This window comes from Nomascus leucogenys, chromosome 10, assembly GCF_006542625.1.
Source record: "Nomascus leucogenys isolate Asia chromosome 10, Asia_NLE_v1, whole genome shotgun sequence".
Classification (NCBI taxonomy): Eukaryota; Metazoa; Chordata; class Mammalia; order Primates; family Hylobatidae; genus Nomascus; species Nomascus leucogenys.
The window spans coordinates 55221545-55365322 of record NC_044390.1 but is presented as its reverse complement, the minus strand read 5'-3'; the positions used below and the strand labels follow the sequence as shown (position 1 = coordinate 55365322).

General features: G+C 45.2%; 5 protein-coding genes, 1 long non-coding RNA gene and 1 pseudogene across 7 annotated transcripts; 3 read left to right on the top strand and 4 right to left on the bottom strand.

Annotated features, from left to right (window-relative positions):
• Positions 1 to 5505: 5505 nt before the first annotated feature.
• LOC100583662 (olfactory receptor 10H5) lies at positions 5506 to 6624 on the top strand. The gene has a single exon (XM_003275922.3). The coding sequence runs from the start codon at positions 5597 to 5599 to the stop codon at positions 6542 to 6544; it is 948 nt and encodes a 315-aa protein (XP_003275970.2). The 5' UTR covers positions 5506 to 5596; the 3' UTR covers positions 6545 to 6624.
• A 10622-nt stretch (positions 6625 to 17246) lies between these two features.
• LOC100585314 (olfactory receptor 10H1) lies at positions 17247 to 18275 on the bottom strand. The gene has a single exon (XM_003275927.3). The coding sequence runs from the start codon at positions 18273 to 18275 to the stop codon at positions 17319 to 17321; it is 957 nt and encodes a 318-aa protein (XP_003275975.2). The 3' UTR covers positions 17247 to 17318.
• An 18161-nt stretch (positions 18276 to 36436) lies between these two features.
• On the top strand, positions 36437 to 43720 carry LOC115837066. Its single transcript, XR_004032119.1, has 3 exons — positions 36437 to 36827; positions 38714 to 38815; positions 41914 to 43720. It is a non-coding gene; the product is annotated as an uncharacterized LOC115837066 (long non-coding RNA).
• A 25116-nt stretch (positions 43721 to 68836) lies between these two features.
• On the bottom strand, positions 68837 to 87419 carry LOC100588006 (cytochrome P450 4F2). The gene is made up of 13 exons (XM_030820557.1): positions 87377 to 87419; positions 86763 to 86961; positions 84849 to 84993; positions 81883 to 81936; positions 81663 to 81790; positions 79666 to 79787; positions 78772 to 79042; positions 77175 to 77241; positions 76857 to 76986; positions 70589 to 70722; positions 70429 to 70493; positions 70165 to 70247; positions 68837 to 69756 (listed from the first exon to the last, which is right to left on the bottom strand). Exons 2-13 carry the CDS (start codon positions 86958 to 86960, stop codon positions 69591 to 69593), a joined length of 1563 nt encoding a protein of 520 aa, XP_030676417.1. The 5' UTR covers position 86961; positions 87377 to 87419; the 3' UTR covers positions 68837 to 69590.
• Positions 87420 to 96785: 9366 nt separating this feature from the next.
• On the bottom strand, positions 96786 to 98026 carry LOC100590017 (annotated as a pseudogene).
• Positions 98027 to 99765: 1739 nt separating this feature from the next.
• LOC100592711 (cytochrome P450 4F11) lies at positions 99766 to 120187 on the bottom strand. Of its 2 annotated transcripts, XM_030820555.1 has the most exons (12): positions 119845 to 120187; positions 115844 to 115988; positions 113819 to 113872; positions 113601 to 113728; positions 111162 to 111283; positions 110213 to 110483; positions 108708 to 108774; positions 108381 to 108510; positions 100860 to 100993; positions 100700 to 100764; positions 100401 to 100483; positions 99766 to 100004 (listed from the first exon to the last, which is right to left on the bottom strand). In XM_030820555.1, exons 1-12 carry the CDS (start codon positions 120040 to 120042, stop codon positions 99827 to 99829), a joined length of 1575 nt encoding a protein of 524 aa, XP_030676415.1. In that variant the 5' UTR covers positions 120043 to 120187; the 3' UTR covers positions 99766 to 99826. The 2 variants fall into 2 exon arrangements, with proteins under 2 accessions (XP_030676415.1, XP_030676416.1); XM_030820556.1 differs by lacking the exon at positions 115844 to 115988 and having other exon boundaries at positions 119845 to 119895.
• A 17201-nt stretch (positions 120188 to 137388) lies between these two features.
• Positions 137389 to 138357, top strand: LOC100594178 (olfactory receptor 10H4). Its single transcript, XM_003275882.2, has one exon. The coding sequence runs from the start codon at positions 137389 to 137391 to the stop codon at positions 138355 to 138357; it is 969 nt and encodes a 322-aa protein (XP_003275930.2).
• The last annotated feature ends 5421 nt before the right edge of the window (positions 138358 to 143778 follow it).

Sequence of the window (143778 nt, the reverse complement as noted above, 5' to 3'; positions counted from 1 at the left end):
CATTGGATTTAGGAAACAACCTAATTCAGAATAATCTCATTTTTATTTTTATTGTTATTATTTTTTGGACAGGATCTCACTCTGTCACCCAGGCTGGAGTGCAGTGGCACGATCACAGCTCACTGCAGCCTCAGCCTCCCAGGCTTAATTGATCCACCCACTTGGCCTTCCAAGCAGCTATTACCACAGGCACACACCACCATGCCCAGCTAATTTTTGTAGAGATGGGGTTTTGCCATGTTGCTCAGGCTGGTCTCGAACTCCTGGATTCAAGCGATCCCCCACCCCTCACCCGCCTTGGTCTCCCACAGTGCTGGGATTACAGGTGTGAGCCACCACACCCAGCCGATCTCATTTTTAGATCCTTACCTTGATATCTGCAAAAGACTCTATTGCCATCTAGGGTCACATTCTTTTAGTTCAGTTTAGTTTCAGGGTACATGCACAGGATGTGCAGGTTTATTACACAGGCAAGTGTGTGCCTTGGTGCTTTGCTGCACCTGTCAACCCATCATCTAGGTATTAAGCCCAGCATGCATTAGCTATTTTTCTGATGCTCTCCCCGCCCCTGCCCTACCCCAACAGGGCCCAGTGTGTGTTGTTCCCCTCCCTGTGTCCAAAGGTCACATTCTGAGGTTCTGAGTGAACATGAGTTTCGGAGGGACACGATTCAACACACACAGTGCCCTCGCACATGGAATGGCTGTGTGTCTGCAGTTTATTCCAGCCCCAGATAAGCACCAGGCATTTGGCAAGGGCTCCGTAGGTGTGTGCAGAATGAGTGGTGGTGTCTCTGGTTCTGGCTGGGGGTGTCACTGCCAGTGTGCATTTCAGAGCCAGTGCGACTGTGTGGCATTGCTCAGATCTGTCTGCCTTTGCATCTGTGTGTCCAGTTGTATGATAAAGTGCATAAGCAGAAAGAGCTGGATGAGTTGAATTGTGTCTCCTTTGAGGAGAGAGGGCACTGGAGCAGGGTCTGGGAGCCTGCGTGTGTGCCAGCCTGGGATTCTGCATTTGCACCAGCCTGGGGTTCTGTGTGTGCACCATTCTGGGGTTCTGTGTGTGCACCAGCCTGGGGTTCTGTGTGTGCACCATTCTGGAGTTCTGTGTGTGCACCAGTCTGGGATTCTGCCTGGGAGCCCTCAGCTGGGAGAAGGGCCCTGACCTTTCTCCTTCCCTAGGTCTAGACTTGTGCAGGGGAGTTGGAGAGCCCCCTTGGAGATTTCTGCTAAGGTGCTCTTCTGGGAAAGAGTGGGACAGAATGTGCCAGAGGGAGACAGGGAGCTGAGAGAGCCCTTTCTGTATTTTTCTTTTCTTTTTTTTCTTTTTCTTTTTTTTTTCTTTTTTTTCTTGAGACAGGGTGTCTCACTCTGTCACCCAGGCTAGAATGTAGTGGCATGAACATGGCTCACTGCAGCCTCGAATTCCTGTACTCAAGCAATCCTCTCACCTCAGCCTCCTGAGTAGCTGGAACTACAGGTGCACATCACCACGCCTGGCTAATTTAAAAACAATTTTTTTATATAAACATGGGATCTCACTATGTTGCCCAGGCTCGTCTCAAACTCCTGGCCTCAAGCGATCCTCCTGCCTCAGCCTCCAAAAGTGCTGGGATTATAGATGTGAGCCACTGGGCATGACCCCTTTCTGTAATTTTTAGTAACATTTGTGCATTTAGGAGCAGGGACCTTGGAGCCTGTTGGTAGCCAGGAGAGAGGAAGAGGTGAGCTGCACGAGGGAGGGAGTGCTGGAGGGTCGGAGGCATTTACAGTGACAGAAGAAGATTCGTCTGGAATGAGATTGAAGCCCCGGACTGTCACAGTGCCAATGTGAGTCACCTGGCAGGCAAGGATGAGTGGCAACCAGCTCAGCAGACAGCAAACAGCAATGATGACAAAGACGATCACAACATCAGCTGGCAGCCTTGAGAACTGTGTGCTAAGCACTTGGCATTCCATCACCCAGGGAACCCCCAGGGCAGGTCTCTGGTTATCCCAGCATACAGTGAGAACCTGGGATTTGAACCATGGGTCTGCGTGACTCCACGGCCTGGGTATGTCTTAGAGAATTGTCTCTGGCTGTCAGAAGAGGGATGGGGCAGAGGAGGGGAGATTGGTAAGCACCGTGGGCTGAGAGAGAGGGCGCGAGGCCAGGGCTGGGGTTGTGTTCCTGCGATAGAGGGGCAGGGAATTAGGCTCAGAGATGGCAGATGAGGAAGAGGAGGGATAAAGAAGAAGAGGAGGGAGTTGAGGCTGTGCTGCAGTTATTGGCTTGGCTGGCTGGGTCCCCTCCAGCCCACACATGCTACTTTTCTGTGTGGAATGATCGTTCCTAACCTGACCCAAATTGTCTGTTTTCCAGGTGGTATCCTGAGTCTTCCAAGCATTGGGCTAACCTTGGCTCTGAGAGATAGTGACAATCTTCTAGGTAGGGCTAGGAGGAAGTGTAATATTGGGGTGAACCAGGTCCGAGGTAAGTATTCGAAAACCTGCTATCAAAACAGTAGCTTTCTCATAGAAGTAAAAAGTAGGACAGAGGATACTAGAGGCTGGGAAGGGTAGGCAGAAGGGAGAGACAGGGAGAAATTGGCTAAAAGATACAAAATTACAAATAGAGGCCAGGGGTGGTGACTCACGCCTGTAATCCCAACACTTCAGGTGGCCGAGGCAGGCAGATCACTTGAGGACAGTAGTTCGAGATCAGCCTGGCAAACATGGCAAAACCTTGTCTCTACTAAAAACACAAAAATTAGCTGGGCGTGGTGGCAGGCACCTGTAATCCCAGCTACTCAGGAGGCTGAGGCAGGAGAATCACTTGAACCCAGGAGGCGGAGGTTGCAGTGAGCCGAGATCATGCCACCGCACTCCGGCCTGGGCAACGAGAGCAAAACTCCATCTCAAAACAAACAAAAATAAGTAAATACAAATAGAATTTAAAAACAGTAGGCTTCAGTTAATCAAAGATATCTATATAATTATATAGATACCATATATATACACACACATACACACACACACACACACACATTTTTGTTGGACTTAAACTGCAGATGTGCTCCGCAACTACTCAGTGATATTTTACCATCCTTATTTGATCATCATTGATATGCACAGCAGGGGCGATCTCATTTTATTTATTCGCATTTATCATCATGTCTCGCTTCTACTCCACTTCCCGACCCCCACCACAGACAGCTGTTCCATTTTGTTCAAAGTGTATCCCTTTATTTGCATGAATTCTTTTTTTTTTTTTTTTTGAGACGGAGTCTCGTTCTGTGGCCCAGGCTGGAGGGCTGTGGCGCCATCTCAGCTCACTGCAAGCTCCGCCTCCCGGGTTCACACCATTCTCCTGCCTCAGCCTCCCGAGTAGCTGGGACTACAGGCTCCCGCCACCACGCCCAGCTAATTTTTTTGTATTTTTAGTAGAGATGGGTTTTCAACATGTTAGCCAGGATGGTGTCGACCTCCTGACCTAGTGATCCTCCCGTCTCAGCCTCCCAAAGTGCTGGGATTACAGGTGCATGAATTATTATTAAATTCTCTAGCCTAGGTGACAGAGTGAGACTCGGTCTCAAAAGAAAAAAAAATCCTCTCTTTTAGCTTTTTTGAAAATATGCAGTAAGTTACAATTAGCCATATTCACCCACCAGTGCTGCAGATCTTACTGGAATTTTGCCAGTTTGTCAACTAATTCCCTCTTTATGTTCTAGGGCACAATTCATTTCATTTAGTTGTTATTTCTATTTTTCATTATCATTTTTGTTTGTCCTTTGCATTTTTAAATTTTCCTTTTATTCCAAAGATTATTATGTGATATGTCACTGTGGCAATGTCACGTAATCAACCTGATATTTATGTTCTAAATATATAGGTAGTTTTAAGGGTCCTCATCATAGTAATTTCCAATTTTATTTCAGAATGCTCAGAAAACCTGGGTCTTTCTTATATTGGCACTTGCTACAATTTAAGAGAACTTGAGTCTGACCATCCATGTCTGTCCTCAATCTTAAATTCTTTGTTTGTTTGTTTATTTTTGAGACAGGGTCTCACTCTGTCACCCAGGCTGGAGTGCAGTGGTGTGATCTCAGGTTGCTGCAACCTCTGCCTCCTGGGCTCAAGCAATTCTCCCACCTCAGCCTCTCATGGAGCTGGGATTACAGGTGCATGTCACCATGCCCAGGTAATTTTTGTATTTTTAGTAGAGATGGGGTTTCACCATGTTGGCCAGGCTGGTTTTGAACTCCTGACCTCAAGTGATCTGCCCGCCTAGGCCTCCCAAAGTGCTGGGATTACAGGAGTGAGCTACCGCACCTGGCCCTCAGCCTTAAATTCTGAAGTGTTTATTCCAGCCCCTGTGGCAGGTACATTATGAGCATAATCTTATTAAATCCTCGTAACAACTGTGTCAGTTTGGGATTATTATCAATTTTTTTTAGGGATGAGAAAACTAAGGCTCACAACAATCAAGTGACCAACCCACGGTCCCCTAGCTCTGAAGTGGGGATCCAACCCAGATGTGGCTGAATAGAGACCACCGGGATTTAAAAATAGGAAGAATTATTATTATTTTTATCAGTGTTACTATTTGTGAGGTTCTTACTATGGGCCAAGACTTGTGCAAAGCAAGTAAGATGCATGATCTTATTTAAACCTTAACACGGTTTGTTTTTGTTTTGTTTTATGAGATAGCATCTCGCTCTATCACCCAGGCTGAAGTGCAGTGGCTCAGTCATAGCTCACTGCAGCCTCGACCTCCCAGGCTCAATCGATCCTCCCACCTCAGCCTCTCAACTAGCCAGGGCCACAGACATGCACCACCATGTGTGGCACATTTTTTTATACTTCATAGACATGGGGGTCTTGCTATTTTGCCCGGGCTGGTCTCAAGCTCCTGGGCTCAAGTGATCCTTCTGCCTCAGCCTCTGACGTAGCTGGGACCACAGGCATGCAGCACCATGCCTGGCTAATTTTTTTTTTTAGTTTTTATTTTGTAGAGATGGAGTTTCACTACGTTACTCAGGGTGGTCTCAAACTCCTGGCCTCAGGTGACCCCCTCTGCCTCTGCCTCCCAAAGTGCTGAGATGACAGGTATGAGCCATCATTCCCAGGCTAAACTAAACTTCAGCATTTATTACTAACATATTTTTGGCCAGGCGTGGTGGCTCACGACTGTAATCCCAACACTTTGGAAGGCCGAGGCAGGTGGATCACCTGAGGTCAGGAGTTCGAGACCAGCCTGGCCAACATGCTGAAACCCATCTCTACTAAAAATACAAAAATCAGCTGGCGTGGTAGCACGTGCCTGTAATCCCAGCTACTCTGGAGGCTGAGGCAGGAGAATCACTTGAACCCAGGAAGCAGAGGTTGCAGTGAGCTGAGATCACACCACTGCACTCCAGCCTGGGTGACAGAGCAAGACCCCATCTCAAAAACTAAAACTAAAAATAAATAACATATTTTTGCACATGGAGTAACCATGGCTTGGACAGATGAAGGAGGTGCTCTCAGATGTCCTCCCAGGCAGGAGTCACTAGACACCCCCCTGCTCCTAACCACTGGGTCTTCTTTCCTCTCTTCCCCAACTAGGGGCGGCCGCCATGCAGGGGCTAAACCACACCTCCATGTCTGAATTCATCCTCGTTGGCTTCTCTGCCTTCCCCCACCTCCAGCTGATGCTCTTCCTGCTGTTCCTACTGATGTACCTGTTCACGCTGCTGGGCAACCTGCTCATAATGGCCACCGTCTGGAGCGAGCGCAGCCTCCACACGCCCATGTACCTCTTCCTATGCACTCTCTCTGTCTCCGAGATCCTCTACACCATGGCCATCATCCCGCGCATGCTGGCCGACCTGCTGTCCACCCAGCGCTCCATCGCCTTCCTGGCCTGTGCCAGTCAGATGTTCTTCTCCTTCAGCTTCGGCTTCACCCACTCCTTCCTGCTCACCGTCATGGGCTACGACCGCTACGTGGCCATCTGCCACCCCCTGCGCTACAACGTGCTCATGAGCCCGCGGGGCTGCACCTGCCTGGTGGGCTGCTCCTGGGCTGGTGGCTCAGTCATGGGGATGGTGGTGACCTCGGCCATTTTCCACCTCACCTTCTGTGGACCCAATGAGGTCCACCATTTCTTCTGCCACGTGCCACCTCTGTTGAAGTTGGCCTGTGGAGACGATGTGCTGGTGGTGGCCAAAGGCGTGGGCTTGGTGTGTATCACGGCCCTGCTGGGCTGTTTTCTCCTCATCCTCCTCTCCTATGCCTTCATCGTGGCCGCCATCTTGAAGATCCCTTCTGCTGAAGGTCGGAACAAGGCCTTCTCCACCTGTGCCTCTCACCTCACTGTGGTGGTCGTGCACTATGGCTTTGCCTCTGTCATTTACCTGAAGCCCAAAGGTCCCCAGTCTCTGGAAGGAGACACCTTGATGGGCATCACCTACACGGTCCTCACGCCCTTCCTCAGCCCCATCATCTTCAGCCTCAGGAACAAGGAGCTGAAGGTCGCCATGAAGAAGACTTGCTTCACCAAACTCTTTCCACAGAACTGCTGAAATGGCTGGCTTTCTCTTAAGAGATGTAGCGAATGGGAACACTTCAGTCTTCCTCCTTTATTTCTTTTCCTTTCTTCCCTCCCTCCTTCCCTCCCTCCCTCCCTTCCTTCCTTTCTTCCTCCCTCCCTCCCTTCCTCCCTTCCTCCCTCCTTCTCTCCCTTCCTTCCTCCCTCCCTTCCTCCTTGCCTTCCTTCCATCCTTCCTCCCTCCCTCTCCCTTCCTTCTTCTCTGCCTCCTTCCCTCTTTCCCTTCTCTCTGCCTCTTTCTGTTTCTATGCCTCTCTGTCTCTGTCACTCTCTTTCTCCCTCCTTGTTCTTTTGTTTTTGTTTTTGTTTTTTTGACTGAGTCTCATTCTGTCGCCCAGGCTGGAGTGCAGTGGCACGATCTTGGGTCACTGCGAACTCCACCTCCTGGGTTCAAGCGATTCTCCTGCCTCAGCCTCCCGAGTAGCTGGGATTACAGGCACACACCACCACGCCTGGCTAATTTTTGTATTTTTAGTAGAGACACGGTTTCACCATGTTGGCCAGGCTGGTCTCGAACTCCTGACCCAGGCATTATGCCCACCTCAGCCTCCCAAAGTGCTGGGATTACACGTGTGAGCCACCGTGCCCGGCCCTGACTTTTTTATTGTAGACATCCTAGTGGTTTCTTTTTGCGGTTTTGATTTGCATTTCCCCGATGACTAATGACAGGCTTTAGGTGCTTAACACACGTGAGTTATTTGACTTCACAGGGAAGATAGGATTACTAACTCCATTTCGTTTGTTGGTTGGTTGGTTGGTTGGTTTTATACACGGTCTTGCTCTGTTGCCCAGGCTGGAGTGCAGTAGTCCAATCATGGCTAAGTGCAGCGTCAACTTCTGGGCTCAAGCGATTCTCCCACCTCAGCCTCCAGAGAAGCTAGCACTGCAGACACATGCCACCACAAGGGTAATTTTGTATTTTTTGTAGAGACAGGATCTCACGATGTTGCCCAGGCTAGTCTTGAACTCCTGGCCTCAAGCAATCCTGCCATCTCGGCCTCCCCAGATGCTGGGATTACAGGCATGAGCCATGACACCGGCTAAGTTCTGTTTTGAAGATCAGGAAGCTAAGTTATAAAGAGATTAATTAGCCAAAGATCTTGTCACTGACATGGAAAAGCTAGAATTGACCCTATTCTTTAAATTAGAGCCAGTGATAAGAAGTACACATTTCTCAGGGCCTGTGAAGAGGGAAGTCAGTCTGTTCCAGAAAGGGAGGAAGAGCTGGATTGAAAACGAGAGACACATTCTAGCTAGCACCAATGGAGTGAGCCCAGAACTAGAAATATGCTGTCTTCATGGGTTTAGGAGGAATCTTCCAGTGTCAGAGAATTAGGGATACACCTTACGAGTTTGGCCAAACTGGCTGTAGTATTTCTGTGTTTAATTTTTTTAGCAGACATGTTAATACGAAAGAGAGTGTCACATTCAAATATTAAATTGGGCCAGGCACAGTGCCTCACACCTGTAATTCCAAAATTTTGGGGAGGCCGTGGCAGGAGGATCACTGGAGCCCAGGAGTTCAAGACCAGCCTGGGCAACAAAGTAAAACCTTATCTCTACAAAAAAAATTAAAAAATTAGCTAGACATGGCTGCATGTGCCTGTAGTACCAGCTACTCAAGAGGCTGAGGTGGGAGGATCACTTGAGCCCAGGAGGTTGAGGCTGCAGTGAGCAGTAATTGTGCCACTGCCCTCCAGCCTGAGTGACAGAGTGAGACCTTGTCTCAAAAAAAAAAACAAAAAAAAAACTAAACGCTTTGCAGAAAAAAAACTACCCTTTTAAATCCGGGTTCCTGAGTTATATTAGAAGTTCTGGCCGGGTGCGGTGGCTCATGCCTATAATCCCAGCACTTTGGGAGGCTGAAGTGGGTGGATCACGAGGTCAGGAGTTTGAGACCAGCCTGACCAACATAGTGAAACCCCGTCTCTACTAAAAATACAAAAAATTCCCCGGGTATGGTGGCACACGCCTGTAATCCCAGCTACTCAGGAGGCTGAGGCAGGAGAATTGCTTGAATCCAGGAGGTGGAGGTTGCAGTGAGCTGAGATTGCGTCACGGCGCTCCAGCCTGGGTGACAGAGCAAGACTCTGTCTCAAAAAAAAAAAAAAAAAAAGAAAGAAGAAGAAGTTCCAGGGTACTTAACTACTAATATCTGGGGGGGGCATTCTTTGCCTCTCCTATAAAATGTAAAGGGATCCCAAATGTTGAACTTCCACCCCCATCACCTCAAGTTGTCATGGAAAAGAGAATGTTTATACCCTGTTTATACCCCACATGTCCTGGGGTGTAGCTAGTGCTTTCTAGCTGATCATGGTTCTGAAGATACCTTGGAATAGGCTGGGAAACAGGTAAAAATCAGACTGTGTGAGTTTGAAAGAGTGCAGGAAAGGTGGCTTCTGGGTTATATCCAAGATGCGTCATTGTGGTTCCCCGTGGTGATCAGGAAAGCAAGCCAGCTTGCTGTAGTTTGGTTGACCAATGTCCATGCATTCTGAAATTAAAATAAGCTTTGTGATTACTCCTTCACTTTATTTAGTAGTAGCCATTGTGTAAATTTAAAACAACCAGAGAAGTTGGGCTTAGTGTTGTTTTTATACATGGCATATTCTAGACCCCAAGGGCCAGGTCAGGTGAGGTGAGGGAGACACCTCACCTCCTTTAAACATTATTTAAAATGTTGACATTTTTTTCGCCGTGGATTTTTTTGGCATTCATTTTGGTTTTTTAAAATATTGCATTAGGCCGGGTGTGGTGGCTCACTCCTGTAATCCCAGCACTTTGGGAAGCCAAGGCAGGCGGATCATTTGAGGTCAGGAGTTCGAGACCAGCCTGGCCAACATGGTGAAACCCTGTCTCTACTAAAAATACAAAAATTAGCTGGGTGTGGTGCGCGTGTGTGGTCCCAGCTACTCAGGAGGCTGAGGCAGGAGAATTGCTTTAACTAGGGAGACAGATGTTGCAGTGAGTCAAGATCACGCCACTGCACTCCAGCCTGGGTGACAGAGTAACACTCCATCTAAAAAAAAAAAAAAATGCATAAACATAATTTATCTTGATTGCTGAATTTTTTGGTGGCCCCTTACATTGGGTGGTCAAAGTGACTGCCTTATCTCCCCACAAAGGAAAAACAAACTGCTTGCATTTTTCCCTCAAAAGACTAAAAAACAGAAGCCATCATTAATTTAAAATAGGATTAAGTGCCAAAAGTTCAGTGAAAACACAGGAGGTCTGGGGGTGATAACTCCCCATGCCCCAGGGGTGGAAACAGCCCCCCTTCTGTCTGCTAGCTTTGGCCAGCCCCCTCCCCCGGGACCCTGTCCTCATCTCGCCCCATTAATCAGCCTTCACTTTCTGAAGTCTCACATCTCCTGCATTCCTCGCTGTTTGCCAAGCCTTGATAATGGTCCCCTCTGTGCTTGGTATCCCCAAGGCAGGACCAGAGCCCAGAGAGGTGAATAAGGGGCAGGAGCACAGGGAGGGATGGGAGATCCCAGGCTTCAGGGACCTGCTCCCTGAGTTCCTTGGAGCCCAGTGTTGTGGTCCTAATTGCTAGAGACCAAAGCCAGCTTGAAAGACGTGATCTGTGTCCTTCACTTCTTTTGTTCTTTTCTTCCCCGGTGTCGGCCTAACCTCCTTGCATGTGGATAAAAATTCAATCCCCTCCTCATGGAGGTTGTCCCTCTTGTTTCACCCCCAAAATCCTCTAGTCTCTGTCTGCCCAGCAGCTAGAAGGAGCTTTTTTTTTTTTGAGATGGAATCTCGCTCTGTCTCCCAGACTGGAGTGCAGTGGCGTGATCTCGGCTCACTGCAACCTCCACCTCCCGGGTTCAAGCGATTCTCGTACCTCAGCCTCCCAAGTAACTGGGATTGTAGGCACCTGCCACCACACCCAACTATTTTTTTTGTATTTTTAGTAGAGACGGGGTTTCGCCATGTTAGCCAGACTGGTCTCTAACTCCTGACTTCAGGTGATGCTACCCCCTCGGCCTCCCGAAGTGCTGGGATTACAGGCGTGAGCCACCACATCCAGCCAGAAGGATCTTTCTAAAGGGAAATTCTGAAAAATCATCCCTTTACTTAAACCTTCCATTTCTCTTAGGATACAGTACAGACTCTAGTGTGATCATCAGGGCTGTGTGGCCAGGTCTATACTTCAGCCCCAAATTCATCCTTTGACTCTATAGCCCAATGGGCTCCCTGCTGTCCCGGCAGTAAACCAAGCATGCCCAGACCCCGGGAACCTTGCATCTACTCTTTGTTTTTTTTTTTTCTTGAGAGATTGGGGCATGAAATCTTCCATTCCTCTTTGCATTGCTGGTTTGCACTGGCTTTTGGCAAGAGGAGTCTAGATTCCAGATTTGGTGCTAACTGACAAAGTATCTTTCGGTAGGTAGAAATAATCAGTTTTCTTGCATTTTTTCCCTCGAAAGACTAAAAAATGGAAGCCATCATTAATTTAAAATAGGATTAAGTGCCAAAAGGTCAGTGAAAACACATCCAGGTCTGTGTTTTCTCTGTGTTAGTATCTCACACACAATTCCACTCCATCCCTGATGCTGAGTAAACATTATGTATATCATTGTATGTTGTCTACAAGGTAAACCTTAAAAGTATGACAAATAGAGATTACTATATGTTCATTGAATGTCTTTTTTTTTTTAAGAGAGAGAGAGAGAGAGAGATAAGATCTCACTCTGTCACCCACGCTGGAGTGCAGTGGCATGATCTCAGCTCACTGCAACTTTCACTTCCCAGGTTCAAACAATTCTCCTGGGTCAGACTCCCTGGAATTACAGGCGTGCCACCACGCCCAGCTAAATTTTTTGTGTGTTTTTAGTATAGACAGGGTTTTGCCATGTTGCCCAGGCTGGTCTCAAACTCCTGGCCTCAAGTGACCTGCCCACCTCAGCCTCCCAAAGTGCTGGGATTACAGGCGTGAGCCACCGCACCTGGCCCCTTGCATCTACTCTTGCTTTTACCTGTGATACCCTTCCCCCACCTGCTCCCACTCTCCCTTGGGTCTTCCTGAGGGTCACCTCCTCAGAAAGCTCTTTCCTGACTTCCCTACATTCGGTCACCCCCCTATTACAAGTCCTCATAGCAACTCACTTAGGTCCCTCAGAGCTTTTATCACAGTGTCCCATATATATTAATTGGTGTGATTATTTGTTTAATATCTATGTCTTCCTCTTTCTAGGGCAGACGCTGAGATCCGGATGTCTTATATAATTGGTTCAACACTGTCTTCCTAGTGGTGCCTAGAAAAATGCCTGGTACACAGTAGGTGCTCAATAAATGCTTTTTGAGTGAATACAGCAGGGTTTGTCATTCTGGGCCCTGCTGACATTTGGGGACAGTGGTGGGGACTGTTCTGTGCATTGTAGGATGTTAAGCAGCATCACCGACTTTGACCTACTAGATGCTGTAACATACGTACCCTCTGCCTCGTTTCAAAGACCAAAAATTGTCTCTAGAAATTTCCAAATGTCCCCTGGGAAGGAGAGCAAAATCACCATTGGCAGAGAAGCATGGGAATGCAGAGACTGGGCTAATAGAGCCCCAGCTGTGTCTTACCCCTCTTGGCTCCCTTAGAACTTTGCTCATGGGATGGCTCGTTCTATGTGTCAACTTGACTGGGTCAGGGGATGCTCAGAGATCAGATTGGATATTATTTCTGGGTATGTTTGTGAAGGTGTTGCTGGAAGAGATGAACATTTGGATTGGTGAACTGAGTAAAACAGGTGGGCCTTCCCAGTGTGAGAGGGCATCCTCTAACCTGTAGAGGGTCCGAATAGAATAAAACAGCAGAGGAGGTTGGACTCACATTCCCTTTGCCTGACGATCTTCTCCTTGCTCTTACTGCTCCTGGTTCTCAGGCCTTCAGACCCAGGTTGGACTCTACACCATTCATTTTCAGCTCTCAGGCCTTCAAACTATTGGCTGAGTCAACACTGTCTTTCCTGGTTCCCACCTTGCACATGGCATATCATGAGACTTTTCAGCCTCCATAATTATGTGAGCCAATACCATATATATATACATATATATAAATATATAATTTTTTTTTGAGATGGAGTCTCACTCTGTCACCCAGGCTGCAGTGCAGTGGCACAGTCTTGGCTCACTGCAACCTCCATCTCCCCGGTTCAAGTGATTCTCCTGCCTCAGCCTCCTGAGCAGCTGAGATTACAGGCACCCGCCACCACGCCCCGCTAATTTTTGTATTTTAAGTGGAGATGGGGTTTCGCCATGTTGACCAGACTGGTCTGAAACTCCTGACCTCAAGTGATCCACCCGCTTTGGCCTCCCAAAGTGTGGGATTACAGGCGTGAGCCACTGCCCCTGGCCCTTATAATATATATATCTATCCATCTACCTTATCTATCTACCTATTCATTAACCTATTTATCATCTATCTATCTGTCTATATCTTATTGGTTCTGTTTCTATGAAGAGCCCTGACTAATACAATCTGTATCTTGGTCACAGCCCTGATATTTCTCTGTGTATCACTGCACCAGGTAACATGCAAATGCCTCAAAGGCTGGGAACAGAAACAAAGGCTTCTCTATACCCCCAAAACTAGCACAGGTCTGGAGACAAAGAAGGCCACAAATAATTATTAAACTAATCTTAGCCTAGGTACAGTGGCTCACGTCTGTCCTTTATTGGTTGGGTGTGGTGGCTCATGCCTATAATCCCAGCACTTTTGGAGACCAAGGCAGGCAGATTGCTTGAGCTGGGGATTTCAAGACCAACCTTGGCAACATGGTGAAACCCTGTGTCTACAAAAAATTCCAGAAATTAGCCAGCTGTGGTGGCACACGCCTGTGGTCCTAGATACTCAGGAGGCTGAGGTGGGAGAATTGCTTGAGCTCAGGAGGTTGAGGTTGCAGTGAGCCACGATTGCACCACTGCACTCCAGCCTGGGCAACAGAGCAACACCCTGTCTCAAACAAAACAAAACAAAACAAAAACAAATGACAACAAAAAACCCACCAAGCCTGTCCTTTATTAATGGGTGTATCTAATAATTTTCTGATATTCAAGCAGAAAGCTTTAGGCAATGAGAGAGAAGCCATGTGGACATATTGTGGGGAGAAGGGAATTCCTGATAGTGGACACAGCATGTGCAAAGGTCCTGAGGTAGGAGCATATTTGGTGTGTTTGGGGGACAGTGGGGAGGCTAGAGCAGAGTGACTGAGGGAAGGAGAAAAGGGAGGTGAGGTCAGAGAAGCAGCAGCAGGGCCCAGGTGTGTAGGGCACTGTAAAAACTTCGGATTTCCCTGTGAGTGAGACAGGGAGCCATTGGAAGGTTCTTAGCAGAGGAGATATAATACAATGTACACCTCCTAGGCTCAAGCAATTCTCAGGCCTCAGCCTCCTGAGTAACTGGGATTATAGGCGCACACCACCACACCGGGCTAATTTTTGTATTTTTAGTAGAGACAGGGTTTCACCATGTTGGCCAGGCTGGTCTCGAACTCCTGACCTCAAGTGATCCACCTGCCTCAGCCTCCCAAAGTGCTTTTTCAATCATAAATGTCACTGCTCTAAACAGCCTTTTGTTTACACTGACGTGGAATGTCTATAAGATGTCAATCGAATTGGTGGAAATTAGGAGGCAGGATTTCAACCTAGGTCCTTCTCATTCAAACACGAATCCCCACACACACTTTCCCACTGCCCTGGGGGGCAATGAGGTTTCTTTCTCACAGCAAATACATAAGTCAACATTCTGGATTGTTCAATGTTGTAGGATTAAATTAGTCCACTTTAGGAATATTTGTTAAGAATATGGTCCAAGTACCATGCTGATGCTGGATGTGATAATGTACGAGATGATCGAACCTCATGACCACATGCAGCTGGCAGCTTAAAGGATCACAATAAGTTAGCATAAGACATCCAGTGCCCAGCTCATAGTGGATATCCAGCCTCCTTCCAGGGTCTCTATCCATTTGGATACCAGCAGGATCAGAGGCCAGTGGGGTCTTTTATAAAGAAAAGAAAAGAAGACAGAAAAGAAAAAAGAAAAGAAAAGAAAAGAAGAAAAGACAGGACAGGACAGGAAAGGAAAGGAGAGGTGAGGCAAGGGTGAGGCGGGGCGGGGCGGGGAGAGGCGAGGCGAAAAGAAAGGAAGGGAAGGGAAGGGAAGGGGGAGAGAAGGAGAAGGGAAAGGAAGGGGGAGGGAAGAGGAAGGGGAAGGGGGAGGGAAGGAGAAGGGAAGAAGAGAAGGAGAGGCAAAGGAGAAGGGAAGGTGAAGGAAGGGAAAACAAAAGAAAAGAAAAGAAAAGAAAAAAGACCTGACTTATGTTCCTGCCCAGATGGCTCTGTTGTCAGGAGAGGAGAGCATCTTAGCTCAGTGCATAGAAGTTACTCAAGAATTTCTACAAGACTAAAACTTATTTTAAAATCATGAAGGACTGTTGAATTTGTAGAAACATTCCATCTGTGTTCCAAGGATGCATGCTTCAGGGTTTGCAGAGGGTTGCAACTGTCTTCCTGTGCCATAAAAGACTCTAAGGATGCTGAGATGTTTCATTTGAAGAAGGACCAGTCGTCCAGAAATTAGGATCCCACTGTAAAAAGGCAATGCTTGAAGTGTTGAATGGAGAAGACTTTGAATCAGAAAAGATTGACATTGAAGCTTGGCTCTTCCAAGTTGGTTGGTCTCTGATGAGCCATGCATCTTTTGTGCCTCAGTTTCCCCCTCTATCAAACAGAGGGACTGTGATTATATCTGCTTTCACTCCCACCTTGTGAGGCCCTAATGATACAACGTGCCTGGTGGGTAACAAGATACATGAACTGTAGCACGTATTCTGCAAAGGGAGCATCTCTGAGTTTCCAAGTTTTGATTGAAATCGTTTCCCACATCCTCACTCTTCATGCTAATGTGGGATGTTTTGACTGTGGGATGTTTTGACTGCTTAAATGATAGATAATTCACACTTCAGAAAAAAATTATGCACAGCTCAAACACAGGAAGACCTATTGTCAATAAATATATAAATCCTATACAGTAGGGTCAATCTTAAATCCCTGCCCAATGGGAAGTGGGTGAGCATGATGCCTGAGAGACCATGAGATAAACTTTCTTTCTTTCTTTGTTTCTTTTTTTTTTGAGACGGAGTCTCGGTCTGTCATCCAGGCTGGAGTGCAGTGGTGTGATCTCAGCTCACTGCAACCTCTGCCTCCAGGGTTCAAGCGATTCTCCTGTCTCAGCCTCCTGAGTAGCTGGGATTACAGACACCCGCCACCACACCCGGCTAATTTTTATATTTTTAGTGGAGGCGGGGTTTCAGCCATTTGTCCAGGCTGCTCTCGAACTCCTGACCTCAGGGGATCCACCCACCTTGGCCTCCCAAAGTGCTGGGATTACAGGCATGAGCCACTGCGCCCGGCCATGAGATAAACTCTCATCCTGGGCTCTGCACTCAATGTCCAGATTCGACAGAGAGCTCCCGGCTGGCCCATGAGCCATGTCGCCTTCTAACACAGCATTCAGTATCTCACAGTGTGACTTTTTTCCTTGATCCAACCACGAAGACATCTCAGGCTCTCCACAACTATTCAAGACTCATACTTGAAATGCTAAGGTTTCCTTGATGTTTTCAGAGAATCTGTTTATTGCTATTTCTAACTTCTATTGCATAGATCTGTGCAATGCTGAAATTTAGGGTACTTTTCTCTCCTCTGCTATAATCTGGAGTAGCCGTACAAAATCTGAGTTGTAGCTACCTGATGCTGCACTAATAAAGAGTGGGGCATGAAATCTTCCATCTCTCTTTGCATTGCTAGTTTGCATTATTGGGGGTATTAGATGACCCTGGCTTTTGGCAAGAGGAGTCTAGATTGAGGTTTGGTGCTAACTAACACAGTATCTTGCAACAGATAGAAATAATCAAACCTGGTTTTCTCTGTGTTAGTATCTCACACACACTTCCACTCCAAATACATCCCTGATGCTGATTAACCTTTGTGTTTATAATTGTATGTTGTCTACAAGGTCCCTTGTAAACGTTAAAGCATGACAAATAGAGGTTACTATATGTTCATGGATTGTCTTTCTTTTTGGGTGGAAGGGATAGGGTCTCACTCTGTCACCCATGCTAGATTGCAGTGGCACAGGCATAGTTCACTGTAACCTCAAACTTCTGGACTTAGGCAGTAATCCCAGTTCAGTCTCCCAGGTAGCTGGGACTACAAGCATGTACGACCATGCCGAGCTATTTTTTTCTAAGTTTTTGTAGATATGTGGTCTTGCTATGTTGTCAAGGCTGGTCTTGAACTCCTGGCCTCAAGCAATCCTCCTGCCTTGGCATCCCAAGGTGCTGGAATTATAAGTGTGAGCCACAGTGCTTGGCTGGAACGTAATTTTCTTTTTAATTTTTCTTTCTTTCTTCTTTGAGACAGTCTCACTCTGTCGCCCAGGCTGGAGTGCAGTGGCGTGATCTCAGCTCACTGCAACCTCCACCTACCAGGTTCAAGCAATTCTTGTGCCTCAGCCTCCCAAGTAGCTAGGGTTATAGGCATGTGCCAACATGCCTGGCTAATTTTTGTATTTTAGTAGAGATGGGGTTTCGCCATGTTAGCCATGCTGGTCTCAAACTCCTGACCTCAGGTGATCTGCCTGCCTCGGCCTCCCAAAGTACTGGGATTACAGGCATGAGCCACCACGGAATGTACTTTTTAACAATAGACTTCAGTAATCCAATTTAGTTGTGCCCAATGAATTTCTCCTAGATCATTACATTTTTTTCTGGGTAGAGTTTACTGAAGAAGGTCTTCTTCATGGCGACCTTCAGCTCCTTGTTCCTGAGGCTGAAGATGATGGGGCTGAGGAAGGGCGTGAGGACCGTGTAGGTGATGCCCATCAAGGTGTCTCCTTCCAGAGACTGGGGACCTTTGGGCTTCAGGTAAATGACAGAGGCAAAGCCATAGTGCACGACCACCACAGTGAGGTGAGAGGCACAGGTGGAGAAGGCCTTGTTCCGACCTTCAGCAGAAGGGATCTTCAAGATGGTGGCCACGATGAAGGCATAGGGGAGGAGGATGAGGAGAAAACAGCCCAGCAGGGCCGTGATACACACCAAGCCCACTCCTTTGGCCACCACCAGCACATTGTCTCCACAGGCCAACTTCAACAGAGGTGGCACATGGCAAGCAAAATGGTGGATCTCATTGGGTCCACAGAAGGTGAGGTGGAAAATGGCTGAGGTCACCACCATCCCCATGACTGAGCCACCAGCCCAGGAGCAGCCCACCAGGTAAGCGCAGCCCCGAAGGCTCATGAGCACGTTGTAGCGCAGGGGGTGGCAGATGGCCACGTAGCGGTCGTAGCCCATGACGGTGAGCAGGAAGGAGTGGGTGAAGCCGAAGCTGAAGGAGAAGAACATCTGACTGGCACAGGCCAGGAAGGCGATGGAGCGCTGGGTGGACAGCAGGTCGGCCAGCATGCGCGGGATGATGGCCACGGTGTAGAGGATCTCGGAGACAGAGAGAGTGCATAGGAAGAGGTACATGGGCGTGTGGAGGCTGCGCTCGCTCCAGACGGTGGCCATGATGAGCAGGTTGCCCAGCAGCGTGAACAGGTACATCAGTAGGAACAGCAGGAAGAGCATCAGCTGGAGGTGGGGGAAGGCAGAGAAGCTGACAAGGATGAATTGGGTCACTGTGGAGTGATTGGCTCTCTGCATGGAGGCTGTGCCTGGGGTGAGATGTGACAGGGACATGTCAGTTACTGCATGAAGAAAAGTTCTCAGCCTTCCCCATATCTGGATTTGCCCAAGGGACTGCTCTTGATAAATGGTTTGGTTCCGTTCCCACTCTGTGCCTCCTATAATTTAATACTCTCATCAACCTAGTGAGAACGGTACTATTTTTTCAACCCCCTTTTGGTATTGACCATAGTCATTGAGAATATTGAAGTGTAGGGCTTGCTCAAGGCCAAGCTGTTGAAACGGTAGATCGGAGACTTGAACCCATAGCTGGGCTGGCTCTGAAACCTATACCCTTCACTATTTCTCTATGTTGCCCAGCCCCCCTCCCAAATGAAAGTGCTCCAGGCTGGCGTGGTGGTTCACACCTGTAATCCCAGCACTTTGGAGGCTGAGGGGGGAGGATGGCGTGAGCCCAGGAGTTTGAGGTTGCAGCAAGCTATGATGGCACCATTGTACTCCAGCCTGGGTGACAGAGCTAGACTCTATCTCTTAAAAAAAGAAGAAAATGGCCGGGCGCTGTGGCTCACGCCTATAATCCCAGCACTTTGGGAGGCTGAGGCAAGCGGATCACAAGGTCAAGAGATGGAGACCAGCCTGGCCAAAATGGTGAAACCGCATCTCTACTAAAAATACAAAAATTAGTCGGACATGGTGGCACGCACCTGTAGTCCCAGCTACTTGGGCGGCTGAGACAGGAGAATCCCTTGAACCTGGGAATCGGAGGTTGCAGTGAGCCGAGATGGCGCCACTAGACTCCACCCTGGCGACAGAGCGAGACTCTGTCTCAAAAAATAAAAATAAAAAGAAGAAGAAAAACATATTCCTTTGCTGGAACTTCCATTCATTCCTTCTCTACCCTCCTACTCCCTTCTGATAAATCATGTTCATCCCCCAGCTCCAGGTACCACGAGACGTTCCCACTCATGGCTACAACTCCTTGGAACAGAGAGCATCTCTAAATCTGAACCAACCAGACTTCCTCTGGGGTTATCCATGTAGGAAGGCAGAGGCAGGAGACTGTGTTGCTCTAAGAAAGGAGCCAGAAATCATGTTTTGGTTGTTTTCCAGCTCCCATGAGGTATGCCTCTATGTTCTGAGGCAATGAAATGTTGCCATCAGACAGAAAGAGGGGTGTGGGAATCAGCAGGCCTCAGTTCAAATCCCTCCTCTGACTGTTGTGTAATGATTTTTTATTTTTATATTTATTTATTTATTTACTTTTGTAGAGACAGAGTCTCATTCTGTTGCCCAGACTGGAGTGCAGTGGTGCAATCATAGTTCACTGCAACCTCAAACTCCTGGATTCCAGCAATCTTCCTCCCTCAGCCTCCTCAGTAGCTGGGACTACAGACACACACTGCCTCACCCAGCTAATGTTTTATTTTTTATTAAAGAGATGGCTTCTTGCTATGTTGCCCAGGTTGGTCTGGAACTCCACGCCTCAAGTCATCCTCCTGCCTGGGATTCCCAAAGTGCTGGGATTACAGAAGTGAGCCATTGCACCAGGCCAATATTTTGTAAAGTTGAGCAGATTCCTTTCTCTCTCTGTACCACCATCTTCCCCTCCCTACCTCAAAGGGTTGTTGTGGGAAGTAAATGACCTAGCATGCAGTAGATGCTACATATAATTAATACAGTAAATGAGTGACTGTACATGGTCTTTGCTCAGTAAGTAACTTTAATTTCATGACATTTCTATGTGTCTTTATGAACCAATTAAATATATTTAATTTTTTTTTTCAAAAGACAGGGTCTGGCTCTGTCACCCAGGCTGGGGTGCAGTGGCACAATTATCATAGTTCACTGCAGCCTTCAGCTCCTGGGCTGAAGCCATCTTCCCTCCTCAGCCCCCTCAAATAGCTGGGACTACAGGCATGCACCACCATGCTTAGCTAATCTCTTTTATAAAAAATTTGGCAATGTGTGACCAGGTGCAGTGGTTCCCACCTATAATCCCAGCATTTTGGGAGGCCAAGGTGGGCAGATCACTTGAGATCAGGAGTTCGAGACCAGCCTGGGCAACATGGTGAAACCCTGCCTCTACTAAAAATACAAAAATTAGCCAGGCATGGTGGCACAGGCCTGTGGTTCCAGCTACTCAAGAGGCTGAGTTAGGAGAATCGCTTGAACCTGGGAGATGGAGGTGGCAGTGAGCCAGGATCACACCACTGCACTCCAGCCTGGTTGACAGAGCAAGACTCTGTCTTTAAAAATAAAATAGGCAATGTAAAGTTTATAAAAGAGTAAACTACCACTCTGCTTTCTGTTTCTACGGATGTGTCTGTTCTGAACATTTTACATAAATGGAATATGAGATGGGGCCTTTTGTGTCTCATTTCTTTCACTGAACATAATGTTTTACGGTTCATTTGCATTGTAGCATGCAATTGTAACAGTATTAAAACACCACAGCATGCATCTGAGCTTTACTCCTGTTTATGGCTGAACGATTTTCCATTTTATGAATATGTGTCATCTCTTCATGGACATGAGGGTTGTGCCCCACCTGTTGGCCTTTGTGAACGATGCTGTGATGAAAACGCTTGTAGCATTTGGAACCTATCAGTGGTTTTCAGGGGCTGGGGTGAGGGGAGAATGCGGAGTGACTGCTAATAGATACACTGTTTCCTTTTGGGCTAATAAAAAATTATTACCTTTGTCTGGAACTAGGCAAAGGTGGTGTTAGTGCAACATCATAAATGTACTTGATGCCACTGAATTGTACACTTTAAAGTGGTTATGTGGAAATCCAGTAATAAAAGGCAAATGCAGTGGGCTTCCTCAAAAAATAAAAAAGAAAAGGAAAGGAAAGAAAGAAAAGAAATAAATAGGTAAATTTCAGGTTATATGTACATTATCACAATAAAAATATCATTTTAGAAAGGGTAGTTCACTTCCGCTTAAGTGGGCTCAGGTCCTCAATCAAGCCCTGGCAGGTTTATAATGAGAGATGAAGGAAGAACCAGCTCCTTTGGTGAGCGGAGGCTGCATTCTCCAAACATCGTTGGTCTCCAGAGTTTCTTGGTGTCTCTTCCTGGAATCACTCTCGTTTTGCCCCCCTTCTGGGTCAGTACTTGCCCGTAGCTCCGCAGAATAGCAGCCCCCACAGCACCACCATGTCCCGCCACTCTGAGATCTTAGAGGAGTAAATGACTTGGAAACAAGAACCTCCAAGAAGAGGCCAAATGGGCGAGATTGGTGCCCTGGGATGGTGCTCGCAAACCTTCTGTGGCTCCCCAGTGCCTAAGGCAGGGTTTCTCAACTTTGGGACTGTTGACATTTAGGGCCAGGTCATTCTTTCTGTGGGGAGCTGTTCTGTGTCTCATAACATGTTTAGTAGCATCCCTGGTCTCTGTCAACTGAATGCCAGCAGCTCCTGCTCAGTCATGACAACCAAAAAATGTCTCCAGAAAACACCCATGTCCCCATGGGGCTCAAAGCCACCCCCAGTTGAGAACCCCTGATCCAGAGAGTGCAGCCGCAACTCCTTCGTACCCTCCCTCTGCTGGGATCCCCATTCCTCCACTTCTTCACCTGGCATACCCCTGTTTGTTGTTAAGACTCAGCTTAGATGTCACCTCTTCCATGCAGCCCTCCTGGATATTTCTTCCCAAGGCATATTAAGCCACCCATTCCTGGGTGCTTTCAAAATAATGATTCCCAGTCAATGGTAACAGCAGGCATTGGTTCAATTCTCACTCTGTGCCTCCTGCAAGAAACTTTAAAGCTCCTCGCTCATGACTTTGTTATGATGTTTGCCGTGATATGTCACGTTGGAGCTGTGTCTATCCCTGGAACCTGATTGTGAGTCCCTGAAGCCAGGGACTGTTGTGTCTACAGCACCAATGCTGTGTACTCAACAACACTGATGAGAACAGCTGCCCTTTACTGGACATGTCCTATAGACCAGGCACTGCACTCACAATCACTCATGCTATTCTTATTGAATATTTACCCCTACATTAGAAGTCACCTGCTCTGATCCCTATTTTACAGACAGAGAAACTGAAGCCCACGACACATCACTTGCCTTAGGTGCCTTGAGTCTGAAGTGGGGGCCCAGGGTCTGAGCTTAGGTCTGATTGTTCTCAAAGCCTGTCTTTTCCTAACCTCTTGTTATACTCACCAGTTGCTGATGGCTATTTCAAAGGCCACTAGGAGATGCTGCTTCCCCATGACTGACCATCTATACACTCTTGTTCTTATCAATTAAGATCACAAGAATCCACAGTGAGTGAGTGAGCAAGGTGGGGGGGGAGACAGAGAAAGAGAGAGAGAGAGAAGAAGAAGGAGGAGGAGGAGGAAGAGGAGGAGGAGGAGAAGAAGGAGGAGGAGGAGGAGGAAGAGAAAAAGAAAGAAAAAGAAAGGAAGGAAGGAAGAAAAGAAAGAAAGAGAAAGAAGAAAGAAAGAGAAAGAAAGAAAGAAAGAACAAAGAAAGAAAGAAAGAAAGAAAAGAAAGAGGGAGGAAGGAAAGAAGGAAAAAAGGAAGGAAGGAAGGAAGGAAAGAAGGAGAGTGAGGAAGGAAGGAGGGAGGGAGGGAAGGAGGAAGGAAGGAACGAAGGAAGGAAGGAAGGAGAGTGAGGGAGGAAAGATGGAGAGTGAGGAAGGAAGAAACGAGGGAGGGAGGGAGGGAGGGAGGAAGGAAGGGAGAGATCTTGAGAGGACAGGAGCCCATCACGTCTGCAGGAGGTGGTTGAGGGCTTCATGTAACACCCTCTGGAATGATGGGGTGCAGAATGCAGCTAAAAGGGTAGTCCAGTCATTCTGGAAAAATCAAAACTATGGAGAAAGCAAAGATCAGTGGCTTCCAGGGGACCAGTGGGTAAGAGGGAGGGATGAATGGGTGGGGCACAGAGCGTTTTTAAGACAGGGTAACGATGTTGTGTGATACTGTCATGGTGGACACAGGACATTGTGCATTTGCCAAAACCCAGAGAATGTACAGCCCCAAGAGTGAACTCTAACGTAACTGTGGATTTCAGTCAATGACAATGTGTCAGCACTGGTTCATCAGTTGTAACAGATTTATGGTACAAAAAAAAAAAAATCCCAGTTGCTAATTATAGGGGAAATTGTGTGCAGGCAGAGAGAGGGTATATGGGGATTCTCTGCAGTATTTATCTGCTCAATGTTCTGTAAATTTAAAACTGCTCTTAAAGTCTATTAATTTTTAAAAGTAAAACAAAACAAAACCCATGGTGGATGTGGGACAAGGATAGCAGCAAGGAGGATTTAGAGCTTCTAGGCATTGATTCACCAGCAGAACACCCAGTGGGTTCCTCTGTAGGTAAAACAGAGAGAGAGAAAGGTAGGAAGAGAAAGAGAGAGATGGGAGAGAGAGAGAGACAGGGAGAGGCAGGGGGAGAGAGAGACAGAGAGAGAGAGGTGGGAGGGAGAAACAGAGAGAGAGAGAGGTGGGGAGAGAAAGAGAGAAAGAGGTGGGGAGAGAGAAAGAGAGAGACAGAGAGGTGGAGAGAGAGACACAGAGAGAGAGAGAGATGTGAGGAAAGAGCACACAGAGAGAGAGAGAGATGGGGGAGAGAGAGAGTGGGAGGTGGGGAGAGAGAGAGAGAGGATGGGGAGAAAGACACAGAGAGAGGTGGGGAGAGAGAAGTGGGGAGAGAGACACAGAGTGTGGGAGGTGGGGAGAGAGAGGGTTAGGGAAAGAGAGAGAGAGACAGAGAGAAGGATGGGGAGAGAGAGAGAAGTGGAGAGAGAGGAGAGGGAGGCGGGAAGAGAAAGAGAGACAGGAAAGAGGTAGGGAGAAAGGACAGGGGGAAAGAGAGGAAAGAGGTGAGGAGAAAGAGAGACAGAGACAGAGAGAGAGAGAGAGAGAGAAAGAGCAAGCCACTGTCTAGCACTGACAGGAACACCCGGTGGGGCCAGTTCTCCACTCAGAGACTCTAGGGCTAAGCGTGGCTGTGGACAAGTCCTGCCCACAGACATCCCTAGAGCAGGGTTTCCTGCCTTCAGCATTAGGGACGCCAGGGGCAAATCATTCTCTCTCAGGGGTGTGTCCTGTGCACTGCAGGAGACTGAGCAGCATTCTTGGTGTCCACCCACCAGATACCAGCAGCATTCCCCAGTCACGACAATCAGAAATGTCCTTATGCATTGTCACAAGTCTCCTGGGTGACAGAATCACTCCACGGGCCAGGCCTGTCTTGTCTCTCAGATCCCGTCTGGCCTTACCTCTCACCCATCCTGGCTCTCTCTTCTTAGTGAAGCTGTCTGGCCTCCCCTCTCTTCCACTTAAGCCACCACTTCCCTCTCTTTTCTCTCCATCTTCTCACCCCCATCTCCTAACCATCCCCTCACCACTTGCTCCCATTGATGCCTCCCTGGTGTGTGTGTGTGTGTGTGTGTGTGTGTGTGTGTGTGTGTGTGTGTATCTGTGACAGGGTATCCCTCTGTCACCCAGGCTGGAGTGCAGAGGCACAATCACAGCTCATTGCAGCCTTAACTCCCTGGGCTCAAGCAGTCCTCCCACCTCAATCTCCGGAGTAGCTAAGACTACAGGTGCCTGCCACACCTGGCCAATTTTTGTGTTTTGTACAGACAGGGTCTCACTATGCTGCCCAGGCTGGCTTCAAACTCTTGGTCTCAAGTGATCCTCCCACCTTGGCCTCCCAAAGTGCTGGGATTGCAGGCATGAGCACCCGGCCCACCCTGAATCTTTACACCCTGGGATGCTGGCTGGAGCCTCTGAACCCTGAATCCTCTTTCTTTTCTCTGCCTCTTCCCAATCCTTTTTCCATAGACTTCTTGCCTGGACAGACTGAGAAGAGAGGTTAAAATCAAACCGTCACCTTGGGTCACATTGAGCATTGACTGTCTACTGTCTGCACCTGTTACCTCCCCTGTCCAAGGGACCTACCTCATGAGGCAGCAGGAGCTCTAAAGAAGGCAAGTCCTGGCTGGGCACAGTGGCTCATGCCTGTAATCCCAGTACTTTGGGAACCAGAGATGAGCGGATCATGAGATCAGGAGTTCAAGACCAGCCTGTCCAGCATGGTGAAACCGCCGTCTCTACTAAAAATACAAAAAATTAGCCAGGCATGGTGACATGCACCTATAGTCCCAGCTACTCAAGAGGCTGAGGGAGGAGAATCGCTTGAACCTGGCAGGCGGATGTTGCAGTGAGCCGAGATCGCACCACTGCACTCCAGCCTGGGCTACAGAGCGAGATTCCATCTCAAAAAAAAAAAAAAAAAAAAAAAAAAAAGAAGAAGAGGAGGAGGAGGAGGAGGAGGGTCCTGCTAAGCAAACAGCATGCTGACTAAGACGTGGTGGCCTCTGCCTGTCACCCACTGCCCTGTAGATTCACGTTGCTAAAGAAGTCATAAAAACAGGTGGTTTCTTCGAGTCCCTAGCAGGTGCTGGTTCCCCAGGTCTCTCCTGGTCAGGTGGATGACAGGGGAGGTGACTCACCTGGGACTCCAGGCGTCTGCTTCTGCTTCATCCCAGTAGGAGGCTCTAGTTTGGAGTTTCTTCACAGGTGGGAGCTGACCAGGTGTGGGCTGCACCAAGCAGCCACACCAGCTGAGCCGGGGGCTTGACTGAGCCCGAATGCGACTATTTATCCCTCCCTGACTCCCTGCCTACTGGCTTCCCTTGCTGTGGTCCTACTGCCTCTGTCTCCGCTACAGGGATGCTGGGACCCCCGGGACCCTGCCAGAGAGGAGGCAACCTCTGGGAATCTGTATCCTTACTTTCCCTCTCTCCCTGCCTGCCAGGGGTGAATTAATTCCCTGAGCTTGTCAAGAGCTTGAGCAGAGTCTAGTGCTCTACAGATTTGGGGTTTGGGCCCCTGGCTGTTGAAATTGACAGGAGAGCAGCCCTGCCATTGCCCCCAGCCCGAAGAGGCGGCCTTGATATGCCCCGTCACCTTCATTCTTCTCCAACTGGGTCATTTGCCCAACTAAATGTCCTTTAAAATAATTTTTTAAAACCAACACACACACATGTATTTGTTTGTTTTAATTTTTATTTATTTTTATTTTTTTGAGACAGGGTCTAGCTCTGTTGCCCAGGCTGGAGTGCAGTGGTGCGATTATGGCTCACTGCAGCTCAACCTCCCAGGAAGTAATATGCAAACATTTATGGAGCGACAACTGTGTGCCTGGCACCAAGGTACAAAGATAAATGAAGCTGGAAACCTTCTCCCATGGAGTACACAGTGGCAGGAAAGCCACAAATATTAAAGTTAAAATTATGTCACGGTGGCCGGGCACAGTGGTTCACGCCTGTAATCCCAGCTCTTTGGGAGGCCAAGGTGGGTGGATCATGAGGTCAGCAGTTCAAGACCAGCCTGGCCAACATGGTGAAACCGCGTTTCTACTAAAAACACAAAAATTAGCTGGGCATGGTGGCAGGTGCCTGTAGTCCCAGCTACCCGGGAGGCTGAGGCAGGAAAATCGCTTTAACCCAGGAGGCGGAGGTTGCAGTGAGCCGAGATCGTGCCACTGCACTCTAGCCTGGGTGACAGAGTGAGACTTCATCTCGAAAAAAAAAAAAATTATGTCACAGTGTGATCAATGCTGAGCTAGCATGGAGGGTGGCAGGACCAGGAAAAGTCCATCAAAGTTGGTGACGGAAGTCATAAGGATTAGTAACTTCAACCAGTCAGAAGATCAGAGAAAAGGTGCTACAAGTAGACAGAACAGAGCCTTGAAGATGGCTTCAGAGGGATATGGTGGAACGAGCCTGAATGAAGTCTAGTAAGCCAGGGACATGAGGCAAGGAGGGGACAAAGATAGAAGAGGGTGTGGAGAGGTGGCTGAGGACAGCTTAAGGAGGCTTGGAGGGTGGTCGAATGAGCTGTGGCTTCCTCTTGATGTCTGGCGAGTCACCAGAGGGTTTAAATCCTTGTAATCCCAGCACTTTGGGAGGCTGAGGCAGGAGGATCACTTGAGGCCAGGAGTTCGAGACCAGCCTGGGAAACATAATGAGACCCCCCGCATCTCTACCAACAATTATTTACAAATTAAAGATAAATAAATAAATCCTATGAGCGACATGTTCAGCCACCTGAGGGAGGATGGGGGGAGGTGATGACTGAACAGCTTCAACCAACTCAGAAGAGCCAGTTGTTAACGTCTGAAAATTTTTGCACCCTGGTTGTTGAACAGAGCTCTGATTAAAAGTAAATTGTATGAAATTACAATGAAATAAATTAAGGGAATCTAGGACTGAGTTCTGTCTTTTCACTTCTGTCATGATTGAAAGGTTCATCTATGATTCTTAGCATTATTTTCAGCACCTACCAATTGATGACAGGTCTTCTGTAAATACAGATTATAAAGAGATTGATTCTTCTATCTGAAAGTCTCAGAAGTTCTTAGAGACAAATAATTTTCTTAAAGATTAAGCAGGTGAGAAAGTAATGAACTCTAGAAGCTTAAAACTGTAATAACTGCTTAAAATGTATCACTTCTCAATTATTTCATATATATTTTACCATTGTCTGTGCTTTTGAGTTTATGACTATTGCACGTGTACTGTGGAAATATTCCATATACTGCACATCAGCAGGCTTCAACCTTTTTGGCACCAGGGACCAGTTTCATGGAAGACAATTTTTCCACGGACTGGGATTGGGGGATGGTTTCAGGATGATTCAGGCACATGACATTTATTGTGCACTTTATTTCTATTATTATTACATTGTAATATATAATGAGGTAATTATACAACTCACCATCATGTAGAATCAGTGGGAGCCCTGAGCTTGTTTTCCTGCAACTGGACTGTCCCATCTGAGGGTGATGGGAGACAGTAATAGATATCAGGCATGAGATTCTCATAAGGAGCACCCAACCCAGATTCCTCATGTGCACAGTTCACAATAGGGTTCACGCTCCTATAGGAATCTAATGCCAGTGTGCCACCATTGATCCATCTGACAGGAGGCGGAGCTCAAGTGGTAATGCTCACCCCACTCCACCCCTTCTGCCACTCTCCTGCTGTGTGGCCCAGATCTAACAGGCCACAGACCGGTACCAGCTGGGGGTTGGGGAACCCCTGTCTTATGGGACACAACAAAACAATTGCTGAAGAAGAAATATAACCTTGGCATCTTCTTCAGTTGTGAGACTATTGTGACCGTGTCTGTGGGTGGCTGAGCTGTTATGTAGCTGTGGGGATTGGAGTAACTGAGGTCACTCATACTCATGACCTGGGTTCTGCCACTGCTTCCTCCACCATCTCACATCACAGCCGCTTGGGATCTCTGTTGACTCTTTGAAAGCATGGGTGGCTGTGGATTCACAAAGACATTTTCCAGCAGGAAGGCTCAGAGAGGGGACTTAAACTGGAAAACTTAGGCCTAGAAATGGCCACAAGACTGGCACTGAAACGGTATGCCAGTGCTCAAGGATTAGGATGCCCCCAAGGAGATATCACTTGGGGAAAACCATTGATGATTATGTCTATGGAATTACAGAAATGCCAAATATATAACCCAAGAAACTTGGTGTGCACTCAATGACAAAGCATGGGAGGGAGACCTCTTACTTCTATCCAGACGTTTGTGATGTATGGGTAGCTTTGGCCACCGAGTGCTCCTACCATCAACAAGAGCTTCAAGACAGGCTTGTTGGGGCCCTGAGAGCTTTTACCCTGGTCTTTCAGCTCTTGCTAAGAAGAATCCCAGCTGAGTGTGGTGGCTCACATCCATAAACCCAGCACTTTGGGAGGCCAAGGCAGACGGATCACTTGAGGCCAGGAGTTCGAGACCAGCCTGGCCAACATGGTGAAACACCGTCTCTACCATAAATACAAAAAATAGCCAGCCGTGGTGACACACACTTGTAATCCCAGCTATATGGGAGGCTGAGGAAGGAGAATCACTTGAACCTGGGAGGCAGAGGCTGCAGTGAGCTGAGATTGTGCCACTGCACTCCAGCCTGGATGACAAGAGTGAGACCTTGCCCCCACCTCCCACACACACACACAAAACTGAAATGATTGTAGGCGCTCCCACAGTGCCTACACGCATTGGGTTTCTCTCCAGAATGAGATCTTCCATGTATTTGAAATGAACTGGGAGAGTCAAAGGATTTCCCACCCACCTTGCATTTGTAAGGTCCATCTCCACTGTGCATTTTCACGTCTTTGAAGGTTTTCGGGGGAAGTGAATGTTTTTTGAAATTCCTAACATTCATAGAAGTTTTCTCCACTGAGAGGCCTTTCATGTGTTTGAAAGGAGTGGTGAAAATGAAAGGCATTCCCACATGGCTTACACGTATATACCTTCTGTCTACATTCTGGATATTCACAGGGTTTGCGTCCAAGGGGATCTCTGATGTGCCTTTCAGTGGATGAATAGCCTACACCGACCTTTCCACACACATGGTTTTCAGGTGGCTTTACTCCAGGAGGCGTTTTCTTATTCAGATTATAACCTGGAATCTGGCTGAAGACTTCTCCACATTGACTACCTTCTTTATTTTCACAGGGTCTCTCTACCATATGATTTCTGTACAAAATAAGTACATTATTAAGTATTTTTTATAAATAATGTATTTGTTATTGATGGGTATTGGATTTATGTGGAGTTTTCTGGAGACAGGGTCTCACTCACTCATTTGCCAGGCTGGAGTGCAGTGGTGCGATCTTGGCTCACTGCAACCTCCGCCTCCCAGGTTCAAGCGATTCTCCTGCCTCAGCCTCCTAAATAGCTGGGATTACAGGCACCCACCACCACACGTGGCTAATTTTTGTATTTTTAGTAGATTCGGGGTTTCACCATGTTGGCCAGGCTGGTCTCAAACTCCTGACCTCAAGTGATCCATCTGCCTCAGCTTCCTAGATTTATGGTTTTTAACATCATCAGTGGAAGCGTCGGTAGGATTTCTAACCTTTTCCATTGTTTGGCCAAGAATGGATTGAATAGTCCGCAAGAGCGCCCAACTACAGCTGCTATGAAAATAGAGATATTAACATGGGGTTTCTTCTTTTTTTTAAGACAGGGTCTAGCTCTGTCACCCAGGCTAGAGTGCAATGGCACAATCTTGGCTCACTGCAACCTCTACCTCCCAGGCTCAAGCAATCCTCCCACCTCAGCCTCCCAAGTAAGGGGGACTACAGGACTACAGGTGTGTGTGCTGGCACACCCAGGTAATTTTTTTTTTTTTTTTTTTTTTTTTGGTAGAGAACAGATCTCCTTATGTTGCCCAGGCTGGTCTCAAACTCCTGACCTCAAGCAATCCACCCTTCTTGGCCTCCCAAAGTGCTGGGATTATAGGTGTGAGCCACTGCACCTAGCCTATATGTGGTTTCATAATAGTGTTTCCATGTTAACTATTTTTGCAAATATGTATATGTCTCATTTAAGTATATATTTATGGAGGAAGTTTTCTAAGAATAAACAAATTGAAACTGGGCTTGTTTTTAGAATTTCCTGACAGTCTACGACTCTCTTGACGGACACTGCTTTCTCTTGAAAATTACCTTAAATTTCTCCCAGGATTTTGGTACAGATCTTCAATGTTCTCATCTTCCCATTTCTTTCCTAAAATGCAGATAGAGAAAAATCATTACGAATTATTACAAAATTATTTTAAAATTATTGGATTCTAGGTTCATGGTACACAGTGACCATGGTACACTGGAGTGCAATGGCACAATCTTGGCTCACTGCCACCTCTACCTCCCAGGCTCAAGCAATCCTCCCACCTCAGCCTCCCAAGTTAGGGGGGGCTACAAGTGTACACCAGCACACCAGCTAATTTTTTTGCTTATTTATTTATCAAAGTATTTCCTTTCTACATTCCAAATAATTGAACGGCATTGATGAGTAAGAAAGACTTGTTCTCTAAATGACTAAGAAAAGAAATGTTGTCACCCTTAACTACAGAGGCCAGCATCCTGATGGTTTCCCGCATCACATCTCTGTAGAGTTTCGTCTGGGAAGGACCCAGCAAAGCCCACTCCTCTAGGGTGAGGTTGACAGCCACATCCTCAAAGGCCGGAGTCCTGAAGCATCCACGTGTGTAGAAGAGGATGGTGAGACAGACGGCCCTGGGTATCTGTAATTACCACATAAGAAGTTCAGATGATTCCGTGTTCTCCAAACATTTCTTCTATGACTTGGTTATCACACCTCTTACTCTGTGTGTACTTACTTCCTCTCACATAGCAATTCCGATGCTTGAATTGAGTTATTTGGTAAAGCAACCATGAAACAGGAATACAGCTCTCCTTGGCGGGTCCAGGGAGTAGGATGTACTGCCTGGGTCACCATAATTTCTCTTCACACAGTGGGTCTGTAGCACTTGTCATAAAAGTCCTACCACCTAGTGTGCAGGAGAGAGTTAACATTAGGAGTCCTGAAACTCCATATCCTTAGAAATGTTTGTTCACAAAGTTCGATCTTTGATAACATATGGGATATGAAATTTGGATGGGAGACCATGAACCCAACTGATAAGAGAGTTATATAATTTCCTGAAACTGAAACCCATAAGCAAAAACCTCTTTGGAAGCAGTAAAGGGGTAGGAAAACCTAAATTTTAATTGATGAATTCCTGGAGATAGTGTGGACAAACTTGAGAGTAAAACGCCAGGAGGCCAGACCTAAAGGATCCCCACTAATTAGTGACATGCACCTCCAGAAATCCTACCAGTTGTCCCAGTGAAGATGAGGGAAAAACTGCTTCCTGCTTTTGGCAGAAGATGTGAAAGATTAGCCATTTTGAAATATGCCCAGAGAATGCTATTCTTCTTAACATCTCCTGCCTTCAAAAGAAACTATTTCCCAAAGCCTACCAACTGGGATGCTGGCAGAGCTGACCTCCTGAAGCAAGAGAAACACCCAATTCCACCCACTTCAATGTCCCTGCCACAACTAGGGAAGGGTGAGGATGAGAAGTACTTAAGAAAGCTACAATCCAGAAATCCAGGATTCCAAAAAATGAGGCTAAACTATAGGTCAATGGAATGCTTCCCCACACCCCACACCTTACTGCCACTTCAAGAGGGCTCCTGTATTACAACAGCAGAAAACAAGTGAGACAGCTGCATGCCTTACGCCTCATTTATGAAGTCACTACGGGCACACATACAAGTTGAATAACTTGATGAAGTTTGCATATTTTCTAGAAACACACAACACATGACAAAGTCATAAAGAAAGAAAAAATTGGGCCAGGTGTGGTGGCTCACGCCTGCAATCCCAGCACTTTGGGAGGCTGAGGCAGGCAGATCACGAGGTCAGGACATCAAGACCATCCTGGCTAATGTGGTGAAACCCCGTCTCTACTAAAAATACAAAAAAATTAGCCGGGCATGGTGGTGGGCACCTGTAGTCCCAGCTACTCGGGAGGCTGAGGCAGGAGAATGGCGTGAACCCGGGAGGCAGAGCTTGCAGTAAGCCAAGATCGCACCACTGCACACTCCAGCCTGGGCGACAGAGACTCTGCCAAAAAAAAAACAAGAAAGAAAGAAAGAAAGAAAGAAAAAATTGGAGCAGACCTACAACTAATAAGGAGATTGATGCAGTAATCAAAACCCCTCAACTCACGAAAGCCCAGCATCATATAGTTTCAACTATGAAACAGACCAAACACTTCAGGAAGATTAACACCAATCCTCAAACTCTTCCAAAAACTTTAGGAGGTAGGAACATATCCTAGTTTATTCCTTGAGGCCCCGAAATTGTGCTGACAATAAAGACAATGATACAATATTTGATTTGCAAACAAATATCCCTTATGATTATTGATGCAACAATCTCAAATAAATACTCCAAGGTACAGGAATCAAAACAGTGTGGTACTGGCATAAAGACAGAGATATACATCACTAGAACAGATACAGGGGCCAAGAAAGATACCTACATATATGTGGTAAAGTGATTTTTGACAAGAATGTCTAGATAATGCAATGGAAAAGCGCTGCTCTATTTTAAAAAATGTTGCTGGGAAAACTGGATAGCCACGTGTGAAAAAATAAAGTTGGACCCATAATTTATATAACATAGAAAAATGAAATAAAAATGGATTAAAGACTTAAAGGGACCAGCTCAAACCAAACAACTCTTAGAAGAAAGTGTTAAACAAAACTTATGAGAGGCCACTGTTTTGGACTGAGCTCCTGCACTAGGCCCCAACAGACCAGAACAAACCAAAATGGAGTCACTCAGGCTAATACCACATAATCAAACTGAACCTTTAACGAAGCAGGCAAATCCTCAAATGCACCAGTTTTTCCTGAGAGCAGGAGAGTCACAACAACCACTAAAAAAAACAAAAACAAACAAACAAAAAAAAACAAAAAAACAAAACCCAGCCAACCTGAGCTGGCATAATATATAATAAGGACGCTTACAATAAAAGTAACCTAATGATTTTTTAAATTGTTCTATTTTGTTGTTCCTGTTACAAGAATCACCTATTCCATTATACAAAGCAGGAGTTCTTATTCTATTTTATAAAATGGGATGCTTCTTCAATTCAGGAATTGCAAATAAAAGCTAAGTAGATCTTTAAATTTGTTTTAACTTTTTTTAAACCTAAGGCAAATGTTTAACCCACCCTTAGCCAGAATACAAGGCCTTCTTTATTTCCCTCCGAAGAAGAGGCAGACCTTAGGATAAAGCTTTCTTCTGGTCTCTGTCATCTCCCTGCCAACCACCACCATCAACACAATCACCTTCTCTCTAATCTTGTTTGCTCCTCCCTGTGAAAGAATCATTCCTAACCTTTGAGGTGTTTTTTCTTTTTCTTTCTTTTTTTTTTTGAGACTGAGTCTTGCTCTATCGCCCAGGCTGGAGGCAGTGATGCGATCTCAGCTCACTCCAACCTCTGCCCACCCTGGGATTCAAGCAATTCTCCTGCCTCAGCCTCCTGAGTAGCTGGGATTACAGGTTTCTGCCACCACGCCCAGCTAATTTTTGTATTTTTAGTAGAGATGGAGTTTTGCCATGTTACTCAGGATGGTCTTGAACTCCTGACTTCAAGTGATCCACCCGCCTCTGCCTCCCAAAGAGCTGGGATTACAGGCGCGAGCCACCACGCCCAGCTGAGATGCTTTTTCAAGAGTCGCCTTAACATGAAGTCACTGTGTGAGGGTTTTGGCTCTCGAGTCAACATTTTTCACTTACTTTTAAAGGAGAAAATACTCAGAGTTTGAAGAAACCAACAAAATCCCTCAAACTCAGTGTTTATATAGATAGGCAGGGAAGACAAATTGTAAGGCACTTGTATTTTATGTAGCACAACAAGAGAAGCACAAGTATCTATCTCTTTCAGACAATAAAGATGTGTCATTTAATTATTATTTCCATGACAATACACAGTTGAATAAATCATTATATTTCAATGCTTCTTGGTGTTGCCAAGTCCTGACCCACAGGATTTTGTATTCATCTCTGAAGTCCAGGTACCAGGAAAGAGAAGAGTTATTCACCGTCACAAGTTCTCACTCCGGAAAGGAGAAGAATGGATGTTTTAATGAATCTTTATAATTTGCCAATTTAACTATGACACTTTATTGTGGAAATGTATTCATTTCGCTGCAGCCATAATGGAAGAGTGATTTTCCTTAGTTTGCTGAGATTCTCAGCCCCAGTAGCCTTCTCAAGGCTAAGCCCTGGAATTCCATTTGAAATCACCCAAAAGAAAAGAACAAATCTGAGAAACATATCACACGCCATCTGGGCAAGACAAAATGTAAATTAAAAACTTTATCGGATGATGAGTGGCTCATGCCTGTAATCTGAGCACTTTGGGAGGCCAGTGGGTGGATCATTTGAGGTCAGAAGTTCAAGACCAGCCTGGCAAACATGGTGAAACACCGTCTCTACTAAAAATACAAAAATTAGTCAGGTGTGGTGGCAGGAGCCTGTAATCCCAGCTACTCGAGAGGCTGAGGCGGGAGAATCACTTGAACCCAGGAGGCGGAGGTTGCATTGAGCCGAGATGGCACCACTGTACTCCAGGCTGGGCAACAGATCAAGACTCCGTCTCAAAAAAAAAAAAAAACTTAAATGGGTGAAAAATAAGGCTAGACATTTCCTTTTTTTTTTCTGAAATACACCTCTTTCTTGCCTCCTTGGATATATTCTATCTTATCTATCAAACTCCATTAATAAAATCCATTTGACATTAAAAACTGAGGTCCAGGCCAGGCACCGTGGCTGACACCTGTAATCCCAGCACTTTGGGAGTTTGAGGCAGGAAGATCACTTGAGCCCAGGAGTTTGAGGTCAGCCTGGGCAATGTAGTGAGACCCTGACTCTATTATAAGTAAGTAAGTAAGTGAAAAAAAAAATTTTCAAGGTGACAAACCCAGGGGGTGCTAGGGCAAACTGGAATAAAGACAAGTCTGACTCAAGTGTCAGGTCTGGTCCTCCTACATAACCTCGGACATGCCCCAAACCCTATGCTGCTCACATGTGTACTCAGTGACCACCCTCCCAGAAGACACTGCATTGTGTGCATTTCAGCTTTTTGCACGACCTCAGTGAGGGTGGTTTTCCTGTCCTTAGCCATAGTTTCCTCCCTTCACTAGGCTAAGAGGATTCAAAGGACAGGGATCATTCCAGTCTTTTCCCTTCAATAGCAGCATCTGAGTGGCTGACCAGAGAGGTATTTCCAAGAAGTGAAAACTGGGCTTGGGGTGAGAAAAGCTAAATGAACTAAGGGGTTTCCTTTTAGATGACAGAGGGAGATACCAGGAGACTCCTCCCTCCCGGGAGGTAGGGGGAGGGGGTGCGCCCAGCGGCTCCCCTGAGAGGCCCCACAGGCACATCTCAGGCTGTCCTCTGGGAAGAGATGACCCAGGAGCTGATATTCATGACCCTCCAAGAGACCCGGCAGCTTGTGGGCATCTTAGATCAGCCCCAGGCAGTTCTGAAACCCAGGACCAGGAAAAGATAAGAGGGTGGGCTGAGGTCACAGCACCCTGTAACGTTTCCAAAAGGGAACTGTCAGGCTTCTGAGCCAAAGCTCAGCCATTGTAACCCCTGTGACCTGCACATATATGTCCAGATGGCCTGCAGGAGCCAAAAAGTCTGGAGCAGCCAAAAAACAACAAAGAAGTGAAACAGCCAATTCTTGCCTTAATTAACCCACCTACGACATTCCACCATTATGATTTGTTCCTGCCCTGCCCCAACTGATCAATCGACCCTGTGACAGTCTCCTGGACAATGAGTCCCATCATCTCTCTACCATGCACCTTGTGACCCCCTCCTCTGCTGACAACAGATAACCACCTTTAACTGTAACTTTCCATGGCCTACCCCAACCCTATAAAGCTGCCCCTCTCCTATCTCCCTTCGCTGACTTTCTTTTCGGACTTAGCCCACTTGCACCCAAGTAAATTAACAGCCTTGTTGCTCACACAAAGCCTGTTTAGGTGGTCTTCTATACGGACATGCGTGACATTTGGTGCCAAAATCTGGGACGGGGGACTCTTTCGCGAGACTGGCCCCCTGTCCTGGCCCTCACTCTGTGAGGAGATCCACCTACGACCTCGGGTCCTCAGACCAGCCCAAGGAACATCTCACCAATTTCAAATCTGGTAAGTGGTCTCTTCACTCTTTTCTCCAGCCTCTCTCACTACCCTCCAATCTCCCTGTCCAGTCTTTTTCTTCTCTAGTAGAAACAAAGGAGACACATTTTATCCGTGGACCCAAAACCCCACTTCCCTTGGTGTCTAGTTACTGTGGGGACGCCTGCCTAATTATTCACCCACATTCCACTGGTGTCTGATCACCGTGGGGATGCCTGCCTTGGTCATTCACCCACATTCCCATGGTGGCAAGTCAATTGTGGGGACGCCTGCTTTGGCTGCTCATCCCCGCCCTTCTCCGTATCTCTACTTTTCTCTTTAAACTTACCTCCTTCACTTTGGCAACCTTCTGCCCTCCATTCCTCCCTCTTCCCCCTTAGCCTGTGTACTTAAAAACTTCTCTTAAACTAACACCTGATCTAAAACTAAAACGTCTTATTTTCCTCTGCAATACTGCTTGGTCCCAACATAAACTTGACAATGGTTCCAAATGGCCAGAAAACGGCACTTTTGATTTCTCCATCCTGCAAGACCTAGATAATTTTTGTTGAAAAACGGGCAAATGGTCTGAGGTGCCCTACGTCCAGGCATTTTTTACACTTTGCTCCCTCCCAAGCCTCTGCTCCCAATGTGACTCATCCCAAATTTTTCTTCTTTCTCTCCTGTCCGTTCCTTCAGTCTCTATCCCAACCTCAGAGTCCTCTGAATCCCCCTTTTCTTCTCTGACCTCTCTCCCCCTCCCCAGGCCACTCCTCGGCAGGCTGAATCAAGTCCCAATTCTTCCTCAGCCTCCTCTCCCCCATCTTATAATTCTTCTATCACCTCCCCTCCTCAAACTTGGTCCGGCTTACAGTTTCATTCCATGACTAGCTCTCCCCCACCTGCCCAACAATTTCCTCCTAGAGAGGTGGCTGGAGCTGAGGACATAGTAAAGGTTCATGTACCTTTTTCTCTATCAGACCTTTCCCAAATCAGTCAGTGTCTGGGCTCTTTATCATCAGACCCCACTAAATATATACAGGAATTCCAATATTTGACTCAGTCCTACAATTTAACCTGCAGTGACCTAAATGTCTTCCTGACCTCTACCCTCTCCCCAGATGAGCAGGAAAGAGTTTAAACCCTAGCCCAATCTCACACTAACACCCACCAGCATCATGAGCCAGACCTCCAAGAAGGCATCAGGGCAGTTCCCTGAGAGGATCCCTGATGGGAATACCAGACAGGCTCCCCAGGTATAGCTAGGCGAGATTACATGGTCTCTTGCCTAGCTGAAGAGCTGAAAAAGGCAGCATACAAAGCTGTTAATTACGACAAGCTTAAAGAAGCCACCCCAGGTAAAGACGAAACTCCAGCCCAGTTCATGGCCCGTTTGGTGGCTACCCTTAGACACTTTACAGCCCTAGACCCTGAAGGGCCAGAAGGCCATCTTATTCTCAATGTGCATTTTATCACTCAGTCAGCTCCTGACATTTTTACAAAAAAAGCTTCAAAAATTGGAATCTGGCCCTCAAACCCCACAACAGGAATTAATCAATCTCGCCTTCAAGGTGTTCAACAATAGAGAAGAGGCAGCCAAGCAGCAACGTATTTCAGAGCCGCAATCGCTTGCCTCTGCTGTAACACAAAGCCCAGCCATGCCTCTGGCACACAAAAACTTCAGAACAACCAAACCACAGCCTCTAGGCACTCCTTTAAAACCATCTCATGGACCTTGCTTCAAGTGCCACAAAACTGGCCACTGGGCCAAGGAATGCCTGCAGCCCGGGATTCCTCCTAAGCCTGTCCCACTTGTGCGGGACCCCACTGGAAATCAGACTGTCCAACTCATATCGCAGCCAATTCTAGGGCCCCTGGAGCTCTGGCTCAAAGCTCTCTGGCTGACTCCTTCCCAGATCTCCTCGGCTTAGTGGCTGAAGACTGATGCTGCCCGATTGCCTCAGAAGTCCCCTGGACCATCACAGATGCCGAGCTTTGGGTAACTCTTACAGTGGAGGGTAAGTCCATCCCCTTTTTAATCGATATGGGGGCTACCCACTCCACATTACCTTCTTTTCAAGGGCCTGTTTCCTTTGCCCCCATAACTGTTGTGGGTATTGACGGTCAAGCTTCTAAACCCCTTAAACCTCCCAGACTCTGGTGCCAACTTGGACAACATTCTTTTATTCACTCCTTTTTACTTATCCCCACCTGCCCAGTTCCTTTATTAGGCTGAGACATTTTAACCAAATTATCTGCTTCCCTGACTATTCCTGGGCTACAGCCACACCCCATTGCTGTCCTTTTCCCCAATTCAAGGCCTCTTTCGCATCCTCCCCTTGTAACTCCCCACCTTAATCCACAAGTGTGGGATACCTCTACTCCTTCTTTGGCAATCGACCATGCACTCCTTACCATTCCATTAAAACCTAATCACCCTTGCCCTGCTCAACGCCAGTATCCCATCCCACAGCAGGCTTTAAAGGGAACTGAAGCCTGTTATCACTCGCCTATTACAATATGGCCTTTTGAAGCCTACAAATTCTCCTTACAACTCCCCTATCCTACCCATCCAGAAACCAGACAAGTCCTAGAGGCTAGTTCAAGACCTTCGCCTCATAAATCAGGTTGTCCATCCCATCCATCCTGTTGTGCCAAACCCTATACTCTCCTCTCCTTGATACCCCCTTCCACAACTCTTTATTCTGTTATCCACCTCAAAGATGCCTTCCTTACCATCCCCTTGCATCCCTCCTCCCAACCTCTTTTCGCCTTTACTTGGACTGACCCTGACACCCACCAGTCCTAGCAACTCACCTGGACTGTCCTACCCCAAGGTTTCAGGGACAGCCCACACTACTTTGGTCAGGCCCTCTCTCATGACTGACTTTCTTTCTGCCCGTCTGCCTCCCACCTTATTCAATATGTTGAAGACCTTCTTCTTTGCAGCCCTTCTTACCAATCTTCCCAGAAGGACACTATGCTACTTCTTCAACATCTCTACTCAAAGGGGTACCGAGTATCCCCTTCTAAAGCTCAAATTTCCTCCCCTAGTGTTCCATATCTCGACATAGTCCTCCGACAACATACACGCACTCTTCCTGCAGACTGTGTTCAGTTAATCTGCCAGACCCCAATCCCTACCACCAAACAACAAGTCCTTTCCTTCTTAGGCGTTGTTGGATACTTCCGACTCTGGGTACCAGGTTTTGCCATTCTAACCAAACCACTTTACAAGTTCACCAAAGGTAATTCAGCTGATCCCACAGGCCCTAAGTCATTTCCCCATTCTTCCTTTCATTCTCTCAAAAGGGCCCTAGAAACAGCTCCCACACTAGCACTCCCAGCCTGCTGCAGTTCTCACACAGGAGCCAGGCCCATGACCTACAGCCTTTCTATCCAAACAACTTGACCTCGCAGTTCTAGTCTGGCCCTCATGTCTACATGTGGTGGCAGCCGCCACTTTAACACTTCTAGAGTCCCTCAAAATCACAAGCTATGCTCCACTTACCCTCTACAGTTCTCACAACCTTCAAGCATTAATATCCTTCTCGCTCCTTTCACACTTATCGTCTGCCCCTTGACATCTCCAGCTCTATTCACTCTTTATTGAAACCCCAACAGTAACTATTGCCCATGGGCCCAATTTTAACCCAGCTTCTCACTTAGCACCCAACACAAGTCCTGAGCCATGTGACTGTATCTCCCAAATACACATAGCATCTTCCCCCTTTCCTCATATTTCTATTTTTCCAATCCCAAACCCAGACCACACTTGGTTTATTCATGGCAGTTCCTCTAAACCCAGTCAAATCTCGCCAGCTAAAGCTGGTTATGCTGTCGTGTCCCATATCTCTATTATTGAGGCCGTTGCACTTCCTCCCTCCACTACTTCCCAACAAGCCAAACTGATTGCTTTAACTTGTGCACTTTCTGTCGCCAAAGGAATGCACATTAAAATTTATATTGACTCCAAATATGCTTTCCACATCCTCCACAACCATGCTACCATTTGGACTGAAAAAGGTTTTCTCACCACACAAAGCTCTTCCATTATCAATACCTCTCTAATAAAGGCCCTCCTTAAGGCTGCTCTCTTGCTGGCCAAAGCTGGGGTCATTCATTGTAAAGGACACCAGAAACCAACTGATCTTATTGCTAAAGGGAATGCCTGTGCCAACAGGACAGCAAAAGAAATAGCAAATGCCTCCACACCTGCAAATATTCCAGCCCTCACCCCAAAAGGCCAGTACTTTTCTTTCTTCTCTATCACCCCCACCTACTCCTCTTCTAACAAACCTGCTCTACCAGTCTTTTCCAACTCAGGGCAAGTGGTTCTTAGATCATGGAAAATTCGTTCTTCCTGCCTCACAAGCCCAGTTTACTCTCTCTTCCCTTCATGACCATTTCCATGTAGGATATAAGCCTCTGGCTGGCCTCCTACAGCCCCTCATTTCCTTCCCATCATGGAAATCCATCCTTAAAACCATCATCTCTCAATGCTCTGTCTGCCATGCCACCAACCCCTGAGGTTTTCTCAGGCCTCCTCCTTTTCCTACGCATCAGGCTCATGGATTTCCTCTGACACAAGATTGGCAAATTGACTTTATTCATATGCCACGTGTCTGTAAATTTAAGTATCTCCTGGTTTGGGCCGATACCTTCACCAGATGGGTCGAGGCCTTTCCCACTAGCTCTGAAAAAGCTACTACAGTCATTTCTTCCCTTCTGGCAGATATAATTCCCTGATTTGGCATTGCTACTTCCACAGTTTCTCAGGCTCTTGGTATTCAGTGGAACCTTCATACCCCCTACCATCCTCTGTCTTCAGGAAATGTAGAACGGATGAATGGTCTTTTAAAAACACACCTCACCAAGCTCAGCCTCCAACTGAAAAAGGACTGGACAGTACTTTTACCACTTTCCCTCCTCAGAATTACGGCCGGTCCTTGAGATGCCACAGGGTACAGTGCATTTTAACTTTTATATGGACGCACCTTCTTACTCAGCCCCGATGTTGTTCCAGACACCAGTCCCCTAGGCAACTATCTTCTAGTCCTCCAGCAGGCTAGACAGGAAATTAGCCAAGCTGCTAATCTTCTCTTGCCTACTACAGATTCCCAGCCATATGAAGACACCCTAGCTGGACGATCAGTCCTTGTCAAAAGTCTGACCCCTTAAACTCTACAGCCTCAGTGGACCAGACCCTACCCAGTCATCTATAGCACACCAACTGCTGTCCATCTGCAGGACCCTCTCCGTTGGGTTCACCGTTCCAGAATAAAGCTGTGCCCATCAGACAGCCAGCTTGATCTCTCCTCTTCCTCCTGGAAGCCACAAGATTAGTCCGAGAGCCAATCAGACAAACAACCTACAACCCTTAAGCTCCTGGCAGCACCCAGTCAAGGCCATGCTTCCATGCAACACTCCTTCCAAACAGCCATCCCAGCATGCTTCCAAGCAGGCTTCATCCATTCCTCTGGACCCTAATCTCTTAGGACCTGCCATCTATAAAAGGGATTATATCTTGAGACCCTATCCTCTAAAATTTTTTCCACACCCAAAACAAAAAATCTCTGGGACAAAAGTCTAAAACGCTTAGGCTGGCAACCATCAGATCCTTGTCCATGGTGTCCTCAAGCCTACTCTTATAGAAATGGACAACAGTACACGCATACGGGGCCAGTTCCACATATCTGGCAACCAGACCAGCATCCAGGACAACACAAAGTATGTCATTGGTTGTTAGAGGGCTCGGGACATTTCACTCTTTGCCAGCCTCAGCTTAATCCAGGAAACAAAGATTATTTTCCTTATTATCTCTCCTGCATAGGATCTGCAATCAGAACTATTGCACTTCTCCATTCAGACCGCCACTCACACCTATGGGAAAATGGTAATATATCATCGGCTTAACAACAGGAAATACTATTCGTATGACGGAAAATGGGGACAAAAGGCTTTGGTACATAAACCATTATTCCTTCCTTGGCCTAAAAACTCATTGCCACCTACATTAAAGCTAATATGCCTGATTACTGTTTTTAGAGAACTTATTTTGTTAGGGCAGTTCCAAGCTCAAAAATACGCTAACTGGCACCTTGTTAGCTACACAAAAATGTACCTTAGACCCGAAACTTACTGGACTCATTATACAATTTTCTTTAAGGTGTCCACGCAGTCCCTGGTCACACTTGAAGCAGTCCGGAGAAACATCGGCCCTACCCCAGTAATCCCCGAAGGAACTTAGACTTTTTTAAAAATCTTTTCCTATAACTTCATATTTTATAAATAAAAAGACAAAAATGTCAGGCCTCTGAGCTGAAGCTCAGTCACTGTAACCCCTGTGACCTGCACATATCAGTCCAGGTGGCCTGCAGGAGCCAAGAAGTCTGGAGCAGCCGAAAAACCACAAAGAAGTGAAACAGCCAGTTCCTGCCTTAACTAATGAACCCACCTTCCGACATTCCACCATTATGACTTGTTCCTGCCCTGTCCCAACTGATCAATCAACCCTGTGACATTCTTCTCCTGGACAATGAGTCCCATCATCTCTCCACCATGCACCTTGTGACCCCCTCCTCTGCTGAGGATAACCACCTTTAACTGTAACTTTCCACGCCTACCCAAGCCCTATAAAGCTGCCCCTCTCCTATCTCCCTTCACTGATTCTCTTTTCGGACTCAGCCCACTTGCACCCAAGTGAATTAACAGCCTTGTTGCTAACACAAAGTCTGATTAGGTGTCTTCTGTACGGTCACGCGTGACAGGAACCTCAACCCAAAGGCAGTCTGATGAGGTGTCTAAGATAAAGGAGCGGCACAAAGGCTTTTTTAAACAGAGGCGTTTCATGTGGCTTTCCTTTCCTTTCCTTATATGTGAAAAGGTGACAGATAGAAAAGAAATCTTCCTAAAAGAGTCAGCCACTGCTCTGTGGAACAATGATCAGTTAAATGCCACGTCGGTTTGAAACGTACAACAAAGGGACTAACAGTTGAGAACCATGTGGATTGCAGTGGAGACGCTGTCGTTAGAGAATGCGGGGAGGGAAATGTTCATTACAAGATTTACCGCCAGCCCCAAGGGGGAGCGAGGCTGGGGGACCCGGTCGCGGAGACCCGGCTTCGCACACCTTTTGGAAGACTCAGGGAGAAGCCGGGGCCGCCTTTGGGGGGAAAGGCAGGACTGGGGAGCCCACAGGCCATGGCTCCTCCCACAGGAACCCCAGGCCGAAGGCGGGATCCCCCCATGATCCTCCCGTGGCCCCCGCACAATCTGGGGAGACGCGGAGCTGCCCAGAGAGGACTCTGGGGCGACGGTTACTGCGCAGGGACGGGACAGGACTCCCGGAGTCCCAGCTGCCGGCCCAGCCCCACCCTGCGGCCAAGGGGACCGAGGGCCGAGCTGCTCCAGGGGAACTCGGGTCCCAGACCCCGGAGTCGCCGCGGACAGGTCCAGGTCCCGCCACAGCCAGATCCGGCTGGTTCCACCAGCCCCTCCTCAGGTCTCGGGACGTCCGGCCCCGCACACTCAGCATTTCCGGCTTCCAGGTGTCCCGGCGTCCTCCCCTGGGCTTGCTCACGTCACAGAGGGGCGGCGACGGGGATTACCAGGGGGGCTGCGCGAGCAGCAAAGACCCCAAACCCCGAAAAACAAAGAAACCGCCAGAAACTAAAGCTCCCACAGCCCGCCAAGTCCCCTGGCTACGGCTACGCTCCTGATTGGACAGTTAGTACGGCCCCTAGTGCCCCTGATTGGATACCGCTTCAGGTCCCGCCCCCTGGGGTTAGAATGACAGGAGACCGGAGAAGACACTTGGCTACGTGGAGCCCAAATGGGCGGTTCCTGGCCACTGGGCTTGTGTCTTCCTCGTGTCAGGATGTAAAAAGAAAAGTACAGGTTCTTCAAAGACTTCCTTCTTCATCTAATTAAGAATAAATAGTGTTTGAAATGCTTGTTTTTTGGTGCCGTAAAGAAATAGCACTTGAACATTAATTTATTTAGCAAGGTCATTTTTACTTCCTGCAGAAAGGGTATACTCGCTAGCAGTTTTGCCACGAGCGCACACGGAGCAAAGGACACAGGGTCATTTATAACCTGAGGCGTCCACCCTACTGCTGTGTCCAGTTTCCATTGGCTGGAACGGGACTTCACATTCTCTATTTGTCCCGATTGGCTAGCAACTTAGAACATTTTAAAAGAAGCAAAGGTGGAGGAGAGCAAAGGAAAGAGGAAGTAACCTGTGGAATGCTGAGAAAGGTGAAAACACCTTCAAATAAGGAAGAGGAACAGGCTATGACTTAATGCTTGCTTGGACCAGTATAAGCATGCCAGGGCAAATATTTAGGCTAAATTGTGGGAGCTAAGAGCATAAAGTATATTGATTTATTATGGCTAGCAGATATTTAGAATGTTAACACAGGTCTTTGAATAAATTTTGCTTTTAAGAGAAGTTACTACTTATTCCTAATTGTATGGGAAGGAAAGTTTTTGAAGAAGAACCTCTACTTTACTTTTACAAACAATAATTTCTTTTAGAAGCAAAATTTATTTAAAGACTTGTACTAACATTCTTAAATATTTGCTAGCTGTAATAAAGAAATCAATGTACTTTATGTTCCTAGCTTTTACATTTTAGCTTAAATATTTGCTTTGGCATGCTTATATTAGTCTAACCAAGTATCAGGTCGTAGCTTGTTCTTTATTTGAAGGTGTTTTTCTTTTCTTAGCATTCTACAAGTTACTTCTTTCTTTTGTTTTCTTCTGCTTTTGCCTTTTTTGAAAAGTTCGAAGTTGCTAGCTAATCGGGATAAATACAGAGTGTGAGGTCTTATTCTAGCTAATGGAAACTGGACACAGCAGTAGGGTAGACGCGTCAAGTTATAAATGACCTTGTCTCTTTTGTTCAGTGTACTCTCGTGGCAAAACTGCTAGCAAGTGTAACTTTTCTGCAGGAAGTAAGAAACTGGCCTTGCTGAAGAAATTAAATTCATGTTCAAGTGCTATTCTTTACAGCGCCCAAGAACAAGCATTTCAAACAAGGACCTCTGGGGATCAGAGGTGGGGGTGGGGTGACATTTGCATTTAAACAAAACTTGCTTCTGCTTTTGTCAAGTGGACACTGGCATTCATCAGTACTCACTGGGCCCTTCCTCTTTCTTCCTTCTGGACTACGGGAAATTCCACACAGTGCTGTCAATCAAGAAAAATGCCCAGACAAGGCTCAATCATTTTAGGAGATTTATTTGCCAAACTGAAGGAAGCGTGCCCCTGACACAGCCTCAGGAATTTCTGACATGTGCCCAAGGTGGTCGGGGAACAGCTTGGTTGTATACATTTTAGGGAGACATGAGACATCGATCAATATATATAAGAAGTACTTGGTTCTGTCCAGAAAGATGGGGACAATTCGAAGCAGGGAGGGGGCTTCCAGGTCACGGAGAGACAAGAGGTTGCCTTCTCTTGAGTTTCCAATAGGCCTTTCCAAAGGAGGCAATCAGAATATGCATCTATCTCAGTGAGCTGGAGGGATGACTTTGAATAGAATGGAAGGCAGATTTGTCCTGAGCAGTTCCCAGCTTGAATTTTCCCTTTAGCTCAGTGATTTTGGGGGCCCAGTGGAGCCAAGGATCCCCTGGCATCAGAGCAGGAGGGGAGGCCAGGCCAGGCAAGACTGGAACAGGAGGGAGGACCTTTGGGATGAGGCTGTTGGCAACAAGGGTAAGGCTTTCTCATACCTTATCATTCAATCTACTCTTTTTCATACAAGAAGATAAAGACACAGCAGCAAGAACAATTATTAAAAGCATGAAAAAAACAGAATTATATGACAGCAATATTCTATAAAGGAATCAAAACACAAAAAGGCAAAAAATGAGCTTGTTCAGATAAGCAGGGTGCCACACCCACAGTTCAAAAGGAAAATCGCCTTCCGGAGGTTAAACGTATTCCCAAGCTTGAGAGCCAGGTTCTGCTAAAGTGGAGACCCAGGGTGGACCAGACCAGGGGTGACGAGGCAGGGAAACCTAAGGATTTAACTCGGTCAGCCTACCATGTTCTCTTGCCCCATTCTCACAGTGTGGAAATGCTTCCCTCCTTCAATGCCTTGGTTTTCACCAACAGAAAATTCTCACAAGGAGTTGTTACAGGAGAGGGGTCCTGATCCAGACCCCAAGAGAGGGTTCTTGGATCTTGCACAAGAAAAAATTCAGGGTGAGTCCCTAAGCTGAAAGCAAGTTTATTAAAAAAGTAGAAGAATAAGGGCTGAGTGCGGTGGCTCATGCCTGTAATCCCTGCACTTAGGGAGGCCGAGGCGGACAGATCACCTGAGATCAGGAGTTCAAGACCAGCCTGACCAACATCTAATGAAACTCTGTCTCTACTAAAACTACGAAAATTAGCTGGGCATAGGGGTGCACGCCTGTAATCCTAGCTACTTGGGAAGCTGAGGCAGGAGAATCGCTTGAATCCAGGAGGATGAAGTTGCAGTGAGCCGAGATAGCGCCACTGCACTCCAGTCTGGGCGACAGAGTGAGACTCCATCTCTCAAAAAAAAAAAAAAAAAGGTAGAGGAATAAAAGAATGGCTATTCCATAGACAGAGCAGTCCCAAGGGCTGCTGGTTGCCCATTTTTATGGTTATTTCTTGATGATATGCTAAGCAAGGGGTGGATTATTCATGCCTCCCCTTTTTAGACCATATATGGTAACTTCCTGATGCTGCCATGGCATTTGTAAACTGTCATTGCGCTGGTAGGAGTGTAGCAGTGAGGACCACCAGAGGTCATTCTCGCCGCCATCTTGGTTTTGGTGGGTTTTGGCCAGCTTCTTTACTGCAACCTGTTTTATCAGCAAGCTCTTTATGACCTGTATCTTGTGCCAACGTCCTATCTCATCCAGTGACTTAGAATGCCTTAACCACCTGGGAATGCAGCCCAGTAGGTCTCAGCCTCATTTTACCCAGCTCCTGTTCAAGATGGAGTTGCTCTGGTTCACAGGCCTCCCACAGACTCAGTTTAAGATTCAGACCTGAATAAACTGTCAAATTCAAAAACTGTTGTTACTGGAAAGGTGTCTCCACCCAAACTCAAGGAGAGGGTTCTTGGACCTCATGCAAGAAAGAATTCAGGGCAAGTCCATAAAGTGAAAGCAAGTTTATTAAGGAAGCAAAAGGATGGGCCGGGCCCAGTGGCTCACGCCTGTAAATCCCAGCACTTTGGGAGGCAGAGACGGGCAGATCACGAGGTCAAGAGATCGAGACCAGCCTGGCCAACATGGTGAAACCCCATCTCTACTAAAAATACAAAAATTAGCTGGGCATGGTGGTGCATGCCTGTAATCCCAGCTACTCAGGAGGCTGAGGCTGGAGGTCGCTTGAACCCGGGAGGTAGAGGTTTCAGTGAGCCAAGATCGTGCCACCACACTCCAGCCTGGAGACAGAGCAACACTCTGTCTCAAAAAAAAAAAAAAAAAAAGAAAGCAAAAGGATGAAACAATGGCTACTCCATAAGCAGAGCAGCCCGAGAGCTGCTAGTTGGCTATTTTTATGGTTATTTCTTGATTATATGCTAACCAAGGGGTGGATTATTCATGAGTTTTCTGGGGAAATGGGTGGGCAATTCCCAGAATAAGTGTTCTTCCCCTTTTTAGACCATATAGGGTATCTTCCTGACATTGCCATGGCATTTGTAATCTGTCATGGCACTGGTGGGAGTGTCTTTTAGCATGCTAATGCATTATAATTAATGCATAATGAGCAGTGAGGCCAACCAGAGGTCACTTTGGTCACCATCTTGGTTTTAGTGGGTTTTGGCTGGCGGCTTTTTTTTTTTTTGAGACGGAGTCTGGCTCTGTAGCCCAGGCTGGAGTGCAGTGGCACCATCTCAGTTCACTGCAACCTCCACCTCCCGGGTTCAAGCGATTCTCCGGCCTCAGCCTCCTCAGTAGCTGAGACTACAGGCATGCGCCACCACGCCCAGCTAGCTTCTGTATTTTTAGTAGCGATAGGGTTTGGCCATTTTGGCCAATCTAGTCTCAAACTCCTGACCTCAGGGATCCTACTACCTCAGCCTCCCAAAGTGCTGGGATTACAGGCGTGAGCCACCGCACCCGGCCAAAACAAGTATAACTAATTTATACATTCTGTTACTTTATGTGTTTTTTTACTCCCTGGATGCTGCCATCATTTTTCTTTCTTTCTTTCTTTTTTTTTTTTGAGACATAGGCTTGCTCTGTCACCCAGGCTGGAGTGCAGTGGTGTTATCTCGGCTCACTGCAACCTCCGCCTCCCAAGTTCAAGTGATTCTCATGCCTCAGCCTCCCGAGTAGCTGAGATTACAGGCGCCCGCCACCATGCCCAGCTAATTTTTGTATTTTTAGTAGAGACGGGGTTTCACCATATTGGACAGGCTGGTATTGAACTCCTGACCTCAAGTGATCCACCCGCCTAGGCCTCCCAAAGTGCTGGGATTACAGGCGTGAGACACCGTGCCTGGCCAGAGAAAAGTATTTTGTTGCTGCTTCTGGGTGCCCAGAGAAATGAGACATGGGGCTGGGTTCACAGGAAACAAGGTGAGTTGTGAGACAGGGGATGGGGTGGGGACACTGTCGCAGTTCAGCTGCATCTTGCAGCCCTACCTGGTGGGGGCGCTATGACCCTGGACCAGCAGCTAGGCCTCTCTGGACCTCATTTTCCATTTTGTAAAGTGGGCCTGGATTATTCCAGTAAGAGACACACTATATGTGAGGATTCTGGCCCAGAGTAGGTGCTTGGTTGGGGTGAACGCCCCTTCGTCTTTCCGCATTTAATTTTTCTCTTGAACTGTGCACATTATTCCTTCATTCGTCCCACAAATATTTGTTGAGCACCTACTATGTACCCAGCAGTGTGTGGCAAATAAGCAAAAAGTCCCTTTGAACCTCAGCCTTGTGGCTCGACTCAGCTTTTCTCCCAGGCAGGACCCTTGCATTTCTGAATCTCTCCACTGGGCTTCACCCAGGGATGACCAAAAACTATGCGTTCCAGAAGATGCATTCCCCAAATGTGCATCAGCCCTCCCTTTGCACCAGAACCTGTGCTCACAGCTGCAAAGAGGTTCCTACCTATGTCTACCTATGTCTACCTATGTCTAATTCCTATCTATGTCTCTTGCTGCTAATTAAACATCTAAGTTTAGAGGCTAAAGGGGATGCTACCTGGGGACCATTCCTCTGGACTGGAGTGAGCCTGTGTTTCTGTCTTCACCTTAGCCCCGAGCTATGGATCAAACCTCGTCTGCCTGCAGCTCTGTGGTTGATCCTGAGGGACTCCTTCATTTGCACAAATGAAGTGTAGATAAGAATTGTGTGTCAACTTTTAATGAGCCCTCAAGGGTCATTGAAAAATCCCATGGCTTGTTCACTGATGAAACTTAGAATTGGCTTCCCGGGGATTGTTATGACAGTAGAGTTTGGTAGATCATGCCAGCAGGTGTTCCATTGGGCTGTTTGGTGCCACTCAAGGCTCTAGCCAAGTACATATCTGATGCGTCCTCCAGGAAGGGTGTCCAGGGGCTTTGACTGATGAGCACAGGGAGTTTTGGAGGAGGGCTGGAGGTGGCAGGTTCAGATGAATTCTACTAATTGCTTGGTATGTGGACCCCATGACATCACTTCAACTGAATTCTCTGGGAGTTTGTTTCTTTTGTTTGTTTTGTTTTTTTTTTTTTTTTGAGATGGAGTCTCGCTCTGTCGCCCAGGTTGGAATGCAGTGGCACAATCTCAGTTCACTGCAACCACCGCCTCCAGGGTTCAAGTGATTCTTCTGTCTCAGCCTCCTGAGTAGCTGCGATTACAGGCACCTGCTACCACACCCAGATAATTTCTGTATTTTTAGTAGAGATGGTGTTTTGCCATGTTGGCCAGGCTGGTCTCGAACTCCTGAACTCAAGTGATCCTCCCACCTTGGCCTTCCAAAATGCTGGGATTACAGGCGTGAGCCACCGCGCCCGGCTGTTGTTTTCTTTGTTTCAGCAGAGATCCACTGGCAGTGTGAATTGTTGATTTCTCTTTGGGTTCTTAAACACAGATTAACAGGCAGAGGGTGACTTGTATAATAGTCTAAGTGGCTTCATGCCTCAGGACCCTGGCTCACATCAGATAAACTTGACTCGAATCCCGGCCTACCTATTTCCTGGTTGTGTGACCTTAGTGAAGTGAATTGACCTCTCTGAACCTCTGTCTGCAAATGGGGAGGCCAATAATAACAGCACCTGCCCCACAGCATGATGCCTGTAAATGTATTGGCATTTCATAAATCCCCAGTACGTGCTAGACAGTATGATTGTGTCACCCAGTAGAGTCTTGCAGGGATCTGGGTACAATTGATGGAGCCAGCTCATGGCTTTACTTACCTCACCCCCATGCCTTTAAAACTCATCTATTCATGCCTGTATTAAGGATTTATTAAACACTTTTTGTGTTCCAGGCTGTAGGAACCAAACCTTGTCTGCCTGTAGCTCAAACAAGAGAACAAGCAAAATGAGATCTTCTGCCCTCTTGGTGTTTTTTATGTTCTCGTGGGGAGAAAATGTATTAAAATATGAGTTAATGCGTCAGACATATAAAATAATAATTTCAAAAAAATGGATCTGTGATTGTAAATATTGGGTCAAATTTAGCATCAGAGTAAACAAATAAATGGATATTATATCACAATCAGGGTGGACTGTAATTAAATGACTTTCTAGGGTGTGGCTGCATCCCCATGAAGCTCAGACCCCATTGTTGCCTTTTTATTTTATTTTATTTTATTTATTTATTTTTGAGACAGAGCCTGTTGCCCAGGCTGGAGTGCAATGGTGTGATCTCAGCTCACTGCAGCCTCCGCCTCCTGGGTTCAAGAAATTCTCCTGCCTCAGCCTCCAGAGTAGCTGGGATTACAGGCATGCACCACCACGCCTGGCTAATTTTTTGTATTTTTAGTAGAGACGGGGTTTCACCATGTTGGCCAGGCTGGTCTCAAACTCTTGGCCTCAGCCTCCCAAAGAGCTGGGATTACAGGTGTGAGCTGCCGTGCCCAACCTGGTCTTGATTTCTCTTTTTATAAGGACACTAACCCTACTGGGGGACCCTACTTTCCTGGCTTAATCTTAACCTAATTGCATTCCAAAGGCCCCATCTCCAAGTATTATCACATGGGGGGTTAGGGCTTCAACACATGAATTTTCGGGGAGACACACCTTCAGCTCATAACCCTGATCTGAAGCTGTTTCTGAACCAGGAGCAAGAAACTGCTCTTAGTTTCTGATAGCTTGTCTCCATGACCCTGGAAGAAAAATCAAACATTGTGTTTCTCTTCTCTGCAGCAAGGATGCAGGCATCTCTCTCATTCCCGTGCAGTTCCAGGTTCAGTTCCCATGTAGTCCTAAGGTTCAGGGCAGTGAGAGCAAGAACCAGACCAGGTTCCTATTTGACCTAATTCCTCTTTTTTTTTTTTTTTTTTTTTTTTGAGATAGGGTCTACTCTGTCACCCAGGCTGGGGTGCAGTGTTATGGTACAATCACGGCTCACTGCAGCCTCAAAGTCCTGGGCTCAAGCAACCCTCCTGCCTCTGCCTCCTGAGTAGCTGGAAGTACAGGTGAGTGCCACCATGCCTGGATAACTTTAGTATTTTCTTTTATATTATATTTTATTTTATTTGTAGAGATGGGGTTTCACCATGTTGCCCAGCCTGGTCTTGAACTCCTGGGCTCAAGCAACCTGCCCGCCTCAGCTTTTCAAAGTCCTGGGATTACAGGCATGAGCCACTGACCGTGGCTAATCCAAAATGATATTTGTTGGGGAACAAGTGTTCCTACGGATCGTGACCTTGTTATGCCATGACTGTTGGGCTGTGAGTGATATTCCTGTAAATATGTGAGTTTGAGCCAGGTTCAAGGAACAATCACGCCTAATTCTTTTTTTATTCTTTCAATAAATATTTATTGAGCAAGTATTCTGATGGGTTTGAACTGGGCCTGAATGCAGCAACAGGACTGGGAGGATCATATCCCTTAGCCAGCTCTTCACGTTGATCCACCATTGCCTCACAGACTTTGGTCTTTTACTGCCTTAATAATCTTCACTAAGAACCATCTGCACTATGATGTGTTTCTCTCGATGGACTCATTTTTTTTTTTTTTTTGAGACGAGGTGTTTTTCGCCCAGGCTGGAGTGCAATGGCACAATCTCGGTTCACTGCAACCTCTACCTCTGGGTTCAAGCGATCCTCTTATCTCAGCCTCTCAAGTAGCTGGGATTACAGGCATGTGCCACCATGCCTGGCTAATTTTTGTATTTATAGTAGAGACAGGGTTTCACCATGTTGGCCAGGCTTGTCTTGAACTCCTGGCCTGAGGCAGTCCACCCTCCTAGGCCTCCCAAAGTGCTGGGATTATGGGCATGAGCCGCTGTGCCCAGCCTGACTCACATATTTTACTTAATATAATTGTAACATATAAATTCTAATGTAGTGTCTAATTCTATATCTGATGCTTGCATCTCCTGTGGATCTTGGCCTCAGGAACCCAGGCTTGCAAACGTAAAAGAAACTTACTTAGATTTTGGAATTAACTGAAAGGGGGTAGTTTATAATTAAGAGGTTGAAGGATTTTTTTCTTAATGGGATAGAAATCCCATGAAGAACTTGAAGGATGCTTTTTTCTTTTTTTTTCTGGAGATGAAGTGTCACTCTGTCACCCGGGCTGGAGTACAGTGGCGCAATCTCAGCTCACTGCAACCACCAACTCCCCGAGTAGCTGGGACCACAAAAAAAATGGTATAAATTTAAAGGGCACCAGTACAATTTTATAACATAGATATTTTGCACAATGGTGAAGGCTGGGCTTTTAGTGTAATCAGCACCTGAATAATGTACATTGTATCCATTAAGTATCTTCTCGTTCTTCAACCTCCTGGCACTTTCCAGAGTCTCTGATGTTTATTATGCTGCAGTCTATCTTTTTTAATGGGATAGAGGTCCCACTAAAAGATTGAAGGATGCCCTTTCTCAATGGGATAGAGAACCACGGCATCTATCTCATACGAATAGTAAGCACAACGTTAATAAAAGCCTCTAAGAGGAGCCGGCACGGTGGCTCATGCCTGTAATCCCAGCGCTTTGGCAGGCCAAGGCCAGAAGGATCGCTCGAGCCCAGGAATTCAAGACCAGCCTGGGAGACTCTGTCTCTACAAAACAATTAAAAAACTAGCAGGGTATGGTGACATGTGCCTGTAATCTCAGCTACTTGGGAGGCTGGGTTGGGAGGATTCCTTGAGCCCAGGAAATTGAGGCTGCAGTGAGCCGAGATCGCACCACTACACTCCAGCTTGGGCTACAGAGCAAGACCCCGTCTCAAAAACAACAATAACAAAGGCTCTAAGAGGCAAAAGGGTGTCAGACTTGGAAAGGCCCAAGGAGACGGTGCCAGTTGAGATGGGCACAGTGAAGCAAGAGGAGACGCCCCACAGGGAGCCAAGGGCAGGGAGAGCACCCCGAGCAGAGGGGAACCGCACGAGCAAAGGTATGGAAGTGTGAGGAGCGTGGAGAAAGGGAAGTGGCCAGACTGTGAAGGGGCTTCAGCGACGCCTTAGAACAATCACACTGGGAAACCAGACAGGAGGGTGGACCAGTGGGAGATGCCAGAGAGGGAGGTGGAGAGTGGCTGGGATAGTGGTGAGGCTGAATGGACTTGTATTAGTTCATTTTCACATGGCTATAAACAACTACCAGAGACTGGGTAATGCAAAAAGAAAAGAGGTTTAACTGACTCACAGTTTTGCATGGCTGGGGAGGCCTCAGGAAACTTACAAACATGACGGAAGGCAAATAGGAAGCAAGGACCTTCTTCGCATGGTGGCAGGAGAGAGACAGCCAAGAAAAAACTGCCACTTTTCTTTGTTTCTTTTCTGACAGAGTCTCACTCTGTCACCAAGGCTGGAGTGCAGTGGCAGAATCTCAGCTTGCTGCAGCCTCCGCCTCCCAGGTTCAAGTGATCCTCCTGCCTCAGCCTCCCGAGTAGCTGGAATTACAGGCATGTGCCACCACGCCTGGCTAATTTCTGTATTTTTAGTAGAGACAGGGTCTCACCATGGTGCCCAGGTCTCGAACTCATGGCTGGTCTCGAACTCCTGGCCTCAGGTGATCCACCTCCCTTCCTTGGCCTCCCAAAGTGCTGGGATTACAGGTATGAGTCACTGCACCCGGCCCACAATGTGTACATTTATCAAAGCCTCACATTATACCCCATGGATCTATACAATTATCCATTGAAATTTTATTAAACATTTCATTTAATTAAATGTTCGCTTAAATTTAAATTAAACTTGCATTAATGCCAAATATTTTTTAAATTTTTATTGATTTTTTGATATCAACTTAATTTTTTTTAGTTTTGGGAAGGAAAAGAGTTCTACTTAAAATATGTAGCACAAAGATACCACCTACAACGGAATGTGATCTAATAGGGTTGTTTGGAACCCAGGCATCTGCATTTTAGCAAACTCCCTGCATTCATCTGACAGGCTGCAGAGGACCCACCATATTTTGCAGCACACTGATGTGGTGATTTAAAGTGGAGGCTCCTCCAGTCAGACGTAGATTTACAGCAGACACCTGTGATCCCAGCACTTTGGGAGGCCAAAGTGGGAGGATCGCTTGAGCCCGGGAATGTGAGACAAGGCTGGGCAACATAGTCCAGGGGAAGAGGAGGGGAGGGAAGGGGAGGGGGAGGGGGAAGGGAGGAGGAGGGAGAGGGGAGCGAGAGGGGAGGGGAGGGGAAGAAGAAGGGGTGGGGAGAAGAAGGGGTGGGGAAGGGGGAAGGGAGGGGGGGTTAAAAGAAAAGAGGAGGCTCTGAATCCTGACAATGACTCTTGAGAATGACACTGCTCATTTCCCCCTATTCTGCAGCTGAGGGAACTGAGGCTGAGAGTGGTTAAAAGGGCTGTCCCCGCGGTCGCACACAGCCACACCTGCAGAGCAGGTCTCACTGTCCTCAAAGCCTTACTTTTCTGGTATCTCTTCACTATCCCTTGGTCTGACCATGTCACCTCAACTTTCTCCATGTTCTGCTAGCACTAAAAAGACCCAAGAATCCCCCGGGCATTGGGCTGCCTTTCCGAGATCCCTGCTGCAGGAAGTCCCCATCACCAGTGCCGAAGGGAGCAGAGTCCCCGCCCTTCCCCCACCTCCCCTTCTCCACTCCTCACCATTGCGTGCCTGGACAACCTTTATTTGCCTGAGCATTTCACCCCGAATGAAGTCCCGGTCGTGTCCGGCGTCTGCCAACCCTTGTGTCACCAAGAGACCCAAAGAGAAGCCGCTGGTAAAGGTCTTGGCAGAGTTGCGGGTGGGGGGATGTGATTAAGGGTCGGGGGGCGGGGCATCTCCTTGGACGCCCACTCACCTTTTTCATCCCGCACATCCTTCGTCATCCTCAAGACTGAGGAGAGACGCCAGCAGCATGTTCTAGACGCTCCCCTCACTCAAAGAACCTCCCTGGAGTTTCTCTCTGTTCCCCCAACTCCCAGAGTCCAAGACTTTCTTCCAGCCCCAGGGCAAGGCGCTTTGGAGCTCTGAAATGTTCCACTCATTTTGCAGATGAGAAAACCCAGGCCCAGGGACATAAAGTTTCTTGCCTAAAAGCAACCAGATAGGGAGCAGTAAGGAAGGAATTTCATTCCAGTGTGTCTGGACTGTTTAGGGAATGCAGGGCAGTCTGGAGGTTCTAATCCCAGATCAGGGCTGGGCTTGGGGGAGGTACTGACCAATGACTCAAACCTGCTCACTAATGATTCTGTTCCTTCAGTCCACAGACCCCCGCATGCCTCCCTCTGAGGCTGGTGAGGAGGTCAGCTCCCTCCTGTGTCACCAAGGTCATCCCCAGGGACACGACCAGCAGCCCCTCCAGCTCCACCCTTGTCCCAGGGTTTCCGAACCCGACCCACCCTACAGGCTGGGAACCCGCAGGGCTGCTGTCCTGGAACCACCCGGTCCCGCCTGATTCAGCCGCCTTACCTTTGGACAGAAGCACACTGAGGAGAACAACCAGGAGAAGCAGAATCAGAGACACCACCAGGCAGAGATACTTCCAGGTCTTTTTTTATTTTTTATTTTTTATTTTATTATTATTATTATTTTTTAGACAGAGTCTGGCTCTGTTGCCCAGGCTGGAGTGCAGTGGCGCGACCTTGGCTCACTGCAACCTCCGCCTCCTGGGTTCACGCCATTCTCCTGCCTCAGCCTCCCCAGTAGCTGGGACTACAGGTGCCCGCCCCCATGCCCAGCTAAGTTTTTTTGTATTTTTAGTAGAGACGGGGTTTCACCATGTTAGCCAGGATGGTCTCAATCTCCTGACGTCATGATCCACCCACCTTGGCCTCCCAAAGTGCTGGGATTACAGGCGTGAGCCACTGCGCCCGGTATTTCCAGGTCTTGTCATGGGGCTTCTGTGCCCGTTGCCCTGGGTGGAAACCAGGTCAGCTTCCTCTCCCTTCAGGGATACCTACTCTCTTTTCCTTAGATGCCCGAGTCTCCTCTCGGGCTGCAGGGAAATCACTGAATCCCCCGTGCTCTTCTGGGCCCCCTGCTGAACCTACCGGATGTTGAGGACTCAGAAAAGACTAGAAAAAGAAGCCTGTCCCTCTGGGATGTGGAGTAACGAGGAGGAAGCCTCAGAAAGATGGGAACCCTATGCCCTCTCTTTCTCTGCCTATGGTTAGAGTGCAGGGGCAACCCAGCACCCAGCTCTTTTTTTTTTTTGAGATGGAGTCTCGCACTGTCACCCGGCCTAGAGTGCAGTGGCACGATCTCAGCTCACTGCAACCTCCGCCTCCAGGGTTCAAGAAATTCTCATGCCTCAGCCTCCCAAGTAGCTGGGATTACAGGCGCCCGCCACCACGCCCAGCTAATTTTTTTTGTATTTTTTAGTAGAGACGGGGTTTCGCCATGTTGGCCAGGCTGGTCTCGAACTCCTGACCTTGTGATTCACCCACCTCAGCCTCCCAAAGTGCTGGGATTATAAGCGTGAGCCACCGCGCCTGGCCCACCAAGCTCTTAATTGCACATAAAAGGGTTTCTGGTCTCAGCTTCTTGACTCACCAGTTTCCCCCAGCCTGGAGGGAAGTTTGGGCCCCAATGCTGATAATTCTTTGGGGTCCTTGCTGCTAGCATTCCTGCCTTCAATCATGACCGCAGCTCACTCTGCTCTGAGATGCTCCTACTCTGCCCTTGGAAGGAAACGCTCCCCCTCAACCCTCTTACAGTGCTCCTCCTTCCTGGCTTAGAGTGTGGCCCGAGATCCTGAGATATCTGGTCATCTGTTAACACAGCGGGAAAGAGGACCTGGGTCTCTGAGCCCAGGAGGCAGTGGGCACCAAGTCTCCTCTGCAAAGCTGATTTCTGTCCAAGGTGATCGAAACACAAAGCAACAGAGAACAGAATCTCAGATCCCTGTACTGACACCCCCACCGCCACTCTCTGCTTCTCACAGCTTAGCGTGAAAAGTGCTCTCGGCTTCTCACAATGAAATGGTGGACATTTCAACCTAGGAAATGATTTGTGTGACTCTTTTCTTGGACACCGAGGACAATGACATTTCCCAACAGCTTTCATTCATCTCCCCAGCTAGGTAGCCACTTGTAGTTTTAAGACATACATGTGGCCAATAAGCATATGAAAAAAAAATCTTTACATCACCGATCATTAGAGAAATGCAAGTCAAAACCATAATGAGATTCCATCTCACATCAGTCAGAATGGCTATTACTACAAAGCCAAAAAATAACAGATGCTGGGGGCAGGGGGTTGCAGAGAAAACGGAATGCTTATACACTGTTGGTGGGGGGTGGAAATTAGTTCAACCATGGTAAAAAGCAGTGTGGCGATTCCTCAAAGAGCTAAAAACAGAACTACCACTTGACCCAGCAACCTGATTATTGAGTATTTATCTAAAGGAATATAAATCATTCTATCATAAAGACACACACATGAGAATATTTATCATAGAACTATTCCCAATAGCAAAGACATGGAATCAACCTAAATGCCCATCAATGATAGACTGGATAAAGAAAATGTGGTACAGATACACCATGGAATACTATGCAGCCATGAAAAAGAACAAGATCATGTCCTTTGTAGGAACATGGATGGAGCTGGGGTCCATTATCCTAAGCAAACTAACATAGGAACGGAAAACCAAATACCACATGTTCTCACTTACATGTGGGAGCTAAATGATTTGAACACATGGACACATAGAGGGGAACAACACACACTGGGGCCTATTGGAGGCTGGAGAGTGGGAGGAGAGAGCAGATCAGGAAAAATAACTAATGAGTACTAGGCCTAATACCTGGGTGACAAAAATAATCTGTACAACAAACTCCCATGACACAGGTTTACCTGTATAACAAACCCGCACATGTACCCCTGAACGTAAAATAAAAATTTTTAAAAATGAATACAGGCTGGGTGCAGTGGCTCCTACTTGTAATCCCAGCACTTTGGGAGGCCAAGACGGGCAGATCACCTGAGGTCAGGAGTTCAAGACCAGTCTGGCCAACATGGTGAAACCCCGTCTCTACTAAAAATACAAAAATTGGCTGGGCGTGAGGGTGGGTCCCTGCAGTCCCAGCTACTCGGGAGGCTGAGGCAGGAGAATCACTTGAACCCGGGAGGTGGAGGTTGCAGTGAGCTGAGATTGCACCACTGCACTCCAGCCTGGGCGACAGAGCGAGACTCCGTCTCAAAAAAAAAAAAGGTTTTAAAAAATGAATACAATGAAACAAATAAGAAAGGAGGAACTAACATATATTGACTGCCTTTATGTGTCAAACACCATGATATGCCATTTACATATCTTATTTCATCTTCTCACAAACTGTCTAAGATACAGCGGTTCAACACAGGATAGGCTGCAGGCTCAGAGCTTAAATCACAAACTAACAAGAGGCACAGTTAGGATTTGAATCAGCCCTTTCTAACACCAAAACTTTTTCCTCTGTTATTCTCTGCTGTTTCAAATATCTATACTATATGTTTGAAAGAAGGGAAAGAAAAATTACCTAGCCAGTTGCTATAAGTCAAATCGTGTCCCCTCAAAAATTCATACGTTGAGGCCGGGAGCAGTGGCTCACACCTGTAATCCCAGCACTTTGGGAGGCCGAGGCGAGTGGATCACTTGTGGTCAGGAGTTTGAGACCAGCCTGGCCAACAAGGTAAAACTCTGTCTCTACCAAAAATATAAAAATTACCTGGGTGTGGTGGTGCATGCCTGTAATCCCAGCTACTCAGGAGGCTGAGGCACCAGAATCACTTGAACCTCGGAGGCAGAGGTTGCAGTGAGCTCAGATTGCCCCCACTGTACTCCAGCCTGGGCGACAGAGCAAGACTCCATCTCAAAAACAAAAAACAAAAAATCACATGTTGAACTCCTGACTCCTGGTATCTCAAAATGCGAGCTTATTGGGAAATAGAGTCATCGCAGATGTCATTAGTTAAATTAAGATGAGATCATGCTGAAATAGGATGAACCCCTAATCCAATATAACAGTTGTCCTTTTTTTTTTTTCCACTCTGTCGCCGAGGCTGGGGTGCAGTGGTGTGATCTCAGCTCACTGCAGCCACCACCTCCTGGATTCAAGCAATTCTCCTGCCTCAGCCTCCAGAGTAGCTGGGGTTACAGGCATGCGCCACTACTCCAGTCTAATTTTTGTATTTTTAGTGGAGACGGGGTTTCACCATGTTGGCCAGGCTGGTCTCAAACTCCTGGCCACAAGTGATCTGCCTGCCTTGGCCTCCTAAAGTGCTGGGATTACAAGTGTGAGCCACCACGCCCAGCCGTCCTTATTTTAAAAAGGGAAATCTAGAGACAAACACAGATACACGTAGTAAGAACACCACATGGACATGAAGGCAGAGATGGGATGATGCTTCCAAAAGCCAACAAACTCCAAAAATGGCCAGAAAACCACCAGAAGCTAAGAGAGAAGCATGGGACACATTCTGCCTCGGCCTCAGAAGAAACTAACCCTGCCGGTCCCTTGATCTAGGATTTCTGGTCTCCAGGACCAGGAGACAACCATTTCCTGTTGTTTAACCCGCTCAGTTCATGGTACTTTGTTACAGAACCCCAGGGAACTAACACATCACCTATTTTGCCTATTGTTTTACAATCCTTTGCCACATGCAGGTATGTTTTACACTATTATGGCCATAATAGTATAGGTCATAAGAGTTCCCCATGCTTGTAGGTAATCCTAACAATTTTTGAAACAGGAAAAATGTGCTCACACTCATTAGTAGTCACAAAAATGCAAATGAGATGACCAGGAGATATTATTCCATGCATATCGCGTTGGGGAAAATTAAGAAGACTCACTAAGTATTGGTGAAGCTATGGAGCAACCAGGGCATTCATACACTGCTGGTGTGAGTATAAATTGGAGCAGTTGTTCTGGAAGCAGTTCAGCTCTGTACTGTTGAGTTGAGGACACACACACCCTTGCAGGTCCACTCTTAGGTGTATATCTAACGGGATTGTGTGCTTATTTGCACCAGGAGGCATGTATAAGAATGTTCATCACAATTTTTTGTAATAGACAAAACTAAGAATAAGCCAAATACCCATTTGGGTACAATGAGGAATAAACGGTGTTATATCCAAACAATGGAGAAGCATACATCAATGAAAATGAGCTCACTAAAACTACATACGAGCACTTGGAGGAACCTTCCACACATTTTATAATGTTGAACGACAAACAAATGAACAAGACATGAAATGCTACATAAACAGTGTCTATTCATAAGTCAAAAAAAATTGTTTAGGCCAAGTGTGGTGACACATACCTGTAGTCCTAGCAACTTGGGATGCTGAGGCAGGAGGATCACTTGGGGCCAGGAGTTCAAGGTTGCAGTGAGTTAGAATTGCACAACTGCACTCTAGCCCGGGTGACAGAAGGAGACCCTATCTTAAAAGAAAAAAAAAAGTGTTCAAAAGCAGTTCTTGCAATTTACTCTTAAAAGAATCAGCAATGGGCCGGGTGCGGTTCCTCATGCCTGTTATCCCAGCACTTTGGGAGGCCAAGGCGGGCAGATCACAAGGTCAGGAGATCGAGACCATCCTGGCCAACATGGTGAAACCCCGTATCTACTAAAAATACAAAAATTAGCTGCGTGTGATGGCGGGCGCCTGTAATCCCAGCTACTCAGGAGGCCGAGGCAGGAGAATTGCTTGGACCCGGGAGGCAGAGATTGCGGTGAGCCGAGATCACGCCATTGCACTCTAGCCTGGGCAATAGAGCAAGACTCTGTCACACACACACACACACACACACACACATAAAAGAATCAGCAATGAAGAGTATGAAATAGATACATAGGTAGGTAGGTAGGTAGATAGATGATAGATTAGATAGATAGATAGATAGATAGATAGATAGATAGATAGATAGACAGACAGATACCTCAATAATACAAACGTGGCAGAGTGTTAGCAAAGAGTGAATCTAGTTGAAGGGCATACCAGTTCATCGTACTGTTTCATGGGTCTCAATTTTTTTTTATTGTTTTGACCTTTATTTTAGATTCAGGAGGTACACGTGCAGGTTTGGGGTATGGATGCCATCACCCAGGGAGTGAGAATAGTACTCAATAGGTAGTTTTTTGACCTATGCCTGCCTCTCTCCTTCCCTGCTTTAGTAGTCCCCAGGGTCTACTGTTCCCATCTTTATGTCCATGTGTACCCAGTGTTTAGGTCCCACTTATAGGTGAGAAGATGCGGTATTTGGTTTTCTGTTCCTTCATTAATTCGCTTAGGATAATGGTTTCCAGCTCCATCTATGTTGCCGCAAAGGACATGATTTCACTCTTTTTCATGGCTGCATAGTATTCCATGATGTATATGTACCACATTTAAACAGGTGGCACACACTTGTAGTCCCAGCCACTCAGGAGGCTGAGGCAGGAGAATCGCTTGAACCCAGGAGGCAGAGGTTGCAGTGAACCGAGATCGCACCATTGCACTCCAGCCTGGGCAACAGAGCAAGACTCCATCTCAAAAAAAAAAAAAATCCAATCCACTGTTGATGGGCACCTAGGCTGATTCCACGTCTTTGCTATTGTGAATAGTGCTGCAATAAACATACAAGTGCATGTGTCTATCTAGTAGAACAACATATTTTCTTTTGGGTAGATACCCACTAATGGGATTGCTGGGTCAAATGGTAGCTCTGTTTTAAGTTCTTTGAGAAACCTCCAAACTGCTTTCCACAGTGGCTAGACCTGGCCATGTTGGCCAGGCTGGTCTCAAACTCATGGCCTCAAGTGATCCACCCACCTTGGCTTCCCAAAGTGCTGGGATTACAGGTGTGAGCCACCGCATTCAGCCTAAAAGTGCTGTTTTAAACACTGGGAAGCACAGGAAAAGATACTCAACATTATTGGTCATTAGAGAGAAGCAAATCAAAACCACAATTTGATGCCTCTTCACAGCTCCTAGGATGGCTGGAATCTAAACATGGGAAAATAACAAATATCAGCTAGTATGAAAGTGAAGCTAAGAGAACAACTGTTTTAAGATTGAGGAAATATAGCATTAAATGTATTCCAACAAGAATGATCAAATAGAGTGCAGGATACACGGTCAATAAACAAAACTCAATTATATTTCTACATCCCACATATTTCACTGTTACATATAAGAACTCTTTGGCCAGGCATGGTGGCTCACACCTGTAATCCCAGCACTTTGGGAAGCCGAGGCTGGCGGATCACTTGAGCCCAGGAGTTCAAGACCAGCCTGGCCAAGATGGTGAAACCCTATCTCTACTAAAAATACAAAAATTAGCCAGGCATGTTGGCATGCCTCTGTAATCCCGGCTACTCTGGAGGCTGACGCATGGGAATTGCTTGAACCTGGGAGGCGGAAGTGGCAGTGAGCCAAGATCGCACCACTGCACTCCAGCCTGGGTGACAGAGCGAGAATCTGTCTAAAAAAAAAACAAAACAAAAAAACAACCAAAAAACCCAAAAAACAAAAAACCTGTTTGCCTAACCCATATATCCCAGGGATACAGAAATATTTCAACCCCTGGGACACAGGGATTAGGCAAAGAGTTCTTATATATAATGGTGTAAAAGTAATCCATAAAAAACAAAATTGATAAAGGGTACTTCATAAACATTAAAACCTTTCGCTCTATAAAAGAAACTTCAGGGCTGGGCTCACACCTATAATCCCAGCACTGTGGGAGACTGAGGCAGATGTGTTAGATATGAGTTCTAAATTTCTTTTCAAGAATCAATATGTCAGGATGTTCAATTCTTTGCCTTCTACTTTTAAATTTAACTTCCTCATAAAGCAACCTTTTCGGATTACCTGCTCCACCCTGACTCATTCCGATTACTTGCTCTGTCATAACCATTTTTCCCACCAAACCACTCATCCTGCCACTCTCTTTAAATTAGCCAATCGGAATTAGTTTAGCCTGTGTGGTCTAACCCTAGCCAATAGGGGAACGACACAGCAGCAGGGGCCATGTGCATCAGGGATAAGAACCCCTTCCCCTCCCTTGTCCAAGTGTAAGCTCACCATTGCTCCATCTGTAACGGTGCACCCTTCTACAGAAGTACCTTTCCTTGCTGATAATTAAAAAGAAAATTTTACATTGGAGTGCTATTTCTTTTGCAGCACCAAAACTTTACTTATAACAGGTGGATTCCCTGAAGTCAGGAGTTTGAGACCAGCCTGGTCAACAAGGTGAAACCCCCTCCATACTAAAAATACAAAAAGTAGCCGGATGCGGTGGCAGGAGCCTGTAGTCCCAAGGCTGAGACAGGAGAATTGCTTGCATCCAGGAGGCGGAGATTGCAGTGAGCCAAGATGACACCACTGCACTCCAGCCGGGGCGACTGAGACTCTGTCTCAAAAAGAAAAAAAGAAAAAAAAAAAACTTCAAATAATGAAAAGGACAGCCGCAGACTAGGGAAAATACTTGCAAATCACACATCCGACAAAAGACTTGTCTGCAAAATATGATCTATAAAGAACTCTCAAAATCCAAAAATAAGAAAGCAAACAACCAAAGGAAAATTAATGGACAAAAGATTAGAACAGACACTTTACCAAAGAAAATACAGGAGTGGGCCAGAAGGCACATGAAAAGATGGAGAAATGCAGATTAAAATCTCTGTGACATACTCTGCAGCATATCCACAAGGAAGACTGGAAAAAAAAAAACTGACACCATCAAGTGCCAGTGAGTATTTGGAGGAACTAGAATTCTCATACCAATACAGAAGCTAGAAAGAAATTGTTTTGGCAGATAGTGAGGGTAAGAGAGTTATCAGGAAGGTTTCCTTTTCATAAAAAGCAGCCCCCAAGTCATTTCTTTTCTAACAAAAAGCAGCCTGAAAAATCAAGCTGCAAGCATAGATAAGCAAGCTGGAAGTTTGCATGGGTAAATGCTGGCAGTTGTGCCAATAGAAAAGGGATACCTGGAAGCCAGGTGTATTCAACATGGAGGTTCCCTCTTCCCTTTTCTTTGTCGCCATGTGTGTAGTGAAAAAGCAGGCAACAGGTAGAAAAAGCACCAGCCAGGTAGAGACCCCTAGCTGCATAATAAAAGATTAGGGTGGGATGACCAGCTTCCTCCCATGCTATGCAAACAGCACACCTGGTCTGACCAATCTTTCATGCCCTATGTAAATCAGGCACTGCCTCCTCAAGCTTGTCTATAAAACCCTGTGCATTTCACCACAAAACCAGAAGACCCATTCAGGAGCCCCTCTTTCTCTGCAGAAGAGAGAGCTTTTCTCTTTTCTCTCGCCTATTAAACCTCTACTCTTTTTTTTTTTTTTTTAGATGGAGTTTTCCTCTTATTGCCCGGGCTGGCTAGAGTGCAATGGCGCAATCTCAGCTCACTGCAACCTCTGCCTCCCAGGTTCAAGCAATTCTCTTGCCTCAGCCTCCCGAGTAGCTGGGATTACAGGTGTGCGCCACCACACCCAGCTAATTTTTTGTATTTTTAGTAGAGACAGGGTTTCACCATGTTGGTCAGGCTGGTCTCGAACTCCTGACCTCAGGTAATCCACCTGCTCCAGCCTCCCAAAGTGCTGGATTACAGGAGTGAGCCACTGTGCCCAGCCTAAACCTCAACTCTTAAACTTACTACTTGTGTGTCTGTGTCCTTGATTTCCTTGATGTGAGATGATGAACGTTGGGTACTTACCCCAGACAATGATGCCACTTCAATACATTCCTGATAGGAATTAAAAATGACACAGACCTTTTGGAAACAGTTTGATAGTTTCTCATCATGGTAAACGTACACTGATAATATGACCCAGCCATCCCATTCTAACAGCAATGGGAACTTAGTTTCCCCCAAGAACCTGTGTATGAATATCCATAACAGTTTTATTCATAATATCCAAAAACCAGAAACAATCCACTTGTCCTTCAGCCAATGAACAAAGAGTGTCCTGTCCATGTCCAGAAATTCTACCCAGCAATAAGAGGAAACAAGGTCTCGATACAGACAACATGAGAGACTCTCAGATGCTTTATACTAAGTGAAAGCAGCGAGACTCCTAGGCTCCCTATGGTATAACCCCATTCACACAACAATAGAAAGAAAGCAAATCTATAGGAAAACAGAAAACAGCAGTGGTTTTCAGGGGTCAGGAGTGGAAGGAGGTTTTTTACCACCAAGGGTGGCTGTGGCAGTGGTGGTTATATGACTCTAGCCATTTGTCAAAACTCTGAACTATCTCACACCTGTAATCACAGCACTTTGGGAGGCTGAGGCGGGCAGATCACCTGAGGTCAAGAGTTTGAGACCAGCCTGGCCAACATGGCGAAATCCCGTCTCTATTAAAAATACAAGCCGGGTGTGGTGGTGTGCACCTGTAATTCCAGTTACTCGGGAGGCTGAGGCAGGAGAACTGCTTGAACCCAGGAGGTGGAGGTTGCAGTGAGCCAAGATCGCACCACTGTACTCCAGCCTGGGTGACAGAGTGAGACTCTGTCTCAAAAAACAAACTGAACTATGCACCAAAGAGAACAAATTCTGAAAATTTAATGTGATTTTAAGATGAGCCATGAAAATACAGGAGTGGCAAGTAAGCACACTCATTGGAATGTAGGCATACTAATATGTAATTAGGGTGACTAATTACATATATTGTTTGGCTAAATATACTATGAAAGGATGCACTAGGTGTGAAAGTATTTACCTTCATACACATGAAGAAACTGGGCAGATGAAGGGCATATGTAGCACCATTACTTCTCACTGGGTATTTTACTTTTTACATGAGTGAATGTACTTCTGGTCAACAATATTATATTTAAAAACTTGGGACTGGGTGCAGTGGCTCACGCCTGTAACCCCAGCACTTTGGGAGGCCGGGGCAGGTGGATCATCTGAGGTCAGGAGTTCAAGACCAGCCTGGCCAACATGGTGAAACCACGTCTCTACTAAAAATACAAAAAATTAGCTGGGTGTGGTAGAGCGTACCTGTAATTTCAGCTACTTGGGAGGCTGAAGCAGGAGAATTACTGGAACCTGGAAGGCAGAGGTTTCAGTGAGCTAAGATGGCGTCACTGCACTCCAGCCTGGGCGACATAGTGAGACTCCATCTCAAAAAAAAAAAAAAAAATTGGGACCGGGAGGAATGGCTCACACCTTTAATGCCAACACTTTGGCCAGGAGTTTGAGGTTGCAGTGAGCTATGATTGTGCCACTGCACCCCAGCCTGAGAGACTGAGGGAGACTCTGTCTCAAAAAGACAAAATGAATTTAAAAAAAAAAGAAACAAAAAACAAAACAAAGCAAATGTAGGCACCACCTGTCAAAGAGTCTCATCTACTCAGTCTAGAGTCTGTAGGGGTTCCCAGGTGATCTGATATGCCTAGGGCTGAGACTCGCTTTGAAAATCATGTCCTTGATACGATAAGGCATGACCTCTGATGCCAAACTGCTCAGATTCACTCCCGACTCCACCCTTCACTCAGTGACCTTGAGCAAGTGAGTTCATCTATAATCTGTAAGATCGATGTGAGGATGAAATCAGCATTTACCTGGAGGAGCTGAAAAGCCACGTTCTCCCTTCTCAGTGATCTACTTCTGTTAATACGACCAAAACATTCAGTGTCTGTGGAATTTCCAGACCATAACTGTTCTATGAAAGGTGTCTAACCACACCTGTGTCTTACATGAATATTTGTGCATCTATTGCTGTGAAAATGAGATCTCTACCCCAAAAGTTACTTGATGAAGAATAACTCAATTTGTTACTAATAGTCAATGCGTATGAAGCTAATTCTTACAACGTGAGACAAAACAGTTTTACTTTCTTTTTTTTTTATTATTATTATACTTTAGGTTTTAGAGTACATGTGCACAATGTGCAGGTTTGTTACATATGTATCCATGTGCCATGTTGATTTCCTGCACCCATTAACTCGTCATTTAGCATTAGGTATATCTCCTAATGCTGTCCCTCCCCCCTCCCCCCACCCCACAACAGTCCCTGGAATGTGATGTTCCCCTTCCTGTGTCCATGAGTTCTCATTGTTCAATTCCCACCTATGAGTGAGAACATGCGGTGTTTGGTTTTTTGTCCTTGCGATAGTTTACTGAGAATGATGGTTTCCAGTTTCATCCATGTCCCTACAAAGGACACGAACTCATCATTTTTTATGGCTGCATAGTATTCCATGGTGTATATGTGCCACATTTTCTGGCGATTCCTCAGGGATCTAGAACTAGAAATACCATTTGACCCAGCCATCCCATTACTGGATATATACCCAAAGGACTATAAATCATGCTGCTATAAAGACACATGCACACGTATGTTTATTGCGGCACTATTCACAATAGCAAAGAGTTGGAACCAACCCAAATGTCCAACAACGATAGACTGGATTAACAGTTTTACTTTCTAACATGATGTCTTTTTTTAAATTAAGACTGATTTGAACACTTAACACACACATTTTGAAGAACACAAAATAATGTTTCCTAAGATGATTTAATGTCATGGAAAGATGCTCACAGCATATTATTATATGAACAACCTGGACAAAAAAAATGTATGTGAGATAAAATAGCAAATTTTTTTGATTGAGGTAGAATTCACATACCACAAAATTCGCCATTTCAAAGTGTCCAATTCAATAGCATTTAGTGCACTCACAGTGTCGTGCTACCTTCATCACTATCTAGGTCTGGAACATTTTCACCATCCTGATTAGCAGTCAGGAAACCCCATCCTAATTAGCAGTCGCTCCTCAGTCCCACCTCCCCACAGCTGCTGAAAGCCACCAATCCGCTATGCATCTCTTCAGATTGGCCTGTTCTGGAAATTTCATATAAAAGGACCGTACACTATGTGACCTTTTGCTTCTGATGTCTTTCATTCAGTATCATGTATTCAAGGTTCATCCACAGTGTAGTAGGGATCACTGCTTCATTCCTTTTTATGGCTGTGTAATATTCCATTGTATGGATGGACCACATTTTGTTTATCCTTTCGTCTGGTAATATATACCTTGGGGTTGTTTTCATCGTTTGGCTACTGTGAATAGGGCTGCCATGAACATTCATGCCCAAGCGTCTTTTTGTTTGAACACCTGTCTCAATTATTTTGAGTAGATATCTAGGATGGAATACAGGACTGTGGAATAGGGTCTTAGGGTAATTGTAGGCTTCACTTTTGATGAATCAGGGGTCATTTTAGTGGGGTCAGAGTGGGTCCCTGCAGAACTCAGCTCAGGGGCTCCACCCATAGCCAAAGTCCGCCCTCTGCGCGCAGGACCAGCTCCGGCTTCCTGCGGGGCTCGGTGTGGTCAGGCAGGACGCGGAAGCGCAGCAGCGTGAGCGCCAGAACCACCTTCATCTCAGCCATCGCAAACGTCTGCCCGATGCAGTTCCTAGGGGAGGGAGGTGGGAACTCTGACTGCAACCAAGAACCCCATCCTGGCCTCATCAAGCTGGGAACCTGGCCTGGGACACCCAACCCCACCTAAGCAGTTTGAGGAATAGAGAAGGGGGTATCCATGCCTGGATCCCCATGAGGGCTTGCATATCCTGCAAGCCTAGCCCAGCTCCAACCCCCAGCCTAGACCAAGGTGGGGTAGGAGGGGGCTCTGAGCACACCACAGACCCTTCTAAGACCAACCCAACCATACTCTATGGACCTTTTCCCATAAACTCCAGAGGAGATGAGGGAAGGAGAGCTGGAACTCGGACCATCTACAATGTCCCCCTTTTCCCCACTGTCATGCCCAGACCCCTGCACCCATCAACCCGTCCCCGCCTCAGACACAGGCCGCCCTTACCTGGGCCCTGCTGAGAAGGGAATAAAAGCCAGAGGTGACCTCTCCTTGATGTTCTCTGGGTCAAAGCGAAAGGGGTCATAGACCTGGAGGTGAGACCAAGAAGGGTTGTTGGGTGGGGTCTCCCAGGTCCACCAGCCTTGGAGAGACAGACAGTGGTGTGTGTCTTTGAGGGAGGTGATGTTGGATTCTCCTGATCAAAACCCTGCTCCCTCCTCTAGGAGCCTTGGAATGGACAAAAACAGAGGGAGGGAGGGGGCCCCGCACCTCAGGGTCCGGCCACACAGCTGGATTGTGATGGGTTCCGAAAACACTGATGAGGCAGATAATGCCTGTGGGAGAGAAGGGAGCAGTCAGGAGAAGGCCTCCTTCACTGAGGGGCCCCTCTTCCTACCCAGGAGGCTCATCCCCGTGAGGCTGTAAGCACCTTTGGGGATGACCCGGCCATCTGGGAGCACAATGTCCTGGGTGACACGGCGGGAGATGACTGGGACTGGGGGATGCAGCCGCAGGCTCTCCTTAATGCACATGGTCAGGAAGGGCAGCTGGGCCAGGTCGTCCCTAAGGAAACACCCCAGCCCCAATCCTTATCAAGGGAGGAAAGACACAACTCTCCAGCTTCTCTGTTTGCAAGTGAGACCTTTTCTCCCTGTAACGAAATAAACTTTTAAAAAGAATTGTTACAAAGTCGCAAGAATAAAAATAGTGTGGCACTGTGGCAAAAACGAGAAAACAGACCCATGGAACAGGAGGGAGAGCTCAGGAAAAGACATGAGAATAAGTGAAAACTTCACATTTGATTAAGACAGCCCCTGCCCAAACCAAAATCTTGGGAAACTGATGGAATTTCCAGTTGTGAAAGAAAAAAGTGGACCAATTTAACTTCACAGAAGTTGAATATGCTCAAGATGGTAGTTTTTGCAGATAAAGGATAATAATCAAAAGTACCCTCCAAAAGTTAAAAGGCAATATTTTGCAACCCAAGACAGAAAAAAAAAATCAATTTTGGCCAGGGCGGTGGCTCATGCCTGTAATCCCAGCACTTTGGGAGGCTAAGGTGGGTGGATCACAACGTCAGGAGATCGAGACCATCCTAGCTAACACGATGAAACCCCGTCTCTACTAAAAATACAAAAACTTAGTGGGTTATGGTGGCGGGCACCTGTAGTCCCAGCTAGTCGGGAGGCTGAGGCAGGAGAATGGCTTGAACCTGGGAGGTGGAGGTTGCAGTGAGCTGAGATCACACCACTGCACTCCAGCCTGGGCGACAGAGACTCCGTCTCAAAAAAAAAAAAAAAATCAATTTTAATACACATACTTAAAAGTAAATATTTTTAAAGAATCCAAAGAAAAACAAAAAAAAAAATAAAGGAACCACTTCCATAAAAAGAAACAAACATCAACACGTGCAAGAGATGTTCAACCTCACTCTTATTTAAAACAATGTCCATCAAAAGAAGAAATATGAAGATTGGCATAGATTTTAAAATTTAATAATACATTAGTAGTATTGGTAAAGTTATGGGAAAACTTGTGCCATCAAACTCAGCTAATAGGAAAGGATTTGCAATGATAATTAAAATTGTACAATGCAAATGTTCTTTGATTCAGCAATTGCACTTCAGGGAATTTGTCCTGCACAGATGCTTGTACATGCAAGGAATGGTCACTGTGCACACATGCTGACTGCCTCATGTCCACTTTTAGCAAAAGGTTGGAAACAAGCCACATACACGTTGATGAGAAGATGTTTAGATAAACAGCCACACAATGGAATACTATACAGCTACACAAAGGGAGGAAATAGGGGTCACTAGTCTCATCACATTCTGCAGGCTGGAAGGTAAATCAGTACAGACACTCTGGAAGGCAAATTGAGAATATCTACTATAACTGAAAATGTTTATGTGCATTCAACACAGGAATGAGCTGAATAAATAGGGAATAAAATATTTAGCACTCAGAAAAAAATAGCATTAAGACACACTGTCGAGTGAAAAAAAGTTACAAATATATACATATGTGCACATAAAAAGGGCAAAAAGTATATGAATATATATTTATGAAATTAATGATTCAGAGACAGATGATAGATTGATAGATGATAGATAATAGATAACAGATATAGAGACATAGAGAATAGATACATACATATATGATAGAAATAGAGATACACAGATGATATATAGATAGTAGGTATATAGATACATAGATAGATGATAGATGGATAGATAGATAGATAGATAGATAACAAATCTATGGCTCTGGAGACACCTTTGGAGAATGAGAAAGGATTAGGTGGGGTGGCAGGATTGTCAAGGAAAATGCTAGTCTTATCTGTAATATCTCATTTGGTGCAAGAAGAATCTGTTCTTATCATTGGTTTTGTAATTTAGTGCTCATTTTCCATGTGGTGTGTATATACAATGGAATACCATTCAGCCTTAAAAAAAAAAAAGAAAGAAAGAAAACTTATCTTATTTGCCACAACATGGAAGAACCTGGAGGAACTTATGCTAAGTGAAGTAAGCCAGGCTCAGAAATGCAAACACACATGATCTTACTTATTTTGGGACCTAAAATAGTCAAGCTCATAGAAATAGGAGTGGAGGCTGGGTGCAGTGGCTCACGCCTGTAATCCCAGCACTTTGGGAGGCCAAGGGCAGCAGATCACAAGATCAGGAGTTCAAGACCAGCCTGGCCAATGTGGTGAAACCCCGTCTCTAATAAAAATACAAAAAAATTAGTCAGGCGTGGTGGTGGGAGCCTGTAATCCCAGCTACTCAGGAGGCTGAGGCAGGAGAATCGCTTGAACCTGGGAGGCAGAGGTCACAGTGAGTTGAGATTGTGCCACTGCACTTCAGCCTGGGTGACAGAGGGAGACTCCATCACAAAAAAAAAAAAAAAAAAGAAAGAAAAGAAAAGAAATAGAAGCAGAATGATGGTTACCAGAGGCCAGGGCTGAGGGAGGGATAGAGAAGGATGAGATGTTGGTCAAGGGATAGAAGCTTCGGTTAGACAAGAGGAATAGTTTTTGAGATCTACTGCACACCATGGTGATTTAGTGAACAATGTATTAATTGAAATTGCTAAGAGAGTAAATTTCAAATGTTTTCAACATAAAAATGATAAATACATGAAGTGATGGATTTGTTCATTACCTTGGTTTAATAATTTCAGGTTGTATACATACATCATAACATCACATTGTACCTCTAATATATATAATTAAAATTTATCAATGAAAGAACAATTTAAAAACAAACTCATTTTTGAAAACTCATATTTTAAGAAAAATGGAAGATCTCAGAGATAATGTCCAGAACTGTGTCTATTTTGTATAGTTTTATTTACAAAGAAAAACACAGTATGTGTTCATATAAATAAAAATCACAGCATGAATTCATATAAATGTGGGCATTGGGATAGGCATTTTCTGGAAGAATACACAGAAAACTGTTGACCATAGTCACTGCTAAGGTGGAGCTTAATAAGGAAGCTCATTTTTATTATAAAATTTTTTGGACCCTTTCTTTTAACCACATCCATAATTTTGCTTGAAATCTGGGTTTTATACTCCAGGACATGGGTCCGGGCAAAGATTTTCTGTGTAAGACCTCAAAAGCACAGGCAATAGACAAATGAGATTACATCAAGGTAAAAAGCTTCTGCACAGCAAAGGAAACAGTCAACAAAGTGAAGAATCAACTCACAGAATAGCAGAAAATATTCGCAAATTACCTATCTGACAAGCGATTAATAACCAGAATATATTACATAAGGAGCTCAAACAACTCAATAGGGGAAAAAGGACTCAAATCATCTTATTTAAAAATGGTCAAAAGATCTGAATAGACATTTCTTAAAATAAGACATACAAATGGCCAACAGATAGATGGAAAAATGCTCAATGTCACTAATCATCAGAGAAATGCAAATCAAAACCACAATGAGATATCATCTCATCCCAGTTAAAATGGCTTTTATCAAAAAGACAGGCAACAATAGATGCTGGTGAAGATATGGAGAAAGGGGAACTCTCACACACTGTTGGCGGGAATATAAATTAGTGCAGCCACTGCAGAGAACAGCACAGAGGTTCCTCAAGAAACTAAAACTAGAACTAACATATAACCCAGAAATTCCACTACTGAAAAGAGAGAAGAAATTTCTATCCCAAAGAAAGAAAATAAATCTGTGGAAGAGATATCTATACTTCCATATTTATTGCAGCACTATTCGCAACAACCAAAATATGGAATCAACCTAAGTGCCCATCAACTGAATGGATAAAGAAAATGTAGAGGCCGGGTGCGGTGGCTCATGCCTATAATCCCAGCACTTTGGGAGGCCGAGGCAGGCAGATCATGAGGTCAGGAGTTCGAGACCAGCCTGGCCAATATGGTGGAACTCCAGCCCTATTAAAAGTACAAAAATTAGCCGGGTATGGTGGTGTGCACCTGTAGTCCCAGCTACTTGGGAGGCTGAGGCAGAAGAATAGCTTGAACCCAGGAGGCAGAGGTTGCAGTGAGCCGAGATCGTGCCACTGCACTCCAGCCTGGGTGACAGAACAAGACTCTGTTGAAAGAAAAGAAAGAAAGAAAGAAAGAAAGAAAGAAAGAAAGAAAGAAAGAAAGAAAGAAAGAAAGAAAGAAAGAGAGGGGGAAGGAAGGAAGGAAGGAGAAGGAAGGAAGGAAGGAAGGAAGGAAAGAAAGGGAAAGAGAGAGATAAAGAGAAAGAAAGAAAGAGAAAGAAAGAAGAAGAAAGAAAGAAAGAAAGAAAGAAAGAAAGAAAGAAAGAAAGAAAGAAAGAGAAAGAGAAAGAAAGAAAGAAAGGAAAGAAGAAAGAGAGAGAGGGAGGGTGGGAGGAAGGGAGGAAGGAAGGAAGGAAGGAAGGAAGGAAGGAAGGAAGAAAGGAAGGAATTGTGGCATGTATACACAATGGAATACTATGCACCATTAAAAAGACTCGAATTTTGTCATTTGCGGCAACATAGATGGAACTGGAGGTCACTGTGGTAAGTAAATAAGCCAAAAACAGAAAGACAAATATCGCATGTTCTCACTCACATGTAGGAGCTGAAAAAGTGGATCTCATGAAAATAGAAGGTAGATTGGTAGAAGGGAGGGAGGGGTGAGGAGAAGTTGATTAATGGGCATAAATAAGAGGTTTGATACAAGAAATAAAACCTAGCACTTGATAGATCAGTGGGTTCACTATAGTTTACGATATGTACTGTACATTCCTAAATAGTTAGCTTATGTTAGTTATGTTTCTAGCATAAAGAAAAGACAAATATTTCAGGCGACAAATATCCCAAGTACACTGATTTGATCTTTACCATTTATATGAATGTATTAGATTATCACGTGTATTTCAAATCTATGTGCATCTATTTATGCAGCAATAAAAATTGTTTGTTAAAAATGCAGAAAAATTATTGGTTTTAAAAGCAGAAAAATGTTTCTCCTCCTCACTGGACTGCTGTGCTGGGCAAAGGTGTGGACGAGAGGACACTGAATCCAAGACAGCCGCCCACTCCAATGCTTCCTCTCCTTCCTCCAGCCCCTGGCCTGGCTCTGGTCTCAGAATGTCCCCACTGTGCCCTCATTCTACAGCTGGTCCTCTCCAGTACGCCCTCCACACTAGCCCTAGAAAGATCTTCCTGGTACCCAGATGTGACCTGTCCCTCCCCTGCTCAAACACTTCCCATGGCTCCCTATTGCCCTTGGGCTAAAACTGAAGCCATTAACATTTTCCCCAAGGCTTCCACAGCCAGCCCCTGCTACCATCTCCAGTTTTATCATCTCACCACAACTCAGTCTCTCCCTCTCTCTCCCCTTCTCCTCCTTTCTGTCCTGACTCTGCTCTCGCTCTCTCTCTCCCTCTCTCTCTCTCCCTCTCTCTCCTCTCTCTCTTCCTCCCCTGAAGACCCCAGGCAGTCTTCTTGACCTACAGCACTGCTCCCCAACTGTACCCAATTATCTACTGATCATTATTTAGGCTCTCAACTGAGACACTTTCTATACCCCCTAGTCCTGCTTCTCTTACTGTAAACCCCATCTCTGCCCACGTGGGCTGGGAGTGTGCTGCCCAGGGACAGTTCCGCCACCAGGCTGGGAGCACCTGGAAAACAGATCCCTGGGTTGGTTCCTTCCCAGGTCTCCAGAGCACAGAAAGATGCTGTGCACAGATGTGGGGGTGGGAATGCAGTGCGGGAGTGTTTGCTGACTGAGGACGGGATGGATGAACGGTGCAAGTGTTCTGGACAAGAATGGATGAATTTTACCCCCAGGTCTCCCTTGTAAATCCCTGGACTGGACTGGAGAGTAGGAATTAGGGAACAGAAGAGTAAACATTCAAGAAGTGAAGGTGTTCGAAAAAAACGATATTTCTGGGAGAGAAGGAAGAGAGTGGAGGGGAAGTTCATTTGCTGAACATGTGCTAAGTGGCGTTATCTGTCCTCACATATCATCACCAATTCTCTCAGAAGCCCAGGTCTTTCTGTCCTAAGGGCCTGTAACCTTTCCCCAGACAGTCGGGCTGGGTATTAAGTCCTGCCTGTGGTCCTCTGCTCCTATTCTCACTAAGCAATAGTGTCAGAATCAACAAAAGCTGCTTTTCCTCCCCTCCCCACCTGGGGAGCAGAGCCAATGAGAGGGTCTCAGGAAGAGGCCACCAGCACCTGCACTCACCATTCAATCTCTTTAGGCTCACGGTCCTTCAGAAGCTCTTGCACCTCCCGCCGGCAGCGCTCCTGGTATTCCGGGTGCTTTGCAAGGTGATACAGGACCCAGGAGAGACCACTGGCCGTGGTGTCATGGCCTGGGGGGCAGCAAGGCAGGCTTGGGTCTCTGGGCTGCTTCAGCACCCGAAGGTAGATAGCACCCATGCATTGAGGGCCTCAGGGAGGATGGGGGAAGGGGGATGGGAAGGTTGTGGGGGTCCACCCACCCTGTGCCTGGAAGGGAGAGATCCCGGTCCCCTCTCTAGCCCCATACTGGGGCCCTCACCCTCAAACATAAAGGTGTCAGCTTCTGCTCTTATGTCCTCATCAGATAACTTCTTCCCGTCTTCATCCTGGAGAGAAGGGCAATAACCCCCCCAACCCCCACCCCCATAAAAAGTCACACTAGTTCTAAGGGCTCTTGAGTCTAATCTGAGACAATCTCTGAAGATTCATCCTTTTTCCAGAAATCCAAGTCCATCTGGCACTCCTAGACCCCTCTTGGTCACCATGGCCAGAGCCCCCACGTCATGGCCTTCCTCTCTGGCTTCCTTGCCTCCTCTTGGGTTCCTATTGGGAAGACTCAATGACCCATGAACATTTTAATGAAAAGTTTCTGAGAAAAATTACTGGCAACCTGAGTTACAGGAGAATTAAATGGCAATTTCCCTTGGAAATTAGAGATTAAGTATTGCTTCAAAGATATTTGCCCACATTCTAGCGTGATAAATCTAGAGAATCTTATCCCCCTGGAGACATTTGGGTTGTAAGCCTACGGACTATGGCATCTCACTGAAGAGGATTTGTTTATGCTCCAGCACAAAGCACACCCTCTCTCACAAAGCTAGCATTCTCACTCAGTCTCTCTCTCTCTCTCTCTCTCTCTCATTCTCTTTCTTGGGAAGGAATAGAAAATGTGCCAAGACTCATAATGTAGGGCCCCTCTCTTAGGGTGCAAACTGTGCTGCACATACAAGTGAAAACATTGCCCTTGGAGGAATTTGACTTGGGGATGGAAGAGCCAGTGCCACAGTCCCACTCTGGCTGATAGTATTGCTGTGAGCAAGACATGCACTGCTCTGATCCAGAGGTTTAATGCCTCTGTCACAATAGACATACACATAGACACAGACGACACAGACATAGACACAGACACAGACACACACACACGTAGACAAAGTCACAGACTTAGAAACACAGACACACAAATACACATAAACACAGACAGAGACACAGACACAAACACACATAGATGAAGTGACAGGCTTAGAAACACAGACACACAAATACACATAAGCAAACATAGACACAGACACGCACACACACAGACAAAGTCACAGAGTTAGAAACACAGACACACAAATACACATAAACATAGACATAGACACACACTCAGACACAACTACTCATAGACATAAACATAGACATAGAGAAGACAAGACAAAGGCGTCGACACAGACAAGGATGAAGACACAGATACGAAGACATGCAGATATGGCCAATGACAAAGACAAAGACATACACACAGTCATAGACAGAGACACAAACTCAAACGGAGACAAAGATCTAGAAAGACATAGGCAGAAACATAAACATAGACCAGACATAGATGTAGATGTAGATGTATGGAGTTAAATGTGGACAATTAACTTAGTAGCTTGTAAATAGAGCAAACTCTCACACTTGTCAGTTTCAAGCCTAGCAGCTCCCTGCTAGGTGCACTCCACAGTCATCTATAAAACCTATCTCTGACCTGTCCCTCCCTTCCTCAATCACCTTCCATGGCTCCCCAGTGCCCTCTGGATCAAGTTCAAATTCTTTCATCTGACATTTCACATGAAGCTCCCTTCTGCTTCTTGAATTCAGACCCCAGAGAGGCCCACCTTGCTCAGCAGGAGCACATCAATGAAGTCCAAAGTCTTGGATTTGGCCTTGGCTTGGAGGAAGTCATCAACACCCTGGCTAGGGAGGGTGCGGCGCCGCTCCTGGATGACGGCATCTGTGAAGTCGTGCACCAGGCGGCAGGCCCTGCGGAAACGCTGCCCATCATGGGTGAGATAATACAGGAAGTCAATATGCAGGAGGATCTCATGGTGTCTTTTTGATACAAGGGCACTGAGCTCCAAGATGGCGGCAATATATTCACTGGGCTTCCTGAAGGTTAAGGGCAGAAAGGGAGGCAACGATTTAATATACCTTAAGCCACAGGAGCACCTCCCACCAGCAGGCAGGATCTACCTCCTATCAGTAAACAGAGTATCCAGGAAGAGATGGCCCCTCAGATACAGGGTGAGGATAAGCATGAGATTGATTCTCCAAGCTCTCTTCTCTCCCTGCATCCCATCTCTGTGAGATGCCTCCATGCTGCTAGGCACCCAGAGCATAGCTTGCACATTATTCTATTCTCTCTTTCCTTCCCAGTGCATAGCCCTGACCCTTCTCCTTGAAACTGCCCACAAAGCTCAGACTTTATCCTCCTGCAACTGGTCCATGGTCCAGCTTCCACCCTAGCCTCTTTACATCAGTGTTAACTCCATTTAGTGCTATATTACAGTCAGTCCCCTACAGAGCTCAGCTCTGACCACACCCACCAGTTCAAACCCCTTCAATGGCTCCCTGGAAACCTCAAGATAAAGTTCATACCAGTCCTTCAATGATCAGGTATAACAAAACTCCCTCCAGGAAGGTTTGTCTGATTTCCCTACTCAGTCCTCCCTCCCCCACCTACCCAATTTGGGCCCACAGCCCAAGATCCCAGATCCTGGGCAAGAACTTACTCCTGGCAATGGCTGTCAAAGCTGAAGACGCATTTCTGCAGACTGTCCAAGGTCATGAGGCTGATGTGCTCAAACATATCCAAACAGGCACTACCCTCTGAGGCCAGGAGCTGCCACTTGGCCTAGCCAGAGAAGGGGACAGAGCTGGGGCAGGCTCCTTGCTCTCCCTTGAGCACCTCTCCAACCCCAACTGCCAAGATGGGCTCCCCAGAATAAGCCTCTTCATCTTCTCCCCAGGGACCCCTCCCCAGGGAGGACCAGGTTATGATGCAAACAAAAGCTGTTACTATTAAGAGATGAAGACCCAAGATTGGGAGTTAGGAGACCTAGGTTCAAGTTCCAACTCTGTCCCCTGTGCTCTGTGTGCCATTAGTCAACTCATTACCCTCCCCTATATCCCGCCTGTCAAATCTTCAGGAACAGTTCAGATGATGTGCTTTGGAGCCATATAATTCACATTGGAAACTCTGCTCCACCTCGCCATGCTCACTTATTAGCTGGGTGAACTTGGGTTAGTTCCCTAATCTCTCAGACCTGCAGTTTCATCATCTACCATGGGGCAGAAATACATAATCTCTCCTTTGCAGAGTTGTTAAAATCAAATTAGACAATACATACTCTTATCACGGAATGGGCACATGGCATTGTTTCTGGCATATGGTACGTGCTTAATAAATGTTGGATTTCCCCATCTGCATTGTTATAAATTGATTTCAAAAATATCCCTGTTTTGGGGGAGGTAGTCCTTCGTTGAGTCCTGAGCATTCTTTCTGGGCATGTCATGAATGCAAGACACTGATGTTCTTAACATGGAAAATTTCTCAGAGTTGTATTTGCGAAGAATAACTTTGAGGGATAAGGTAAAGACTCTCCCTAGACATGTTGCTTTTGCTTGCTATAAAAGCAGATTCCCTAAGCTTAAGGCTCCTTTTCTGTAATGCAACATATGATGTCAGCAGGCATTTATAGAAGCCCACCTGTGTCAGCCCATGGGATTTGGGAAGCTTGGAGGAAAAAAAGGCAATCTAACAAGAAACACATGCTGCCGTCTATGTCATGAGTAGTAAACTATCCTTTGTCTCTGACCCAGGAGTCTCTTGTCCTTCTGGAAGAATTTATGAAATAGTAACAAGCTAACTTATCAATTTTCAAGTTAAAAAAAAATCCTAGATACTTCGCAAAAGCTTTGCCACAATTCTTCCCTTCCTGCCATATCCACACCCTTTGCAATGTGATTTTTCAGCAACTCCCATTAATAGACAGAGCCTATTTTATCCCCCTGCCTTTGATTCTGTGTTGGACTTTGGCTTTCGATGTCAAAATACAATGTGGTGAAAATGATGAGTTAATAACTAATGAAGCTAAGCCTTGTCTTACTCCTTGGAACCCTGCCTGCATTGTGAACCATGGGGCGCCTTCTGGAAGGAGACAATCATAGGGAAGAACATCTGGGGGTCCCAGCTGAGGCCAAACCTAGACACGTGAGAGAACTCAAACACGTCCCAGCCAAAACCCAAACATGTGACAGAATTCAGTCAACACCTGCAAGGCTGCCTACCTGACCCCCAGCTGCTCATGTACCATGAGTGATCCCTTCCACATACAGAAGAACCCGCCAACTGTCCCACAGACTTATTAGCAATCACAAACATTTATTGGTTTAAACCAATGTGTTTTCAGGTGGTTTCTCATCAGCAACAGCTACTATGCAATTGTTGTCATGACCCTCTTGCGTTTACAGGGCTTCGGTGATGGAAACATAGAAACAGACACCTTCTGGGCACCTGCTATGCACCAGAGACATGACTCCATTACATCACTTTGACCATCTTTTAAGTAGGGATTGTTATCCCCATCTTACAGATGAGGAAACCAAGGCTCAGCAAGAAAGAGCAATGGCCCAATGGCACCCAGCAGAGCCAAAATTCCAGACCAGATCTGTCTGTGGTCCTTTCACCCCAAGGCTGCAGCTGTGACCTTGGCTTCAAATAACTCACATGCATGATGTTCACACTGTCATTGAAAATCTTCATATAGGGCTTCAGGATGTTGAAATGGAAGGCAGGCGTCAGCATCCGACGATGGCGGCTCCACTTGTCACCAGCACTCAGCAGGAGCCCGTCCCCTAGCAGGGCAGCCAAGGGCCATGGGCGAGGGCATCTCCCTCCCCTGGCCCCCCAACGTTTTTCCCAACCCTGTTCACCTGCAGATACTCACCCAGCCAGGGCTTCAGGAAGCTGTAGAATAACTTGTCCTTTGGTGCAACGGCAACTGACATAAATGAGGACAATCAGGGGCCATGGAGGCAGGTGAAGGAGGGACTTTGGGGGTGAGTGGAGGCTCCCAGCAAGAGGTTTGCACTTCTCCCACTCTGAGCCCCACATAGCAGGAAGAGGGCCAAGGGCAGAGGAAGAAGGGAGGATGGGGAGGGGAGGGAAGACCAGACCAGGCTACGGCAGCACAGTACAGCAATGACACTGCCTAACATGGCATGTAGGAGCTATGTCAGGGCTCCAATATGCCTTGACACGCCTCCTACATGATCCAACATGTTCTGCAACCCCTGAGCACAGCTCAGCATTCTATGGAATGCCTTCACGAGGACCTGGGACACCCTGTCTGTCCCAGCACTCTCTGACATCTTCTGACATGGCATCTTCTGACATGGACCTGGACAAGAGACATGACCCTGACATGTGTTCACATGTCCTGACATGGCCACAAAATACATGACAATTCCTAACATGAGACAGTATGCTCTAACATGCACATGAGATGGTCTAACATGATCTTAAAAGCATGTTCCACATACAGGCTCCAGGTTGAATATAAATATGGTAACTTTAATGTCCCAGACATAGCCAACACGTGACCCAGACTGTTCCTCAGGTATGACCCAAACATACTATAACACATGCCTCAGACAAGACTCAAATAATGTCTCAGACAGTTCACATAGGGACCCTGGGTCCCAGACCTCACACAAAGCCCAGATGTTTGGACCAGCAGGAGAAAACGGCAATGTCAAACAGCACCTGAGACAAGAATCAAACACGCCCTCCCATGTCCCAAATGTCCTTGGCCACAGATAAGCTCCACACATGACCAGCTCTACATGACGCCAGTTGGAATGATATACCAGATGTAACCAGGTATAACATATTTCAGGTGTAACCAGGACCCAGGTGTAAATATACAAGGCAGACCTGGCCATATAACAGCCATCATAGAGACACACCCCAGACATGAGCAAACAGGAACAGAGGTCAGACAGGTGGAAGTCCAGGGGCGATGGAGGCAGTGGCATCTCCACCACAGCCCCTCCTGTCTGCACATGGGTCACATGATCAGCTGGAGGCAGGACAGAGACCCCAGCTGTGGGCAAAGCTTGGCCAGTGCAATGTCTACCTGGAGCGAAGAGCACAGGCTTGATGCAGGTGGGGAGGAAGATGTGGATGACTGCCTGTCAGGGCCCCACCCACCAGCAGCACATATCCCCAAAGGTGCACACCAGGCTTTGTGTGTATAGAAGACCTTCCTCCAAGCTGTGAATCTGGAGAAAAACACACAGGACCCAATTCGTGCTCTCCTAGGCTGTGAAAGAGAAGGAACTGCAGGGATGAGGTCGAAGCCCTCTCCCTGAGAATTTCAAGCAGCATCTCATCCTCCTCTCAGTGCTGAGCACCCCCTGCCTCCTCACATCCCCATGCAGGACTCTCCAGTCCTTCAGTTACACAGACGGAAAAGGCCTTTCCCCATGTGGATCCACACACCATGTTCCCTGGGCTCTCATTCATCCCATTTTCCAGATGAAGAGCCTGAGGCTCTGAACAATAAAGTCACTTGCCCACAGTCCCAGACCATGGCAAGCCTGAGACCTAAGACTAGGTCTCTCTGCACCCATGGCCTGAATCCTCAACCAACAAACTTCTTTGTGCCCCCAAAACAGTAGCTCTGGAAGACCCAGGCCTGCCAAGACTGGGCAATCAAAGACACAGGGATTGGGTGAAAAACTGGTCCTGTGATCCAGGCCAGGAGAAGTAAATCATGGGCCATTTCTGGGAACTCTAGGGGAAAGGTGGGCTTTCCCATGAGAACTGAGCTTCTGGGACTCATCGTTGACGTCATGAGGAAAAGGTCACCTTGAAAGGAAAAGCAACGTGGAGAAAGCTGAAGCCAAGAGAGAAAGACAGATTCCCAGTGACATTGTGTCAGACCTGGATCCAGCCATGCCTGAAGGCCACCCTCCCTGAACTTTAAAGTCAATAGATTCTCTTTCTTTGCTTAGACCACACCAGGTTGGGTTTCCACTACTCACAACTGGAAGAGACTTCAATAACCAGAGACAGCTGGGAACCAGCCCAGAGTCACTCAGCATTTTGAGGTCAGAGCCATGGTCTCTGTAGGATGCTGCCCATTCCCCCTGCTCAGCCTGGCCTGTCCAACGATAGGAAGCACAGGGGTCAAGGAACGGGTCCCAAGCTGGGATGGAGTCTCCTCTTGGAGATCCCCAGGACCTGCAGCAGGAGAGCAATGAACTTAGGGCAGACAAGCTATAGGATGGGGTAAAAGGAATTGACCCACCAGAGGCAGACATCATGGCAATAGCAGCCCAGATCACCCGCAAGCCACAAGTCCTCCTCATTGTTCTAGGCTTTGGGACAGGCAAGGTGATGCTAGGCCTGGCAAGGGGCCTTGAATACTAACGGTGTCCAATTGCATCACCCTGCACTCTCCTTTCAAACATTCCTACTCATCGTTCCAGACACAGCTCCAGTAACTCCTCCTCTAGGAAGCCTTCCAGCCTGCCCCAGCAGAGACCTTGTTCTTCCCTGGGCTGTGATCCATCTCCCTCTGGCCCTTTCCTGATCCCATGAAGTTGGGGATATCTCTATCCAGGTCTATCTCCTTAAAGTTGGGGTTTTCTCCAGGACAGGGCCTTGGGTTGAGGTCTCTTAGGGCTCCAGGGCAGCCCAGAACACCAGAACAGGGGGTAGATGGCAATGGAGAGAGGAGACACTGAGATGGGAATTGATGAACACATGAAAGAAAGATGAAGATAGCTGAGAGAGAAGGAAAGGAGAGGCCAGAGTACTGCAAGGCCCACACAGGAGCTTGGGGATAGAGGAAGTGCAGGCCTCAAATGTCCTGCAGCACCCACCACCAGGTGTTCCAGATGGTACCTGAGGCATTGATGACAGACCGGATGATGTCGGGGTGGCACAAACTGAGGATGGGCGAGATGGGGCCCATCCAGACCTTAAAGCCCTGAGGGTAGGTGGCCACCAGCTGAGTCACAACTCTCATGCCCTCCTCTGTGGGGTTGACCTGCAAGGCAGGGGTCGTTACCTTCTGTGATGGTTAATTCTAGGTGTCCACTTGGCTGGGCTAAGGGATGCCCAGGTAGTTGGTCAAACATTATTTCTGGGTGTGTCTAATCTATTCATCCTATCTATCTAATTTTTCTATCTATATATCTATCTGCCTACCCATCTATCCATCAATCCATTTTATCTGTACTTTCATCCATCCATATATTCATCCTATTATCTGTCTGCTTATCATCTATTAATAGCCATCTACCCATCTGTCTAATCTATCCATCATATATATCTACTCTATCTATCTACATAATCTATCTATCTTATCTACTCTATCTACCCATCCATCCATCATCCATCCATCCATCCATGCTATCTGTGCATCCATGTGTCCATGCATGCATCTATCCTATTATCTGTCTATCTACCTACCTATCCATCCATCCATCCATCCACCCATCCATCCATCCATCCATGCTATCTGTGCATCCATGTGTCCATGCATCCACCTATCCTATTATCTATCTACCTACGTACCTGTCCATCCATCCATCCATCCATCTATCCATCCTATCTGTGCATCTATCTATCTATCCTATTAGCTATCTATCTATTTATCTATCTATCTATCTATCTATCTATCTATCTATCTATCTATCTATCCACATTCCTCCTACTCTATCTCTCTTGGGTCCATCTCCAAGTCCCAAGGGTGCATCCCAGGGCGGAGGGAGAAGACACACTGTCCGCTCACAGAGGCCCAGTTATCTTGAGAGGAAAGATTTTCTTGTTCTGGGAGTCATTTCAGACCAGAGGCAGCCATATGGGGAGGTCCTCACAGGGGAGATTTGTGGGGAGGAGTATCACCTCAGGACATGTCCCTAAGGCTGGTCCCCACAAGCCTTCATGTCCTGGCTGATCCACAGAGGCTCCAGTTCCTCCCATGGAGAAGGTTCTGCACATGGGAGACCCTCCCTTTTCAGCAGCCACTAGTGGAGCAGAGGTGACTCTAACTGTCCATCAGGACAATGGCTCCCACCCACGAGCAGCTTCTGCACCAGGCTCTGTGCTAGTGCGTCCTGTGCACCCTTCCACTTCACCTGTGGACACATCCATCAATCCTGCCATTTGCAAATGAGCAGACTAAGACCACATCCCCCAAAGAGCAGAGCAGATCTAAGTCAGAGGGCAAAGTCTCGGGGAGGAGAAAGGCCAAGGAAAGCTTCTGAAAGGTGAAGTGAGTGGCCAACTTTTATCTGGGTTTGGCAACAGGTCTCACTGATAAAAGGGAGATAAGAAGAAGAGGAAGATAAGAGGAAGGTGCCTTCAGGTGTGGTGGAAGTGGGAGATGGCCCACGCCTCTCCTCTGGCCCAGCTGTACCCTCATAACAGGAAATAGTCCAGGCAAGGAGAGGACCCTGGACAGTGGGCACAGGAGGCCTCGAGTCCAGCAATGGAGAATGTGGGAATGCCAGGCACTCGCCTCTCTGTGCCACCAACCCTCTGCCCAGGAGCCCCGCAGAGGTGCATTAATGTGTGAAGACAGGCAGGAAAAGGATTCAACACAGGCCAGGAGTGGGAGGACAACGAGGTGAGAAGGGCTTGGGTTGGCACAGCACAGAAATGAGTGAATAAGCAGAGGAATGAGTAAGATGCCTCCCCTGCTTCTCTGCCACTCCAGATCCCAGCCCACCCCTTCACCCCCACTCCCTGAGCCTCGTACCCCTCAGGAAGTCCATCCACTTTGAGACCTAGACCCGTCCTGCTGACACTCACCATGCCCTGGTGTCCCCAAAACCAGTTCCGTCTCGGGGGTTGTGGGAAACACCGCAGGCGGTGGCAGTTGTCATAGAAGGTGTAGGTCCAGGCCAGGACACGGGCCAGGAGCCAGGAGGCCCCTACCAGCAGGAGGAGCAGCCATGGGGATGCTGCCCCTGGCCCGAGGCCCAGCCAGGACAGGCTCAGCTGGAACATCCTGCAGGGCAGATGGGATGGACGGTGAGATCCTGAGGCCCAGGGAAGGGCCCAGGGAGCTCCAGGGACAGTGGAGAGGCAGGGACGGGCAGTGCTGGAGGTAGAGCAGGGAGGGCTCAGGGATGGGTAAAAAGGGGTTGAGAGGTAAAGTCCAGAAAGGCCCAGCCAAAACCAGCAGCCAAGTGACCTCCAGTTCCCTAGTAAGCACTTAGAATGGGAAAGAGAGAGAGAGAGAGACTGATTAAAGTCCAGAAAGGCCCAGCCTGAATCACTGGGATGTTGCCAGGGGCTTGGTTTCAGTTACCGGGAAACCACCCAACCTCCAGGCCAGCACCCGGGAGCTGCTTGGGCCTTGGGCAGTGCCGCTCTCCATCCCAGGCCAGGACCCCCCAGGCCTGCCACCCCCATCCTGGCACCTTCTGTCAGGAGCAGTCTGTCCCACACAACCTCCTCTCCCCGTCTGCTGGGAGGCCTTTGACCCTGGCCCTTGATATAGGAAAGGCTGTGGGAGGGCTGGCTGGGTTGGGCTGGGCCAACCAATCCCTGCAGCCTGGATGTGTCTCCCGAGCCTGGGCAGCCAACCAACACCTGGCGTCAGGCCAGCTGGGTGCAGAGCAATCAGCTCAGGGTCCAGATGGATGGGTAGATACATAGATAGATAGAGTAGACAGGATGGATAGATTAGGTAGATAGGTAAAGTAGATATAGATAATGGATATATTAGACAGATGGATAGATAGCTATTAATAGATGGTAGATAGATACATAGACAATAGGATAAACAGATGGAATGGATGAACGTACAGCTAAAATGGATTAATGGATGGATGGGTAGGCAGATATATACATAGATAGAGAAATTAGATAGATAGGATGAATAGATTAGACAGACACACCCAGAAATAATGTTCCATCTTTGTCCCAGATATGTGGGATCCTCATTTGTGACATGGGAACTGGGGATCTTGGGTCACTCCAATCGCTCCAGATGCTACAAGGCCGGTGACTTACTCAGTACGATGCTGAAGAACACGAGCATCAGAAACAGGATCAGAGTCACTCTCAAGCAAAAAACAAAAAAAAACCTCCAAGATTAAATGATTTTTCCCATTGTCCTGGGGAGAAATTAATCCAAGGGAGGTCACAGGGCAAAGAATTCCCCATCATCACCACCACCACCATGGGCACCAAGAGCACCACCACTTACAGCATAAACATGTTTTATGATTATTATATAGGTATTTAAATAATGCAGACAGGACCCATATTTCTCTATCAATGTTATAATTTTTATCAGCTACATAATTTTGAATCACATGTATATACCATCATTTACCTTTCATCCATCCAAAAGATACGAGAAGGGGAAAGAAAAGAATAAAAGGTAAGTGCTAATAGATAATCCGAATAGGCCTATATCTATTAAATCAATTGAAACGGTAATTAATAACCTTCCAAAACAGAAAACCAAGACCGCAATTGGTTCACCGATTAATTCTACTAAACATTTTTGGGGGGGGGGAAGTGGCAAAAGAGCTTTATTTACACACTGGCACAAGGCCCCCGGGGTGTCAGCTGAAGTAGGTGGAACGCTTCACCAGCTCCAGGTCGAAGGCCCCTGGCTTGGGCACCGCCTGCAGTGTCTCCTGCAGCTGGCTGGCCTCCAAGATCTTCTGGGGCTCAGAGCAGAACCGCCTGACCAGGAACCTGGACAGGTCCTGCAGGATGGGGTCGCTGCGCAAGCGGGCAAACTGCTCCCGGCACACCTGGTTCATGACGGAGACACCAGCTGCGTGGGTCCAGTAACAGTCGTGCACAGAGACGAAGGTCAGGCCCTTCCTGCAGCAGTGCAGGGCGGCGAGCATCATGTGTGAGGAGTCCAGCGAGTGGATGAAGTTGGGCGGAAGCCGTTCTTCTGCTTACGTGTGTTGGGCTTCTGGCTGATGTCTCCGTTGTGGGTGTAAGTGATGCTCTGAATTCCACCTCCTAATTGCTTGACCTTGGACTCCAGGTGATACAGCTGGATGATGGGGACGCCCAGGGGTGTGACCCACTCCACCACGCAGCCCGTGTGGGAGATAAGGCGGGCGCTCTCCGTCAGCCAGTGCTGGATGGCCCGGTCCCCGAGAACTTCTGTAGACTCCTGAAGACCTGGCGTACGAGGTAGTGGGAGGCCTCGCACACGAACTCCCGGGGAAAGTCGTTCAGCTCCCGGAGGCGCTTCTCAATCTGCAGGCGCCCGCCGTAGCGGGTGACCCCGTACACCATGGTCATCACCGTCTGCTTCACCACCTTGCGGGTGATGAAGCCTTCCAGCACCTGTGCCACCCGCGTGCCCCGCTGGGCGTCCTGCCTACGGAACACCTCCACCTGCGCGGCCACGCCACTGTACACATCCTGCGGCACATCCGAGGGCTCCAGGTTGACCGAGGCGGTGCCCACGCTGTCGCGGCCCAGGGCAGCATAATGCTGTAGGCCATTGCATCTACTAAACATTTAAGGAAGAAATTATACCAATTTTCTTCTATGTCTTTTGAAAGACAGAAGCAGAGGAAATATTCCCTAACTCATTTTATAAGGCCAGCATTATACCTAATGCCAAATACAAAGACATTACAAGAAACGAAAAGAGAAAGAAGAAAAGAAAAGAAGAAATAAAGAAACAAAAAACTATACAGATTAATATTGCTCACAAACCTAGATGCAAAATCCTCAAGAAAATATCAAATCAAATCCAACAATGTATAAAAATAATTACACATGTTAACAGGGGTGAGATGACATCTTATCATGGTTTTGACTTGCATTTCCCAGATGATTAGTGATGTTGACCATTTTTTAATGTATCTGTTTGCCATTTGTATCTCCTCTTTTGAGAAATGTCTATTCAGATAGTTTGCCTATTTTTTAAAAGGATTATTTTGAGGTTTTTTTTTTTGCTATTCAGTTGTTTAAGTTCCTTATGTATTCTAATTACTAATCCCTTGTCAGATGGATAATTTGCAAATATTTTTTCTCATTCTGTAGATTGTCTCTTCACTTTGTTGATTTGTTTCTTTGCTGTGCAGAAGCTTTTTGGTTTCGTACGACCCCATTTGTCTATTTGCTTTTGTTGCCTGTGTTTTTGAGGTCTTACCAAAAAAAATCCTTGTCCAGACCAATGTCCTGAGGTGTCTCCCAAATGTTTTCTTCTACTAATTCAAAGTGTCATGTCTTGCATTTAAGTCTTTAATCTATTGTGAAGGTTAATTTTGAGTGTCAACTTGATTGGATTGGAGGATGCAAAGTATTGTTCCTGGGTGTGTCTGTGAGGGTGTTGTCAAAGGAGATTAACATTTGAGTCAGTGGACTGGGAAAGGCAGACCCACCCTCAATCTGGGTGGGCACAATCTAATCAGCTGCCAGCACAGCTGGAAAAAAAGCAGGCAGAAAAACGTCAAGAGACTAGACTGGCTTATCGTCCCAGCCTACATCTTTCTCCCTCACTTGTTGCTTTCTGCCCTTGAACATCAAACTCCAAGTTCTTCATCTTTGAGACTTTGACTAGTTTCCTTGCTCCTCAGCTGGCAGACAGCCTACTGTGGGACCTCACCTTGAGATTGTGTGAGTCAATATTCCTTAATAAACCCCCCTTTATATGTACATCTATCCTACTAGTCTGTTGATCTAAAGACCACTGACTAATACAGATTTTGGCACCAGGAGTGGGGTTCATACATCTATCCTATTAGTTCTGTCTCTCTAGAGAACCCTGACTAATACAGATTTTGGTACCAGGAGTGGGGTTCATACATCTATCCTACTAATTCTGTCCCTCTAGAGAACCCTAACTAATACATGTATCTTGATTTGATTTTTGAATAGGATGAAAGAGAGGGGTCTGGTTTCATTCTTCTAAATATGAAGATCTAGTTTTTTCAGCACCGTTTATTGAAGAGACTGTTTTTTTCTAACTGAATGGTCTTTGCACTTTTGTCAAAAATTAGTTGGCTCTAAATTCATGGATTTAGTTCTGGGTTCTCTGTTCTGTTCCATTGGTCTATGCATCTCTTTTTATACCAGTACTATATGGTTTTGGCTATAGCATTGTATAATTTGAAGTTGGCAGTGTAATATCTCCATCAAAGTTCTTTTTTCTCAGGACAGCTTTGGCTATTTGGGGTCTTCTGTGATACCACATGAATTTTAGAATTTTTTGTATTTTTGTGAAGAATCTCATTGGTATTCTCATAGGAATTGCATTCTATCTCTATATTGCTTTTAGTAGTAGGGTCATTTTTGCAATATTATTTCTTGCAATCCATGAACATGGAATGATGTTCCATTTTTGAGGGACCTTTCCCATTTCTTTCATCAGTGTTTTATAGCATTTCTTGCAGAGATCTTTCAACTACTTGGTTAAATTTATTCCTAAATATTATATATATATGCACCTATTGTAATGGGCATTGCTTTCTTTCTTTTTCTTTTTCTGCTAGCTCATCATTTGTGTATGGGAACACTAGTGATTTCTGTATGTTGATTTTGAATCCTGCTGCTTTATTGAATTTGTTTACCAGTTCTAAGAGAGTTTTGGTGGAGCTTTTAGGGTTTTCTATGCATATATTATGTCATCTTCAAACAGGGAAAATTTGACATCCTTGCCCTTTATTTCTTTCTCTTGCCTGATTTCTCTGGCCAAGACTTCCAGCACTATGCTGAATAAAAGTGGTGAAGGTGGGCATACTTGTTTTGTTCCAGTTCTTAGAGGAAAAGCTTTCAGTGTTTCCCCGTTTTGTATGACGGTGGCTGTGGATTTGTCATGCCTATCCTTTATTTTGTTATGTATACTTGTTCTATATATTTATTTTGTTATGTATGCTTGTTCTATACCTACTTTGTTTAGTGTTTTTTATTATGAAGAAATGTTGAATTTTATCAAATGCTTTTCCTGCATTTATTGAGATGATCACATCATTTTTGCTGTTGCTCTTCAATAAATATGATGTGATGTCATTTTTTTTATTTGAATATGTCAAAACATCCTTGCATCCCTGGGATAAATCTCAATTGATCATAGTAAATTATCTTTGTAGTGTGCTGGTGGATTTGATTTGCTAGTATCTCATTGAGAATTATTGCACTTCTATTCATCAGCGATATTGGTCTGCTGTTTTCATTTCTTTTTGTGTCCCATTCTGGTTTTGGTATAAGGGTAATGCTGGCTTCATAGAATAAATTAAGAAGAACTCCCTCTTCTTTGATTTTTGGAATAGTTTGAAAAGAATGGGTATTAAGTATTTTTTTTAATGTTTGGTAGAATTCAGCATTGAAGCCATGAGGTCCTGGGCTTTTCTTTGGTGAGACAGTTTTTATTACTGGTTATATTTCATTACTTGTAATTAGTCTGTTTAGACTTTCTATTTCTTTTTGGTTCAATCTTGATAGGTTGTGTGTGCCTGAGAAATTATACATTTTTACTAGGTTTTCCAATTTGTTGGCTTATGGTTGATTGTAATAGACTCTAATGATTCTTCGTATTTCTGTGGTATCACTTGTCATGTCTCCTTTTTCATTTCTGATTTCATTTATTTGAGTTTTTCTTTTTTCTTACTTTGTTTAGCTAAATGTTTGTTAATTTTGTTTTCTTACAAACAAAACTCTTTGTTTTATTGATCTTTTGTATTTTATTTTTACTTTCAATTTCATTTATTTTTGCTCTGATCTTCATTAGTTCATTTTTTCTACTAATTTTGAGTTTGGTTTGCTTTTGCTTTTCTAGTTCCTTGAGGTACATCATTAGATTGTTTATTTGAAATATTTCTACTTTTTTCGATGTAGGTGTTTATTGCTATAAGCTTCCTTCTTAATACTGCTGTTGCTGTATCCCATGGCTTTTGATACATTGTGTTTATACTTTCATTTGATTCAAGAAATTTTAAATGTACTTCCTAATTTTTTATTAATCCATTGGTTGTTCAAGAGCATGTTGTTAATTTTCATGTATTTGTACAGTTTTGGAAGTTATTTCTGTTATTGATTTCTAGCTTTATTTCCTTGCCATCAGAAAGTATACTTGATATGATATCAGTACTTTTAAATTTGTTGAGACTTGCTTTGTAGCCCAATATGTGGTCTCTCCAGGAGATTTTTCCATGTGCTAATGAAAAAAAATGTGTATTCTGCAGCTGTTGCACAAACTATTCTGTCAATGTCTGTTAAGTCTATTTGGTCTAAAGTGAAATTTAAATACAATGTATCTTTGTTGACTTCCTGTCTAGATGATCTGTCCAGTATTGAGATTGGGTTATGGAAGTCCACAACTATTATTGTATGGGAGTCTATCTCTCCCTTTAGATCTAATAATAATTGTTTTCTGTATCTAGGTGCTCCAGTGTTGGGTGCATATATATTTACTATTGTTATATGCTCTGGCTGAATTTATCCCTTGTCTGTTTTATTTTTGTCTGATATAAACATACCTACTCCTATTTGCTTTTGGTTTCCACTTGGGTAGAATGTCTTTTTCCATCCCTTCACTTTCAGTCTATATGTTTCTTGATAGGTAAAGTGAGTTTCTTATGGGAAGCACATAGTTGGGTCATTTAAAAAATCCATTCAGCCAGTCTATATATTTTAAATGGGGGATTTAATCTATTTACATTCAAAGTTATTATAGGTAAGAACCTTCTTCTGTCATTTTATTCATTGTTTGCTAGTTGTTTTGTATATCTTTTATTCCTCTCTTCCTCTCTTATTGTTTATGATTGTGGTTTTGGTAGTTTTCTATAGTAATAAGGTTTGATTCTTTTCCCTTAAGTGTATCTGCTTTGCCAGTGGATTTTATACTTTTGCATGTTGTCATGATGGTAATCATCCTCTTTTCACTTCCAGATCCAGGACTCCCTGGAGCATTTCTTGTAAGACAAAAAACTCAATATTGTTAGGATGTTAGTTCTTCCCAACTAAATCTATAGATTCAGTGAAATCACAATGAAAATATCAGAAAGGTTTTGGGTTTTTTTTACAATTTAAAGTTTTATTAGAGAAAGATATTATTCACATCCACAATTTCTTAAAGTCCTTTATAAATGAGTGTATTCCATAAGAAATACACTAAAATCATTACTTATATTTCATAGAGGGAAAAAACTATGAGAACCCTATTAACCCAAACTATATCCATATTATGCTTATTTCTTAAGCATTTACATGTTCAAATACGCTTGGTGGATAGTGATCATTCATCCCCACAGTGGTAAATTTCAGCATAATATTAAGTGACTGAGAGAGACTAAAGTAGTCTCCTGTAGATTAGATAAACAGATACTTATTCTGTTATACCTAAGCTTACTTATAAAGCAACACAAAATGAGTATTGAATAACAATGAAAACAAATGTAAACAAACAGAATTAAATGTTAATCCCTTCCCTGAAAAACAACAGATAAAAGGGCTTCTTGTTTTATTGAATACAAAACATGATCTATTGTAATAAAAAGGTAAGACATTGATTTTACAAAATTATATTTCCAAATACATATAAAAAAATCTTGAACAGTTAATTCAGATTTTATTGATCTAAAATGTGCAAAATATCTGATAATACTTAAGTTTATTAAATTCATTGTACATAGGCTGATATCATCCCATACGAAAAAATGCTCAGTATCTTGTTAGGATTCAAAATAGTGTTTAATTATCTGAGCTTAAGATTTATTGAACCACTACCCAAATAACAACAAAAGTCCATATTGTAAAAGAAAAAGTAAAACTAAAAATTTTCTGATTATTAATTGACTTGAAATTCATTCCCATTAAAACATAAAACTATAGCCAATATCCATTTGAAAAGTGAAGAAAAATTGGAAGTCCTTATGATAAATACACCAATTCCAAATAAAAAATTAAAATCAAATTTTGCTATTACAAAACACACATGATCTTTTAAGTTATTCAGGTTTAATACATTTACTAAGGATAGAGTTCATAGAGCATGTATTTGATACTTCTGTTTAGACTCAGGTATTTGCAAAGTACCCTGAGAGAAGGTTGAGAAGATAAAATAAACATAAAATTGTGACACTTCTCTCCACACCACAACAAAGGTGCTTGGATTTAAAAATTCAATTTGTAACTCTAGAAGAAAAAGAGGAGAAACAATTTACAACTCCAAAATATTTTCCAGAAAAATGACAGAACTGGTAACTACCTAGAAATGTTACTAGTGAATCAAAGTGCATTAACATCAAATGTATTTGAAGACTCAAAGTTTTAAATGTTTTCAATGACAAACAACTAGTTGATTTTTCTAAGGTGGTGGGTGTGAAATAAAGATAATACAAATCTAATTTTTCCAGGAACTACAGCACCGCCCTGTCCCCATGAAATTAAATTATAATTTCACTGTTCAACAAATATAAAACTGTTTTGAATAACAGTGAAATATAAGTATGAATTTAGATACACACCAACCCTATATGATGGACTTATTCACACATAGTATTTTTGATAACAACCTAATTAGATACTGTCTTTCATTGCTTACTATAATTCTGAGAAACCACTTTTAACAATATACATTTACACTACCACTTAACTAAATGGGGACATATAAATACATAAATTTTGAAAGAAAAAAATTCAAGTTATTTAGAGGAGAAATAAAACCAATTATTTACTTTTTTGAAACTGCATTTAGATAAAAAGGTATATGGTTTATGATACTTTTCACAATGTAATACATTTATATTCCAATTTTCTCATAAATGAAAGATTGTAAAGCAAAATATTTTGTTCCTTGAAAATAACCTCTCTCTTCTCCTAACCCTGGTAAGAACAATGAGTGTTCCCTTAATTTCAAGACTGTTGTTGTTGTCATCCATGTCAATTGTCTTTTTCATGAAGTATAATATTTTGAGAGAGAGAGAGAGTTGTAAAAATTAAAGAGAAAACCTGCTTTTGGAATGCAACAATTCTAAATCATTTCACTAAGAAGCACGCTTTGATATGCTGGTCTGAATTTTTAATACAAAACCTAAACAGTACTTATTTCTGAAGTAGAATTATCTCCAGTTTTAATAACTTCATACATAGCAAGACTAAGTACATCAACCTGTGCTTTTGAGATTTTGGTAGGTGTTCTAATAATGTATTATTTTAGATATGGCTCATTGTCAAGATTGGGTGGACAGAGATTTCACGAATTGGTTACAGAAAGCTAACTCAACTCTTAATGACTGAATAATGGTTTGCATTTTGCTTGAGCCAAAAAAGATGTTTAAGCCATGTACCACTACATTCCCTGCTTAACATTCCTAAGTTTCTTTATTCTTCATACTTTTCTAATGAACATATAGCTTTCCTGAGTAAGATTATAAGAAAGTTAACCTTTCTTTCAAAAGTATAAAGACAAATAAATTGTCGACTCACAATACCTATTTTTTGCATAGCATTAAAGGTGCGGAGATATTGCCTGCTCCTCTTCATTATGATTGGCCCACCTCTTAAAAAGACTGCAACAGGCCGGGTGCAGTGGCTCACGCCTGTAATCCCAGCACTTTGGGAGGCGGAGGCGGGCGGATCACGAGGTCAGGAGATCGAGACCATCCTGGCTAACACGGTGAAACCCTGTCTCTACTAAAAAATACAAAAAATTAGCCGGGCGCGGTGGCAGACGCCTGTAGTCCCAGCTACTCGGGAGGCTGAGGCAGGAGAATGGTGTGAACCCGGGAGGCGGAGCTTGCAGGGAGCCGAGATGGCGCCACTGCACTCCAGCCTGGGCAACAGAGACTCCGTCTCAAAAAAAAAAAAAAAAAAAAAAAAAAAAAGACTGCAACAGATGATTCAATTGTCTACAATACTTCGAAGTACAGACATTAAATGCTTTAGCCCATAAACATGTCCCTCATCTACTGTGTTGCTAAGGAACATATGAGCAAAATCTATCATGCACATTTCAGCAGTCTCTTGGCAACCAGTGGGAAGATGGTAGAAAACTTTTTCCGGTTGTGAAAGTACATTTCCATTTAAATGTTCCTGTGACATGCTTTTCTACCCATTGTCTTGCTCCAGATTTTCAACTTTCAATGAAGTCTGACAGTGATGCTTTTTTGTCTACATTTTCCTGTGACAAGCATACATCTTGGACAAGCTTTTGCCTACTGAAACCTCTATTTTCCCATTCACTGTGGAACTTAATACATGAAAGTTATTATTGCACTCTAGTACCTCTGTGTCTGACAGTTGTCCTTTGGACAAAAACTTTTCTGCCAAATTTCTGTCATTCAGTTTTGTGGTGATTGGCTGAGATGAACCTTCCTAAACAAACAGTAATGAACTTGCGTAAAAGTTAAGCTGGTTCTGGTTTTCAAACCACTGCAGAATTTTCTGTCTTCTGAATAATGGCAGCAACAGCGTCTTTTCTTAAGCAGTACCCATTATGAAAAAATCCGGAGACTCCATCCTTTGTAGCTTCTTCTGTTAAGCTTCTTCCATAATGTTGGTTTGTGTCTCATAGCTATGGGAATAAACGAGATAAACCCTCAGGCCAAGCACCAAGAACCCAATCTTTTCCATTAATGGGTCCTTGCTGACCTGTTGCTGAATCTTCTCAGATGAGGCAAAAAGGGTCATAGCTTTTTTGCCCTATCTTTACATCCTTTATACAGGGCTTATTAAGTTTATGGGTCACATCTTCCAGTTTTAGGTGTAAATCGTTTGGGGCAGTGGGAGGTAGCCAGATGCCATAATATTTTGGCAAATATTTTCGTAGCACTAGAAGAACACCCTCGGTACAGTCAGCAGCATAAACCATATTATAGAATTCCAGCTCTCTTGGGCCCCTTGGAGGTGGTTGTAACTGTTTCAAAACTGTGCCATCTGGATGTTGCAGCATACCAATTTTGTCCTTCCCATACATGTGCCCGGCCACCTGATGCGAGATGGGCGCAGCCGTTGAGGAGGCGGGGTCTGCCGCCTGCCGGCTGCGGGGTGCCCTCAGGGGTGGCCTCGATCGCCGGTGGGGTCCGCATTTCTGGGGGACCCGGCGCCTCGACCCGGAGCGGGGATAGTGGCTCTCTTGCCATAACGGAGAACAGAAGCAGTAGGGTCAGCGAGAGCAGGAAAAAAAAAATAGAGGGAGGGAGGGAGGGGGCGCCGGAGAACCCAGGGGTCGCTCAGGCTCGGGCGCGAGGAGGCCCGGGGGTTCCAGCGGCCGGTGCCCGCTGAGGTGAGGGGAGGGGGCCCAGGACGCCGCGGGGCCACGGGCGCTCTTCTGCCCAGCTCTCGGCTGAGCGCGGCTCCCGGCTCAGGCCCCTCTGCCGCCGCAGCCGCGGGCCCAGTAGACAGAACCCAGCCGAGGAGCAGCAGCAGCGGCGGCGGCGCCCTGCGCTCCCTGGGGCCCTCCAGAAAGTTTTTTTATGGATATCAGCAATCTAATTCTAAAATTTATATGGAGAGACAAAAGACTCAGAATAAGCAACACAATATTGAAGGAGTAGAACATAGTCGGAGGACTGACAATATCGAAGTTTAAGACTTACTGTGAAGCTACAGTAACCAAGATGTTGTGGTATTGGTAAAAGAAAAGACAAATAGGTCAATGGAACAGAATATTAAAAGCCCAAAAAATAGATCCAAATAAATATGGGCAACTTATCTTTGATAAAGGTGCAAAGGCAATACAATGGTCCCAAATAAAAAAATATAATGTATTTGGAGATCGGAATCAAGGCCAGAGTAACCGAGTGTAGCACGGGAGGGAGATCAGCTAGAGAAGCGATTAGAGAAGTCAACAGGGTTCAGTGATGCAACATCCCTTAGGCTATGAAAAGAGATCAATGTTTGTAGCAAGATTTTATTTTGAGACACTGACTGAGGTTTCTCTCATTCTCCTACCACCTCACACAGTCAGGTGCCTTCATCACCCTCAGGAAAAAAAAAAAAATTATATATATATATATATATATCTTATATGCACAGCCCTCTAGGAGAAGAGATTGTTCAAGGAGCACAGATATTAGAATTTTTGCCTTTGAGTTCCAAAACACAGCCTTTAAAGTCATGGTAGAAATAACGATCTTGAAAGACAACATTCTTTAACAGCCAGACTTTCTGAGAGAGTAAGTAATAATAGCCCCACATATTTAGCATTCATTGTGTGCCAGGCACAGTTCTGAGTCCCTTACATTGAGACCTCAGGAAAACCCTGATGTAGGTAATGCTGTTGTCTCCATTATATGGTTGAGGGAACCGAGGCACAGAGAGAGGAATTAACTTGCTCAAGTCACACAGCAGAGCCAGGACTTGAGCCCAAGAAGTCTGGCTCCAGATCCTATGCTTCTGAAGGTAAGGGAAGAGAGTCACAGAGGGAACGCACTGGGAGGGGGAGAAACAGGGGTGGGATGTTGGTGGAAAAAGGAACTAAAAATTTCTGAGAGCCTGCCAGGGTGGAAGCTGCACCCCTTTCCCTTTGTTCTGAGCTGAGGACTCCAGGCTTGGGAGGACATTCCCAGGACAGATGAAGGGATCTACCCTTATGGTTGCTTCTCGCTGAATCAGTCTCAGTCTTGCTCCTTAAACCCATTCTTAATCCTGTTCCCTCTCGTGCTCAAACACCTCCCAGGGCTCCCTACTCCCCACAGGATAAAGTTTTTACTTGGGCTCTGGGAGAAGCCACTAAGGGCCTAGGTGCCCTGTGCTCAGCCAGAGAGGCCGTCAGGGTTTTGGGTTCAGAGACACCACCCTGCCTCCACCCACTCACCTCCCTTTCTCAGATCCCACCAGTCCCCAGGAGCCCCATGCTGGCTGTCAACGAGGCTCAAGCAGAAGTGTCAGCATAGTTTTATTCCTGGGACTCTACAAAGGTGGATGGGTGGGTCGGACAGTCACTGTGAGTTCGCACCCAGGGGCTCCACCCGCAGCCAAAGTCCACCCTCTGCGCGCAATATCAGCTCCGGCTTCCTGCGGGGTTCATTGTGGGTCGGCAGGACGCGGAAGCGCAGCAGCGTGAGAGCCAGGACCACCTTCATCTCAGCCATGGCAAACGCCTGCCCGATGCAGTTTCTGGGGGTGAAAGTGAGGGAATCTGACTGTGCCCATGACCCCCATCCCGGCCCCATCATGCTTAGAACCTGGCCTGGGACCCCGACTCGCACCCAGATCGGCTTGAGGGGCAGAAAGAGGGGCTAAGTGTCCATAGGACTCCCATGTGTGCTTGCATATCCCCCAAACCTGGCCCAGGCTCCTACCCCCAGTTGAGATCAACAGATGAAGGAGGGGACTCTGTGCACACCGCAGACCCCTCTAGGACCTTTCCAACCCCATCCCGTGAACGGTTGCCCATGAACTCCTGAGGAAGGGAGGGAAGGACAGCTGGAACTGCGACCATCTGTAACTTCCCCCTTTTTGGACCCCTGCACCCATCATGCCATCTCTGCCTCAGACACAGGCCACCCTTACCTGGGCCCTGCCGAGAAGGGAATAAAAGCCAGAGGTGACCTCTCCTTGATGTTCTCTTGGTCGAAACGGAAAGGGTCGTAGACCTGCCGATGAGACCAAGAAGGCTTGCTGGGTGGGGTCTCCCAGTTGGGTGGGGTCTCCCAGTTGTCTCCAAGACCACCATCCTTGGAGAGACATTTTGGCAGATGTGTCTCCATTGAGGGGAGGTGATGTTGGATTTTTTCCTGGCCAAAACCCTGTCACCTCCTCTAGGAAAGTTGGAATGGACTCCAACAAGGGTGGGGTGAGGGAGGCAGTACCTCAGGGTCTGGCCACACAGTTGGGTTGTAATGGATCCCGATAATACTGATGAGGCAGACAATGCCTGTGGGAGAGAAGAGGGCAGTCAGGACAAGGCCCCCCTGCCTGAGAGACCCCTCTTGCTACCCAGGAGGCTCCTCCCCCTGAGGCTGTGAGCACCTTTGGGGATGACCCGGCCTTCTGGGAGCACAATGTCCTGGGTGCAACATCGGGAGATGACAGGGACTGGGGGATGCAATCGCAGGCTCTCCTTAATGCACATGGTCAGGAAGGGCAGCTGGGCCAAGTCATCCCTAAGAAAACACCCCAGACCCAATCATTATCAAGGGAACAAAGACACAATTCTCCAGCTTCTCTGTTTCCAAGTGAGACTTTTTCTCCCTATCACAAAATAAATTCCACATGGATGAAATACTGGAGAATTTAAAAAGCAGAAAAAAAGTAGAAAAGCAGAGAATTAGAAAAGTACCAGAAAAAAAATGGTGCCGATTTTTTAAAGATTATTCTGAGGAAAACACAACACTCTGAAGCCAGCTATTAAAAAGGTTAACATATTGGCATAAAAGTAAATATCCTTTATGGCAAGGAAGCAAACACAAAATGCAAGTGAATAAGAAACAAAATACACAGATCCAGTGTTTTGCTCTTATTCATCATTGTATTAGAGATAGTAGCAAATGCAATTAGACAAAGGAAAAAAAAAGAGAGGAATGCAATTTGAAATGTGGCGGTGGCAGATGGTGATTTTATACTTAGAAAAACAGAACACTTCACTGGAAAAAATTTATAAACATTTAAGACCCAGTAAGGGAGCTGAATTGTTTGCTTAATCTTTCTTCTTTTTCTGTGGCTGTTTAAAATTTTAATACATTGTACACTTAAGTGGCTCTATAAAACATCCTCTACCCCTATGGCCCAAAGTCACCTGCTTCTTCTCCTCACAGGTTGCCTAAGTTATTATTATTTTTATGTATTTTTCTAGAGCTAATTTTTAGTATCTTAAAAATATGAGTACATCATATACTATACACATATTCCATATCTTTTCTCATTTAACAGTGTGTCAGTCTTTTCTTGTGTAGCTCCTGGGACTTGTATCAAAATAGGGTTATCCCGACTCTGAAGCTATAAAATAATTCTCCCATGGTTTCTTCTAGAGCTTTTAACAGCCTTTAAAAAAAAAGTATATACTTGAGTAATCTAAACATTGTCTCATTATAAGGTATGGCAACCAGATTGAGTTGATTTTTTTTCCAGGAAAATAACAAGCATCTGGAAAAAGATAAAAGATAAGATATTAATAATAATGATAATAATATAAAATATCTGAATTAAATTTTAACAAGAGACATAAAGTCTCTGTATTTCAAATGAATTTATACATTTCCCTCTATCTGAATAAAAGATACATTTCACCATAGCAACAAAATATGTAAGGATTGATTTAACAAAACATGCATATGATATCTAAGCAAATATTTTAAGCTCTATTAAAAGCTTAAATATTATTTGAATACATTAATAACCATTTTACTATGACAAACTATGTGTCAATATTATGATGTTACCTGTTTTCACACATACCAATCATATATTCACGTCAAACAAGAGAATATATTCAGTGCAAATGATAATCTATCTAATTTTTATGAACTTGATGAACTTACTCTAAACTTTTTTGGGAAGAAAAAAATCATGAAGGGCTAGGTCAATCTGAAAATAAAATATTAGAGAAGAGGAAGTCGGCTTAGGCAAAGAATGCATGACTAAGACCTCAAAAGCAAATGCAACAAAAACAAAAAATAAAGAAATCGGTCCTAATTAAACTAAAAAGCTTCTGCACAACAAAAGAAACAATCAGCAGAGTAAACAGGCAACCCACATAGTGGAAGAAAATATTTGCAAATTATGCATCTGACAAGGGACTAGTATCAAGAATCTACAAGGAACTCAGACAAATCAGCAAGCAAAAAACCAAATAACCCCATCAAAAAGTAGGCAAAGACATGAATAGGCATTTCTCAAAAGAAAATGTACAAACAGTGAAGAAACATATTTAAAAATGCTCATCGCTAATCATCAGGGAAATACAAATTAAAACCACAATGAGATACCCCCTACTTCTGCAAGAATAACCATAATTAAAAAGTCAAAAAACAATAGATTTTGGTGTGGATATGGTGAAAAGGGAACACTTTTACATTGCTGCTGCAAATGTAAATTAGTACAACCTCTGTGGAAAGCAGTAAGGAGATTCCTTAGAGAACTAAATGTAGATCTACTATTCCATCCAACAATCTCACCACTAGGTATCTATCCAAAGGAAAAGAAGTCATTATATGAAAAAGACACATGCACACGCATGCTTATAGTAGCACAATTCACAATTGCAGGGATATGGAACCAATCTAAGTGCCCACTGACAAAACAGTGGATAAAGAAAATGTGGCATATACACACCATAGAATACTACTCAGCCATTAAAAGGAATGAAATAATGTCTTTTGCAACAACTTGGATGGAGCTGGAGACCATTATTCTAAGTGAAGTAACTCAAGAATAAAAAACCAAATATCAGGCTGAGGCAGGTGGATCACAAGGTCAGGAGATCAAGACCATCCTGACCCTCCTTTCACCTGGCTAACACGGTGAAACCCCATCTCTACTAAAAAAGACAAAAAATTAGCCGGGCGTGGTGGCAGGCGCCTGTAGTCCCAGCTACTTGGGAGGCTGAGGCAGGAGAATGGGGTGAACTCGGGAGGCAGAGCTTGCAGTGAGCCGAGATCGTGCCAGTGCACTCCAGCCTGGGCGACAGAGCAAGACACCGTCTCAAAAAAAAAAAATCATATAGTCTCACTTATAAGTGGAAGCTATGCTATGAGGATGCAAAAATATACAGAGTGATATAACGGACTTTGGGGACTCAGGGAGGGAGGTTGGGAGGGAGGCAAGGGACAAAAGGTTACATATTGGGTGCAGTGTACACTGCTTAGGAGACAGGTGCACTCATCCATGTAACCAAAAACCAGCTGTACCCCACCCCCAAATTATTGAAATAAAAACAGAAGAGAAAGTCACTCTACCAGATATTAAGACCTATTACTGAGTTACAGTAATAAATGTAGCATGGCAAAGCTGCAAGAACAGAAAAACAGACCAAAGAACAGAATAAGGAACTCAGAGACAGATATGTGAATAAGTGAAAACCCACATCTGGTAAAGGAAGCCCCACAAAACCCTGGGAAATGGATGGATAGTACAGCTACAAAAGAAAATGTGGAAAAAATTGGCTTCATATCGACTAACCAAAAGTGTCCCCAAGAAGTCAAAAGGCAACAAAAGACAGAAAAAAAGATTTATTTTAATACATAGTCTCATAAGTAAATATGGGAAAATAACCCAAAGGAAAACAGCAATGTAAGATGATCTCTTCCATAAAAAGAAAAAAAATGGCAAGAGATGTTCTATCCCACTCTTATTTAAGGAAACGTTCACTAAAAGAAGAAATATGCAGACTGACAAAAATTCAGTGTGGCGAGTCCTCAAAGATCTAGGGGCAGAAATACCATTTGACCCAGAAATCCCATTACTGGGTATAGATCCAAATGAATATAAATCATTCTGTTATAAAGATACATGCATGCATATATTCATTGCAGCACTATGCAGAATAGTGAAGACATGGAATCAACCCAAATGCCCATCAATGATAATCCAGATAAAGAAAATGTGGTTCATATACACCATGGAATACTATGCAGCCATAAAAATGAACAAGATCATGTCCTTTGCAGGAACATGGATGGTGCTGGAAGCCGTTATTCTCAGCAAACTAATGCAGGAACAGAAAACCAAGCACCACATGTCCTCACTTACAAGTGGGAGCTGAACAAAGAAAACGCATGGACACATGGTGGGGAAAAACACACTCTGGGGCCTGTCACAGGGAGGGGTTGGGGAAGTGAGAGCATCAGGAAGAATAGCTAAAGGATGCTGGGCTTAATACCAAGGCGATGGGTTGATAGGTGCAGCAAACCACCATGGCACATGTTTACCTATGTAATCAACCTGCATAGCCCGAAACTTAAAATAAAAGTTGAAAAAATAATAATAATAATGTAATACTCTTGGCGAAGTTATGGGAAAGCTGCCATCAAACTCAGCTAATAGGAATAGATTTTTTATTATTATTAAAATTGTAGAGTAAAACAGCCTTTGATTCTGCAATTGCACTTTTGGGAATTTGTCCTGCAGAGATATTCACACAAATAAGCAATGGTCACTATACACACATGCTGACTGCAACAGGTTTAATTTAGCAAAAGTCTGAAACAAGCTAAATATACATTGATGGAAAGAGGTTTAGATAAACATCCACACAACAGAACACTAGTACCATAGAATACAATGCAACTACAAAAAAGGAGGAAATAGGTCACTAGCTGTGTCACACAATGCAAGCTGGAAGCTAAATCAGTACAGAGATTCTGGAAGGCAAATTGGCCGTATCTACAATAATTGGAAAGATACACAAGTGCTTTCAACAAAGGTGTGAAACAAATAAAATATGGAATGTTATGCCATACTAAAAAAAAAAAACAGCTGTTGTTTAAAAAAAAAAACACTGTTGAGTGGCAAAAATAAGCCACAAAATGCATATATGTAAATAGCAAAGGGCAAAATACATAGTGTAGATATATATACCAAATATATATTTCTATGTATATGGAAATATATACATTTCATTGACTCCTAATTATTAAATTAAATAAACATATTAATAACATATTATTATTTAATAATTAGGAATATATATAGTATAGTGTGTATGTATATACTACTCTATATATAGAGAGAGTATATATATACATACTATATATAAGTATATAGTATATATGGAAATATATATTTCTATGTATATAAATACATACATTTCATTGACTCCTAATTATTAAATTAAATAAATATATTAATAAATTTAATATGTATTAAAATATATAAATATGTATATATTTCATTGACTCCTATTTATATCAATAAAACACATAGCATATATATGGAAATAGATGATAGAGATAGATCGATGGATGGATAGATAGACAAGAAGGATGAATCGATAAGATAAAGGATGGATGGATGGATGGATGGATGGATGGACAGATGTATGGATGGATAGATGGACAGATGTAAATAGATAGAGATAGATAGATAGATAGATGATAGATAGATGATAGATAGATAGATAGATAAACAAACAGTTAGATGACAAATTGATATCTCAGGAGACCCCTTTAGGGAAAGGGAAGATATTAGGTGGGGTCATGGGAATGTCAAGGTTAAACTCTGTCTTATCTGTAATGTCTCATTGAGTCCAAGAAGAATCTGTTCTCATCATTGTTTTTGTAAGTCAACACTCATTTTCCATGTATAAATGCAAAATAGAATGGTATTCAGCCTTTAAAATGAAAAGAATCCTGTCGTTGGTGACAATATGGATGATTCTGGAGGACATTATGCTGAGTGAAATAAGCCAGGCACAAGAAGACAAATAGCAAGTGATCTCAATTATCTGTGAGAACTAAAATAGGTAACGTAGAAATCACAGAAACAGAAGAAAACGGTGGTTGCCAGAGGAGGGAGGAAGAAGGAACAGGAAGATGTTGGTCAAAGGGTACAAGTTTCCATTAGACAGAAAGAATAAGTTTTGAGATCTATTATATGCATGGTGACTACAGTTAATAATAATACATTATGTTTTCCAAAACGGCTAAAAGAGAAAATTTCAAATGTTCGCACTGCTAAAATAATAAGTATATGAGGTAATGGATATGACCATCAGGTTGATTTAATCATTCTGCATTGTGTACATCATAACATCACAATGTACCCCATAAATATATATAATCAAACTTTGTCAATTAAAAATAAAGACAAATTGAAAAACTCATTTTCCAAAACTCATATTTTGAGAAAAACAGAAGATCTTAAAGATACATGTGTCTATTTTATGTACTCCTACTCATATAGAAAAAGAGTGTGTTCATATACAGTGGGCATCAGGGTAGCCATTTTCTAGAAGGACACACAGAAAAGCATTGATGATGGAAACTGCCAGAGTGAGGAGTGTGAGGCTTAAGAAGGAAGCTTACTTTTTATCAAAATTTTTGGACACTTTTTTTAACAATGTGTAATTTTGCTTGAAATCTTGGTTTTAAAAGCATAAAAATGTTTCTCCACCTTACAGGACTCTGTGCTGAGCAAAGGCTTGGATGTAAGGGCGCTACCTTCAAAAGGCCTGTCCAGCTCAGTGTCTCCTCTCCATTCCCAGCTCCTGGCCTGGCTCAGACCTCAGAATGTCCTTCCCTGGGACTTCCTTCTACAACTGGTCCTCTCCAGTATGCCCCCTACACTAGCCCTAAAAAGATTGTTCTGCTACCTGTCCCCTCCCATTACCCTTGAGTTAAAATTGAAGTTCTTGACTTTTTTCCATGTATTCCACACCCAGGCTCTGCTGCCATCTCCAGGTTCATCATCTCATCATGACTCAGTTTCTCCCTCTCTATTCATCTCTCTTGTTTCTTTCTGTCTTCCCTCTCTCTTTCTCTCTCGCTTTCCTTCTCTCTCCATTCTCTTTTTATGACCTTCTCCCTCCCCCTGCACACAAGCCACTTCTCTCTTTCCCTCTTTTCCTTCTCTTCTCTCTCTCTGTTTCTCTCGCTCTTGGTCTCTCCCTCTCTCTCTCTCTCTCTCCCCCCCCCTCCCTCCCTCTCTCCTCCCTCGACCTTTGCCTAGGCTCTCTTCTTGACCTAGAGCCCTACTGCATCCAAATATCTACTTATCATTATTAAGGATCTCAACTGAGGCACCTCACTTTTATTTTCATCTATTCATGTCTTTTAGAGAAAAATTCTCACTATGTTGTCCAGGCTTATCTTGAAGTACTGGCCTCAAGTGATCCTCCTACCTCAGCCTCCTGAGTGGCTGGGATTACAGGTGCCAGCCACCATGCCCAGGTGAGACACTTTCTGTACCCCCAGTCATGCTTCTCTTGTTCTCAACCTCATCCCTGCCCATGTGGGCTGGGAGTTTCCTGTACTGGGACTGTTCCCCAACCAGGCTGGGAACACCTGGGAAACAGATCGCAGGGCTGGATCCTTCCAAGTGTCTCCAGAGCACCGAAAGGTGCTAGATACAAAACTGGGGATAGGAATGCAGTGTGGGAGCATTTGCTGAATGAAGACTGGATGGATGAACAATGCAGGTGTTCTGGATAGGAGTGAATGACTTTTACCCTCAGGTCTCCCTTATAAATCCCTGGACTGTACAACAGGATTGAAATTAGGGTACAGAAGAGCAAACATTCAGAAAGTGAAGATGTTTGAAAAAACATGATAATTCAGTGAAAAGAGGAGGTGGAGGAGAAATTCATTTGCTGAACACATGCTAAGTGGCATCATCTGCCTTCATATGCTGTCACCAATTCTCCCAGCAGCCCAGGTCCCAAAAACCTGCAAACCATCCCCTGCTGGCCAGGCTGTGTATTAAGCCCTGCCTCTGAGATTTGCACCGATTCCCGCTAAGCGATAATGGAAGAATTGACCAAAAAACTCCCTCCCTCCGCCCACCTGAGGAGCAGAACCAATGAGAAAAGATCAGGAACAGGCCAGCGCCTGCACTCACCATTCAATCTCTATAGGTTCACGGTCCTTCAGAAGCTCTTGCACTTCTTGTCGGCACCGTTCCTGGTATTCTGGGTGCTTTGCAAGGTGGTACAGGACCCAGGAGAGACCACTGGCTGTAGTGTCATGGCCTGAGGGGCAGCCAAGCAAAACTGGGTTTCTGGGCTGCTTCAGCACCAGAGGGTGGAGAGCACCCAAACTTTGAGGCCCTCAGGAGAATGTAGGGAGGGGGAGGATGGGCAGAATGAAGTGATCCAGGGTCCACCCACTATGTCCCTGGGATGGAGAGGCCCCTGTCCCCACTGTATTCCCACACTGAGACCCTCACCCTCAAACATGAAGGTGTCAGCTTCTGCTCTTATGTCCTCATCAGACAATTCCTTCCCATCTTCATCCTGGAGAGAAGGCAAGACAATATCCCTGCCCCAAATCACACCAGTTCTGAAGGCTCTTGAGTCAAACCTAAGACAATTTCTGAAGATCCATCCTCCTTCCAGAAACCCAAGCCCATCATGCACTCCTAGATGTCTCTTGGTCACCACCATCAGAGCCCACCACCCACAGGCTTCCCTGCTGGCTTCTTCGCCTCCTATTTGGCCCTGCTGGGAAGAGTCAATGACCTATGGATATTTTCTTGTTTCTGAATAATGAGGACTTTTGGAGTAAAGCATTACTGGCAACCTGGGTTACAGCATATTTCAATGGCAATTTCGCTTGGAGGTTAGAAATTACGTATTGGCTGGGCATAATGGCTCACACCTGTAATCCCAACACTTTGGAAGGCCGAGGCAGGTGGGTCACCTGAGGTCGGGAGTTGGCAACCAGCCTGACCAACATGGAGAAACCCCGTCCCTACTAAAAAAAAAAAAAAAAAAAAAAAAAAAAATTAGCTTGGCATGATGTTGCACGCCTGTAATCCCAGCTATTCAGGAGGCTGAGGCAGGAGAATCACTTGAACCCGGGATGCAGAGGTTGCGGTGAGCTGAGATCATACCATTGCACTCCAGCCTGGGCAACAAGAGTGAAACTCTGTCTCAAAAGAAAAAAAGAAAGAAAGAAAAAGAAAGAAAGAAAGAAAGAAAGAAAGAAAGAAAGAAAGAAAGAAAGAAAGAAAGAAAGAAAGAAAGAAAGAAAGAATTACTCTGAATGTATTTGCTCACATTCTAGAGTGATAAACTCAGAGTCCTTCTTATCTTTCCAGAAGGCGTCTGGGTTATAAACCTATAAACCTACAGGCATGGCGACCTCACTGGAAAGGAGTAGTTTTTATTCCAGAACAAAGCAAACATCCTCTTTCTCTCTCTCTCTCTCATTCCCACTCTCGCCCTAGAAGGAAGAAGGGGCAGATGTGCTAGCTATCCTATATAAGCCCCAAGATGTATACTGTGGAGCCCCTCTCTGCAGTGCATTCTGGTGTATTTACAGGTAAAAACATTGTGTTACCCTAGAAGGAATATGGGAATGGAGAGCCAGATCTACAATCCTACTCTGGTTGCTGCTATTGCTGTGAATGATGAATAGGCTGCTGTGTGATCCAGGGGTTTGGTGCATCTGTCATCATAGATACAGACATAGACATACAGATATGCATGTGTCAGCCTAACTTGCTAACATGTAAGTAGAGTAAAATCTCAGGCTCCTGACTGTTTCAAACTTAGCAGTCCCCTGCCAGCTGAATTCCACAGAGTCATCTCTCAAACCTGTCTCTGACCTGTCTTTTTCAAGCATGTTCCATGGCTCCCAGTGCCCTTTGGATCAAGTCCAAGTTCTTTCATTTGACAGAGGCATAAATCTCCACTCTATTACTTGAATTCACATCCCAGAGAAGCCTACCTTGCTCAGCAGAAGCACATCAATGAAGTCTAAAGTCTTGGACTGTGCCTTGTTCTTGAGGAAATCATCAATACCCTGAGTGGGGAGGGTGCGGCGCCGCTCCTGGATGACGGCATCTGTGAAGTCGTGCACCAGGTGGCAGGCCCTGCGGAAGCGCTGCCCATCGGGAGTGAGATAATACAGGAAGTCCGTGTGCAAGAGAATCTGCTGGTTTCTCTTTTCTACAAAGGCACTGAGCTCCAAGATGGCGGCAATATATTCACTGGGCTTCCTGCATGCAGGAGGTAACAACTTAACATATGCAAAGTCCCAGGAGCACCTCTCACCAGCAGCTAGAAGCTACTGCCCACCAGGAAATTGAGTATCCAGAAACAGCCAGGAGACTTGACTCTCCAAATTCTCTTCTCTGAGGCATCCCATCTCTGAGAGCTGCCTCCATGCACCCAGGTACCCAGAGCATAGCTTGGACACCATGCCTCTCTCCTGTCTCTCCCACCCAGTATCCAGCCTGGACTCTTTTCCTTCCAAAAACTGTTCACAAAACTCAGACCTCACTGTCTTCCAGCTCTTTCTGACCCAGCCCCCACCATAACCGACTTGCATTCAAAGTCTGCTCCATGTAGCGTCTACATGACAGGCAGACTTCCACAGAGCTCAGCTGCGACTACATCTGTCATCGGCCCAACCCCCTTCAAAAGATTCCTGGGAACTTCCTGATAAAGTTGATGCCACTTTTCCTGATTTTCAATGTCCTGAAATCTATCCCCGGTCTACTTCCACAACCTCATGTCTACTATCTCTCTCCCCTTCCCCATCCTTCAAAGCCCAGCTGTGACACATAGAAAGTGCCTTCAGAAAGGCACTTCTGGTAACCCCGGTCAGCCATCCTTTTCCAACCTAATCCCTTGGGTTCGAGGCCCAAGTTCTCAGGTCCTAGGAAAGGACTCACTCCTGACAATTGCTTTCAAAGCTGAAGACGCATTTCTGCAGACTGTCCAAGGTCATGAGGCTGATGTGTTCAAACATGTCCAGTCTGGTGCTGCCCTCTGAGGCCAGGCGCTGCCACTTGTCCTGGCCAGAGAAAAAACAGAGCCAAAGCTGGGAACTGCCTCCTGGGCACCTTCCCAGACCCAAACATCAAGATGGACTCCCCGCAATCATCCTCCTGGTCCTCTGCCCTAGGTACCCATCCCCAGGAAGGACCAGCCTGGGATAGAAGCGGAAATCGTTACTATTAGGAGATAAAGACTCATGGCTAGGAGTCGAGAGACCTGGGTTCAAGTCCCAGTTCAGCCTCCTATGGTCTGTGTGCTCTTGGTCAACCTCCTGCACTCCCGTAGGTGCCATCTATCAAATCTTCAGTAACAGTTAGGACAACATGCTTTGGGGCCAGATAAACCAGGACAGAATCACTGCTCCACCACTCCTAGCTCACTTACTGTCTGGTTGAACTTTGGCAAGCTCCCTAATCTCTCTGGACCTCAGTTTCATAGTCTGCAATAGGACAAAACCAACCAAAACCTCACGGGGTTATTAAAATTAAATTACAAAATATGTGTCATGGAGTTGGCAAATGGTACTGTTTCTGGGATATGGTGAGTGCTCAGTAAATGTTGGTTTTACTCATCTCCATTGTTATAAATTCATTTCAAAAATATCCCTACTGTGGGAGGGGAACATTACACACTGGGTCCTGTCAGGGGTTTGGGGACAAGGGGAGGGAAAGCATAAGGACAAATACCTAGTGCATGTCGGGCTTAAAACCTGGATGACGGGTTGGTGGGTGCAGCAAACCACCATGGCACATTTATACCTACGTAACAAACCTGCACGTTCTGCACATGTATCCCAGAACTTAAAGCAAACATGTGTATGTGTGTGTGTATACACACACACATATATATATACATATATGTACACACACACACCCTGTAGTTGTTTGGGCCATTTCTCAGAATTGTGTTTGCAGAGAACAACATTGAGAGATAAGGCAATGACTGCTCCTGGACACATATCAGGCTTGCTTCTGCTTGCTAAAAAAGCAGATTCCTGGCCAGGCACGGTGGCTCACACCTGTAATTCCAACACTTTGGGAGGCCAAGGCGAGTGGATCACGAGGTCAGGAGATCGAGACCATCCTGACTAACGTGGTGAAACCCTGTCTCTACTAAAAATACAAAAAATTAGACGGGCATGGTGATGGGCACCTATAGTCCCAGCTACTCAGGAGGCTGAGGCAGGACAATGACGTGAACCCAGGAGGTAGAGCTTGCAGTGAGAGGAGATCACGCCACTGCACTCTAGCCTGAGCGACAGAGCGAGACTCCAGAAAAAAAAAAAAAAGAAAGAAAGAAAGCAGATTCCCTAAGCCTAGTGCTCCTTTCCTTCCATGCAAGGTACTGCATGAGCAGGCAACTACTGAAACCTCTTTGTGGCACCCCATGGGATTTGGGTGGTTTGGAGAAATTATGCAAACCAAGAACATGCTGCTTGCTATGCCATGAGTAATAAATCGCCGTTTGTCTCTGACCCAGGACTTTCGTATCTCCTTGCAGAATCCATGAAGTATTAACAAAGCTAGCTTATCAGCTTGCAATTAAGAAAAACATCCTAAGCACTTCACAAAATCCCAACTCCCAATTCTTCACTTCTCCCTTTGCGCCGTGATTTCCAGCAACTTCTATTAAGAGATGGAGACTGTTTTATGACCCTTTGAGTCTGTGCTGACCTAAGCCTGGTTGAACTTTGAAACATTGCAGAGAAAATGTCCAGAGACATTGCAGTCTCCTGGCAGTCTCTCAGAATCCAGTCTGTGCCATGTGAACAGCAGGGTGCCTCCTGGAGGCAGAGAAACACATGGAGAAAAGTCCAGGTGTCCTAGCTGAAGCCATCCCAGGTCAGCCTAAAGCTAGTAAAGCCCCAAACAAACATGTGAATAAACTGAGCCAGGATCAGCAAAGCTGCCCACATGACCCACAGCTGTTCATGTACCAAGAGTGATCCCATTCACATGCAAAAGAACCAGCCAACTGTCTCACACACTTGTTAAGTATCATAAACCCTTATTGCTCTAAACCAATGAGTTTTGAGACAGTTTGTACTCAGCAATTGCTACTATGCAATCTTCATCTTTACTCTCTTGAGTTTGAAGGATTTCTGTGAGAGAAACATGGAAACTCACACCTTCTGAGACCTACTATGTGCTGGGGACATGAATCCATTACCACCTTTTAAGTAGAGATTATTATTCCCATTTTACAGATAAGGAAACCAAGGCTCAGAGAGGAAGAGCACTGGCCCCAAAGCACAACCAAAATTCCAGACCAGATATGCCTGTGATCCCTCTGCCCCAAGGCTCCAGCTGGGACCCAGAGTTCAAGGGACTCACGTGCATGATGTTCACACTCTTGTTGAAAATCTTCATATACGGCTTCAGGATGTTGAAATGGAAGGCAGGCGTTAACATTCGACGGTGGCGGCTCCACTTGTCACCACCACTCAGCAGGAGCCCATCCCCTGGCAGGGCAACCAAGAACAGTGGTCAAGGGCAGCACCCTCCCTTATCCCTAAAGGATATCCCCAACCCCATTCACCTCAATTACTCACCCAGCCAGGGCTTCAGGAAGCCATAGAAAAGCATATCCTTGGGTGCGACAGCAGCTGACATGATTGAGGACCATCAGGCGCCATGGAGAGGGGTAAGAGAAGGACTTTGGGTATGGAGGAATGCTCCCAGCCAGGGGTGTGCACTTCCACTCTTCCCACCCAGCATAGCAGGAAGAAGGCCAAAGGTAGAGGAAGAAGGGAGGATGGTGGAGGAAGGAGAGACCAGACCAGGCTGCAGCGACAGAGTAGAGCAATAACACAGCATGCCCCAGTACACGGTGACATAGCTCCTACATGGTCCAACATGTTCTGCAACACCTGAGCATAGCTCAACACTCTACAGAACGCCTTCACAGAGACCTAGGGCACTCTGTCTACCCCCAGCACTCTCTGCTATCTTCTGAAATGGATCTGGGACCTGGAATATTGCCCTGACATTTGTTAACATTCCCTGACATGGCCAAAACACATATGACAAACCCTAAACGACACAACATGCTCTGCCATGGGCCTGAGATGGTCTGATATGACCTCTGTGTACCCCAATAACGGGTCCCAGATAGCATTTAAATATGATGTCACTAATGTCCTAAATATGGCCCAGGTGTAACCAAGCCTATTCCTCAGGCGTAATTCAAATCTACCCTAAGATCTAACTCTACTAAGACTCAAATAATATCTCAGACAGTTCTCAAAGAGACCCTGGGTCCTACACCTTGGATAAGCACCAAACATGGCCAAGACATTTGAAGTAGAATAAAGAGACAATCTCACACTATATCTCAGACAAGAACCAAAAAGACTCTGACATGCCCCAAATGTCCTCAGCCACAGCTGAGCCCCACACATGATGACTTCTCTGTATGATCCCAGGTGGAAGCATATACCAGATACAATCAAATATAATGTAGAAAACATAGGCTATCTATGGGACCCTTGGGACAAAGGTGGGCTTTCTGATTGGAGCTGGGCTTCTGAGACTCATTGTTGACACCATATGAAAAGGCAAAGTGACAGAGAATGGTAAAATCGAGAGAAGGAGACAGATTCCCAGTGATGTGGATTAATTGACACCTGGATCCAACTATACCTGAAGACCATTCTCCCCAGACTTACAGCACATTGATTCTCTTTATTTGCTTAGACCACATGGGTTTGAGTTTCCATCACTCACAACTGAAAGAGACTTCAGCAGCCAGAGAGAGCTGAGGACCTGCCCAGAGTCACTCAGCATCCTGAGGTTACAGCCATAGTTTCTGTGGGATGCTTCCCCTGCCCCTGCTTAGCCTGGCCTGTTCAAGCACAGGATGAGCAGAGGTAAAGAAAGGGCCCCAGACTGGGGTGGGATCTCCTACTGGAGATTCCTGGGGCCTGTAGCAGGAGAGCCATGAATAGGGTGGATGAGTGACAGGATGAGATAAAAGGAATAAACTCACCAGACTTGAACATCACATAAATAGCAGCCCAGATTCTCTACCAGCCTCAAATCTCCCTAGTGCTATAGGCTTAGGGACAGGCAAGGCTGATGCCAGGCCTGGCAGGGGGACCTGGATACTAATGATGTCCACTGCATCACCCTTCCCCTTGCTTTAAAATCGTTTTACTCATTTTTCCAGCAACTCCTCCTCCAGGAAGCCTTCCAATCTGCCCCCAGGAAAGACCTTGTTCTCCCAGTTGTCACACCCATCTCCTTCTTGCCAATTCCTGACTCCACGAAGTTTGAGATGTCTCTGTCCAGATCCATTTCCTCAAGCATGGGGCTTCCTCAAGGACAGGGCCCCAAATTGAGGTTTCTTGGGGTCCCAGTGGTGCCCAGAACACAAAGGCAGAGAGAGATGGCAGTGGAGGGAGGAGACGCTGACATGGGGGTTCATGAATACATGAAGGAAAGAGGAACATGGCTGAGAGAGAAGCAGGAAGAGGAACCTGCGTCCTGCAGGGGCCACACAGAAGCTTAGGGAGGGGAGAGGCTAGAAGGCCTTCGATGTTTCCCAGCCCCCACCACCACAAGCTCTGCACGGGTACCTGAGGCACTGGTGACAGGCCGGATGATGTCAGGGTGGCATAAAATGACGAGAGGGAAGGTAGGACCCAGCCACAACTTAAAGCCCTGGGGATATGTGGCCACTAGCTGGGTGAGTGTCTTCATGCCCTCTTCCGTGGGAGTGACCTGAAAGCAAGGCAGAGGCTGTCAGCTCTTGTGGTGGTTAATTCTAGGTGTCCTGAATTAACCATGAATTCCATGTGACTGAGCCAAGAGATGCCCAGATAAAACATGCTGGTAAAACATTATTTCTGGATGTGTCAATCGGTGTACTTCCAGAAGAGATTCTCATTTGAATAGGTAAACTGAGGAAGGATGATCCACCTCCCCAGTGGGGGCGGGTGTCATCCAATCCTTTGATGGTGCAGATACAACAAAGAGGCAGAGGAAAGGGTAGATTTGCGCTGTCTTCTGGAGCTGGCTCATCCATCTGCTCCTGTCCTTGGACATGAGAACTCCAGGTTCTCAGGCCTTTTGGGACTCAGACTGAATTTACAACACCAGTGTCCCTGGTTTCTGGCTTGCAGATGCTATATCATGGGACTTCTTGGCCTCCATCATCACATTTTCCAATTCCCATAATAAACTCTCTCTCTCTCATGCTCTCTCTTTCTCTGTCTCTGTCTCTCCGTCTCATGCATGCATGAGATATAAGACGGAAGATATCCTGCCAATTCAGTTTCTAAAAACAGCCCTGAGTAATGCACCCCCCCACCAGGAGCCACAGCAAGTTCCCCCCGCAGCCTCTAGATGTGGTGCAGCCTGTGCCCTGAGCAGTGTGTCTGGATTCTGAACCGCTGCAGAGAATCTCTGCTGACCCCTGCTCCATCTCTCTTGGGGCTGTCTCCAAGATCCAAAGATAATGGCTGGGCGTGGTGGCTCACGCCTGTAATCCCAGCACTTTGGGAGGCCATGGTGGGTGGATCACCTGAAGTCAGGTGTTCGAGACCAGCCTGACCAACACAGTGAAACCCCCATGTCTACTAAAAATACAAAAATTAGCCAGGCATGGTGGCTCACACCTGTAGTCCCAGGTACTCAGGAGGCTGAGGCAGGAGAATCACTTGAACCTGGGAGGCGGAGGTTGCAGTGAGCTGTGATTGCACCACTGCACTCTAGCCTGGGCAACAGAGCAAGACTCTGTCTCAAAAATAAATAAATAAATAAATAAATAATCCAAGAGTAAATACCAAAGCAGAGGGAGAAGGCAAGCTGTCTGCTCAAGAGGATGTGTTTTCTCATCTTGGAAATGGTTTCAACCTGGGGACGGCCACATGGAAAAGTCCCCATGGAAGGAGGTTTGTGGACAGCAGTGTGGCCTCAGGACACGTCCCTGAGGCTGGTTCCTACATCCCTTTCACATCCCGGCTGGTCCGTACCGGCTGCTGTTCCTCCCACTCTGGGGACATTCCATTCTCAGCAGCCCCCAGGCGTAGAGGAGTGACTCTAAACTGTCCACAATAAGCACCTCCTGCAGGCCAGGCTCTCTGCTAGTGTGTCCTAGTCACCCTCCACTGCACCCATGGACACACCCATCAATCTTGCCATTTACAAGTGAACAGACCAAGGCCACGTCCCCCAAATGGGAGAGCAGGTCTAAGTAGGAGGTCAAAGTCTGCGGAGTCAAGGACAGCTTCTGAAAAGAGAAGAGAGTGGCCAACTTTTATTCAGGCAGGTAACAAGGCCGACTGGGACATGTTAGTGAGGAAGAGCAAGATAGGAGGAAGGTGCGTCCAGAAAAGGAGGCAGCGGGAGACTGCCCACACTTCTCTTCTGGCCCCACTGTGTCCCTGCGTGTGGATAGGGGCTCAGAGCTAATTCCTGTGGGAAAGCAGCAGCACAGAGATGGGCAGACACAAGCAAATGGGCCAGGCAGGGAGTAGTCCCTGGACAGTGGGTTCAGGAGGCCTCAAGTCCAGCAGTGGACAAGGTGCAAATGCCAGGAGATATTTGCTGTGTGCAGGAGCCCATCAGAGGTGCAGTAACACAGGGAAGACAGACAGGACAAAGATCCAAGCAGGCTGGAGTGGGAGGACAGGGAGGTGAGAAAGACTTGGGATGGCACATCAAAGGAATGAGTGAGTGAGGAGAGGAATGAGTGAGTGAGGAGAGGAATGAGTGAGTGAGGAGAGGAATGAGTGAGTGAGGAGAGGAATGAGTGAGTGAGCAGAGGAATGAGTGAGTGAGCAGAGGAATGAGTGAGTGGATAGAGGAATGAGTGAGTGAGCAGAGGAATGAGTGAGTGGATAGAGGAATGAGTGAGTGAGCAGAGGAATGAGTGAGTGGATAGAGGAAGGAGTGAGTGAGCAGAGGAATGAGTGAGTGGATAGAGGAAGGAGTGAGTGAGGAGAGAAATGAGTGAGTGAGCAGAGGAATGAGTGAGTGAGCAGAGGAATGAGTGAGTGAGGAGAGAAATGAGTGAGTGAGCAGAGGAATGAGTGAGTGAGGAGAGGAATGAGTGAGTGGGTAGAGGAATGAGTGAGTGAGCAGAGGAATGAGTGAGTGAGGAGAGGAATGAGTGAGTGAGGAGAGGAATGAGTGAGTGAGCAGAGGAATGAGTGAGTGAGGAGAGGAATGAGTGAGTGGGTAGAGGAATGAGTGAGTGGGTAGAGGAATGAGTGAGGTGAGGAGAGGAATGAGTGAGTGAGGACAGGAATGAGTGAGTGAGGAGAGGAATGAGTGAGTGAGGAGAGGAATGAGTGAGTGAGGAGAGGAATGAGTGAGTGAGGAGAGGAATGAGTGGTGGAGAGGTGAGTGAGGAGAGGAATGAGTGAGTGAGGAGAGGAATGAGTGAGTGAGGAGAGGAATGAGTGAGTGGTAGAGGAATGAGTGAGTGAGAGAGGAAGGTGAGTGAGAGAGGAATGAGTGAGTGAGGAGAGGAATGAGTGAGTGGGAGAGGATGAGTGAGTGAGCAGAGGATGAGTGAGTGAGGAGGGATGAGTGAGGAGAGGAATGAGTGAGTGAGGAGAGGAATGAGTGAGTGAGGAGAGGAATGAGTGAGTGAGGAGAGGAATGAGTGAGTGAGAGAGGAATGAGTGAGTGAGGAGAGGAATGAGTGAGTGAGAGAGGAATGAGTGAGTGAGGAGAGGAATGAGTGAGTGAGAGAGGAATGAGTGAGTGAGGAGAGGAATGAGTGAGGAGAGGATGGAGGAGAGGATGAGTGAGTGAGAGGAATGAGTGAGTGAGGAGAGGAATGAGTGAGTGAGAGAGGAATGAGTGAGTGAGGAGAGGAATGAGTGAGTGAGGAGAGGAATGAGTGAGTGAGGAGAGGAAGGTGAGTGAGGAGAGGAATGAGTGAGTGAGCAGAGGAATGAGTGAGGAGGAGGAATGAGTGAGTGAGGAGAGGAATGAGTGAGTGAGGAGAGGAATTAGTGAGTGAGCAGAGGAATGAGTGAGTGAGGAGAGGAATGAGTGAGTGAGCAGAGGAATGAGTGAGTGAGGAGAGGAATGAGTGAGTGAGGAGAGGAATGAGTGAGTGAGGAGAGGAATGAGTGAGTGAGGAGAGGAATGAGTGAGTGAGGAGAGGAATGAGTGAGTGAGCAGAGGAATGAGTGAGTGAGGAGAGGAATGAGTGAGTGAGGAGAGGAATGAGTGAGTGAGGAGAGGAATGAGTGAGTGAGGAGAGGAATGAGTGAGTGGGTAGAGGAATGAGTGAGTGGGTAGAGGAATGAGTGAGTGAGGAGAGGAATGAGTGAGTGGGTAGAGGAATGAGTGAGTGAGCAGAGGAATGATTGAGTGTGGAGAGGAATGAGTGAGTGAGGAGAGGAGTGAGTGAGGAGAGGAATGAGTGAGTGAGGAGAGGAATGAGTGAGTGGGTAGAGGAATGAGTGAGTGAGGAGAGGATTGAGTGAGCTGCCTCCCTCTCTTCTCTGTGTTCCCACACCCCAGCCACCCTCAAAACCCAGCTCCCTGAGCCCCATTCCTGCCCCTCAGGAACTCCATGCATCCTGAGATCCCAGACCCGTCCTGCTGACAAACTTACCAGGCCCTGGTGTCCCCAAAACCAGTTCTGTTTCGGGGGTTGGGGAAAACACTGGAGGTGACGGCAGTTGTCATAGAAGGTGTAGGTCCAGGCCAGGACGCGGGCCAGGAGCCAGGAGCCCCCAACCAGCAGCAGAAGCAGCCATGGGGATGCTGCCACGGGCCCGAGGCCCAGCCAGGACAGGCTCAACTGCAGCATCCTGCAGGGCAGACGGGATGGAGGGTGAGATCCTGAGGCCCAGGGAAGGGCCCAGGAAGCTCCGGGGACAGTGGAGAGGTGCAAGGATGGGCAGTGCTGGAGGCAGATCAGGGAAGGCTCTGAGATGGGTAAACAAGAGCTGAGATCTAAAGTCCAGAAAGGCCAAATCAAAACCAGCAGCCAAGTGGCCTCCAGTTACACAGAAAGGGAAAGAGAGAGAGAGGCTGATTAGAATCCAAAAAGGCCCAGCCTGAATCACTGGGAGGTTGCCAGGGGTCCGGTTACCAGGAAATCACCAGTTTCCCAGGCCAGCAGCCTTGACCCACCCCAGCCTTGGGCAGTCCCCTCACCATCCCAGGCCAGGACCCTCCAGCCCTGCCACCCCCATTCTGGCACCTTCTGTCAGGAGCAGCTTGTCCCACACACCCTCCTCTCCCCCTCTTCTAGGAGGTCTTTGCCTCTGGCTCCTGAGTTAGGGAAGGCTGTGGGAGGCTGGGCTGGGCTGGGCAAGCCAATCTCCACAGCCTGGGTGTGTCTTCCGAGCCTGGGCAGCCAAACAAAACCTGGCGTCGGGCCAGCTGGGTGCAGAGGAGCCAGCTCAGGATGACACAGCAGGGGCACAGGATCCACAGGTCTCAGCATCTCACAACTGAGTGGGAGGGGATTTTGAGAGAGTCAAAGGTGACTCTGAGGCCCAAAGTTTACAGCCACTTTGCCCTTCCAAGGCAAGGGTGTGGCAGATAAAGTCATGAACTTGAGAGTTCAGGTGGCAGGTGAGCGGGGCCAGGCCAACCCTTATCCGAGATCATGTTCTGAGCTCCTCTCTACATGTGGTCCAGGAGTTCACCATGCACCATTTCTCAGTGCAGACTTAGGAGATTCAGAGACAGAAGCTCCTGGCCTCTGGCTTCACAGTCTGGCAGGGGTTCAAGTCCTGCCTCCAGACATGCTTTACCTAGAGCCCCTGCCACACAGTAGGAGTGCTTTGTGGAGAGCGCCTTGCACACAGTAGGCATTCTTTATGTCAAGAACTTTGCATAGAGTAATTTTACTTTATGTAGAGCACTCGACACACAGAAAGAACACTTTATATATAGCATCTGGCACACAGTAAGTGTGCTTTATGTAGAGTACCGGACACACAGAGTCAGAGTTTATGAAGAGTACCCAGCACCCAGAGTAGGCACGCTTTAAGTAGAGCACTTGACACACAGAAAGAACAGGGCCTGGGTCGAGACATGACAGACAGGAGCAGGAACAAACTATCTAACTGTGCTGGGGATTACCCGGTCAGATTCTAGAAACAAAGAGCCCCGCTGAAGGAGAATACCTGGAGGCTGGATTCAGCATAGGAGGACAGAGACGGGGGATGGGAGGTAAGGCCGAGAGGGCCATGAGTGGATCGGGCCAGGGACAGGAGGGCAGAGACAGGGGACCCTGAGAGGAGACCTTATTCTGGACTCAGCCTTCCCATCTGGGAAATGGGATGTCAGATGAGGCCTTAAAGGGGGACAGAGGAGGGATCACAGGAAAATGGGCCTCAGACGGGGACAGATGAAAGATTATGAGGATGGAGCCTGAAAAACTGAGAGAGAAGGGAAGGGGCTGGCAGCTAGCACTTTAGCTGCTGGGTGTCAGTCTCTGCTCTTTGCAAAAGACAATATGCAAAGTTCTTTTTCTGTGTGCTGGACTCTATGTAAAGCACACTTACCATGTGCCAGGTACTCTATATACATGCTGTATACCATGTGCCAAGTGCTCTATGTAAAGTGTGCCCACTGTGTGCTGGGCGCTCCACAGAAAATCTTGCTTCTTTGTTCTCAGTCCTCTATATAAAGTGAAATTTGTGCAGAGTAACTTATGTAAAGTGTACCTACTCTGCATCTGCTGCTCTATATAAAGCACACCTACTGTGTGTCAGATGCTCTATGTAGAGCATGTTTACTACGTGCCCGGTGATCTATGTAAAATGCACCTACTGTGCCCCAAGTGCTCTATACAAAGTGTGCCTACTCTGGGTGCTGGGTACTCTTCATAAACTGTGACTCCATGTGTCTGGTACTCTACAAAAAGCACACCTACTGTGTGCCAGATGCTCTAAATAAAGTGTTCTGTGTGTCAAGTGCTCTACATAAAGCGTGCCTACTCTGGGTGCTGGGTACTCTTCATAAACTCTGACTCCGTGTGTCCGGTACTCTACATAAAGCACACTTACTGTGTGCCAGATGCTATATATAAAGTGTTCTTTCTGTGTGTCGAGTGCTCTACATAAAGTAAAATTACTCTATGCAAAGTTCTTGACATAAAGAATGCCTACTGTGTGCAAGGCACTCTCCACAAAGCACTCCTACTGTGGCAGGGGCTCTAGGTAAAGCATGCCTACTGTGTTCCACCTACTCTAGGTCAACTGCACCTGCTCATGTCAGATGCTCACCTGCATCACCATGCCCAAAGCCTTCACACCAACCTCCCCTCGGTTCTCTGAGCCAGAGCCCTGGGATTGTTGGAGAGACCCGAGTGATGGCATCCAGAGAAGGGAATGCGTCCATCTAACAAAAGGGCAAACTGAGTCTCAGAGAGGGCAGGCCTCTAGCCCAAGTTGCAGAGCTCACAGGAAGCCAGGTTTGTGAGACCCTCAAGCCCAAACCTTTTTCCTCTGCCATGCTGTTCTGCACTCATTCATTAGGGTCAATACCATATTAATACAGGGACATTTATAATGGAGGAATCTCAGGCAATGTCGTGGTCCTAGAGGGGAAATATCTGGAGGCCCTTGGATCAGCACCTGGCTCCTCCTCCCACACCCAGGATGCTCCACCCAACAGACCCAGGGCTCCCCTCCTGGCCCTCCTTGGATCCTGTCCAGAATTGCCCTGCCGGGTGGACTTGGGTGAGGGGGTGCTTGAAGGATGGGGCTCCTAGCAGAGCTGCTAAGCAGGTGGGCAGGGAAGACAGTGCTCCTGACACTGGCTGGGTGTTGGGGAGCCCCCAAACCTCCCTACCCCACCACCACTGCCAGCTCAATCAGCCAGGGGATTCAGGCTCCTGGCCCTACAGCCTCGGTGGGGTAGGGTGCATCCCCCAAAATCCCCACTCCCTCTGCAAGGACAGACCTCACCTACTGGCAGTTCAATCCCTGTTAGGCTCAGGGAGCAAAGCCAGAGTTTGATGAACAGGCAGGGTTCTAGGGACACAGAAGAAAGTGCCCTGAGTGGCTAGAGGGGCTTGGCACACTGTAGACCACCTGTGTGCCTGGGATGAGCAGGCAGCCTAGAGCAGGAATGGTGACCACTACCATTTGCCAACATAACCCACACAGCCTGTTTTAAGTCCTTTAAGTATATTAGCCACCTTGTTTTTCATTTTACAAATGAAACATTAAGCCTGGAAGATACTGAAGTGACCACCCACATTCGCACAGCTGGTGGAGCCGGGCTGTACACCCAGACCACCCACCCAGCCTCACGTTGTGCCACCCTCACCACCGGGCCGTGCTCCTTCACGTCTGTAAATGGGCGTTTCAGCAGCACCCACCTCACATGGTTGTCATAATACTTAAAACAGACAATGCATGCAAAATGCACAAGGCAGACTAAAGGCTCAGCAAGTGCAACTCACTGTTCCTGCTGTTACCGCGGTTGCCGTGTAAGCTGGATATGGGGTCTGACCTGGATCGCGCAGGGGGCGGAGACATGGCCTTGTGCTGTATTGGAGAAGGGCCCTAAAGGTCCAGCCTGTCCTCACCACCTGCTCTCTTTGGGTGTAGATTATGACTAGGAGAGCAACCTCCTAGACACAGGAGCCTTGGCCTGAATCCGGAAGAGTTATCTATGGTGAGGTAGCAACAGAAAATTTGAACACCTATTAGGTGTTAAGGCAGAGTCACAGGTGGATTCTTGTGGGGGAGACGTCAGCTGTCCTGGTTCTGGGAGCTGAACAATCCATGGAGCCCAGACTCCCATCCAATGAAGACGTGAGCTCTGCACAGCCCAGCTACTGCATCCATGAGAGTCTCTGCTTAAATGTCCCCCAGCATGGAGACCTCAGCACACACACACACACACACACACACACATACACAGCCTATGCCCTTACAGCAGTGCTCCCCAACCTTTTTGGCACCAGGGACCAGTTTTGTGGAAGACAATTTTTCCGCAAGCTGCAGCAGGGGGAGAAGAGGCAAAGATGGTTCCAGGATGATTCAGGCGCATCACATTTATTGTGCACTTTATTTCTATTATTATTACATTGTAATATATAATGAGGTTCAATGAGGTAATTATACAACTCACCATCATGTAGAATCAATGGGAGCCCTGTGCTTGTTTTCTTGCAACTAGATGATCCTATGTGGGGGTAATGGGAGACAGTGACAGATCATGAGGCATTAGATTTTCGTAAGGTGCACGCAATCTAGATCCCCTGCATGTGCAGTTCACAGTAGGGTTTGCACTCCTGTAAGAATCTAATGCTGTCACTGATCTGACAGGAGGCGGAGCTCAGGCAGTAATGTGAGTGATGGTGAACAATCGTAAATACCGATGAAGTTTTGCTCACTTGCCCACAGCTCATCTCCTGCTGTGCGGTACAGTCCCTAACGGGCCACAGACCGGTACCAGTCTGCTGCCCAGGTATTGGGGGCCCCTGCTTTCTAATACAGAATATTAGAGGGTAGATACTCTACGGAAATGAGCCTCAAACTCAACCACTTCTAAATCAATGAGAAAAGGGATCATTTAAAATGCATCTTCCTCGATGTGCACAAATGTCAAGGGAGGCAAGATATGAGGCTAAGGGAGTGAGGTACAGAACAGCAAAATGTCTGCAAGATTTTCACAGAAATGAGGTGAAGAGTGCGTAAGTGCATACACTTCTATCTGTTATATTTGTATAAATAAACTCTAGCATGAATAATTTTTAAGCTTAGAGTATTAAGGTTTATGGGCTGAGCACAGTGGCTCATGCCTGTAATCCCAGCACTTTGAGAGGCCAAGGTGGGTGGATCACCTGAGGTCAGGAGTTCGAGAACAGCCTGGCCAACGTGGTGAAACCCCGTCTCTACTAAAAATACAAGAATTACTAAAAATACAAAAATTATTGGGGCATGGTGGCAGGCGCCTGCAATCCCAGCTACTCGGGAGAATGAGGCAGGAGTATCACTTGAACCTGGGAGGCGGAGGTCGTAGTGAGCCGAGATCACACCATTGCACGCACTCCTGCCTGGGCAACAAGAGTGAAACTCCATCCAAAAAATAACAATAATAAATAAATGTTTATGTACATATAACCATATGTTTATATATTTCACTTGTGTGGTTTGTTTTTTCCTCTGTGTGTACAACCAGTAATCCTCCCAGGTCTCCACTCTGTGGGACCCTGCAAAGCTCCCACTTCTTGGACTCTGTGCTCTGGAGTGTATGGGATGCACCTGAGCCAGAGCTCCCTGCAGCTCCAGAGGCCAAGGAGTCCTTGGGTGGTTGCTGTCTCTGGTCCTAAGCCCTTTATGAAATAGGCCCTCTACCAGAATAGGGAGCTGGGACCAGATCAGCAGGTCTGCCACCTGGGTGTGGGTCTGCCTTCTCAAAACAACCCTTCTAGGTCTTGAGTTCCTTTGGATTTCACACATGCCTACCTGAATCCCAAGACACTCAGAAAGGCACTTTTTCCATGGATGGCTGTGAAATTATTGTTGTTGTAGGGGGATCCAACTGGGGGGACCTCCTGTCCCACCAACTTGCTGATTTCACTCTTACAGAAGTCTTGAAGCCAGACAGTATAAGTATTCCAACTTTGTTCTCCTTTATATAATCAACTTTTTCTATTCTAGGTCGTTTGCATTTTCAAATAAATGTTAGAATCAGCTTACCAATATCTACTAAAGCTTTCTGGCAGGTTCTCGCATGACTCAGCTTTCAGCTTAATTTTTTCTTTTTGGGAGAGTGAATTGAGGTCCTGAGATTTTATTTTCCTTTTATGTTATACATCAATGTTCATAGTAGAACTATTCATAATAGCTAAAGAGTGGAAGCAACCCAAATGTCTAACAATGGATGGATGGATAAACAAATTATGGTATATCTATCCAATGGAATATCGTTTGGGTGTAAAAAGGAATGCGGTACTGATATTGTAACATAGATGTTAATGCTGTAACATAGATGAACTTTGGAAACACGATGCTGAGTGAAAGAAGCCAGTCACAAAAGGCCATATAGTGTATGATTCCATTTACATAAAATGTTCAGAACAGGCAAATCCATAAAGACAGAAAGAGAAAGCAGATTCGTGGTTGTCTAAGTCTGGGGGGAAGCGGGCAATGGGGGGGTGACTGTTAATGGGCATGGCGTTTATTTTACAAATAATGAAACTATTCTAAAATGAATAGTGATGGTTGCACAATTCTGTGACTATGCGAAAAAGCACTGAATTATACACTTTACCTGGATGAATTTTTGGCATATGAATTATATCTAAATAAAGATTTTTTTTGAGACACGGTCTCACTCTGTTGCCCAGGCTGGAGTGCTGTGGTGTGATCTTGACTCACTGCAACTTCCCCCTCCTAGGTTCAAGCAATTCTCGTGTCTCAGCCTCCCGAGTAGCTGGGACTACAAGCCCAGACGACCACACCCAGCTAATTTTTCTATTTTTAGTAGAGACTGGGTTTTGCCATGTTGGCCAGGCTGGTCTCGAACTCCTGACCTCAAGTGATCCACCCTCCTCATCTTCTCAAAGTGCTGGGATTACAGACATGAGCCACTGTGCCCCAGCCAAGATTTTTTTTAAGATGGGGGTCTCACTATGTTGGCCTGGCTGATCTTAAACTCCTAGGCTCAAGCAATTCTCCCACCTAGGCCTCCCAAAGTGCTGAGATTATAGATGTGAGCCACCATGCCTGGCTTGAATTTTTTTGTTGTTTTTACAAAACAGAGAATTTCAGATGTTTTTGGATCAATAAACCCAATACTTACATCTGAGAAAAAAAAAAAAGACTGGCTTGAGTGGTTGAGCTCAGGGGCTCATGTCTGTAATCTCAGAACGTTGGGAGGCTGAGGCAGGAGGATCACTTAGGTCCAGGAGTCTGGAGATAGCCTAGGAAACACAGTGAGACCCCAATTCCACAAAAAGTAAAATAAATTAGCTGGGCATGCTTGCACCAGCTTATAGTCCCACATACTCGGGAGACTGAGGCAGGAGGATCACTTGAGCCCAGGAGATCGAGGCTGCAGTAAGCTATGATCACACCGCAGCACTGTAGATGACAGAGTGAGACTCTGTCTCAAAAAAAAAAAAAAAAAAAGACTGGCTTGAGCCCAGCTTGGTATATACCACTTGTACTTGGTGAGAAGTTGGATTGTGCACCTAATTTTATGGCTTTTTGAAGAGAACACACCTAGTCCAGGATGAACATATTGGATTGTGTCCTTGCTGGGGCTCAGTAGTGAGTGAAGACTTACTGTCTCAGTGAAGGACAGTGATTTCTCGCTCTACTATATTAAACATTTCCACTGTGGATCCCCTATTGAGTCCTGCAAGTTCTTACACAGCATCTTCATTTCCCAGTCTCTCAGAGCACCACAGGGTCTGTTGGATTTGGAGAAATAAAACTAAAATCCTAAGGCCCCCAATCAACTGAGCAGACACCCTCCTGAACAGAGAAACCCCAGAGAAATCTTAAAAACTGAGTTCCCAGCTATGACGGGAGGGGAGGTCGGCTATGCCTCAGTATGTCCCTTGCTTATTAATCTTTAACCAGAATTCTCTCTAGTCCTATCTCCTTTGAGACTGGAATCTTCCCATCCTTTGCAGGAACTAAGGCCTCCCTGGGCAGAGAGGTAGCAGTGAGCCCTTGTGTGCTGGAGGAAGAGGTGGAGGCTGCAGGTTCCTGAACACCCCCTGAGGCTCCTCCTGGCCTCTCCAGACCCAAAGGACAGCCCTGCCAGGGTGGTTTCCTGGGGAGGCCCATGGGAATGACCTGCTGGGAAGGCCACTGCAGGAATAAAGCTCACAGCACCAGTTTAAGGAGGCCCTGGGTCTGGCTCCTACACTTTCCTGCAGGTATCCCCTGAAAACACCTTAAAGGGTGCTTTTTCTGCGTTTTCCTTACGGCTGCTTAATTGAAGGCAGCCCCAGGTAGAGGGGAACCAAGAGGATATGGGTACCAGGGTAGAGTCAGAGAGTTGTGGATGGAGCTGCCCCGCCTGCAGTTGGGGTGCAGAACTGGGGAGACAGGGAAAAGAGAGAGATCTCAGGCTTAGGTGGCTGCCTGGGGTCTGTTTTTCCCACGCAGAGCGCCTGGCTGTTCAGCCAGCCCAGGTACCCATTGCAGCTTATAGGTCAACGGTCCTCAAGTGAATGTGATTTTGGCCCCCAGGAGACATTTGGTCATGTCCAGAGATACTCTGGTTGTCAGGACTTGCGTATGGGGGTTGGGGGAATTTTCCCGCTAGCATCTAAGGGATTGAGGTGAAGGATGCCACTAAATGTCAGACAATGCACAGGACAGCTCCCACTACAAAGAATGATCCGGTCCCAAATGTCACGAGTGCTGAGATTGAGAAACCCTGTTCTAGGTGTATTTTGTCTCCACTGTTGTGTCCTTGCTAACCCGGTTGCAAGAGGTAGGATGGAGCTGGATGCATTCCAGTGCTGTGAGATGTTTGCTCTGCACCTGTGTGTGAGCCATCCGCAGTGATACCAGAGTAGGCAGAATTCCGTCTGCCTGTCAGAGGAGATGGGGGACCCCAACCTCAAGAGCTGTGGCAGCTCCAACAAGCAGGAGATGGGATGGTGGAATGTAGGGGTGAGGCAGGAGCTTGAGGAGATGGGGAAGGTTGGATCAGACTCTTAGTTGGATCAGACTCTTAGTTGGATCAGACACGGTGTTGTGTCATTGCCAGGAATACTAAGGTCCCTGCTAGGGTTGGAGACCATGCATCTAGAATGGGATCAGTGAGTGACATCTGTCTGGTACAGAATGATACAAACAAACCAGCTCAGAAGACCAAAATCATCATCAGTCAATGACAATGACTTTTACAAGGTGCACTCTCCCAGTTCTCTGGCTACTCCTGTTTTTCATGGGGAGAGGAGCCTCAGAGCTGCAAAGTCCTTTCTCCAAAGACACACAGTGAGAGCTGGGGTTTCCGCCCTGGGTCTGGTGCCTCCACAACTTGTAAACATTTCAGAAAATTCTCTCTGGAAGCCAGAGTGGAGTGCGTGCAGAGGAGAGGAGATGAGGAGGAGGATGGGGCAGGGGCCCAGGAGAGGGGATGGAGAGGAGGGGAGCAGATGGAGAAGCGCTTAATAGAAGAGAGGATGCCCAGCAATGGGAGGGATGAGGAAGGAAGGTGGCTAATGCTGGGGTATGGTTCCTGGGTAGGGCGGCTGCGTGGTCAGAAGACTTTCCTTCCATGTCATAAGCATGGTCTTTCCACGTGGGATACGTCATCCGGTAAAGTTCCTCATTGTCCAGGTGATTCTGTGTTCTCCAAGTGCCGGGCTGACTCCTCCTGCATGGCAGGGGTAGGGGGTGGCAGACACTTGGGGATAATGTCCTATTGAGACTACTATGGGGTGTAATGATGGATGGGCCCATCCAGAACCAAGAATTTCAGAAACTCTTGTAGCAATGTGGCTCACGTTACTCGTAAAAATATTTTTGTTTTCTTTTATGGTAGAATTCAGGTGCAGAGGTTTCAGTCTGTGATATTTCCAGTTTGTGGCTTTTGATTGACATTGGTTTGTGGAAGATCCTTTTCTTATTTCATTTGTTTATCCTCTTTCTTTCACTGTTTCCATTCTTTTCTGACAGGCATTTTCACATACTTAATATGCACTTTTTGATTTGTATATGTTCTTGTGAGATACACATTGCTTTCTATCTGCACATATTTTTATGTGACTATTTTAAAATGGTAAATTAATGGGCTCAATTTTATTAGAGAAGTTTTAAGTTTATAGAAATATTGATCAGAAAGTATAGAGAGTTCTCACATACTCCTCACTCCTGCATGTAGGGCCTCACCCCTGCATGTGGGGTCGTCTCTCCTATTACTGACATCTTGCATTTCTGTAGCACCTATGCTACAATCGATTAACCAATATTGAAACATTGTTAGCCAAGTTCTAGAGTAGTCTTTCCTTTTGTTGACATCTTGCATTCCTGTGGTATGCGTGTTCCAATTGATGAACCAATATTGATGAATTACTATTAACTAAATTCCATAGTTTATATTAGGTTATACTCTTCGCATTGTGTATATGGATTTTGACAAATGACATGGATTCATTATTACTATATCATTCAGAATAGTTTCATGTACATATATTTTAATGTGGCCACATGGAATTATGCTAGAGAGTTCATCCTGTTTTGTGTTTTATTCACTCAATATTATTTTAAAGGTTCACTTACATTACTCTGTGTGCATCTAACTCCTGCCAAAAGCTCTATATCCTTTTGCCTCTATATCCATTGTTTGCCTCTACGTCCTTTCACCTGCCTTCTCTCCAATTAGGAACAAGCAGGCTTATCCAACACCTCCATTAAAATAACTGCTGCAGGGAACATTCTCTTACATGTCCCCCTATAAACAGGTTTCAGAAGTCAAGATAGATACACAGTAGCAAGTTTGCTGGTACACAGAGCATGAATCCCATTAAAAATTTTAATTTCTACCATTCTACATGCCCACTAACAGTGCAAAAGTATTTCTTTTATTATTATTATTTGAGACAGAGTCTCCCTCTGTCACCAGTGGGCTGGAGTGCTGTGGTGCGATCTCAACTCACTGCAGCCTCCACCTCCTGGGTTCAAGCAATTCTCATGCCTCAGCCTCCAGAGTAGCTGGGATTACAGACGTGCACCACCACACCTGGCTAATTTTTGTATTTTTAGTAGAGACAGGGTTTTGGCCAGGCTGGTCTCAAACTCCTGGCTTCAAGTGATCCTTCTGCCTCGGCCTCCCAAAGTGCTGGGATTATAGGCGTGAGCCACCGTGCCCGGCCTATAGTGTGTAAGTATTTCTTTCTCCTCATAGACCAATCAACCCTGGACATTTTATAATTTTGGGAACTGCAGGGGTATACAGTGAAATTCCACTGCTGTTTTTTTATTTTCCCCTTCCCTCCATTCTTTTCTTCCTTTTTGTTTTTCTTTCTTTTTCTTTCTTTTTTTTAGCATACTTTCATTTGCCTGAGTAACTCCTATGCATCATCTTCTCACATCCTTTGCTCATTTTTGCATTAAGGTACCTACTTCTTGATATAACCAGTTTCTTGTTTGTTCTACATATTATTCCCTTGTCAGTTTTTAAGAAATTCCCCACACTACTTGGATGTGCTCCTGTCGGTTTTAGACAATGCAAATATCTTTTCCCCATTTCCCATCTGCCTGTTAACTTCATCCTGGAAATCCTTTGTTGAATGGAAATCCTTAATATTGATTTTTTTCATGTTTTAAAAATCATCTTAATGTTTGTGCTTTTGAAATTTTGTTTAGGAAGTCTTTCCTCAAGCCTAGATCACAAAGTTATTCTCCTATACTTTCTTCTACTAAATTTATACTTTGATATTTGGTATTTATTTTTTGAATCCAGCTGGATTCCTCCTTTGTATGTGCTGTTAGGCAGAAAATCAGATTTACTTTGCTTCATAAAATGAGCAGTTTTCTCACTACAACGAGTGAACAATCTACCTTTTCCTCTTGATTTGTGCCAGTACATTTATCATGTACTATTTTACGTTTTAAGTAATGCAGGGATATTTTTTGAGATTTCCAATCAGTTTACTCAGATCTATGTCTGTTCCATGTTTCATAATTTTAAAAATGACTATGACTCTATTGCGTGTCTCAGCATGTGGGAGAGAACAGCTCTTCTCTTGATTCCATTTTTATAATATTAGTATGGTTTGTGCTAACATTTATGTATGTATGTATTTGAGATAGAGTCTTACTCTGTCACCCAGGCTGGAGTGCAGTGGCACCATCTCCACTGATTGCAACCTCCACCTCTTGGTTTCAAGTGATTCTCCTGCCTCAGCCTCCCGAGTAGCTGGGATTACAGGTGCCCAACACCACGCCCGGCTAATTTTTGTATTTTCAGTAGAGACGGGGTGTTGTCTTGTTGGCCAGGCTGGTCTCAAACTCCTGGCCTCCTCAACCTCCCAAAGTGCTGGGATTACAGGTGTAAGCCACTGCACTGGCCTGACATTTATTTTTCTGAAGGAATTTTCAAATGGTTTCATTAAATGTATGGTTGATTCACTGGAACTGTAAACACAACTGTATTGAGGTTATAATTTGAATATGAATTGACATCATTCGTACATCAAGCCATCCCACCCAAGACTGTAAACTGCTCCCCATATGTTCAGATAATCTTCTACATGTTTATTAGTATGGATTTAAAATTTTTCTCTTGGAAGGTATGGGATGTTTTGGGTTAATTCCTAGATATTTCATAATAGAATTTTTCAAAGTATGATATGAGGACCTCGGCAGGGTGGTCCCTGAAGTCTTTATTTTTTCTAATTATATATGAGAATATATTTTCATCATATGCCTCAACTAAAGACATCATACAGGCGCCCGCCACCACACCCGGCTAACTTTCTGTATTTTTTTTTTTAGTAGAGACGAGGTTTCACCATGTTAGCCAGGATGGTCTCGATCTCCTGACCTCCTGATCTGCCCACCTCGGCCTGGGATTACAGGCGTGAGCCACCGCGCCTGGCACATATTGCCACAGACTGAATGAAGAAGGAAATGTGAGCATCAAGCTGTTTCCCGCCAAGCCGGGGCATATGATGTTTTTGCTAAAATGTCAAACAAGGCTACTCTTCTCATGGAATGTTTTTCCTTAATGTGGTTATTTGCCTGAAAATGTTACTTGTATTTGTAAGAGTTAAAGAAAAAAGAAAGAAACACGAAACATGGCTTGGCAGTTAAAGACAGGTTTACTTTAGATAAAACCTCAGAGGGGCTTCTGGCCAGTTTCAGTCAGGAGAGCTTTCTCTTACAGACTAAGAGTACATATTGGTTTTAGGGTGAGGGGTTTATCACAAGCTTTGAATGTTTCTGTGTCGGGGAGAAGTTTTATGGCAGGGTTGGAATGTCTCTGGGAGGAGGGGAGGTTATCTTGGGGCTGACATCTTTCCAGCCAGGTGGGAGTGATCTTGAGGCTGGCATCTTCCCAGCCGGAGGAGGCTTATCTTGGGGCTAGCATGTCTGGTTTGGAAGGAGTTTGGAATATTTCTGACTGGAGATGTTATTTGTGGTTTATGGTTGTGCTGACCTTAGCCATTAGCCTGATACCCTTTGGATTTAGGTGGTTTTTTATTAAGGGGAATTTTAGAATGAGGGGCTTGTCCAAGATAGTGATGCTCCTGCTCTGTCAATATTAGCATGCAATAGGTTCATTATTGTTCTTTTAAATGTACTCTTTTAAATGATTTTCAATTTTCATGTCCAATATGGTAAAAAACAATGATAGTTCTAAAGCACAATAAACAAAAGCCCTTTAGAGTGCTCAGTAATTTGGGGGTGTAAAGGAATCCTGAGACATGTTTCTTTATATTTTGTGCATTTGAAATTTTGCTTAGGAAGTCTTTCCTCATGCCTAGATTACAAAGTTATTATCCTACACTTTCTCCTATTAAATGAAAAGATAATGGCAAAGAGTGCAACTACTTTTGCACCAACCTAATAGTTTGTGTTGCTGTTGGGAATCTTCTCTTTCTCTGTATTCAACTTCTGTTTCTTGAATGCCTGTTCCTGGTGTGATACTAGGAGGATCACTGGGATTTTTGCCAGCTGACCTTGCCTTCTGCATCACTGGGCTCTGTTATTGTTCCAATAGGTTACACCATCATTCTTTTATCTTTTCTATATAAATGATCATGTCTCTTCGCTTCCAGTCCTCAGATATCTTAGATACTTTGTTTCTTTTTCTTGCCTTATAACATCACTCACGACTTTCGGCTCCATGTTAAAGAACAGCAGAGTTAGTGAGTATTCTTGGCTTTTTCTTGATCCTAAAATAATGCATCGAAAAGTTTCTTCATTTAGTGTATGTAGTATTTGCTAATTTTGTGCTATATATTCTATATTTAGCTAAGAAAGTCTCCTTGAATTTTGTGTTGTGAAGTGTTCTTTAAAAATCATAAATAGGAATAGAGTTTAAGAAAAACATATTTATGCCTTTATCGAAATAATCGTGATTTTTCTTTTTTAATCAACTCCTATGATAAATCATATGATAGGTTTTCTGATGTTAGCCATCCTTGTTATGTGTGAAATAAACCTATACCACTTTATTATGGTAAACCATTTTTAATATACCATTAAATTTGACTAGGTTATGGTTTTATTCTGGAATTTAAAATCTGCGTGGATAGGTGAAGTAGGCCTATAATTGTCTCTTTTTCTTTTTTTTCTTTCTTTTTATTTTTTGAGACAGAGTTTTGCTCTTGTTTCCCAGGCTGCAGTGCAGTAGTGTGATCTCAGCTCACCACAACCTCCGCCTCCCAGGTTGAGGTGATTCTCCTGCTTCAGCCTCCTGAGTAGCTAGGATTACAGGCATGCACCACCATGCCTGGCTAATTTTGTACTGTTAGTACAGACGAGGTTTCTCCATGTTTTTCAGGCTGGTCATGATCTCCCGACCTTAGGTGATCCACCCGCCTCAGCCTCCCAAAGTGCTGGGATTACAGGCGTGAGCCACCACCCCTGGCCAATTGTTTCTTTTTTCAGCAAATATTCTTACCTGATTTTAGATCGAGATTGCATTAACCTGCTGAGATGTGCTAGTCAGATTTCCTAACACTTTTCTATGTTTTTAAAGCTCGTGTATAAGATACTAACCATTTCTTAACATAATAATAATTACTAAACTTTAATAAAACCCACTGGGGCAAAGATTTTAGAGAGAGACAATCTTTGACTACCATTTCAATTTATTTAAAGCTTATTTGAGCATACAAGGTCCCCATTTTTCTTGAACCAGTTTTAGAATTTTATATTTTTCTAAGTATTTGGTCATTTCATCTACAAAGTAAATTTATTATTTTTTAAAACTTATTAATTTAAACATATCCATTGTCTCTGTAATTATTTACCATTTTTAATTTGGAGTTTTGTTATTGGCACCTTCTCCTTGTTTCCCTCTATCTTCTCAATCTTCTCTCATGCTTGATTTTGGCTTTATTAAACATGAACTTTTCTTGAGGAAGTTTCTTGATAAATCTATTAAGTGCCATATATTTCCCTCAAAGTACTATTTTAGGTTAAAATGTTGACATTCAATATTTGAATAACCATTTAATTCTAAAGATTTCTTAATTTTTATAATTTACTGTTGAACCCAAAGATTATTCAATTATATAGTTAGCTTCCAAACATATGAGATTTGAAAAGCTATTTCTTCTCTATTAATTTTTAATGTTAATGCATTATCATCTAAATAACATTTATACTTTGGAATTAAATAATTTTTTATATCTTAATGAAATGTCAGCTTTTGTAAAAGTATCCATGTGCTTGAAGAAAATATTTATTCTCTGTTTGGTGAAAAGTCTAATATATAATAGCTAATATTTATTAATTGCATTGTAATTAATTGCATTATAATTATTAATTGCATTGTAATTAATAATTAATAAATTACTGAACTCTGTTAAACTTTCTAACTATAATATCTATCTGTCATTGATTTAGTTATTATTCCAGGATTATTATCCTTAATATTCCAGGATATATAGTCATGTAGACTTATTATATTTATGCTGATTGCTATAATGTTCTTTTAAATGGTATAAATATTATTCTCTATCCTTTAGCGTGTGTGATTTAAAAATTTTAGCATGCATCAAGAAACTAAACATTTTTCTTCATAGCCGGAATAACCAGATTGCACTTTTAAAAAGTAATTAGTTGGGCATGGTGGCTCATGCTTGTAATCCCAGCACTTTGGGAGGATGACATAGGAAGGTCACTTGAAGCCAGGAGTTCAAGACTAGTTTGGGCAAGAATGTGAGGCCCTGTCTCTATGGAAAAAAATTTTTTTTAATTAGACAGGTGAGGTGGCACACACCTGTAGTCCCAGCTATTTAGGAGGCTGAGGCAGAGGATTGCTTGAGCCCAGGAGTCCCAGGATGCAGTGAGTCATGATCCTACTCTAACCTGGGGGACAGAGCAAGACCTGTCTCTAAATAATTAGTAATTAGATCAATAATAATGCTTTAATATTACTCATACCTAATCATTCATTCATACTATGATCAAAATGTTCTCCATTGCCTTAAAAATACTTACAGCTGGTTATGGAAATCAAGATTCAACTGGTCCCCTATGTTGCATCCAGTTGCTATGTCCCCGAATCTCTCTTATCCTTTGAATGAGCCTTTATCAATGAGACCAGACCAATTGTTCTGTGGAATTATCCACCTTCTGAATTTTTCTGAAAGCTTCCTCATGGTGTCATTTAGCTTATTCCTCCATCTTCTGTAGAACGATTATTCTTTTTGACTAGTGGGCATCTTTTCAATCTAGTACCTACAGTCTTTTAATATTACCCCATTACTTAGTGAAGGTTCATTTCACACTGGTACCAGATATCAAAGGCTTTCTTCCATGTCCAGATCACAGATCTGCCATGTCTCAAGGAACTCTGGCTCCCTGGAGTGGCATATGGTATTAAAGACATTGTGATCACTGTTTCCTTAGATTCCACCTTTTGTTATTATTAAGATTGCGACCTCAGCTTTCATTTGGTGTATATTTGTCTGATATGTATGTATCCAGCCATTTCTTTTCAAATTTTTCTGATCAATTTTTTTAGAATAGTAAATATACCATTTGAAATTAGATGGCATAAATGAGTACTAATAAAACAGTATTAAAATAAATGTAAATGGGTTAAATAAGCAACTAAAAGACAAAGACTCCCAGGGAAAAAAGATTTAAACCCCAAGATCAAAATACATGTTTTCTAGAACTGGCACATTATCAAAAGAATCTGACCCTGATCATCTATGCTGGCCTCTAATGGCTCCAAGTATTGAACCTTTTCTTTATGTTAGTCGGTGTTAATAGAAACCCAATTAGTAGCCAAAATCTGACTTGATCATCTAATATATTGATCTCATTTGATCTTTGTCACATTGCTGAATGTTAAGAACTATTATTATTTATTCCATTTTACAGATGAGGAAAGTGAGATGCAGAAAATTCTGCCAGTTGTTGAACAGCATAGAGCTGTTGAGTTGCCATTTGGTCTGTGCTACAGTCTGTGTTTTAACCACTGTCACTTAATTTTGTTTCTGATCTCACCAGATACAGTATCCATGCCTAGTCAGAACTACAGCACCATATCTGAATTTATCTTCTTTGGCTTCTCAGCCTTCCCCCAGCAGCTCCTGCCCATCTTATTCCTGCTGTACCTCCTGATGTTCCTGTTCACATTGCTGGGCAACCTTCTCATCATGGCCACAATCCGGATTGAACTCAGACTCCACACACCCATGTACCTCTTCTTGTGTGCCCTCTCCATCTCTGAGATTCTGTTCACTGTTGCCATCACCCCTCGCATGCTGGCTGATCTGCTCTCCACCCATCATTCCATCACGTTTGTGGCTTGTGCCAGTCAGATGTTCTTCTCCTTCATGTTTGGCTTCACTCACTCCTTCCTTCTCACGGTCATGGGCTATGATCGCTATGTGGCCATCTGCCACCCACTGCGTTACAACGTGCTCATGAGCCCCCATGACTGTGCCCGTCTTGTGGCCTGGACCTGGGCTGGTGGCTCAGTCATGGGGATGATGGTGACAACGATAGTTTTCCACCTCACTTTCTGTGGGTCTAATGTGATCCACCATTTTTTCTGTCATGTGCTTTCCCTCTTGAAGTTGGCCTGTGAAAACAAGACATCATCTGTCATCATGGGTGTGATGCTGGTGTGTGTCACAGCCCTGATAGGCTGTTTATTCCTCATCATCCTCTCCTATGTCTTCATTGTGGCTGCCATCTTGAGGATTCCCTCTGCTGAAGGCCGGCACAAGACTTTTTCCACGTGTGTATCCCACCTCACTGTGGTGGTCACGCACTATAGTTTTGCCTCCCTTATCTACCTCAAGCCCAAGGGCCTCCATTCTATGTACAGTGACGCCTTGATGGCCACCACCTATACTGTCTTCACCCCCTTCCTTAGCCCAATCATTTTCAGCCTAAGGAACAAGGATCTGAAGAATGCCATAAATAAAAACTTTTACAGAAAATTCTGTCTTCTAAGCTCCCGAGCACCATTTTGGTGGTGATAAAATATAATAATGTGTATCTCCATAGGGCTGTTGTAAAAGTTCAGGTATGTGAAAATATGTGTTTGATGCATACTAGCTATTGTTTTCCCTTCCCTTTTTGCTTAGGCTCAAGTGATCATAATCTCTTCTTTATGAGCCATTGTGATGACCTTTATCTCATTATCTGTGCCTAGAAATGTGTTTTCTGTCCATGGACAGGTGGGGATCATCATGTGGATGTGTCTGGGCACTTATGAACATAATTCTTCTTGATTGGACAGGCAAAAAAGATTTTATTTTCCCCTAATGTAAGAAAAAGAAAGAATAACATGATAGTCATAAATGCCACCCAGCATTGAGCTTTTTCTATGTATTGGCACTGTGCCCAGTGTTTTATAAATATTATCCTTTTAATTAGAAGAAATGTACAAAGGAAAATAAACTATTTGCCTCAGATAAACTGGTTTCTTATTTAAAGTTCCTCACTTTGGGAGAGATACACCCTAAGTTTGTGTGTGGATATTAATATGTTGAGTTGAATGAAGGATGTTAGAAAGCAAATGTGGAGAGAGGGCAAGAAGGAGATATATATATATATATATATATATATATATATATATAGAGAGAGAGAGAGAGAGAGAGAGAGAGACAGAGACAGAAGAAAGAGAGAGAGATACAGAGACAGAAGAAAGAGCGAAAGACAGAGAGAGAGAGAGGGAGAGAGAGAAAGCAGGTGCCAAGTAAAAATGGAGTTCTTTAAATTTTTTATCTGTACAGGAAATGTAATAACTAAGAATTTGGGGCAAAATAGAAAAAAGGAGGTTGGTAATAGGGCCTTAATATGTCCTAATAATAGGGCTGTAATATGTCCTAATAAGATAGCCGTGTGTCTCTTCCAAGCGTTTTTGACACAGTTGCTCTGCGGTCTCAATGTGTCATTCTAAGATATGTACTTCCTTGCCTCCAATGGATGTATCAATTTTCTGGTTTTCTGGTTCTGGCCATTGGTTCCACCAGCTGAGGAATGAATACTATTTTTACAGTGTGACTGCTCTTCTAATGCTACTCATAGTGCCGTTCACCTGTGCTTCCTGCAGGTGCTCGAATGTGAAGGTCAACCCTGAAAGAGATTTCATTCTAGGAAAGCAGAGATCATGGCCTTAAAAAGTCAAAAGGTGACATGGTTGGAAGAAGTTTTATCCTTTGTTTATGTTATAAAACTCCAAACAAAGACAAACTATCCTTTGCCTTATCCTGCATACTCTGGGCAAGACTTGCACGTGGGCTTCTCATCATTGCATGTGTGCTATGGTTGCACCATAGCAACCAGTGAGAGACCCTCTGGGAATATGGTCACAGATGATGAAGTGACACAGTTAATGATGGAAATGGCATTAAATGTGTCCTATGAAAGTGCTACAGAAGCAGAACTTTCCATACAAATAAATCAAAAATTTTTCCAAGAGCCAAGGTGTTGTGAGTGTTAACCACTTTGTTACCTTTTTCTTCCACTTTCTTTTGACTCATGGTGCTATGGTATATCTTTCTCCATCCATTTACTTTTCACTTATATATGGCTTTATATTTACAGTGGTTTTCTTGTTAAAAAAAAAAAACTTGTATCTGAGCCTTATTTTTTGACCCCCTGTGACAATCTCTGTATTTTAATTGATGCATTTTAATTAATAATTAACTAAATCATTTCTTACTATAGTCACTCTATTATGCTAGCAATTACTAGGTCTTATTCATTCATTCCTACTATTTTTTAGTACCCAATAACCATTCCCACTTCCCCCGGAAGCCCCAACTACCCTTAACAGCCTCTGTTACTCATTCTTCTACTTTCTATCTTCAGAAGTTCAATTGTTTTAATTCTTAGCTTCCACAAATAAGTGAGAACATGCAAAGCTTGTCTTTCTGTGTCTGGCGTATTTTACTTAACATATTGTCCTCAAGTTCCATCCATGTGGTTACAAATGACAGAATCTCATTCTGAATAGTACTCCATCATGTATATGTACCACATTTTCTTTATCCATTCAACTGTTGATGTACACTTTGACTGCTTCCAAATCTTGGCTATTGTGAATAGTGCTGGCATAAACATAGGAAGGCAGGTATCTCTTTGATATACTGATTTCTTTTCTTTGGGGTATATACCCAGCAGTGGGACTACTGGATGGTATGGTAGCTGTATTTTTCATTTCTTGAGGAACCTCCAAACTGTTCTCCATAGTGGTGGTACTAACTTACATCCCCAACAATAGTGTACAAGGGTTCCCTTTTCTCCTCATCCTCACCAGCATTTGTTATATCCTACCTTTTGGACAGAAGCCATTTTTACTGAGGTGAGATGATTTCTTATTGTAGTTTTGATTTCCATTTCTCTACTAACTCAATGATGTTCAGTATCTTTTAATATGCCTGTTTGCTTTTTCTATGTCTTCTTCTGAGTAATGTCTGTTCATATGTTTTGCCACTTTAAAAAACATATTTTGTGTGTGTGTGTGTGTATAGTAGGTGTATATATTTATGGGGCACTTGAGATGTTTTCACACAGGAATGCAATAAATAATAATTGTGCCATGCAAATGGGGTACCCACCCCCTCAAGCATGTATCTTTTGTGTTAAAAACAATCCTGTTATACTCTTTTAGTTATTTTTAAATGTACAATTAAATTATTATTGAATATAGTCACCCTGTTGTGCTATCAAATATCAAATGTTTTTCATTCTAACTACTTTTTGTACTAATTAACCATCCCCCTCTGCTCCCCCAATCACCCATCACTACCCTTCCCAGCCTCCGGCAACTTCATGAGTTCAACTGCTTTGATTTTTAGATCCCACAAATATTTGAGAACATGTGATGTTTGTCTTTCTGTGCCTGACTTACCAAAACCTATGGGATACAGTGAGGGCTGCAATAAGAGGAATGTTTATAGCTCTCACTGTATCCCATAGGTTTTGGTATATTGGGATTCCATTATCATTTGCTTAATAAAATTTTTCAATTTCCTTCTCAATTTCTTTGTGGACCAACTTGGTCATTCTGGAGCATTTTTTTTAATTCCCGTGTGTTTGTATAGTTTCCAAATTTTCTCGTATTATTGCTTTCCATTTTAGGCCACTGTGATCAGAGAAGATGCTTGATATTATTTCAATTTTTTGAATGTTTTCAGACGTGTTTTGTGATCAAACATCTGGTGTCTCCTTGAGAATGATCTATGTGCTGAGGAAAAGAATGTATATTCTGCAGCCATTGGAGGAAATGTCCTGTAAATATCAATTAGGTCCAAGAGGCAACAACCTTCTTGTCTCTTTTTATAGTTTTTGTCTTGACCTCTATATTGTATGATATAAATATAGGTACTCCCGTTGCTTTTTAAACTTCTATTGACATGGTGTGTCTTTTTCTATCCCATCATTTTTGGACTAAGTATGTTTTTACAGGTGAAATGTGCTTCTCGAAGGCAACAAATCATTGGGTCTTCTTTTTTTTTTTTAATCCATGGAGCCACTCTATGTCTTTTGATTGAAGAGTTTAGTTTATTTACATTCCATGTTATGATTGATAAGTAAGGACTGTCTTGGAAAGGCTTTATTTCTCCATCTTTGAAGAACATTATCACTGAATTTACTATTCTAGGGTAAAAGATTTTTCCTTCAGCACTTTAAATATGTCATGTCACTCTCTCCTGGCCTGTAAGGTTTCTACTGAAAAGTCCACTGCCAGATGTGTTGGAGCTCTATTTTATGTTGTTTCTTTTCTCTTGCTGCTTTTAGGATCCTTTCTTTAACCTTAACCTTCTAGAGTTTGATTATTAAATGCCTTGTGGTAGTCTACTTTGGGTTAAATGTGCTGGGTGTTCTGTAACCTTCTTTTACTTGGATATTGATATCTTTCTTTAGGTCTGAGAAGTTCTCTGTTATTATCCCTTTGAATAAACATTCTACCCCAATCTCTCTCTCTCTCTACCTTCTCTTTAAGACCAATAACTCTTAAATTTGCCCTTTTGAGGCTATTTTCTATATTCTGTAGGCACACTTCATTTAAATTTTTTTTTCTTTTGTCTCCTCGACTGTGCATTTTCAAATAGCCTTTCTTCAAGCTCACTAATTCTTTCTTGTCCTTGGTCAATTCTTCTATTAAAAGACTCATGTATTCTTCAGTGTGTCAATCGCATTTTTTCAATGCCAGAATTTCTGCCTGATTCTTTTAAATTATTTCAATCTCTTTGTTAAATTTATCTAATAGAAATCTGAATTCTTTTTCTATGTTATCTTGAATTTCTTTGAGATTTCTGAGAACAGCTATTTTGAATTCTCTGCTGAAAGGTCACATCTCTGTATCTCCTGGATCAGTTTCTGGTGACTTATTTAGTTCCTTTGGTGAGGTCATGTTTTCCTGGATGGTCTTGATGCTTCTAGATATTCATCTGTGTCTGGTCATGGAAGAGTTTGGTGTTTATTGTAATCTTCTCAGTCTGGGTTTGTTTGTACCCATCTTTCTTAGGAAGGCTTCCAGGTATTCAGGCTTAGGTGGTGTAAAATACGCTGTATCTGCATTAGGGGGCACCCCAAGCCCAATAACACTGTAGTTCTTGCAAACTCATAAAGGTACTGCCTTGATGGTCTTGGATGATATTTGAGAGAATTCTCTGGATTACCAGGCAGAGACACTTATTTTTCCCCCTTACTTTCTCAGAAACAAACATAGTTGCTCTCACTCTGTTCTAAGCCTCCAGGAGTTGGGGAACCACTGACACAAGCACCTCTGTGGCCACCACCACTGGAACTGTGCTGGGTTAGACCTAAAATCAGCAGAGCACTGGATCCCACACAAAGCCTCCTGTGACCACTACTTTGGCTACTGCCTAAGTTCATTCAAGGCCCTGGGGCTCCACAGTCAGCAGGTGGTGAAGCCAGCTGAACTTGTGTCCTTCCCTTCAGGGCAGCGAGTTGCCCCATGCCCTGCGTGGGTCCAGAGTTGCCAGCGACTGGTACTAGTACTGTGTGCCAGCGACTGGCATCAAAAACTTTAGAAATCTACCTGGTGTTGTATTTATTGTGGCTGAGCTGGCACTCAACCCACGGGATGCAGTCCTTCCTACTAGGGCCATGACATTTGCCATCATGAGTCATGGAAACTGTTTTAAGTCTTTTAAGTATATTAACCACCTTGTTTTGAATTTTACAAATGAGAAATTAAGTCCGGGAGATATTTAAGCGACCACCCACAGTCACACAGCTGGTGGAGCCGGGCTGTACCCCCAGACCACCCACCCAGCCTCACATTGTGCCACCCTCACCACAGGGCTGTGCTCCTTCACATCTGTAAATGGGCGTTTCAGCAGCACCCACCTCACATGGTCATGGGAATAACTAAAACAGACAATGCATGCAAAATGCACAAGGCAGACTAAGGGCTCAGC

Coding starts and splice junctions, on each gene's coding strand:
- LOC100594178 (XM_003275882.2), top strand. CDS start 137,389: ATGCCTAGTCAGAACTACAGCACCATATCTGAATTTATCTTCTTTGGC.
- LOC100588006 (XM_030820557.1), bottom strand. CDS start 86,960: ATGTTCCAGCTGAGCCTGTCCTGGCTGGGCCTCGGGCCAGGGGCAGCA. Junction 84,994..86,762: donor TTTGGGGACACCAGGGCATG/GTGAGTGTCAGC, acceptor CCTGCCTTGCAG/GTCAACCCCACAGAGGAGGG. Junction 79,788..81,662: donor ACAGTGTGAACATCATGCAT/GTGAGTTATTTG, acceptor TTCTCTGGCTAG/GCCAAGTGGCAGCTCCTGGC.
- LOC100583662 (XM_003275922.3), top strand. CDS start 5,597: ATGCAGGGGCTAAACCACACCTCCATGTCTGAATTCATCCTCGTTGGC.
- LOC100585314 (XM_003275927.3), bottom strand. CDS start 18,275: ATGCAGAGAGCCAATCACTCCACAGTGACCCAATTCATCCTTGTCAGC.
- LOC100592711 (XM_030820555.1), bottom strand. CDS start 120,042: ATGCTGCAGTTGAGCCTGTCCTGGCTGGGCCTCGGGCCCGTGGCAGCA. Junction 115,989..119,844: donor TTTGGGGACACCAGGGCCTG/GTAAGTTTGTCA, acceptor CCTTGCTTTCAG/GTCACTCCCACGGAAGAGGG. Junction 108,511..108,707: donor TGACACCTTCATGTTTGAGG/GTGAGGGTCTCA, acceptor GCTGCCCCTCAG/GCCATGACACTACAGCCAGT.